The 144,179-nt window shown below is 39.6% G+C and overlaps 5 protein-coding genes across 6 annotated transcripts; all 5 read left to right on the top strand.

Annotated features, from left to right (window-relative positions):
- Nucleotides 1-7,266: 7,266 nt before the first annotated feature.
- Nucleotides 7,267-28,693, top strand: tmc6b (transmembrane channel-like 6b). The gene is made up of 21 exons (XM_080832292.1): nucleotides 7,267-7,390; nucleotides 7,835-7,962; nucleotides 8,742-8,942; nucleotides 11,880-12,044; nucleotides 12,154-12,262; nucleotides 12,749-12,794; nucleotides 13,665-13,742; nucleotides 17,149-17,403; nucleotides 18,321-18,520; nucleotides 20,142-20,286; nucleotides 20,438-20,593; nucleotides 20,776-20,960; nucleotides 21,046-21,136; nucleotides 22,551-22,648; nucleotides 24,093-24,188; nucleotides 25,000-25,075; nucleotides 25,936-26,069; nucleotides 26,365-26,544; nucleotides 27,357-27,435; nucleotides 27,578-27,673; nucleotides 28,441-28,693. Exons 1-21 carry the CDS (start codon nucleotides 7,335-7,337, stop codon nucleotides 28,456-28,458), a joined length of 2,592 nt encoding a protein of 863 aa, XP_080688418.1. The 5' UTR covers nucleotides 7,267-7,334; the 3' UTR covers nucleotides 28,459-28,693.
- Nucleotides 28,694-66,217: 37,524 nt separating this feature from the next.
- afmid (arylformamidase) lies at nucleotides 66,218-74,399 on the top strand. Its single transcript, XM_080833285.1, has 11 exons — nucleotides 66,218-66,344; nucleotides 66,512-66,602; nucleotides 67,369-67,473; nucleotides 68,719-68,767; nucleotides 69,605-69,690; nucleotides 69,777-69,849; nucleotides 71,278-71,375; nucleotides 71,491-71,569; nucleotides 71,771-71,906; nucleotides 73,269-73,373; nucleotides 74,082-74,399. Exons 1-11 carry the CDS (start codon nucleotides 66,315-66,317, stop codon nucleotides 74,109-74,111), a joined length of 882 nt encoding a protein of 293 aa, XP_080689411.1. The 5' UTR covers nucleotides 66,218-66,314; the 3' UTR covers nucleotides 74,112-74,399.
- A 140-nt stretch (nucleotides 74,400-74,539) lies between these two features.
- On the top strand, nucleotides 74,540-94,610 carry ogal (O-GlcNAcase like; the record flags this gene model as incomplete). The annotated part of the gene is made up of 16 exons (XM_080860320.1): nucleotides 74,540-76,766; nucleotides 76,877-76,974; nucleotides 77,750-77,880; nucleotides 79,536-79,707; nucleotides 80,532-80,630; nucleotides 80,722-80,997; nucleotides 81,142-81,231; nucleotides 81,869-82,110; nucleotides 84,091-84,265; nucleotides 85,709-85,791; nucleotides 86,066-86,158; nucleotides 86,866-86,954; nucleotides 88,993-89,113; nucleotides 91,554-91,677; nucleotides 91,829-91,941; nucleotides 94,494-94,610. Exons 1-16 carry the CDS (start codon nucleotides 76,738-76,740, stop codon nucleotides 94,608-94,610), a joined length of 2,052 nt encoding a protein of 683 aa, XP_080716446.1. The 5' UTR covers nucleotides 74,540-76,737.
- armh3 (armadillo like helical domain containing 3) lies at nucleotides 94,580-129,173 on the top strand. 2 transcript variants are annotated; one of them, XM_080833021.1, is made up of 26 exons: nucleotides 94,580-94,718; nucleotides 100,603-100,712; nucleotides 103,061-103,117; nucleotides 104,090-104,236; nucleotides 104,499-104,606; nucleotides 105,171-105,263; nucleotides 107,484-107,558; nucleotides 107,838-107,924; nucleotides 110,395-110,451; nucleotides 110,864-110,907; nucleotides 110,993-111,053; nucleotides 111,151-111,197; nucleotides 113,182-113,257; nucleotides 113,418-113,511; nucleotides 114,183-114,284; nucleotides 114,368-114,426; nucleotides 115,481-115,546; nucleotides 115,616-115,685; nucleotides 118,480-118,540; nucleotides 118,916-119,004; nucleotides 119,398-119,480; nucleotides 120,288-120,414; nucleotides 121,609-121,684; nucleotides 123,511-123,589; nucleotides 127,842-127,958; nucleotides 128,720-129,173. In XM_080833021.1, exons 2-26 carry the CDS (start codon nucleotides 100,611-100,613, stop codon nucleotides 128,810-128,812), a joined length of 2,070 nt encoding a protein of 689 aa, XP_080689147.1. In that variant the 5' UTR covers nucleotides 94,580-94,718; nucleotides 100,603-100,610; the 3' UTR covers nucleotides 128,813-129,173. The 2 variants fall into 2 exon arrangements, with proteins under 2 accessions (XP_080689147.1, XP_080689148.1); XM_080833022.1 differs by lacking the exon at nucleotides 103,061-103,117.
- Nucleotides 129,174-130,229: 1,056 nt separating this feature from the next.
- hoga1 (4-hydroxy-2-oxoglutarate aldolase 1) lies at nucleotides 130,230-142,024 on the top strand. Its single transcript, XM_080860681.1, has 8 exons — nucleotides 130,230-130,314; nucleotides 133,804-134,020; nucleotides 135,990-136,118; nucleotides 136,538-136,665; nucleotides 137,377-137,511; nucleotides 138,642-138,738; nucleotides 139,981-140,114; nucleotides 141,101-142,024. Exons 2-8 carry the CDS (start codon nucleotides 133,831-133,833, stop codon nucleotides 141,248-141,250), a joined length of 963 nt encoding a protein of 320 aa, XP_080716807.1. The 5' UTR covers nucleotides 130,230-130,314; nucleotides 133,804-133,830; the 3' UTR covers nucleotides 141,251-142,024.
- The last annotated feature ends 2,155 nt before the right edge of the window (nucleotides 142,025-144,179 follow it).

The raw sequence follows: 144,179 nt of genomic DNA, 5'->3' as shown, positions 1-144,179 counted from the left end.
ACATTTTGTGGTGATGATTACTAAACAACTGAGAGAAATTTAGCAATTAAAATTTTTCTTCACAATTCACTTAAACCCCACATTTACTAGCAAACAAAATCATGAGAGAAAAGTCCCAGGAAAAGATGATCTATATTCATTTTCGTGTGTTTTAATTCCATGCACTCATAATAGAAGTTTGGCATTTAGATTTAGATATGTGTTAGCTATCTTTCAAGTACTTTCTAAGAACTTTCACAGCCACAATTATATGGTAATTTCATTCAATGTCAATTTCAATACTAGAATGCTATAAGATTCAAATCTAAGTTGATATAAAATGCCAAGCTTTGGTCAGTCACTTGAACTAGCCTGACTTTATTATTCAGAACAGTGATCATAAGTAATCCTAGTCTGGGAAGTCCCGCCCCACTTCTTCCGGCCAAATTGATTTTGCCTCTGCAGTGGGTCTGGTCAACTTCGGATAGCCGTTCATTTCAAGATTTCCAGAATCCTTGGAGCCAATCACAAACTGGCTTTTGGCTACCTGGCGCGCCATTGGCGGATTTAAACTTACCACGGCTACGTTACAAAATCTACTGCACGGAGAGTTTTTAAACATTGGACATAGTGGCCGCCGAAGCACCGCAAAACTTCGATAAGGCAAGTTTTCTTTGAAAACAGAACAGAAACTTGCCCTGGAACAATTCATACAGAAAAAATATGTGTTTGCTTTATTACCGATCGTTGTATCGTTGTATAGTATCGTTGGTCTGATTGGTTAAAGGCGTGTCCAATTACGTGAGTGAAGTGGATCGCTAATGAGTAGTTGGCCAGACCAACTGAACAAATGGAATGCAGTGAAGGGGCAGGGAATTCCCAGACAAAAGTAATCCTGTACTATTAAATAAATAAATAAATACATGTTCATTCAAAATGTGTTAGATATCATGGGCTGGCCTTACTCCAAGCAGGCTTCAATGAGTAGCCCCACCAAGACCATTGACTGTTATTAGCATTTCAAAAGCTAATCCATCAATTAACGACTGTGGTCAGGCGGGTTCCTGAAAACCTCAGTGTATATCCGGATATCTGCAGGTCTGCATACCAAAGTTCTGCGGGCACCAGGATACCTCCACCGAACAGCAGATTTGGTGGGTGTTATTTTGTCCAGATACTCCCAGATGCACCACTTTTAACACGGTGAACACTGATAGTCACTATTGCTGGGGAATTGAACATGATCGTGGGGCTGTTTTGAAAGAAAGAGCATTCCTCACAACTACAGGCAAACCCATACAACACAAGATTTGATTTCCCTTCTATTGGCAGCTCTTCACGTATATGTCTACGGCTCTTCTGCTCCCTGCCTCTGTGGCTGGTGTACAATGTCCAAACACTGAAGGCACGGGTGATGTCAGCCTAGGAAATGAAAGGGCTGACGCAGCTGCGTGTTAGAACAACACATTCCTTTGTGAAACAAGAAATGCCTTTACAAGCGTTGACGGGATAATAGAGAACAGCAAACTGGAAAGAAAATACAAAATTAAGCAACTGCACAGTAGAAAGTAAAGTGAAGTAAAGTAAATGGCCTAAATCATGGCATTGTTAAAGTCACACATGGCCTAAATCATGTCACTGTTAAAACCACACACATGGCCTACATCATGTCATTGTTTAAATCACACACATGGCCTACATCATGCAGGTGGGAAGAGAAAATTTCTTTTGCACACGGTTTCACTACTGTAGGAGCTGCTCATTGTGAATGTGTATTACTGTCCAGGGAGGGCCCAAACCCACTGCCTCAAGGCCTGTTTGTGCATATTAGGATATATTTCATTCAATTGAACAAGAGGTTATGAATATTGCTTGGTTGAAGTCAATATGTTCTCTAAAAAGCCAGAATGTTACCCAGATAAACATGCTAATGCCTTATCACTAGTTAAAGCTCTGATGAGGTGAGATGTGGTGCCGTAATCGTGATGGAGTGTGGCTAGAAACCTCACCTCAGATAATGGACTGTATTTTGTGAAAATATGAATTCTGGCAATGTCAGAGAAATTGACACTGACTTCAGAAATCATTACACTTATCATCCCCAGAATGTGTGGCGTGTGGTAGAAAGAACACATTCAAACAAAAAAATCACAATTCCATCTGGAATGGATTGGATGACAGCACTAGTTGGCTCTCCTCTGCCTCAGAGGTTGTTCATCAAGACCTAGAGGACTCAGAGCCTTTGAGATTTGGACTGGGCATCCCATGCCGGTTCCAGGGTTACCACACCCAGCTACTCTGGAAGATGTAGATGGTACTACGGTAGGTTAGATGTGAGAACTGGTTGCCACTCTGCTTTTGTGTTACCCAACAGGTAATATCGGCTTTCCCACAATGCTTCAAAGAAACGCATCCAGTGGAAACAGGCTCTTAGGTGCTCGTCAAGGACTTGAGGAGAACATTGGAAAGAGGAATGGTGGAGAGGAACATATCAAGTGTTGCTGGCCACACTCATGGCTGTGATGATAGCTGAAAGAGACTCTTCGGTTCAGTGATCTCATTATTGGGTGGTGGAAACATCATCACTTATAAGGGGCCGTTTACATGAAGCCTTGTTTGTCTGCGTCCGAAATGAAACTTATACAGATAGCCCTATCGTAATGACGAACACACTCTATCCGCAGACGGTATCTGCAACGATTCGAATCGGGGGTTGAAAGTGAGTAGATTTGAATCTGTACGGGGGCTGGTGTTCGTGTGCACGGATTCACACAACCCGTTCTAATCTGATGATGTCATTGCCCCACGTGATCACCCAGGTAAGAACTACTACGCAGATTGCAGCGACTCGCTTGGGTGAGTCGCTTCACCTGGTGAATGAGACGCGCATCGAGGCGCATTGCATCACTTAGAGGCAGGGGAGCGAACGGACATAGCCTTCTACTTACGATAGAGCCTAGTCACGATAAACGTTATTGAGACTCTTATTAAAGTTCTTACTCATTCTCGTGGTTGAAAGTCGGGTAACAAAACAGAGACAAAAACACAGATCTTACTCATTCCCGTGGTTGAAAGTCGGTTAAAAGTCATGATAAACGTTGTTGAGACTCTTATAAAAGATCTTACTCATTCTCATGGTTGAGAGTCGATAACAAAACAGAGACAAAAACACAGATCTTACTCATTCTCGAGGTTGAAAGTCGGGTAACAAAACAGAGACAAAAACACAGATATTACTCATTCTCATGGTTGAAAGTCGGTAACAAAACAGATTGTATATATATATATCATAATGCCTCTTACCTCATATTCATTGTATATATATCATTTAATGCCTCTTACCTCATATTCATTGTACTTATATCTTATCATGCCTCTTACCTCATTCATAACTTCTATTGCTATTCAAGTCACTACCTGGCTTTACTACACAGCTTTTGCATTACTTTACTCTTGTATGGTATCTATGCGTTGTTTAGAAAGGGCATCACTCATTCTCTTCTGCGCCTAACTGCCTCCTAGGGCCAGAAGAGACGTTCTCATGTTGTGGGTGGCACATCTCAGAGGCACACAGAACGCTTACTGCTTGTGATCGAACCAATCCAGTCAAATTCAAATTCCATGATCGATTCAGCTGCCACAAACCTCTCTAGCCAGGTGATGGAGGAATCACAGTTCTTCTGTCCCATTCTAAAAGGGCCTCACATTGGGATAGCAGGTCTGACAGGAACCAACTCAGTACTTAAACTACTCGTATCTCTGTTGTGGTTGTGGACCACTGATTAACAAGGCATAGGCCACATGCCATCATGCCAGTGTGCTTGTTTAGCATGCGGCACCATGACCATGTGAATGCATACAAATGTCACAAATGTAATATGTGAAATGTCACTACAAAATGACGGCACAGCTTCTGAGGGGCAAAAGTGCAAAAAATGCTTGCTGTAAAAGATAAGTGTCAGTTGGATATTGTGAATGATGAATGGTAGACAGTAGTTTAATAATGGATGGAAAAATAGGGTGCTAAACTGTCAATTAGTTTGATAAAATACTGTCTACCATTTATCATTCACAATACCCAACTGACACTTATCTTTTACAGCAAGCATTTTTTGTTACTTTTGCCCCAAACAATTGTTACCCCTCTATTTTTCAATTCATGCATTTTTATCACCTCCACTTTTATCATTTAATTTATTAAACTTCCACCCTTGGGCATACTTTCCTTAAATGATAAATGGCCATTTTGGGATATGAATGATGAACAATGAATGGAAATAATGAAACGTAGCTCTGTTTTCATAATATCACGATTGTTTTAAAGAAACTGATCGCTTGATTATTTATCATTTCAGCTCCATTTTTATCTTTTTTCATCAAGAGCATTTTCATCACCTCAGATGTCAGATCTTGAGAGTATGCTGCTGAGACTGAGATGGGGTTTGAACAAAGTAAATTTTCTCCTGATTTGGCTGTCTAAAATGCTTAGTTTCAGAATGTTAAGAAGCTATTTTGCTTGTCAAAAATAGGTCAAATATATACTTCAGTGACTATGGGGCGAAAGAAACGTTAATAATCTGTGCTCACGTCCACTACTCGCATAGGATTGAATAAGTGTCTACCTGACAGAGATACAGGAAATGATTCTCTGATGAAGCGCGTCGGCTCCTGAACCGTTCCTGGCTTGACTCCTGCTTAGCTCCTCCTTCAATGCTTTTTTGCCCCGCAAAGTTCAACCAGGAACTAAGTTAGTGAAACAAATTATTTTCTATGTGAGTATCAATTTACTACATGTATATCAATGTTTGTTGTGATTTATTCAGTGTTTCTGTAGTCTACTATGTCTGTTCACACACTAGCAAACGTGTTGCGGTACCCTGGTAGCCAAGTCTATTTGTTTAGCCTACATTTTCGAATGCAGTAATTTACTCAAAAAATGAACTATATCTGGCCTGTATTAGGCTACTTCCTTAGCAAGCACCTTCAAGTTTAGTCTGGCCGTACGATTCGACAGGTTGACGAAGTCGAAAGTACCCTAAGAGTTTTCACGGCAGTGAAGGCATTTGGGAGAATTCCAAATACATAACCGGAAACATTGAAACGTAAAAAGTTATACAGGGACCAAAAGACGAACAACATGCGTGGCCTATTTAATAGCTATTTAATGCAGAAGTAGCCAATATTAAATTGGTGGCAATATTTCGTCCGTTTATGCATTTAATGTCAACAATGGACCGCCCTACCTTAAAGTCATCTCTAACCAAAATTATTTAAGAACATTTCGACAAATCACTGCATGCGTTATTTGCTTATCTGTCTATATGTTCCTTCCAAAACACATACGACTGGACAAATCAGAATCAGCCTTATCCTTCTGTGACCACCTAAAGTGCTGTAGACTACACATTCTCCTGTAGTAATTCAGTCAAACTACACCCTCCCTTCCCGCCCTTCTTAATTTAGAGTAGGTGGTAAACATCCGAAAAGAAGAGCCATATGGCTTTGTTTTGATGGAGAATAACCTACCCAACTTTGTCACTAACCCATATAATATAGCCGCCTTGGATTGCCCCCTGGACTGTGTACGAGGTGTTTTCCCCCCCCCCCTTTTGAGCACAAACACTGAATGAACAATCAGAGGACTGTGAGGAGCAAATCGCTGAATTTGCCCAAACAATGTATGGGATTAGAATCACAGACTGCACCTTTAGCTGTATGGATATTATAATGACCTGAACAGCTTGGTCCTTTATTCTGTACTCTGCACCTGTTGATCAATCCTGTCATGCCTGGAGTCAACCATCTCCCCTCAATGATCTCAATCTCCTCTGGGAGAGCTTTTAAATGCTGCTCCACAATACACCCTAACTCCTTGTCATCAAACATGTTGACCAAGGTGATCAGACAACTTTACTATTTGTGAAGATAAATCATTGTGTAAACTGCTCATTTACTTGCTGTTGATCCCTTTTACGGCTCTTTACACTTAGAAGACAGTTGAACTAATTTTCTAACCTAGTTTCCACATGCCTCTGTGCATGTGAATGGTGCTGTGTGAAATATCATAACTGATCTCAGAACAACGGAGTCAAGGGAATCCCAAAGATCCCAGGATTACCCACAATGCTGCTCCCCTGTCTGAGTTCAGCTTGAATGCTTGACTTGCTTGTCCTGATGGCACCCCAATGACTTTGGTGCTACTCTTGATGTTCCCTTCAGGAATTGCTCTCGAATACCTCTCAGGTTATTGCCCCCTCCAAATGTGATCTAACATTTCCACCCATGAGTAGCCCCTGCATTCAATTTAATTCATTCATTCATTAAAGCCTATATTTCAGATGACGTTTTGTGTGTGTTCATTTAGTGAAATTAGCCTCAACATGTTAACTCCTTAAAGGTGCATTAAGGATTAATAGCTATTCGCTAAAGGTATGCTAGCAGCTAAAACTAACGAAATCTCTTGAAATGTGCTGACTTTGACATTATGACAAACTAATTACTCAACGACTGTCCTTACTCAGTCAAACATCAATCATGTGCAACACAAGACTAAGCAAGACGGCAAATAAGCTACTTACTAGATCGGCAGAAGGTAATCAAAGTCAGGTCGGCGGGCATCGGCAGGCAAAACTACAGAACGCAGTTATATGCCTATCGACCCTGCTATGCCATTGGCACGGACGCAATTCTCCATATTAAAAGTCATTGTAGCGCCCCAATTTTTTTTAAGCTGTTATTTTAAGGTTAAACTGCTTATATTGTGCCTTTAACCTAGTATTAATTTAGCAGTTTTTAATGCTAACCTCTTGTAAAAAAAAGTCCTCTTGCTGGTTTTAAAAATGCAGTTCTTCCACTCATATCTCATTTAATCCATAAACCATCAACCATCACTGCCATCCCCACCCAGCAGTTTCATGGCTGCACTTGAAAATATTTTACTTGGTTGCAACAGAAAAAGTATAGTGGCCAAGCCAGCACATCAAACAATGTGGAAAAAGAACTGGGGTCGAGCCCGATTTCATTGAGTTGGTAGGGTCACGGCAAACCAACCTAATTTTAAGGATGGCCTAAATGTGGTTACATTGTTTCTAATAGAACACTAGAGTGCTTGAAGTGTAAGAGGTTCCATCTCATCTAGAATAAAGTATAGTTATATTGGTTAGGTGTGTTTATTTTCTCATGTAATATTGTGTTTCTGTATGGTATCATTGTATATCTATATCGCTAGTAAAAAAAATCATTGTTTCTGCTTTTCTTCATTCAGTCAACAAGGTAGAGGATGGCAAGAGAACACGACCCAACACGCTAATATCCCTGAGTAATTGGCAACCCACACTTTTGTACTAGTAGAGAAAATGGCCCGGAGTGTGAATTTTGACCAATTTGCACACAACTTGGAGGAAGACATGGAGTAAGTCCATCTTTATACCCACACCTCTACACAATCTATGACTCAGCTACTTCTCCCTCATTTCCTAGTTTTCAGTGGTTCTATTGCTGAATCTCTAATGACCACACTACTATATGATTATCAGATTATATCACCTTTTCTTTTTAAGAGAATTGTCATCATTTAAGTTTCTCTACCATTGGTAGACAGGGATACCATAGCCGGCATATACTAGAGGAGTAATAAAGGCCACAAATGAAATGGAATTGTGAATCATGAGCACATCATACCGTATTCATAGAATTGATTGGGGAATTATGAACATATCATTCATTATTCATAGAATAGATTTTTCCTTTCCTTTCATCGCCTTCCCCTCAAGCTGAATAGACTTCAAGTTTGTAGTTGTCATTTCTGTAAGTGTATTTCCATTGTTCTGCTCTGTCCCCCCCCCCCCCCCCTCAGGAGCCCTGTTGATGAGGCAGCGGTCCATGACTCCTTCAGTCACTTGATAGAGGAGCAGGCTCTGAGTTTCCCCGGCGACTTCAATGCCCTACAAATGGATGAGTTGGACCTAGATGATGAGGCTAGAGGTACACCATCTACTCTCCAATTATTTTCAGAAAAGCAAATCATTCTTACACCTGATGTCCATTCCTCTTCTGGTAAAACGGTACTGAATGAAGAGCAGTAGCAAACAGCACGACACATGAATGACAATTTAATTTATACAAATTGATAGAGAAACGCTAGCAGAATATTTATTCTGTAAAAACTTTCTAGCACCTCTGAAGATGGCTGGATGGATGGATGCAGGGATGCTTCATGAGGGATCAGGGATGATTGATGAGGGATCAGGGATGATTGATGAGGGATCAGGGATTATTGATGAGGGATCAGGGATTATTGATGAGGGATTATTGATGAGGGATGATTGATGAGGGATCAGGGATGATTGATGAGGGATCAGGAATGATTGATGAGGGATCAGGGATGATTGATGAGGGATCAGGGATTATTGATGAGGGATCAGGGATTATTGATGAGGGATCAGGGATGAGGGATGATTGATTAGGGATGACTGATGGATGTATGTGGGGAGAGAGTGCAGTTGTGAAGCATAGATAGATAAAGAGGACTGTGGATGAAACTGATTTGTGGTTTGACATGAAGTCTTTTGAACGCAGGTTTTGTGTGATTTTATTAGAGTATTTAATGTCCATGTTTTAAATTGCCTAAGCTTTATGTATCAGCTTTGTACAACAACAGTATTGGCCTGTGTTTGACTATGTGTGCGTGTGTGTTTGACGTGTGTTTGTGCTTGTGTGTGTGTGTGTGTGTGTGTGTGTGTGTTTGACTCTGTTATTCTCAGATGATGTGGGGTATTTGGGCTACCCAGGGATGCCACCCGAAGAATGCTACCAACAAGGACATCCACATGTTGACCAATTTGGACATCCACATGTTGACCAGCGAGGACATCCACATGTTGACCAGCGAGGACATCCACATGTTGATCAATGGTCCTCCGCTACCCTAAGAATTCTGTCCTCCATGCCGAGCCGCACCATTGGTCAGTGCCTTTTGTGTCTGTGACACTGTCTATGTGTTGAAGTGTGGCATTTGTGTCCATGTTTTAGTTGGTTTTGCATGTAGGTCTTCAAACTAAATTGTGTCAATAGACATATGGCTGCCAGAGTTGCTTATGGCTGCAAAGCAATTCATCTTTTAAATGAACCATGTTGATATCTTGTCGTCCTTCATATTGTGAAAAAACACTTTGATGGGAATGCATTACGTATTCAAAATCTTATCACAAGCAGGTGATCGATTGTAAACATCGACAAACATTCAGGTTTGCAAGTTCGCTGACAACACATCAGACATAGACTCAATTAGTGATGATGATGACAGGCATCAGGCTGAAATTTTTTCTCAATAGAGCCATGAGAACAACCCCTCTCTCAATATTTAAACTAAATCATAAAGATCTTTGAAATAAATCTAAAAATAGTTTTAAGTGTTATTTACAGAAATTGAAATTTAGATGTCAGGGTGGGGGACAGCTACTTCCCTTAAGCTACTTTACTTAAGTATATATCTTGTGTGTATACAGTGGGGAAAATAAGTATTTGAACCCCTGCCGACTTCACAAGTTTGGCCACTTGCAAAGAAATGTGTGATCTACAATTGTAATGGTAGGTGTATTTTAACAGTGAGAAACAGAATATCAACAAAAAAATCCAGAAAACTGCATTTTATAAGATTTATGACTTTATTTGCATTTGATGCAAAAAATAAGTATTTGAACCCCCAAGCAAACAGCAATAATCCTGGCTCCCAATGGCCAGTTATGTGCCCAAAAAGCACACAGATTAGTCCTCATTAGGTCTAACAAGGTATACATGATCTCAACTGATGACCTGTATAAAAGAAACCTGTCCAAAGAATCATACTTCACACCTTCAACCTCACCACCATGGGCAAGACCAAAGAGCTGTCCAAGGACGTCAGAGATAAGATTGTAGACCTACACAAGGCTGGAATGGGCTAAAAAACCACCGGCAAGCAGCTTGGTGAGAAGCAGATAACTATTGGTGCGATTATTCATAAATGGAAGCAACACCAAACAACTGTCACCCGCTCTAGGTCTGGGGCTCCATGCAAGATATCCCCTCGTGCGGAATCAGTGATCATTCGGAAGGTGCAGAATAACCCCAGAACTACACAGGGGGAGCTTGTGAATGATCTCAAGGCAGCTGGGACCAGAGTCACCAAGAAAACCATTGGCAACACACCACGCCGTCATTTTTTGAAGTACTGCAGCACTCGCAAGGTCCCCCTGCTCAAGGAAGCGCATGTACAGGGCCATCTGAAGTTTACCATTGCACACTTGAATGATTCTAGGGAGGATTGGGAGACAGAATGTGGTCAATTGATACCAAAATCAAGCTTTTTGGCATCAACTCGACTTGCCGTGTTTGACAGGGGTGAATATGACCCCAAGAGTACATCATACCCACCATCAAGCATGGCGGTGGAAACATTATGCTTTGGGGCTGTTTCTCTGCCAAGGGTACAGGACGACTCCGCCGCATCAAGGGGACTATGGATGGGGCCATGTAACGTGGAATATTGGGCTTGAACCTCATTCCCTCATTCCCTCCCATTGAAAACACAACCTTAAAGATTTGGAGAGGATCTGGAAAGAGGAGTGGACCAAAATCCCTCCTGAGATGTTTGTAAACCTGGTGACCAACTACAAGAAACGTCTGACATCTGGGCTTGCCAATAAGGGTTATTCCACCAAGTACTAAGTCATTTTTGTCAGTCAGTTTTGGGGGTTCAAATACTTATTTTTTGCATCAAATGCAAATAAAGTCATAAATGTTATAAAATGCATTTTTCTGGATTTTTTTGTTGATATTCTGTTTCTCACTGTTAATATACACCTACCATTACAATTATAGATCACACATTTCTTTGCAAGTGGCCAAACTTGTGAAATCGCAAGGGGTTCAAATACTTATTTTCCCCACTGTATATGGCAGTCTTGAGTATATATCTTGTGTGTATATATGGCAGTCTTGAGTATAAATCTTGTGTGTATATATGGCAGTCTTGAGTATATATCTTGTGTGTATATATGCCAGTCTTGAGTATATATCTTGTGTGTATATATGGCAGTCTTGAGTATATATCTTGTGTGCTTATATGGCAGTATTGAGTATTTATGGTGTGTGTACAGTGCCACTTGAAAGTATGTGAACCCCTTGAGCACTTAAGAGTTTTCTGTTGTTTTACCATGATTTTTCATTTTTTTCATCACCAATTTTCCATAGATGAAATGACTGGTTTATGTTTATCAATTGCATGTACTTGTTTAGAGGTAATTGTTGCATGCATTGGTAAAGTCAAGCAGGTAACAGATTCGGTGAAACATATTTGGGTGCTTAATAAGTCAATTAAGCAAACCAATCAACTGAGACATCCTTAGGAAAAGGGTAGAGCAACTTAAAATTAAAAGAGAGAGGAAACCAACCAAACTACTGTAGTGCCAAGGTGTACCCACACAGATCAACAATGCCAAGAAGAAAGGAGACATCCGAGGACACCAGGAAGAAGGTACTGACAGCCCATCACTCTTGGGAAAGCTATAAGACCATCCCCAAAAGATTCCAGCTCCATCCATGGTGTAAATGGTGATGAAAAAAATGAAAAATCATGGTAAAACAACAGAAAACTCTTAAGTCCTCAAGGGGTTCACATACTTTCAAGTGGCACTGTACTGTATATATTTCGGGTGTATGCTAGTGTGTTTCTTTTTTGACTGATGTACGTATGAATGTATCCATCATGTCAGCTTCAGGTAGATGGGTCCCCCCTTTTTGAGCTTGGTTCTGCTGAATGTTTCTTTCTATAGTTTTTGCTTTCAGAAAATGCAAATCTTGTTTTCCTTCCTCTCTTATTGTTCGAATACAGTAAATGTGTTGTCTGTCTCTGTCTTCAGGCCGCAGTCGTGGTGCAATCATCTCTCAATACTATAACCGCACTATGCAGTTGCGTCGCCGAAAGCAAAGTCGGCCATCTATACGAGACTTTTCCCGTTCTTCCCGACCCAGTATCCGTGGTTATGGTGGAGTGGACTCAGACCTTGGGGATTTCACAGAGGAGGGTGAGATGAATCCCTCAATGTATCATTGACAAACATGAGAATATCACTTATGAATGCTAAATGTCTGTGAAAATTGCTTTAGAAAACAAGTGTGTCTGTGCTTGTGCAGAAACCAAGAGACAGCGTCTTGTGAATAACCTGCAGAATCTGAGTGCGAGTGATCGTGTGCGAATGATCAGGGCTATGCCCCTAAGTGTTTTGGAGAAGACTGATTTCAGGTAACAGCCTCAGTTCCCTCCTGGTTTGCCACTGTCATCATCTAATATCAATATAATGTCTTATGTTGTCTTAAGACGGCCTAAAATGTATACCGTCTCATTCAGATTAATTCAGATATATCGATACTTCCTATGCCAGATTAATTCAGATGTATCGGTACTTCCTATGCCTTCTCAGAATCCGCCCCTCTGTTGTAGTTCCTAGGTAAAGACGTTGGAACATCTTCAATTGGGGAGGGAGTGGGTCAGTGTCCCGAGGGCTGGGTGGGTCAGTGTCCCGAGGGCTGCTCCATTGCTTGTCAATATTCTGTGTATTGTTGTCAAGGCTATTATTGTCATGGCAATCATCCCATGGTAACCAGTGAACAAGATAACACGTGCCTTTTGTTTTCGGTTGTGCTGCAGGTTATAAGACTGTACATAAGACTGCTTTCGTCTGAAGAACAAGGCTTCAAATAGTTTGTGAAAAGTGCTTTTAATTACCAGATGCTCAAGATTGCTATCGGCAGTGGAAGATGTCATCCACGGGTCAGTGAGTCTACAGTTGATGTCAACTGAACTCAGCCTCAGAATAGCCAACCAATCATTGACGGATCCGTTTTAATTAAGAATCCAATTGGATGCACCGTTGCTGTGCTGTTGCAATGATGAAAGGGGCCTCTTGTAATTGTGCTATGCGATTGAATCCCAGGAGCTCTAGCTTTCACCTTTAATCACGTGAGGACATGATCGTGTCACAAATTTGACATTTTCTATGACGTTCCACCCAGATCTGATAACTGCTGCAGAAATGATACCCACACTAGCACGTCCACCTTGCATGTCTGAGGTTGCGAGTTGGAGTCCGGTGTAGGAAAGTGTTTGTCTACATAACGCTTTGGTGCCATTGGTGCCATGACCTGGATTGGGAGTGGGGTTTAGCAGGGTTGAGTGTAATGGTAGCCAGCAGGTACAGTGCTGGGCAGTAAGTGAACCTCACTCATTAAAATTTGAATTGTTGCCCAGCCCTAGCAGGTATATACACAAAAATGTTAGCACCATTGACTTGGGTGTGTGTAAATATATAGATATATATAACTGTCAAAGTGCAAAGGCCATCTGCATGTGAAAATTGTGTTTGTAACAGTGCCACCATGAAATTTGGCTCACAATCAAATGTGAATACAATGTCTGTCACAATGATGTCACAATCGCAGAACACTGGAGGTTTTGGGGCCTGCCATCGCTGCTTCTCAACTACCCCTAATTTTGAACCGGTCTACCATCTCCTGGATTTTTCTTTCAGATTTTTCTGAAAACATTTTTGAAAATCTGATCATGAGTGGTCACAGGGCCTCTTCTCTTTGGACAGGGTGTGTGTACTGAGGAAATGTGTGCATTTCTCTCCTTTTCTTCCAGACAGGAGACATTTAAGCCAGATCGTTCATACTCCAAGAGCAACATCCCCTGCTGCAGCCGATGTAAAGACTCCCTGATCATTGTAAGTACCTCACCCTCACTCATTTTCTGCCATCTTGTTGAAAAAATAAATGTACCGTAATTTCCCAACTATTGACCATGGCTTATACATTGATTTTGGGAATTGATTAATACTTGGGTATATTCCTATTCCTATACACAGGAATGCGTAATTTTTCTCATTGAGCACCTGGTAGTTAGTTAGCAGAAGGTGGCACCTAAAAGCTGTTAGCCAACAGAAGACGTTGGAATGCTCCCCAGGAAGAATGTGGAGTTTTGAAATTTGATGCTAGTCTACTGTGCATACCGAAGATGTCTGCCTAATACTACGACAGCTGTCAAACAGTTCTGTGTAAAACCCCTTCAAAAAAATAAATGACAATGAGGTGCAGTGCAAATTCAAATGTCCAAATCAGTTGGCCTGGACATCACGCAGACTTTCCCCTGGCAACTGCCTTGTCAAGGTCCTGGTAGTATCTAATTGAACAAGTGTGAATAGCGCATTTTCCACTGCCTTCGCTCACATGTTGCGGAAACTAATGTTCAATATGTGCAGTCACAACTTCTTTCAGCTTGAACTTATAATAAAGCACAGCAACCTAGCTACCCAGCAACGGCTGGCTCCCTAAACTGAACAGCTTCACTTTGAAGCAGATGGGTCTCCCCTTTGAGCTTAGATTCTGCTCAAGAGTTCTTCCAGTTGAAGGGGAGTGCTTGCTTAGGACACATTTTGATTTGGGGGTTCAATCTCTGGGCTATGTAGAGTGCCTAGGGGAAATTTCAGTTGTTATGGTTGAAATTGAATGTAACTCAATGCAATTCAAGAGAAACATAGTGGTTTATGTTCGTTAGGTAGTAAGGTAGCTATTTGATCATAAAATGCTATCAAAAAAAGGTTCAGGTTTACACTGGGCTCTGTAATGTGCCTCGGTTTGGACAATGCACAGAGTGCAAAAAGGTTAGAGGAACACTGGAATCAACGTAGCTTTCAAAATATTGCAATGCCCAGATGAGTGACAATGTCCCTTTTTAATAACAGAATAATTTAACTGAAAAGGGATACATTTCTTTGAGTAAAAAACCCACAGGACGTTCAACACCCTGGGTGTCACTTTGAAATAAAACAGCACCTTTACCCACATCACTTGCATCCGCATGAAGTTGGAAAGGTTGATCCATGCATGGAGCTGCAAGAACAGGGGCTGAGCAGAGAACAGACTTCACATTATCAAATGCTTGCTGACAGGACAATGACCAGATGTATTTCACTTCACCCTTGAGTAGGTCAAAGGAGCGACAACCGTAGAAAAGTTTCTACAAAAACTACGGTAGTAACCCACAAGCCCAATGAACTACTGGAGATCCTTTAAAGTGGTGGGCACTGAGTAGTGCTCAAGTCAATGGCAGTCACTTTAGCCTGAAGGATTGGCTGCGTGTCGCGCACATCAATGTCATGCTCCATTAAGTGTGTTCTAGGTGTATCACCAAATAAAGAAGGATAGCCATTATCAAGAGCAGACAGCTCAGCACGCCTCTCCTCAGACAGGTGACCAAATGTAGACTCCAGATCACGCAGTGTCTCAGAGTTTTTCAACCGACCTTTAAGCAGACTGTCATCAGGTGATATAACCCGTCATCTTCCTGCAGAGAAAAATGTGCACTACCAACTGGGACCACGACTGAAATAGGACTAACAGACCCTTTCAGCTCCCTACTGCTGGATACAGAATCCTGTGACTCACGAGCATAATAGGGTTTGAACAGATTTATATGGCAGAGCTGGGTTGGTTTTCTGCGCAAGGGTGTAGACAATAAATAGTCTTGATTTGAAGTCAGACGCAACACTGTCAACGGCCCAGTGAACTTAGCTTCGAAAAGAGAGCTGCAAACTGGCAACGACGCAAGAACCTCATCACCAGGACTAAACTGGCACTGCACAGCTTTACGGTCGTAAAGCCGCTTCATTCTCACCTGTGAAGAGGCCAACTTTTCCCTAGCCATCTCCCCAGCTGCGTACAACCTGTGGCGGAAACCATTATTAATCATAATTAATCAGGGTCTGAGGCGGTACTGGTTTCTCCACGGCCTCATGCAATAATGCGAGTGGCCAACGCACTGTATGGCCAAAAACCAGTTAATTCGGGCTAAAACCTGTGCTCTCCTGCACAACAACCTCTCTGGCTGATAACAGTAGCCACGGTAGCCCCTCTTCCCAATCTTGGTTCAATTGAACACAATACCCCCGCAACAGAGACTTAAGGGTCTGGTGGAACCTCTCCAAAGCTCCCTGACTCTGAGCATGGTATGCAGAGGCCTGGTTATGTCTAACCCGTAACTGGTTCAGAACTTGGGCAAAAAATGGGATGAAAAATTTGAGCCTTGGTCGCTCTGTATGACTTTTGGAATTCCAAAAATGGAAATGAACCGTGTCAGTGCTTTGACTACACGCAATGGATACACAGCCGGATACCTTGTGCTCTGACAAATTACTGTTAGCAGGTAGCTGCTACCAGACTTGGTACGAAGTAGAGGACCCACACAGTCTATTATCAGGTGCTCGAATGGCTGCCCAACCACCGAAATATAGGATATAAGAAAAGTATATAGGAGCCGGGGAAATACCCTGATTGGGTTTACCTGTCATTTGGTATGGCACCACCTGAAACAAAGGATTATCAGCAAAGCTGTCACCATGTGGAAGCCATTCTCTCACCAGCATCTTGTCCTGAAGTACCCACTAGCAGCACTCCTTCCTTCCTCAGTGGTGAGAACCAAGTCAATCAGTTGGCTCAGCGAGGAATCGGCCCTCTGCAGCGCCACTAGGTCACTGCGAGAAACGGACACAAGAGAGTTAGGAATAGGCACACTCTCTTCTGCCCCAAAAATTCAAAAATTGAATTGAACTGAATTCACAACTGCAAACTTGCTACTGGTAGACCGCTTTGTTTTGTCAGACATTGTAGCTAGCTTACAAACTCTCCTTTGGCTGTGTGACGGGCGCATGGTAAACCAAACAGAGTATCCAGTAGGTGAAAACACAGTTGCCAAACTGTCTTGATGTGTGCTACAGGGATGAAAGGGGTCTTGATTCTTCATATGTGTGCATATGGGAAAACCTGTGCGGGTGTGGGGAGGTAGTGTAGTATTTTTGCTTTGCTTGGTTCTTATGTTTCTGCTTGAAATGCCCATCCAAACTTCATACAATAATTTGAAATGGCTCGTAGCGCTCGCACCACAACCGCGTAACATTTAGTTTATGTGACACAAGGTAACGTTTCATAAACTGCAGGGTGCAAACAATTACATGGAGTTTATATATATAGTGCCGTTAACAGTTGGGAAATTCCGGTATCTCCTCAAACTTGTATCGGCTTCAGAAATACATTTTTAATTTAAAACTTTTAATCATGTGTAATTTGTCTTTCTAGGTTGCAAGACAGACCTGGTACAGCTGCATATCACTCCTTTCATCCCTGCAGCTTTGGCAAACAGCGCTGAAGACAGTGAGCGGACGTTTTGGCACAGGAGTCCTCTCGTATTTTGTTTTCCTCAGAACTCTTCTTTTCTTCAATATCTTCCTCTTCTCAGTGACTGGGCTCTTCTTGGTGCTTCCTCAGGCTGTGTTTAGCTCAGGGCGCAACAGCACCACAAGACTGTCTGGTTTGGAACTGCTCACTGGAGAGGTAAGGGAAGTGTAATCTTCAATTGCAAATGATCTGTAATATACCTGTATACGTTACATTTGGTGTTAATGAATGTAATGTTAATACTTAAATATTACAACAAAGATTTAGCTGTCAGTCAATGAGGCATTTATTTCTCAAGACAAACACAAAGAAGCAGGGGCACAAAACACCTTAAGATAAGATTCTCCTTAAAGTCTGCGTATCTTCAAATATAACACCTTAAAGTGACATTATGTAGGTATTGTACTTCAGGGTTAGGGTTAGGATTAGCAGTTTTACCTTAAAAAAATTGGGGCGCTACAATGACGTTTAATATGGAGACACGCCTCCGTGCCATTGTCATGCGAAAGTGTCTGCTTAATACTTAAACCATTATATGTAAGATGCTCAGACAAGCACTGTTTCAAAACCACCAATTAGACTACCAATTAAAGTATCTCACCCTAAAAAGAGTGTAAATTGGCAGAGTATCTCCTTCCTGTCAGACACAAAGCAGAAGCAAATCCTGATCTAGTACATGCTTCACAACCTGGCAATAGAAATAAGTACATAAAAAGAACACAAAAAAACAACATGTGGTCACTTTCTTTTTCACTGTGAAAAGTATACAGAAATAAGACAACTTTTTAATGCCAATTTCCCAAACTTTGAATGCCTTTATTAAAAGCTAAATATGTAGGGAGGAATACATGCATATTACAAATGTCTTGGCAAATTTCAGAGATCAAACTTTTGGAAGTGTCCTTCACAGTATTTGGAAACTGGGCTGGTTACATCATAGTTCAACATTGATAACTATCCTTAATTTCACAAAGTTACACACTATTTAACTACAATTTCTCTCGCTCTCTCTCTCTCTGTCTCTCTCTGTCTCTCTCTCTCTCTCTCTGTCTCTCTCTCTTCCTCTATCTCAGGGTTGTTTCACAGAGTCAGTAATGTTCTATGGCTACTACACAAACGCCACATTAAAGGAAAACTGCGTCCAGAAGGAGCCCAATTCATCAACAGTATATCAGATGGGATGTCATGGCAGACTTTACTACAACATGCCTCTAGCTTACTTCTTTACCATTGGAGCGGCCTTCTTATTCACCTGCATCATTCTTGTTTACACGTAAGTCTTTTTCCACACTATGAAGTATGTGATTCCACACGCCACACAGGTATAGATGTGCGGTTGAGGGTCTTGACTGAATCTAGAGCAGGATATCGGTTGACATTTAAGATGAGTCTACTTTAGGATAAGTGTAGGAGAAGGAGTCATATGTTTTCACACATTCAAGTTTTATGAGTCCTTGTGTCCCCAAAACCTGAAAATTTAAGGTTACTGTGGAACACAAAAAATAAACCAGTGCATCTGAAAGAAAATGTTGAAAAAGCGAAAAACAGACTAAGCCTTCTTATTCAGTTTCTATGAGGCGGAAACGTCATCAACCAAGTGTCAAACAAAGTTGGAGATTGTTGCTTTTGATACACATGTATCATTTTGGTCCCGCATGTTTTACAGATTGCCATTCGTTTGTTGTTTACAACAGTGTAGTCTGTAAAACATAATGCCATAACCTGAGGTACATTTTCTTCTCTGCGCACCGATGCCTCTCACTGCTGCGTGTAGAACGTCATCAGCGCTAATTGCAGTCTTCGCTGAGGTGTGGGCTAGATTATCAGGAAATAGTTGCACACTTCTTTCATAAGAGATATAATATTTTTACCTATGAAATACGTCAAGTCAAAGAGGAAGTCCCGAGTGAAGTCTTGAGTCATTGGTATCAAAGTCAAATTTGAGTTGCATTTTTTATTTTGTTGAGTCAAAATCGTGGCTCAATTCTGACTCGAGTCCACACCTCTTCTCTTCACATCTTGTAAACAGAAGATCTCCTAACATTAGCGACAAGGCTGTGAAGTCTTATTCTCCACAAGTAATCCCTTCCTCTATTATGCTCATCCCGGAGAGGAAGTACCAACGTGGGTGCTGTTTACAATTTCAATACTAAGAAAACCAAAATGTACACATCCTCGCAATGGAAAATAACTGATGGTGCGAGGGGTCATTTCATATCACTCCACGTATACCATCTACCAAATGCTCCTGTTGCGTATTTAGGGTGTACTACAAGACAACTATGCACCCACATTAGCAACGGAGTAACGTTCGATGTGGAAGTAAACACAGCTCGTTAGCCGTCCATTGCAAGATTGCAGGGCACAATCTGAGCGCTCTGCTGTATTTTGTGGGTATTGAGAAGAGAGGGATACGAAGAAACCTAGCTGGGGCAGAGACAATAAAATACTTTAAGGTTTAAATGAGGATTTTGGTAGAAAGCAATGTTTTCATAAAACTGCTTGTCCACTAAAAGTCCACACATAGCTATTTGAACCTAGATACCTGTACTTTTGTCGAAAACCTTGTGTATTTAACTGTTGTGGAGCATATAACAGAGTGCAGACCCTCTTTTATTAGTGTCAACTCACACGCCGGTGTGCCCTCTCTTAACTGATAGGTGGAGTGAACATGACCCTGACATTGTTAGGCTAGTAGCTCTCCATTTGTGTTGCTTGCATAATAATAATAAAAGGTGAAAACAAAAATGTGATTTCTTATGCAATCACAAATAACGTGACATAATCACACTAAGAATAACAATAATTATAATAAAACTTGGTGGTGTAAAGTACCACTTTTGATGTTAAAGTATTGCATGAATATTTTTTCTTTTATATTTACTCCTTGTCAGCATGAAAAAGTTATTTGGGCAGAGTTTCCGGATTGATAAGTCTCAAAGCATCCTGGCCATGAAAGTTTTCTGCTCCTGGGATTTTAAAGTCATCAAAAAAACGTCTGTCAAACTGCAATCGGAAAACATCTCCACACAGCTTAAAGTAAGCATTATAAGGAGCAGTCATATTTTACACACTTAAAAATAACATCACATCTATATTTGTTACATATACATATTTTACATTTCTTATAGAACCAGTGTTGTCCTTTATGTCCAAGTGAATTTTCCCCTCCTTCCTCGCTTGTGTGCAGGAACTGTTAGGTGAGGTCGGGCGTAAACAGGAGAAAGTACCCATCCCTCAGAAGTTGGCTCGGATCTCAATAAATGTACTAGGCTGGTCCCTGTGTTTGGGAAGCACCTTGGCCTGTGTCATTGCTGTGTACTACTTCTCTGAGTATATGCATAAGGTGAGCTATTCACAAACGACATGACATTGTATTTCAGCATGTGAAAGTATGTTATGTATATATTGTGATGGCCCAGCCGGTGAGCAGTGCCCCACATGGCTGAGTACAGCCAAACTAAGGCAATTACGAGGCATGGAATGATGCACATAAATGACCTATAATGTTTTTATCTGTTCCTGCAGGACCTCCAGCTCCGGGCACGAAACAGTAACCCATCTGAAAGCCCTCTGGTGAAAGAGGCTAGCCTGCTGGCCCTGCCTGTGGTGGTGTCCAGCATTAACCTGCTGTTGCCTGGGTTCTTTAATATAGTGGCTTCAATGGAGAAGTATGACTCGCCCAGTGTGAGCAGCTATGTGGCTATTAGCAGGTAACCTTCCCAGACATCAGAAGCCCCATTTCAAGTCCAGGATGGTCTCTTCCTTATACATGCATTGTCCTGTCTTTTCCAATAGGAACCTGATGCTGAAAGTGAGTGTACTTGGAATTTTGTGCTTCCATTGGCTAGGCCGCATTGCAGCTGATCCCCAGAGCCTTCAACTTAAGGTGAGATCAGCTCTCAAAAAATCAGCTCGTTAGTGCTAGTATATAGTCTGTATTCATGCACTGAATGTGAATACATTTTTCGGCTTAATACTGTCTATAATGCAAATTACTTATTATTAGAAGATAGAAGAGCTGGGCAAGTTAACGCGTTATTATCGTGTTAATTCATCAATTATTTAACGCCGACAATTATTTTATCGCGCGTTAACGCAGGTCTTATTATTTTGCTCAAAGGCTTTTGTTTTGTAAAAGACTGCAGAGAAACCGGAAACGGATAAACCATACATATATGTCTCGTCGCGTTGCCGGCCAACAGAGTCGAACATCCCCACATGGCGGCCATCTTGACACAGTCAGCTCGCTCACCCATAACATTGTGTTGGTGGTGGCACATACACTTTTTAAATAACCATAACTTGCTCAATTTTCAACCGATTTTTAAACGGTTTGGGTTGTTATAAACGTCAGAGATTTAGTTATGACACTGCATACTTATGAATCATTATAATTATAACTATGGGTTTTCATATGAAAATAACATTAAACAGAACAGGTGCAATAAATACACACATGCACAAGGTATTTGTAATTTATGTTAAATCAATAATATATATAATCAATATACTCAGCATACAGAATAACACCATGAGATATATGTATACTTTTATAATAGGAATATAACTAATATAATAAAATAATTTGAATTATTTCATGTTTAGTTCAAACAAGTAATATTTCTGTAGTAACTGCTACTTTATAAAAAATGCACTGAAAGTGTTTTCTGGTTTTTCACTCTAGCAGGGACATTTGATACTGAATATAGACTGGTTATACTGCTCCCTGATGAAAGTAAAATGTTTCTGCTGTTACCTCAATTGCCTGATAACATTAATGTCCTGGCAGTGGCAATGAGCTTTAATTTTGTATTCGCGTTGATAACATTGTTTAAGTTGAGATTTACACTGAATATCTGATGTACCTGCCGATGTTAAAAGTGTTTGCACAACACATGTTATGGCACTTTCGTTCATACGGCAGAACATTTCAAATAAAAGTGCGCTGTACACTACTTTTGAATTCATTATCGGATTTTGCGTATACAAATGCGATTAATCGTGATTAATGAGGGAAATCATGAGATTAATCACGATTACATTTTTTAATTGTTGCCCAGCCCTAATTATTAGTTATTACTTTATTATTAGTTATTACTTTAGTTCAGGTTAACTGTAGTCATAGCAACCTAGCCTACCAATGGTAGTGAAACTATCATAACATCATTATTTTGATACATTTTTTTTACAAACAGGCATTTATATGACTAAATAGGGCATTCCTTATTCCATGGGGCCAAAAAAGTTGAGGTTTTGCAGAAGTTCCCATGTAAGTTAAAAGTGTGACTGTATGTTGACAGTGCTGGGAGACATTTGTGGGCCAGGAGCTGTACAGGTTCCTTGTGATGGACTTCATCTTCACTATACTGGATACATTCTTTGGGGAGTTTCTCTGGAGGTAGGGCCTTCTGCTTACTTGAAATGTTCAAAAGACACATTCTTCTACCAATCATTCTACAACCTTTTCAGTCTGGTTATATAAATGCAATAATTTTGACAAGATTGTATTAGAAAGTATATGAAACTATACTTATCGCATGTTCAAGCCCTTGCCCTGCTGACATCACTAGTGCTCACGCCGCTGGCCCAATAGTCATTAGCTTGTCAAGGCATCTGACAATACTTGCAGAGTACAGTTGCTGGCAAAAGACTCACTGTACTTATGCTTATTAACATGTATGCAAAAATCTAAATGGACAAGGAGGAAGTAGCCTACTTAAGACAATTTGATACAATAGGTAGTTAATATAGTATTGCTAATGAAACATTGTTTGGCTTCTCTCTCTGGATGTATGCCTGTCAAGTTATCAAGGGATTTTTAATTTCTGCCCAAACTTGAAAAAGGCCTTGACCATCAACAGGGTTAGTATGGAATCAACTCGAGACGGTTTCTTCATTCTTCTTTGATTTATTGTAGTCATAAGTTCAAATAAGTCTTTTCAGATATGCGTCTTTTTTTTAGTTCAGGTTGAAAACCTTTCCAAGAAACAAAACTCAAAATACAGGAATCTCATAAAACTGCCTTCCATCAAATATACAAACAAATATCTAACAGATAATCAAAATGAATATCAAACAGATCAACAGATAATCGAAATGAATATCAAACAGATCCTACCAGTAGCATCCCTGGAAATGGCCAGCAAATTCAGTCCCCAATTCACCATACACCAACTTGATAATCTGTCAAAGAGTCTTTGGTCCAAGGTTAGGTTGGCAGATAATCAGGAACTTGGGAAAGTGTCCAACGGAAGACATAATTTGTATGTAGGGCTGGTTGAGGGTTACCCTAAAATGAATTCATGCTGGTGCCCCTGAATCAATATATGTGTGTAATCATTGAGTAAACAATGAGTAGTAGTACGTTGGAAATGCTGGGCAGCAGTATGCAGTGGTCTTTTTCAGGCCTTTAATGAACAGGCTGCTTCAGCACAGGAGAAGGGAAGAAAATGTTATTTTGATATGGTCTTCTCCTTTGATATTCCCCTGTGAAAAGGCTTTGTTTTAGGATGAAGAGACCATTCACCTCAACAAAGATGTTAAGAGCTCTCTTTGCATAACAGCCCCCCACACACTTACACATTGTGACCTGACAACACTACAAAATTACATAAATGCCCTGGTTGATCAATGTCTGCACACATTCTTCAATCTCTAGAAGTAAAGCCATGCACGATCAGTAGTGTAAAAGGGCATCTTGGATTACGATAATTACATAAAACCATATGGCAATAACAGTGCTTGATTTCGTATTAAAGATGTCCTATTGTGAGTTACATTTAAAGTCATCCTTGTTCTGACAATGCTTTAATAAAGGATTAAAACATGTTTGTACTCCATAGGTTGTTTTCTCAGAAACTGCTACGGAGGAAGAGGAAACCTGTGTTCGACATTGCACGGAATGTTCTGGAGCTCATCTATGGCCAGACTCTTGCTTGGTAACCTCTTTCAGAAGACTACTCTAAAATGCGAAGCAAAGCACTGTTCTTCCTAGGCTTTTTATCATAGTGCTCGCAAATTGAAGAGCTCTTTCAATCGCTTGATCTGTTTGTTTGTATGTACTGTACTGTATGTCTATCTGGTGTTTAAAAAAAAAAAAAATCTTCGTATCGCTTTAGTTTCTTTGTCTTTCTATTTCTCTCTTATTAACTCATATCACTCACTCATCTTATCCATTCATCCATCAATCAGTCAATCAAGGTTTTTCTTTATCTTAATATCGAACTTTCCCAGATCTTAATTTCTTGTTTCTCTTCTTCACTTTCTCTCTCCCTTATAATCCATCCATCATTTTATGTCTATCTTTTTCTCTCTTTGTGTCACTCACTCTTTCACTCACGCACTCAATCTTTTGTCTTTCTCTCTCTCATTCACTCTCTCACTCTCTCTCTCTTTCTCTTTTTATCTGCTTTTATTTATCTCTTTTTCTTTCCCAAAGCTTGTCCTCATGACAGACACTCTTTTGTTAAAGACTCAAACTGAACTCTCAACTCTACACTCAATTGGAATGACCACCTCATATTGTGTTTTATTTCTTATGTATTGACCTATCTGCATACCTGTTAAATTTTATTTAGTTGGTTAATACTGCTGAAATGTAATCTCTCAATCAGTAACTCAATGCAATAAATATATAAAAGTAGTCACTTTTCTTTGCAAGCACTTCTGTTTCTAAAGGAAATGCAAATCTATTTGATCTAACTTCAAGTTGTTCTGTGATTTTGTAAAACATTATTATTATTTTTGCAGGATGGGTTTGCTGTTTACTCCATTGTTGCCAGCAGTGCAAATTCTAAAACTCATCTGCCTGTTTTACATGAAGAAGGTATACCCCCGTGTGCCAACGAAAACACAACAATTCATAATTACAGTTAATTGTATACTAATGATAACACAATTATGAATACTATATTCCATTTAAAAACTACACACTGCCTATTTAAGAAACTGCCATATTGGCCAAGTGGGTCGATCATTTTTTTTTCTACCTCACACTCATCTCATTACTTGTGTTCCATACTGCTAATGTTGTTTCAACAACAATAATAATAATAATAATAATCATACACTGGAAGATCCTAGGTAGATTCAAGTTTGCTTGTCAAAATATCTTTTGACGAAGTCGTTTGTGTAAAGCATGGACTGGTATGTGTAAAGGTAGACGGCATTCATATTAAACATGGACTGGTACTGTATATGTAAAGGTAGACGGCATGCATATTAATGTTTCAAAAACTAATGCATTAAGTGGAACAATATTTAGCCTGATGTCATACATACTCATATAACATTTCACATTAAACATTTATAATAATATTAAGAAAGTTTTCTTCTGCTGTTAAAGTAGACAAATATTAGTCTCGAAAACTGTTAGTTTGGGTAATTTAATGATATTAATGTATTCATAGACTTTTTTACAGTCTGTCCACTAACTGGTGCTATCGTGCTAGATGATAAGCAAAGCGTTTGCTGGGATGCTGGATGTAATTTGTCATTTGTCAACGGACACACCAGGATTATGACCAGTTTCCTTGACAGTTATATTTCATGTGCCATGTCACAAAACAAATGTGAATTTGTTAAATGACTTGTTGAACATGCTCTCAGGCTATCTCAGTGTGGGTGTATTGTTGTAATTCTTATTTCACTGTATTTCCACTTATTATGTATTTGCATCCTGTGTAGACCAGTTTGATGATGAACTGCCAGGTTCCAAGGAAGCCATGGCATGCCAGCCACATGACCACCGTCTTCATTACCCTCCTATGTTTCCCCTCCTTTCTGGGCGCAGCTGTGTGTGTCACCCTCACAATGTGGTCGTGAGTGGACTATTACTCTTACTGTACATAGAGATGCCTGTCTCCTGGCCCTACATGTTAGAAGACCACCATACCCAAGTGGGTGGTGGTCATTGTCCAAGATGGTCAGCAGCCTACTTAGGGTCCTTCTCTCCGCCACTGTTGTTAGGCATAGATAAAATAGAATAATAGAACAATAAGGCACTTAGACTTTCTAACTAATTAAGCCTTTTTAACATGATCACTTTTAAATACCAGAGAGAGTCCAAACCCACAGTGCTGTGCCTAAAATGTAATCTTTTCCCCTCCCCTTTAGAATCAAACCATCCCAAAGCTGTGGGCCATTCCGAGGCCTGCAGACCATGATTCAGTCTGGAAAGCACTGGGTTAAACAATTAGAGAGTACCAACTCCAACCTGGCCTGGCTCAGCTGGGTGCATACTTACCTGGTGGAGAACCCGGTCATCTTCATCTTCTTCATGGTCATGATCTTCGTGTGAGTGCTAACAATAATGTTCTCAAAATGATGTTATTCAGCTACAACTAGATTTTAGACTACCAGGATGTTTTTAAAGATGCCACTAAAGAGTCCGTTTCATACCACTACTTTAAAAGTGCTATATCTAATGATTTTAGATTAAAACATGACAAAATAACTTAAAATACCAACAGAATGTTGCAGTTTTGACGTAATGTCAAAAACACATATGCACTTTTTGTTCCGAGATGTCTATGAGAGTCAACATGCAAACCAGTTAGCATCAGTCTAGTCTCTCTCATACCAGCTTTTATAACACCTTCAAACCAGTTAGCATCAGTCAGGTCTCTCTTAACACATTCTATCTCAAGAGGTAATAGTGAGTCACTGGAACGAAGTTTGCAAGCTTGGCTATCCTGTAGTAGGCAGCAAGCCCATCTGTTAACAGTAATGTTAGCCTTTCAGTTAGTTCATTTTGAAGTGGCATTCAGCCACTTTCATGTCTTTACTGTTTACTTTTTGAAGCAATATTATGCAGGAATGTACCACTTTTGAAAACTAGTTTTGGTATCAAAATTAATCTTGATGGTATATGTGAAGGACAGATACATACTGTATACCAGTCATTCCCACTAGCTGCCCAGGCTATGCAACTATATTGTCAAAACACATCCTAAGCATGCTAGCTTTTATCAGTGCCACCTGGTGATTTTGCCTGTTTGTAGGTAGGTAGCTTACTAGTTTTAAACTAACTCTGGTGTTTTATTGGTAAGCTCTTCAAATACATCCCGTCTGTCTTTCTTACCTAAACAGTTTTATCTATTTTCCAGCATTGTCATCTATTTCCACACCCAGGTGGTAGATGGACAGAGGAAGATAATAACTCTTCTACAGGACCAAATTGAAAATGTGAGACCAAAGTCAAATATTTCACATGAAAAATGACGTGTTGCTTTAGTATGTTCACCCTGTCCTCCTTCTGTTCCTTGGCATTCATGTCCTATTCCTCCGTCTGTTCCTTGGCATTCATGTCCTATTCCTCCTTCTGTAGGAAGGGGAAGATAAGAAGTTTCTGATCACCAAACTGCAGGCGATCCACGAACAGAACCGACCTTCGTCTCCCCAACGAATTACGGGAACTAGTGAGGTAAAGGTATTTATTTTCGTATAAATTAGCTGTTAGACATATCCCATTCTAATACATAAATATGGGCAATAGAAGGTAAATAATTGGGATTATCTTTTATCTTATATCTCTCATTTCACCTATCGTTAAGCGCGATACTTACTTACTTGTTGCTAACTCGGCCAAAATGATTGGAGCAGACTAGAGTAACAATGACAGCTGTCAGTGTCCCTAGCTGTATCATAAGAGGCTTCACACAACATTTGGAGACGGGACCTGATAGTCTAGAAGTTCAAATAGCGGATCATAATGCAAGAGGGAGAAGCAGGGCTATCGCAATATCAGATAACAACATTCAAGGCCAGTATGGTCTGTTTATTATAAACCCATTGCCAGTGGCAGCAGTCGTTCATTTTTGCAGCAGTAATTATGAAGAAACATCAGATCTCCGAAAGTTGGGGTAACCCTTTGTGCACCATTCCGAGGAGTTGTATTATAAACCAAACTATTAGATGTTTTTGGAAGTTTTACAGTCCATTCAGCCGATCTGATCATGGTTCAGCACATTCAGCAGTCCTGATCATGCTTTAAGTTTTACAGTACATTCAGCAGTCCTGATCATGGTTCAAGTTTTACAGTACATTCAGCAGTCCTGATCATGGTTCATGTTTTACATTTAGCAGTCCTGATCATGGTTCAGTACATTCAGCAGTCCTGATCATGGTTCGAGTTTTACAGTACATTTAGCAGTCCTGATCATGGTTAAACAAAGTTTTTTTTTTTTTCAGGACTCGAGTGATTATTGATCTTCAATAATACATGCAAGCGACATCTTCCATCCAGACATCCATATGGAAACACAAACATCAAATCAAACAGGATATCTCTGTCAGACAGCCACATGCAGCCAACTCATGCCAATGATGGTAAACGGTATTTCTGCTCTCCACTTGAAGTGTTGCACTCATCTTCATTGGCCCCCCAATGGTGAGAGCTCCAGCTTTACATGAAGAATGAATACTGTAGAATGTCTGCAGTGCCAAACTGTACATAGTTTGAAATGGAGAAACCATAAGAGTTGGCTATGGGAAATTGTCTGTTTATATTGTGTGTTGGGGCCAAATTAATGGAATGTTTCTAACAGCAATCAATCTCAGATAGTCTAAACTCGCAGCGGACACCATGCAGTTAGTATCTGTTTTACACACCTCTGTGTGCCTATATTCTTTGAAATGTACACAGAGATCCTAGTTAAGTCTAGTAAGCTTCAGGACATCGAAAAGGTAAAGAGGCTGACATGAAATTAATACAATATTTGAATATGCTAATGTAATGTCAATTTTCTTCCAAAGAAACTGGATATTTGAAGAGAAGAAATCACTGATTGTTTTTTTTTTTTTTTTTTAAAGATCTCTTGATATTTGAAAAGAAGAAATCACTGATTGTTCATCTATTAGATCTCTTGTAGGAATAATGCAGACAAAATGAACACAAAGTTTATTTACACTTTCTAAAGGAATACATTTTCATTTTCATACATTATAAATGTGGCTCGTGCAAAGTTTATGTTGTGTTTTAGTTTTTTTCCTTTATGAATGATGTCCTCTTGTTGTAATGTGCAAGGAACAATCTCTTTGCGTAAACCTAATTTGATGACTTTCGGTAACTTGATATCATGTGCAAAGCCCTAGGCCCCCCTCACAGTAGGCCGATGCCTGGTTGGGGTGTGTCTGATCAAAAAGGTGGAAGTTTCAATGAAGTTCCTTTGAGCAAGATGCACTGCCATGTGCTAATTTTAAAGCTAACCTACATCTTTAGAACTCTCCATCTAATCTAACCTCTGCCGGGGCCATTTTGACAGATTAACAGTCAAATATTAAATTGACTGATTATTATAACGGAATGTTACCAAATGGCTATAAATGCTATGTACTTAGACAAAACTACACCATGCATACCTTTCCACTGAATTAAATACATTCCCAAATAGCTTGCCTTGTTACGTATGATGCTCAGATTAAATTATGTACTGGCCACTCTGGTGCTTTGAACTGTGCTGGGCTATTGTTAATCTAACACCATACATTTAATTATTTCATCATTACAATTTGACAATTGAAATATTTTCATAAAAGGCAATGTTGTCTGTTAGATTACACTAGAACCAAATAAATGGCCGGTGCACTTGCCATCACAGCACACAGCAGAATTCCTCTTGATATGATTGGTTGAATGACACACCCTCAAGTTATGATGCCGTTTTACGTGTCCCACGAAGGCTTTGAGCTATTCTGGCATCCCATGAGTGCATCAATTCAAATAGCAATTCTGCTCAACACTTCCCTTTGACGTGAGTCAGTACATCTTACGCCGAAAGCAAAGCACCTGTCCCCATCAGGGCGCATTGTGTGTGCTATGTTTGGCTATGTGTGTGTGTGTGTGTGTGTGTGTGTGTGTGTGTGTGTGTGTGTGTGTGTGTGTGTTGTGTATGTCTAAACTGGTCCATGTTTTTCAATGCCAACTTGATCAATGTCTTGGTGTGGCCCTACAAAAAAAACCATATTTATTTTCCAGTGAAAGAGTAATGTGTTATGAATATGATAATTGTGCCACTTTGATAGACCACTTACCTAAATGCCTTTGATCTGTACATACCATGTTATGCTTATTTCCTCTATTGTCCCTTTTTGTTGATGCTGGTGTTTTGTGTGTGAGTGTTTGGGTAGTATAAGCTTTTGTGCCAGTTAGTATTTTGTTGACTGTTGTACAAAATAAAAACACAAAATATGTAAACAGTCTATTTGATTATGATTCAAAGGTTAAAGATTTGATGTACTATGATACATTTTGTTCTGTATTTTTTATGAATACAACCTCCACGGTTTTACCTGTTTTTCAACATCTTTTCAACTTTTTAAACTTTTTTATTGAACATCTGTTTAAAAACAAAATCTGAATTAGTCACATATAAAAAGCTGTCTCCTTACTCAAACCCAGTGGTAGGCTAATGTGTGAGTACAGACAATGTTTTCAGAACATTGTAAATACATAAACTACCAAAATTATATTCTTATATTGTCCAATGAAAATACATTCTGTACCACCTGTATTACAGAATTGGATCATATCACAAGGAAGTATAAGCATAGCTGTTAAATGCATACTTCAAGGCCATATAAGCTGTTTATAGAACGCAGGTGTATAGGTAGTGTCATTATAGTGCTGTCATCTGCAAATTCATTGTTCGTTCACTACTATAACTGCAGGTTGTGGTAAAATTGATTGATTGATTTCATTCCCATCTCAAGTGGGCACAAGTTGATGTTTTCTCAGGGTTTTCTCAAATGTAAATGAATGAGAAGGCAACTTATTTACATGTCTTATGTCATGATGCCTACAACAGCAATTCAGATCACAATTTCTATAGATTTTCTGAAAGATCATGTTTAATTTCAGCCCCATATCAAGGGGTACAAGTTGTCTTTCCTAATCCAGACAAATTGAAGATCATGTTTATGTGATATCTGCAAGCCTACTGTTTATTACACGGTTGGAGCTCAGAGCTTGTCACTCACAGAGGTGATTCAAGAACACTCGTCATTTTATAATGAAGCTCATAACTTTTTTCCCCAGCAGGGGGCGCTATCATCTTGTATGTTAATGATGTTGTGATTGGGGGTCCGTCAAGAGAGGCGTGTTTGACTGATGGTCTCATTACTACAGTTTTCGACAGTGTGAGACTCAAAGTCTAGAGACACAAGATGCAACTCTCTCAGGAAAGAGTGAAGTATCTAGGTCATGCTCAATATTGGCTGTAGGGCACTAAATGTCTCATCTTAAGTGATGTTTGGACAATGATGTTATCTGGGTTACTGGTGGTGCAGCTTAAGGTTATGGCCACCATTTTGTGTAATGCTTCTTCATAGTGTTCTTGTTAATGCCCAAACTTACACAATGGCTGATATGCAATGCATGTAGAAATAACATGAAAAAAGCATTATCAATTCAATTTCAAATGTAATCCTTTTCTTTGGACAGAGGTGTGTTCAGCAGTGGAACACAACAACAATGTTATCTTTCTAGTTTTTCTTTTCCATTCATGGACTACCTGGCATTAGTCTAACCACGGGTAATACCTTTAACATCATTGACAAGAGGAATACACCCTACCTCTTCATTCTCTCATGTTACAGTGGAGGTCAAGACATTTTTCAAATGTTATTGTTGTTTTTGCTCTATAGCTCAATACAAATATTTTCAATAACACAAAATATTGTTCCTTTTATACTATAAATATGTTCTGATTGTATTATTTTATTTATCTGTATTATGTTTGCAAAAGTGTTCTAAATGGAAGTTTAGGAAAAGATTGAGACAAATTGGCCACATAAGTAAGTTGGCTGCAGCTCTTTTTATCTGTGGCCGACACACACGCAGATGCACACTCACTATCTCTATTGGACACACACACTCACACACACACACACACACACACACACACACACACACACACATAGACAGCAGGCACATGTTTGGCTGGCCATCATGACCGTTAGGTTGTGTCGACATGAAGGAGAGAGAAGGACTCTGGTTGATACTTGTCATTTGTGAGTTTTTGCAAAGGTTTACACATACATATTTTTTTGATTAATTTCTTTATATATATATATTAATTTCATCTTTTAATGAAGGTACTCAAAACTGGAATACACTTTTTTTTCAGTGCTTACTGGCCAAATGACTGCTGCTGGTATGTTGATGACGTATGATGTACTTTCTTTATAGTATTTGAGCCACTTTGAACTACTTTGAAACACCAAATTGTCCTCTCTGTGCAGGATGGTCTGGTTCTCCCTTGGCAGTTCTGAAGGGCCCAGAACTAGCATACCTCAACGACAAAATAATTTTTTCCTGTGAGTCCCCGGATTCACCTCCGTCAGCCACCTACCGGTTCATGAAGGTGAAACACCCATCACCAATTGCCACAAAGACACATGTACCTGCAGGGGACCCTCCCACATTCTACTTAAAGGTCAAGAGTTCATCAGCTGGGGGATATTACTGCACAGTGACCGCCATGGAAAATACAAGTATTAGCAACATTCTAAACCTGCAAGTAGGGAGTGAGTATAATTCACACCTTTGCTGTAGCTTACAGTAGATATATGATGTTAGAACGATATGTTTTTAAAATTGCTCACAAAACTATAATTCCCTTCTGCACTCTCAGTTCCCGTGTCAGGTGTCAGCATCCTGTCTATGCCCAGCCCCCCGGTAGTGTCTGAAGGGTCCTCACTGACTCTCTACTGTGAGGTTCAGAAGGGCTCCAACCTCTCCTACACGTGGTACCACAACAGACTGGAAGTGAAGGCGCCCTCAGACATGTATCACCTCGCCGGCAACTCACTCACAGTGGACAAGCTGACGCAGAGGCATGCTGGGAGTTACACCTGCACTGCTTGGAATTACATAGGAGTTAAACCACGCACCTCCAGCAGCAGTGACATGCATGTGACAGTCCAAGGTATAGGATGAGACTCATTGAATGTAGGAGGGCAGGAGTGAAGGGAAGACATTTAGCACATGTTAAAAGGTTCTGATAACTGGATTTGTACTCATTTAGAGAGAAGAGATGAATAGCGTGTGTGAAAACAAGACTGCGGGCATTGTTACTTTGCCACATTGTCATTCAGATTAAAAAATAACTCTAATTTTTTTTCAGTCAACCTTTCTGCACCAAAGCTGTCATTCACACTCTTCAGTGAGAGCTCTAATTACTATGGCAACTTGAGTTGTGAGTCAGCTCAAGGCAGTGTTCCAGTCACGTTCCTGCTGCTCCTTGGGGACCAGGAGGTTGAGCGCCAGCTCACCAACTCCCTGTCTGTCTGGTTCAGTGTGCCAATGACGGTAGGAATGGACATGGTCACAGCACAGTGCATGGCAGAGACAAGTTCCCAACAACTAACCAGCAACATTCTGAATCTAGAAATGGGTGAGATCTAATAAACCCCATTAGTGTTTCTGTGTACGTCATCATGTTTGTGTATAATCTATGATGATCCGCAAGTGATTGTCTTGACTACTCTGATATTTGACATAAATGATGGATAGACGTTTGTATATGTACTTGTAGTGTTGAATGTTAGTGTCTGACTCCATTCTGCCCTTGTGTGTTAGCTCCTGTATGGGGTTCTGTGCAGCTGCACACTGAGTACTTGTACAATACTGACTGGGAGGTGGTGGCAGTGCGACTGCAGTGTGACATCAGTGGAGGCACCTTCCCCACCTTCTCTTGGCTCCATGACGACTCGCTCCTGCTGCAGAGGGACTGCTCTGCGTTCTCTACCAGCCGGTGCCATGTCCTCTTCCTGACCGACGTCACATCAGTGACTTTTGGGTATTACCAGTGTCTTGTGAAGGACAGCTTTGACAACAGTTCCTCTTGGGTGCAGAGTGACAAGGTCCTTGTGGAGCCACTAGGTGAAAAGAAATGACCTGCAAAGTATGACTATATTGATGTGATAAAATAGGATCAAATGTACTAATGACCTTTCCCATAGACTTCCCTACAACTACTATTGAGGTCATAGCTGTTGGCTTCTGTTGCACCTTGCTGGTGATCATGATGGGAAGCCTGGTCTGCATACTCTGGATGTTTAACTGTAAGAATTTCAAGTCATATTTATCAGAAAATACCAATGTATTTCCCTACGCACATCAAGATCACCACACCACAATGATACTTTCTTTTCCCCTTAGGTCAAGTCTTGCGATCGGAAGTTGTGACCATACCTGACCAGCACAGGTGAGACTGTTTTTCTCCTTTCAATAATTGCTGTAATTCCTCAACTGATTGTTGGTTTGTCACCCCTCTGCAGTGAAGCCGTCACCATGCCAGCATTACCACTCAGAACTGACAATATGGTAGAAGCCACGGCCAGGGAAGAAATAGAACTGTCCTTCAAACTCCAGTAGATGCCCTGAACTCTCTGTTGTGAAGGGTGTTCCCCTAGAGCAGTATTCTGTACAGTGATGTTTTTGTACCTGATCAGCAATGACAGTCACTGGGTCCTAGGTCTGCAGAAACAACCTATTTTACTTGTGTTGAACTCCAGTAATAAATGACTAAAAGGCTGCTGAGGAGTGTATTTTGGATTTATGTGTGGTGATAGTCACTGACAGTCTTCACTAACCAATTATGCATGTTCCATTACCACATAATTCTGGTGTATCTATTTGGCAAGTGAACATATGAGCAAGGAAGCAAGCAAACCTGTATTATGGGATAATGCAATTCATCTATGTTGGATATCTTTGAAGTTACCACATATCACACAGGGTTTTAAAAAAACTTGGTTCCACAAATTGTAGTGAGGTCTGAATAGAGCCTTAGAAGGCTCAGCAGAGGCTGCTGAAGATGTTCAACCTGCCAAAAGCCATGATGGTGCTCTTTAACACTATCATCGTTGAGTCCATCTCAACCTGCTCCATCACCACCCATCATCAGTGCATCATATTGGCACAATCGTACACTGTTGCACATTTCCAAGACTTTCTTTTTAGATTGATAAATGTGTGCTTGCCTTGTCCCCATTTTCTATACGTGCCTTGTCCCCATTTTCTATGACTATTTCTGCCACATAACCAAGACAAATTCATTGTATGTGGACACCTTCTTGGCAATAGTCCTGTTTATCTTGGTACAGGGCATGGCAAGCCCCAGCTGATTCCCATACAGGAGGCTTACAGTCTCTGCCTTCAGATCTACAGGGCTCTCCCCTGGGTCTAACAGTCTGTGTCTTACAGTCTCTGCCTTTAGATCTACAGTGCTCTCCCCCTTCTCTTCCTAAATTGTATGGGGTCAAAGGTCACAAAGTCAAAGTGTCATTGTCATGTCTTTGCTTCTTTTAAATACCACATTTTCTTTAATTTGTTCACCAGCTGCCACTGTTGTGAAAGTATGTGTTGGACGCAAGGTTATTATTGTTAACGAAAAAACTAAAACAAGTTGTGTGAATCATTTTTTTCCTTAACTGAAATAAAAATAAAAACAAGACTTTATAAAGAAACAATAACTAACTGAAACTGTCTTGTGTCTATACAAAACGAACTAAAATAAAATAGAATTTTAGAGAAAATGTCTTTAGTTTTTATCTTTGGCAACGTATTTTTCACTGTCTCCTGTCTGTGTGAACAGGACATGTGCAAATTCTGACTGAGGGCTGTTCATCTGTGAATGATGAACACATTTTTTTAAACGGTATGTTTTGTTGAGGTTTCATTACTTATTATTAGGGCTGGGCAACGATTACGATTAATCTCATGATTTCCCTGATTAATCACGAGTAATCGCATCTGTTTACCCAGAACCCGATAATGAATTCAAAAGTAGTGTACTTTTATTTAAAATGTTGTTTTGAGAAATCCACTTTCTGTTTTGAAAAAGTTGAGTGAAACTCTGAAATGAGAGCTCAAATAAGTGTTAATCCACCAACCTGCTCAGAGAGGGACACGAGCCTCATTTAGAGTTATGTTCAGAGAGAGAGAAAAGAGAGAGTAAGAGAGTGAGAGGGTTCAGTGTTAAGATGGGTATATATTATCTAAAATGTGTAAAAGTTGATAATCTATGGAAATGAAAAACCCACTGTTACGTTTCACCCGGTTAGTGACCGAAACTATAGTATTTGGAGGCAGAGAACAACTGTTTTCTACAAAAATAACGCATATTTATTTAGTTCATACAATCCATATCTCAATGGCGACGTGTCTAGGGGTTTGACGTCTGTGACATAGTCAGCTCAAGAGAGCGAGAGACAGGTGTCCAATGGTCCGTTTTATACTACACACCTCCCCAGGTGTGGATAATAAGTCCATCAATGGCACTTGTCATCCCCACGGTTGCCTGCAGGCCACGCATGGCCACTGCAACGTACTGTCGTAACACCCACATTAGCAATATTACAGTTTTTCTCAATTGCTATGGCCCATTCTTGAATTATCCATAACATAACAGTTCTTAAAACAGTGAGTTCAAACAGCACCAAACTATGGATACCTATGGAGACTCAACATTATTATGTCTCAGAAGTAAATAACTTTGTCAGTGAATATGCCAATGCCACCAGAATGCAAAGTCCTTGTGTTTTGTCATTGTTTAGGACCAAGACAGTCAAAATGCTTAGGCATGATGTCAGTATATAATTGTATTCTAGAAGTATTCTAGATTTCCAAATGTATTTTTTACTGTACTATCTCGCTCACACTAATGTTTCACCATACCAGATTATTGTATGCCTCCAACTAACGGCAGATCATTTTGTATCAAGTTCAATGCTATTCATGTGACTAACAACAGTTTCAACACCACGGAGTATCAAGTGACTGCAAAAGAATACGGTAGCAAGATGCAGAAACTCACTTGAGAGACTAAACAGTAGCAAGCAACCAAACCATTCCCTGAGGAGGAAACTTAGGTTATGGTATTTGTCAGTGTAGTCTGGCAGGAGAGAGGCAAGAGGTGTTGAAGAAATGTACATGTGTTTTATCTTGCTCACACACATTGGTGATGGTGAGCGAGAAGACGTTTTAGCGTCCACCAAGATAAAGAAGGAGGGACAGGGGTGTGGGCTTAACTGCCAAAGAGCTGACGACAGAAAATGGATCCCTCTGCCTCTTTCACCTGGTCAAATGGAGAGAGACTGATTTGTTTTGTTTATGTGCAAGACAGCAGGGCGTAGTGCATACACACTCTCGTACTTGAGAGCAGAAGACATCTAAATATAGTTCTAGACTTGAGCCGATGATGGCTTGTCTTCAAGTGGTGACAGTATTTTTGGGTAAGGATAACGCAAATTATCGAATCCTTTCATTGATGCACTACAATAATCTCCTGCTTATTTATCTAATTCCTACCGGTAATCCTATCATTGATTGTATTTGTCCTGTAGCTGTTTCCTGTTGCATACGTCAGGATTCCAGTAAGTTTTCACATATCACATCTGGTTGTCCTGTAACCCACTCAACAATGATTGGGCTCTCCAGTAATGTGCTATAAATAATACCATGAAGAAATGCATGTTATTTCTATACATTTGTAAATTCATTGATATTAATACATACGTGTATATGAGTAAATTCCTTGTGTATTTCTATACATGAGTAAATTCCTTGTGTACTTATATATATATGAGTAAATTCCTTGTGTATTTATATAAATATGAGTAAATTCCTTGTGTATTTATGAGTAAATTCCTTGTGTATTTATATATATATGAGTAAATTCCTTGTGTATTTAAATATATATGAGTAAATTCCTTGTGTATTTCTATACATGAGTAAATTCCTTGTGTATTTAGATGCGTTCAGACTTGGGAACCCTGTAATCCGTGGCCCTGCAACTGCTCTCAGGAAAAGCGTTGTGTATTTCTTCTGTATGGTGGACGGAGACGGAAATAAGGACAGAGACCTTTTCTATGAACTGTACAAAGTCAATGACACTCAGGTAAAAGGCATATTCACTACTCTTGATAGTGATCTAACTGAGGCAGAATTCCCAATCGTGGTCAAACCTACACATGAAGGTTATTTCTACTGTAAGGCCAGCGTGCAGAACCACTCCGAGGTCATGCCTACCTATAGTAGCCACCACTACCTAGCTGTGATAGGTAAGTACAAACATTATGTGTGGTCTGAAATCTTTCACATAGCACAAATATCTGAAAGTCTAATTTGGTTTGACTTCAAATGAAGTGTTAGCCAATATGAATGTTTTACAATCAATCAATCACTGCAACAACCCATCATAACGCATGGATACTTTATTGGAGACTCTTCAGCTCTTATTCATTTATTTAAATATATAGATGTATGGTTTTGTGTTTCAGAGCCGGTGGAGGGGGCTCACATACTCTCTGACCCATCTCCTAATGAGCTTTTTGAGGGGATAACACTGAGACTTTTATGCAACACAACCAAAGGAAGCCATGTTTCATACAAATGGCTTTTCAATGGAAAACCAGACAGAATAGCACAAAACACCATGACCATTCACAATACCACTATCAATGATAGTGGAGACTATGTCTGCTTTGCATCCAATGCCGTGGAAAACAATGCTGTGGAAAACACAACTTTTCCACACCCACTCATAACTTACACATCCAACAGCAGCACACACATCACCATCAAAGGTAATGTGTCATTTGTTGAATGTTTTGAACAAATTGTTTAAATTATATCATATTGCTTGAATTGCTTTCTAATTAGATGAGTCTTGGTGAGTCTTAAATCTGTTTTCCGTTTTTCTGTGATCTATGCTTTCCACAGAGATTCCCAGAGAGGTGAAGGTCTCGTTCACCGTAGTGAAAGAAAGAGGCGGAAACTACTCAGCTCAGGTCGTGTGTAGATCTGTCAGAGGAACACCACCCATAACATTTACACTGCTAAACAATTCCCAGAGAATGGCTGAACAAAAAACTGAGCACCTCAACGCAACATTCACAGTTCCCATAGATTTAGATAAATACATGGGCGAATTGATGTGTCAAGCCTCGAATGGGAAAACACCTCAAAACAGCGATCCCTTGCGTCTAGAAGCAGGTAGGCATTCTTTACACATCATTTAGTGCCGTAACCAGAGGAGGATGCATTAACTGATTATACTGAATAGACCCTTCTGTGCCTGCTGTGCCTTCACTGTTTTACAGTAAGAGTTGGTGGTGCCTTAGTGATGACTTATGAAAACAACATGGATGACAACTTCCAAGTCATTGGGCTGCAGTTATACTGTCAGGTAGAGATGGGCACATTCCCGCTCTATAGATGGTTCCACAACAATGTCCCACTGCCGATGAGGGGACCTTCACATCGGGTCATGTCGCAAGATAACTCATCCCTCTTGGTTGCCCTCCACCCAAGTATGTCTGGAGAAATCCACTGTGAGGCTTTTAACAGCTTTGACAAAACTATCAGCGTATCCAGTCAGAGGAGAGTCATCAGTAAGGAAGGTGAATGGATGTTTCTGTTATATCAAGTGTGGGGGGATGCTTACACTTATTAGTAGCTGACATAATGAGTTTGGTTGAATTTGTCAAATCACCTTATTCACTAAATAGAAACATTTCTTTACTGGTACTGTATCCAGTAATTTTCTTATTATTTGTATTTTATTTTTTAGAATCAAACCGACTACCAGTGATGGTGGTGGCTGTGGTATTTGGATGTTTCTCCTTCTTAGTAACGGTCCTGATGGGTTGTTGTTTTTATGGGATATACAGTGAGTCCACTCCGTTCTTAAAATTAGCCCCTTCAACAAATACTTACTTAACACTATTTATACTATATATTACAGTATACTATTTTCATACAAATTACATAACCATTTTATAAAGCCCAGCAAGTACAAATTACAAAATACTATTCTGTATTTCAAATACATCTTTTACATACTGTCCATCCCTGGTATATTCACCTTTTAGGGTAAGGGATCACCTAAAGTGGTCTATGTAACCAATAAACATATAAATCTATTGGAATTATTTTAAATTAACCCATCTAATTTGTGAGATGTCCACATCAGATGTTATATACTCACCTCTTACAGATCCATACTCATTTGTAAAACAATGACACCTCTTATGAGTTTTTACTGCCTTAATACTGTACTCAATATTGCATATTATTCCATCAATTGTAAAGGTATCTGAACAGGCTAAGATGAACCAAAGGCTGAGATGAACCAATCTGATTTGTGCTTTTGTAGATCAGTTGCTAAATGTATCTGTTTCAGTCCCACAGCTGTGATCTGCTAATACCACTGCCTTGCAAACACAAACAACTAACACCTTTAATGTTTAAAAACTCATGACCTTTGACACACACACATCTAAAGTAACCACAGAAGCAAACCTATCATTTATCACATGCATACAGCATCTAGCCTGCGTTATCTAAGCAGGGTTTAGAGTCTAGTCTTGTTATGATGTAATTTACTGTAATGTAGTTCGCATAACACAACAGAGGTGTGATAGTTATGCATAATGCATCAAACGATTAATTTTAAACTACACAGAATGATGTACACATTGAACATAATGCTGTCTGTACGTCAAGAGTGTGTCTGTCACAGCGCTAATTTCACTGACTTCAATGATCATTAAGCAAGCATCAACCTTTTAAACTTCATCATATTTGTGACATTTATTTTCCTTACAGAGTGGAAGCACAATCCTGACAAGTAAGCCATGTTATTGGTATTAATATTTTTAAATAATTTTCTGTTGAAAACATATAAACAATTGGAACTTGATAGCCAACCATTAAACTGGATCAGTTTCTAAGTGTCTTTGTGAATAATGTGCGTGATTTTGTTTCATTCAAACATACACGGCTTTCAAGACCAAATTGGAGATCAACAGAGATGGATGATAGGAAAGCAACGTACATTTCTGAAGTAAGATATGATTTGGATTGAATCCGAATCCTATAATATCTCAGGTCGTTGGATTGAATCCATATCCTTTAATATCTCAGGTCGTTGGATTGAATCCATATCCTTTAATATCACAGGTCGTTCGATTGAATCCATATCCTTTACTATCACAGGTTGTTGGAATGAATCCATATCCTTTAATATATTAGGTCGTTGGATTGAATCCATATCCTTTAATATCTCAGGTCGTTGGATTGAATCCATATCCTTTAATATCTCAGGTCGTTGGATTGAATCCATATCCTTTAATATCTCAGGTCGTTGGATTGAATCCATATCCTTTAATATCACAGGTCATTGGATTGAATCCATATCCTTTAATATCACAGGTTGTTGGATTGAATCCATATCCTTTAATATATCAGGTCATTGGATTGAATCCATATCCTTTAATATCTCAGGTCGTTGGATTGAATCCATATCCTTTAATATCTCAGGTCGTTGGATTTAATCCATATCCTTTAATACCTCAGGTCCTTGGATTGAATCCATACCCCTTAATATCTCAGGTCCTTGGATTGAATCCATATCCTTTAATACCTCAGGTCGTTGGATTGAATCCATATCCTTTAATATCTCAGGTCGTTGGATTGAATCCATATCCTTTAATATCTCAGGTTGTTGGATTGAATCCATATCCTTTAATATCTCAGGTCGTTGGATTGAATCCATATCCTTTAATATCACAGGTCGTTGGATTGAATCCATATCCTTTAATATCACAGGTCGTTGGATTGAATCCATATCCTTTAATATCTCAGGTCGTTGGATTGAATCCATATCCTTTAATATCTCAGGTCGTTGGATTGAATCCATATCCTTTAATATCTCAGGTCGTTGGATTGAATCCATATCCTTTAATATCTCAGGTCGTTGGATTGAATCCATATCCTTTAATATCTCAGGTCGTTGGATTGAATCCATATCCTTTAATATCTCAGGTCGTTGGATTGAATCCATATCCTTTAATATCACAGGTCGTTGTTATGCTTTAAAGCCTCTAATGTTCCATAGGGCAACAAGGACTACGGGAAAGATACAACTCTGACCAGAGATGTGGGGGATGCTGATCTGGTAAAATGGATCACACTTCACATAAGAAGATTAGCACTTTTGACTGAGATTATGGCACGAAAGATTACTGTACATAACCATAATTTCTTGTCCTATTTTGCAAAAGGAAGGGGAGTATGTGGATGAATGGCCTAAGGAAGAGGAGCCTTGGAACTGACGGGTATAGAAGAGGCGGCAGAGAACTCATTAGTGTGAGTGCCAATCAATGACACAGTGAGTGGGTGGGGGTGGGGATGGGGGTGTCAAAATCATGTTTGGAATGGGTATTGTGTATACTAACTGATATGATGGCTCATATGTAGTTACTATGTGATTATAGATGTGTAAGACCTGGCACAAAGGAAGATCAGACAAACTGCATTTCAAGTAGACTGCGTCACACCCCCGTACCCTTCAACTTACTGCTACCCACCTCTGGACAAATGATACCTCTATTCCTCCAAAGACATATAGCCAACTATGCACTAAGCATATTAATACATGCCAAGCCCACAGAATTATTCTTATAACTCTTACTGACAAGGTATTCTGCCTCCTATAGATTTTCATTTAGCAAACATTTACCCGTTTAGCAGACGCTTTTACCTAAAGAAACTTACAGTTCTGTGCATATGCAACCGGGTAGCTTTAGGACCCAGGATCCTTTATGTAGCCCATGGTGTCCTCCCTGTCTCACATAGATTTGTTGTTTTTCCAGATGCCCCAAATCCTCAAACGCACTCTTGAATCCAAATAAATTAAAAATATGATCAGTCTTCGTCAATCTCATGCCAATAAAACTTTATAACCTTTTGCAATCTTCTTTTTTTGTTAATCTTTGGTTATTTTTTAACTTCTCCAATGTCACAATAATACATTTGTGTAAAATCTTGTGATATTAATCTACCTTGTCGGTCTACATGGTTCTTTGGCTGCCGTTGTCTTTGCCTGTGTCATATCCTTTAGCTTGTCAACAAATGTACACAGGGGGGGGGGTGCATCAAAACCATCTAACAGATGTGTTCACATTTGGAGATGGTGGAATGAAACAGTGACTAACAATCCACAGGACAAGCTTTTGCTCTGCAGGGAAAAACATTTAAATTGAGTGATTTATGAGACGAATGTTGTCAGGAGTCAGGGATTGAACCTGGGCCGCTGAATTGCCAAACCAGTGTTTAACACGCATATAAACATTTCTATGACAATGTTGGACCCCTAAAAATCTGAACAATTGCAGTAGGGATTCTGCAGCTCTGATTCTCGGACCCACAACAATGAAAATAAAAACAATTGGATTCCAGCAGCTTTTCGGCTTGGAGCCCTAAAACATGCCACCAGTAAAAGACCAGTAGTCAATGTATTTGTCTGAGTAGGTTGCCTGAGTAGGTTGCCTCATCTTTGGGAAACTTTTGCTGCCTAGGCAGCTTGTTGGGCATGTTGCTTGAGTTGGGCATCACATTTGGTTAAATATTTTGTTCAAAGGTTTTGGCATGGACTGTGCACTACCCAACAAGTCAGTTAGCTTGGATGGGGAAGTAAAGGCATCGCTGCCACTGCTTACTTCCCTCTTGGTTTAAGTGAATCATGGGGGCTGCTCATACTCAGTAGGGTATCTCTACAACAAACAACAGAAAACAACTTCAAATGGATCCCTATGGGCAAGTTACACTCCCACTGATTTGGATTGTCATGGTCAACATTCTCTTCTTTGATGGTAAGTGAGCAGGTATAGTTGTTGATTTTGGACTGTTTGGTCATCACTTTTATGGTTTGAATTTTCTAAAGCTGTTATGAAGTGAACTGCTTGATTAGGAAGAAAGCATATTTAGTTGACTGCAGACAAATACAGGTGATCTTAGTCCTTAAATCGAATTGAGTAAATCATTAATTTAATCTTGAACTCGATTCTTGACACATCACATATGTGACATGACAAAAATCAGTCCAGTTTGTAAGAAAATGAAAGATGTTTTATTGGATATTCTGTGTGAACAGTTTATTATTTTAAAATAAGGTGTTGAATTTGGTGCAGCCAAATCCTAGAAATAAGAAAAAGATTAAGGTATCATCATCTTGACATAAAATCAAGGTTTGGACAACATCAACCATGAACTATGTAATATGTAAACTGAAATTAAATGCACAGCTACCACTTCTTCCTAACATTCGATCGTTGTGAAACTTTGCCCAGTAATGAATGACAATCACATGAAAATCGTAAAAAATAGTTTACAATCATTAATGTTTGGACAATTTGTTTTAAAGTATAGGAAAAGAAAAACTTTGACTCATTAAATCCGTTCTAGTCCTACGTAACCTATTCAGGGACTGTAATGACATTGAACTTGTACTTCCTATGGATAGTGAATATTACAGGTGTACAAGACATCATTATCTTTATATCTGTTTAACCAACACAATTATTTGTATTTGTATCTGTATTCCTATAGAAAGCCTGATGTTGGCATGGTTTATACCAGAAGACACATTAAATTAGGCCAATGTTTTATTTTCTAATCAAATTGAGTGTGCGAGTGCACTACTCAATAATCAAGCCAGTTTAATCATCTGTTCTTTGTTTTCACTGAAATGGAATTTGTAGTAAAACAAAGGATAGAGCAAAGCCTGCCTGGTCTCTATTCGCACAAGGACACTTTTCCAATCAGAGGTAGAATGTATGGCCTGCTTTCACAACAAACCATCCTGGGAAGAGATTGAATGTTTTATTTCCAGAAATGACTAGCCAACATTTGGTTTGGGACCGACTGCAGATGACAACTCCACATATAGGCTACATAAATTTCAACCAAGTCCATTTTTGTTTCAACCCAGCACTTAAACGCAGGCAATCTTTATAATTAATTTGCACTTCAGCATGTCATATATCATATTGTCATACATTTTCTCATCTGCAGAAACATCTGTAGAGATTTAACAAATCATTGACTTCACTAAACTAAAGCATTCACTGCAGAATCACACACAATGCCAATGTGTGCTCTAGTTATAATTAAAGTGCCCAGGAAGCACACTTATGTCTTCAAGATGTTGAGGAAAGATCTAAACAGCAAACACATCACGTTCAATTTGGAACGTCTTATTTTTATCAAAGGTTTGCATTGAATGGTCCTGGACTGTCCCAAGACTAAATTACAGAAGAATATAACATATTTGCTATTCAAATGAAGTAATAATAATTATCATTATTATTATGAATACGACCTAAGCTTTCTGTGGTGTTGCAGAATGCTTTTGCGGCCTAATGTTCTTAATGCACGTGCCGGGGTATCAGGTAAGGCAATTGCATCACCAAAACAAACGTTGATCTTAAAGTTGTTCGTTCGCTGCCGTGATCCAAGATAGCCCTCATTGAGGCACAGCTTGCAGTGGAGACCTCTTGGCATCAGTAGCCCGACATGAAAGCATGCAGTCGTCTGGATATGAATTACCACTGCTGGTGCTCCTCATCTTCAATTTCTGATTGAAAACGAGGTGAGCAAAAAAATCTTTACATTCAAGATCAATTCATTATTTAAATGAAGCGAATCAGTAATACTAAACATTGCAATTGAAGTCCTGCCTTATAAACAACCAATCACATTGTTGGGAATAGCATAACTGAGTTTCGCCTTGCCTCCTTGTCCCAACCTCAGGCTGTACTGTGGATCTAAATAACTATTAAGTTATTCTCTTCTTCTCCTATTTCTCTCACTCGCAGCTGTACAACCTTTCATCTATCCAGGGACACATTTCAATGAATGAAACATAGGTGGCCTAATGTTTAGGTCAGACTCAGAGTTTAAACACAGGATGAAGTTCAATTAGTTTTATTCCAAAAAATACAAGATACCAAAACTCGGAAGATCCAGGCAAGAATAACACAAAAATCCTAAACAGACCAAAACTGCTGAGGCCAAGTAAAACAATTCCAATCAGTAATCCAGAGCCTGACAGTGTTCACAAACAGAGCCAGAGCCATAAAAACGAATCAGTCCAAAAAAGAGGCTAACAAACCTGTTAGGGGAAACATGTAAAAGATGGAAAACTATTCCCACACAGCACCAAGGTTGAAAGTGCACCAAAAAAGAGGTCACATGATTCGTTATCATTGCAAACGTATTATCGATTAAATTACAACTTTTACCTTGTCTAATTAATCCATTCAATACCGCTGTTTCCCCTCCATGTGTCTCCCTGTAACAGTAACTGTTGAATGTTATGATCTCATGATGACAGTTACTGTTGAATGTTATGATCTGATGAAGACCATAACTGTTTAATGTTAGGATCTGAGGATGAATCATCTTGTTGACCTTAAGCTTCTGCTGCCCTGGTACTGGCATCTGATGTACAATGTTGACTTTTGCTCTGGCATTTGATCTTTGCTCTGGCAATTGATCTTTGCTCTGGCATTTGATCATTGCTCTGGCATTTGATCTTTGCTCTGGCATTTGATCTTTGCTCTGGCATTTGATCTTTGCTCTGGCATTTGATCATTGCTCTGGCATTTGATCATTGCTCTGGCATTTGATCTTTACTCTGGCATTTGATCTTTGCTCTGGCATTTGATCTTTGCTCTGGCATTTGACATACAGAGGTCCTCAAGTGAGAGGAAGCTTTGAGTGTTTGTCTATTTTTTGTATAAATTGATTTTAGGTGGAATAGATCTGATTCGATTTAAAGTCTGCAACTGATAGCCCAACTTGTAAAACCCTTTTGTGTTGGCTATGACTTGACAATCACTGTCTCCCTTCCATTCTCTTTCAGTTCCTGTGGCAGCCCAACCAGCTGGGGGATTTTGATTAATTTATTTTTGTTCTTTTGAAATATGAAATAAAATATGTATTGATAATGGTGTGTTGTTGCCCATGAATGTCCATAGCAGTTAACAGCTATACATGTGGAAACGAGACGAGATAAGATAAGTCTGTGACGTAGATTAAACAGTACACTAAAAGTGTCTGTCAGTAAATATTCTTGGGCAAAGTTATAATAATATCATATTTGCCAAAATGAAAAAAAAATATTGGGCAAAACGAGGTACATCTAGTTAGATAACATATTGTGTGTTTTACTTCTGATCATTTTGTAAATAAATGCTTTTGATTGTATTGTAGTTGAAAGTTTTAAGAGTTCTGAATAGAAGAGGTTGGTAGCATTCAATAATAGATATTTAATGTTGGACAAGAATGAATGCTGCCAACCTCTTCTATTAAGAACTCCAACTTTAATTTTGGTTGTATTTATTCATGTAATTATTAATCATTGCACAAATATTGCTATAAATAAACTATTCCGATCACATTTTGTGGATGGTGACAAGTAGGCCTGTTCAAATATTTGCAATAAATACCAGTACAATCCTTTAAGACCAGTCAGATATCAGACCAGATGTGCAGATTGTAAATACCAGTACAATCCTTTAAGACCAGTCAGATATCAGACAAGATGTGCAGGAACATGGACAGCATCAGTCAATATCTGTTATCACTCTTTTTGTCCGAACCATGGGTGTGGAGTGGAATAGCAGTGGTCTGCTTATTTCTTGCTAAATTCTCAAAACCATAAACTGTACATTTTAAAGGCACCCAGTGGATCTTTATAGGCTTGAGACTCGAAAAATAAACATTCAATTTCTAGTGTTTTTACACGTAGTAAGTTTCAATAACTCCATACCATTACATATTGATATTCAAGGAGCAAAGATGAGACGTCGTTGTGTGGTGAGAACTGATAGAAAATCGTACACAACAACAATCGCCGGTGGGGAGAGGCCATTTTTCTATTGACTGGAATCCTGCTTTATTTATTGGTGGCACCAATAAATAAAGATTTGGGGGAGAAATGGCGACGCTTGTTGTTGTTTACGTTTTTCTATCAGTTCTCACCACACAACGACGTCTCATATTTGCTCCTTGAATGTCGATATGTAATGGTATAGAGTTATTGAAACTTACTACGTGTAAAAAAGACTAGAAATTGAATGTTCATTTTTAAGCCTCGAAAGTTGCACTGGGTGCTTTTAAGGAGTGGCAACATTAAGATTAAGCAATTCAAAGTTGACCAGACTTGTGTCTTATGTACTCTAAGGGCCCTATCTTGCCGATCAGAAACGCAAGTAGGACGGCGCCAAGCGCAAGTAGCTGTGTGGGCGGCTCTATGGCGCAGTTGCTATTTTAACGGCGGAAAAAACACACTTGCGTCCAGCGCAAGTGTCAAAAGGGTTGGTCCAAAGGAGGTTACTCAGCCATAGGTGTGGTTTGGGCGTAATATGCAATAAACCAATCCGAGCGTCATTTCACATTCCCTTTAAGAGCGAGGAGCGCATAGTCCATAGCGGCTTGTTATTTTGATGGCGGAATTACCTGGTGGAAGACCGGAAAAGTTCACAGCCGAGGAGACCGACGTGAGATTTACACCAATATTTTGGCAAGCCATATATAATTACAAGGAAAATAAAGTATTTACCACTTGAGGAAATTATTGTGATATCCATATCCAAGATATTTTAAAAATAGGCATACATCTAGCGTAGCCTACACATTGACCCAAATGATTCAGGTTAATTGAAGCTGCGTGACATTTGATTTATTGTATGGCTTTGTAAAAAGCCGGGAGATAGATATATATGGGGATGCGAGAAACCCTCCAAAAGTAAGCAAAGTCAAGCAAGAATGTCAAGATATTGCCGTGATTGTTTCTGCAACGGGGCACCCGAAAACGTTGCCGAAAACGCTATAATTACGTCCGGAGACGTGGGACATCCAAGCTGGAAGGTAACACACGTTCTCGTGCCTTCACGGGAGGTGGATCTGCCTCGACTCAGGATCTGACGGCAGCAGAGGACATCGCCACGTCTACCCTCACGCCTGAGAGCCTGCAGGGATTTGGGGGCATGGAAATCGGCACCCAAGCCAGTGCACCAGCTGACCAAACCCAAGGTACATAAATAAAGTCCACATACACAAAGATGAGTTTACAAGATTTATAATAATAGTGGCATTAAATAAATGCAACAAAGCCATACAATAAATCAAATGTCACGCAGCTTCAATTAACCTGAATCATTTGGGTCAATTGTGTACGCTAGATGTATGCCTAGTTTTAAAATGTCTTGGATACGGATATCACAATGATTTCCTCATGTGGTAAATATTATTTTCCTTGTAATTATATATGGCTTGCCAAACAATTGGTGTAAATCTCTCGTGAAGACGACAGAAGTAAAGTGTAGCCTATAGGTCCTATACTGTGCGGGCAAGCACATGCGCCCTTAAAATAGCGTTCTGAATACGCGTTACAGACTTTAGACATTGCGCCTCACATTAGACCAGCTTTTTTTTGGTCAATGGCGCACGGCGCACGGCGTTGTTTTGAAACTGCAAAATACCACTTGCGCCAGAGAAACGCCTTCTCTGTTCCGCCCCCGCCCATGTCGACGCAAGTTCATTTCGAAGCGCGCCTCTGGAGGGAAAATCGCGCTGTGCGCCGGGTGCAAGATAGGAATTATACATGCGTCGGTGACAATGTCAATTGCGCTGGGTGCAAGATAGGGCCCTAAGATTCAATGCTGGTGTTTCCAGTAGTTCCATGATGACTTATTGATGTGTTGGTGTGGTCTGTTTGTTTTATGTGTGTGTGAACAGCACAGATTATTTTAAAGCCTTCCAATGTCACTCTCACCTCCTTCAACAACTCAGCTGTACTAACCTGGGCAAGTCCAGCCACCCAGATAGCCAACATCACATATACAGCACAGTACAGGTGAACCAATTTTCCTCTAAATTCAAGTATCTCTTCCTCTTTTTATCCTCAACTTCTCTTCCCTTAAGTCCCTAACCATCTAACGTGGGTGAGCAAGCCTGACCTGCTCTGCAGAAGTTAATTAGTGTGGCTCAAAGAAACAGGAAGTATAGAACAATAGCAACCTTACATTAACAATTATTTAACAGAAGTCTTAAAAACAACATCCATTGAAACACTTAAAACATTTTAACATCCGTGTGTGTGTGTGCGTGTGTGTGTGTGTGTATGTGTGTGTTTGTGTGTGTGTGCGTGCGTGCGTGCGTGCGTGCGTGCGTGCGTGCGTGCGTGCGTGCATGCGTGTTTTTGTGCGTGCGTGCGTGCTTGCGTGAGTGCGTGCGTGTGTGTTTGGGTGTGTGTGTTTCTTGCACACAGCATGGGGAAGAAATCTGAGTTTAAAAGCAAATGTATCGACGTGAAAGGACAGTGCTGTGATTTTGGGAAACTCCCTTCTACTTTTGGGATCTACACTTTCAGAGTGAGGGCTCACTTGGAAGGACACACATCTGCCTGGGTGACGGGCAAAGATTCAAAACGTAAGTACAAGAATTATTCTTTATTATGTATTAATTACTTTTATATTCATTAATATTAATATTCATATCAGCCATATCTGTTTAGAACCACATTGTCAACATGTATCACAGCTATGCCTTTTGTTTTGTTTTTTGTTTTTTAATTTTAATAGTTCAAAAGTACAAAAGAGACACATTGTACAACAGCGGCCTCACGGTGTAAATGCAGTAGTTCACATGGTTTAAGCCAAGAGATAATCCACATGAAATGCAGTAGTTCACATGGTTTAATCCAAGAGATAATCAATATGAAATGCAGTAGTTCACATGGTTTAATCCAAGAGATAATCCACATGAAATAAAGTAGTTCACGTGAAGATCATGACTGAGCACAGAGACTTAATAATAAGTCATTAGTGAAATGAAAATGAGCTAGACACAGGTGAGAGTTCAAAACCAAGTAAGCATCATCCAGGGACACCATGAGGCATGGGGAGAGGCCTGGCAGCTCCCTCCTTTGGGGGGTGGGAGGGGGACAGAACAGGGAAGATATAAATGATCCTCACATATTCAAAGGAACGATCGATCCCCCTGTCACAGTCACAATATGTTATAAGTTGTAGCCGGTGCAAAACCACAACGTGGTCGAGGGGGGGGGGGGGGGGACCTGACATAAGTGGTTTTGGGGCAAAGTTTAGTGGGGCAAGAGGGACACCAGGTTATGAAGAAACAGACTCTGGTGTTAGAAGTCTCACTTGATGTGAATGAACACAAAACTCATGTCCTGTGAATATCTGTCCTATGAACATGCACTTCAATTTAGAGGTTGAATGGATAGACTGCTGAGTTAGGCTAACCTGCTTTTAATGATTTACATTTTCATGTTTGTGGGTGTATATTACCTTTATTATACCTAGATAGATTTGTGATGTATTGATGGTCAAATCTGCAATGCACTGACAGACCCGTCCTGATAATGCCCCCAAGAAGTGTGTGTTTCATTTGACGACATGAATCACCTCATGTTGTCTACATGGAAGAATGAAATCCCATGACTAGTGTACAACTAACGGTGGATTATCTCATAAGTAATGTGTTAATATACTAGTAAAGCTAGGGAAATTCATCATTTTGGAAGGGAGGACTGAATTATAAAGCAGTATTGTTGCCATAGCAGAGCTTGCCAGTAACTTAATCCAATCTGATACATGGTGACAAACATATTGTCCCTACACACGTACATACACATGACTTTCTTCTGGCATAGATAACTCTCTTTGACACACACACACATACACACGTTCACACAAAAGCTCCTCTAGCCAATGTCACTGATTTAAGACTTATTAATCAAATGTCACTGATTTAAGACTAATTAATCAAATGTCCCTGATTTAATAAAAGTAATACATAACTGTTAATAATAAGAAATGTTCATTTCCAAGTTTTGTTTCTCAAGTCAATTTTGAGCCATGGTGGTCAGTGTCTGATTTTTGACTTTGGTTCCCCAGCTGTCATAGGTCCTCCAGCTGTGTCCATGGTTTTGAGAGATGGAGTTATGGAACTGAACATCACAGACCCTGAGTATAAGATCTGTAATCTCAGCCACTTCTGGTTAAATGATGTGGCCTACAACATCACCTACTGGAGACAGCACCAAGAGAATGAGGTGAAGCTCTGGGTTTCTCACCATTTCAAAAGCTCACACTTTGTCTCAAAACAAAGGTAGGGATTCATGTGGCAAGAGTCAAGTACAGGACAGCCAGTCAGCTTTCTTTTTTCCCCCTTGAGAAAGGGATTTTTAACCTTAAAACAACATCTTGAAATTGATTTTGATCAATAAAATAGCAATTAGTATTTTACACAGTCATGTAATATGGAGATTGACATGTCTGTAGTTCAGGCTGGGAGTCCAATTTGTCAGTACTGTCAGTGTAGATTGGATGGGTTTGGGAAGAAAAATGCTATGACAACTTACAGAAATATGTCATACATCACCATATGTAGACTTCAGCTAGCTATCTGAGTAACATCAGCAAACTTGCTAGATATTCCTCTCGGACATTAGTAGCTACTAGTAATAAGTCCTCTTAGGTTCGGTTGCTGTTTATCTATGCTGATTGGCTAGTCACCACTTTGTACTTTTGTAAGATGGACCAACAGGTTTGTACATAAGCAATTCCAATGTCTGACGCATTTTGTGGTCCCTATAATTTCATTTATGACTTCTAATAAAAAAAGAAATGCCCACTGACCGGCCCATAAAGCAAGGGCAGTGGCTCATTGGTTCATTTTTTATACTGACACTGGGTTGACCCAATCATATATCTTCCTCTGACCACTCTGTTTTTGGTATTGGATGCCGTAACTCAGAGGGGGGAGGGAGAATTGGCAGACCTAAATACATTTCTTTAATTTAGAGGCAAATACTGCCTAATATTACACACATGTTTGCTGAAGGGGCATGAGGAGAGAGTGGGCAGGAGGAGAGAGTGGGCAGGAGGAGAGAGAGAGCATGAGGAGAGAGTGGGCAGGAGGAGAGAGTAGGGAAGGACAGAGTAAACCTAACAGGGACAGGAGAGAGTGAGCATGAGGAGAGAGTGGGCAGGAGGAGAGAGTGGGGAAGGACACAGTAAACCTAACAGGGACAGGAGAGAGTGAGCATGAGGAGAGTAGTTAAAGCATAGAGTAGCTTCATGATTGACAGGGACTCAAATGGGCGTAGTGTGTGTGCCATATACCATGATGACAGCTGATGATAATAAGATGACATAATCGTAACTCCATCATAAAGTGAGTCACCTTCTTCTGGTGGTCATTCATCAGTCAATGTCAAATAGCACAACATAAGCTATTTGACATGTTTTTGTAGCTAGCATAGTTATCTAATGTAGTCACACCTTGGCTGACTATGGTAACGTTTACTACCTTACATTATTTTGTCAGTGTCACCAAGAGCAGATGAGCACACTGGTCAGTCAAGAGGCCATTCAAGAGCAGATGAGCACACTTGTCAGTCAAGAGCAGATTAGCACACTGGTCAGTCAAGAGCAGATGAGCACACTTGTCAGTCAAGAGCAGATGAGCACACTGGTCAGTCAAGAGCAGATGAGCACACTGGTCAGTCAAGAGCAGATGAGCACACTGGTCAGTCAAGAGGTCAATCAAGAGCAGATGAGCACACTGGTCAATCAAGAGGTCAATCAAGGGCAGATGAGCACACTGGTCAGTCAAGGGCAGATGAGCACACTGGTCAGTCAAGAGCAGTTGAGCACACTGGTCCACTTGTACTGGTACACTTGGTGCACTCAATACTCTGCTTTGTCAGACCTTCATTGCTAAGACATAACGCATAATGGCCCAAATGCCCCTGTCTGCCCCTCTTGGTAGTTGATAAGGTACATGTGGCAGAGAGGGTACATGTGGCACAGAGGGTACATGTGGCAGAGAGGGTACATGTGGCAGACGGATACATGTAGCAGAGAGGGTACATGTAGCAGAGAGGCTACATGTGGCACAGAGGGTACATGTGGCAGAGGGATACATGTAGCAGAGAGGGTACATGTGGCAGAGGGATACATGTGGCAGAGAGGGTACATGTGGCACAGAGGGTACATGTGGCAGAGAGGGTACATGTAGCAGAGAGGGTACATGTGGCAGAGGGTCGATGCAGCACAGAGGGTACATGTGGCAGAGAGGGTACATGTGGCACAGAGGGTACATGTGGCAGAGAGGGTACATGTGGCACAGAGGGTACATGTGGCCGAGAGGGTACATGTGGCACAGAGGGTACATGTAGCAGAGAGGGTACATGTGGCAGAGGGTACATGCAGCACAGGGGGTACATGTGGCAGAGAGGGTACATGTGACACAGAGGGTACATGTAGCAGAGAGGGTACATGTGGCACAGAGGGTACATGTGGCACAGAGGGTACATGTGGCACAGAGGGTACATGTAGCAGAGAGGGTACATGTGGCAGAGAGGGTACATGTGGCAGAGAGGGTACATGTGGCACAGAGGGTATACGTTTCTCAGCTGTAGAAAGGGACTGGTAGTGTGTCGAAAATCTTTGGATGTTTGGATCTTGGGCAAGCCTATTATTTGACTTTGACAAGCTTTCCTGTCACCAGAGTCACAGTAAAAATATAATGTGCCCAAGCAAAATAGATATATAATGATGTAAATGTTTCATTAAGTATATTTCATATGTGTATTGTGAGACATGAGATTTTCACTCACTCATTTGTCTCAAATCATTACATTCTGTTGAAGCCCGACTTCCACTAGGTGGCGCCAATGGTCTGATGTCCAGAAACATATGGGTTGCAATTTCAAGCTTTGTTACCTCGCTCCAGTCAATAACTTGTTTAGACAAGCTTTGTAACCTCGCTCTCATCAATAACTTGTTTAGACAAGCTTTGTAACCTCGCTCCAGTCAATAACTTGTTTAGACAAGCTTTGTAACCTCTCTTCAGTCAATTACTTGTTTAGACAAGCTTGGTGTCTAACTTTTCTCAAAATGCACTATAAACTGACACTATGAAACTGACACTATGAAAGGTCTTTGCATCTTTAGCTAACCTGACATTTAAAGTCAGTTGACTGGTTTTTGTAACTGACTCTGACTTTTACCAGTAGCACACAAACAGCAATTAGCACAAGTACAGTATAACTATATCTATTGGCAGCAAGCTGCTGGATTCATATGTTCAGGTCCTGAGACCATGGTGGAAGACTATATTATTTGTTTATAATATGTCACTCTTGGGGGTATTGTTAACACTCCCTGAATGTAGTATTAACATCCCAGATTGAACAGGGCTACTGAAGACCTGGTTAAACAGCAAATCAGTTCAACAACCAAATTTTGAATCCAATAGCGCAGGGTTTTCAGAGTGGAAATGAATACAGGTCGAAAGGTCACATATCTGTCCGCTATCTTCTCTAGACATGGCAGAGAACAGTTCAGCAGAGGAGCATCAGATTGCCTGTATCTGTGCTGCCATCAGAGACACTGTGTGTGCAGGTGTGCTTGCAGTTCAAAAAAACATTCCCAGTTCAGAAGTGTCTTCCCAGTACACCAGTGTGTGCTCTAAACCCCCCGCATGGTGAAGCTCAGCAGTATGGTAAGACCTCCTTTATTTCATTGATTTTTCTCTCTCTCTCTTATTCTTTGTCATATTCATTGTCTCTCTTACTACTTTGCTTTTGCAATGATTTGTATTTGCGTGTATTCGTGTAGTTCATTCATCCACAGCCCTGGTAGGATGCTTAGCGTCTCTGGCTCTACTGTCTGTGCTGATGCTGAGCTGGTGTGTCTACAAAGGCAGAAACTTCCTTCACCCCAACGCAACACTACCACAACCACTCATACAGGTAGTCCCATTCTCCATGGATGTGTTAAGCTACACTTAACGCAACACTACCACAACCACTCATACAGGTAGTCTCATTCTCCATGGATGTGTTAAAGGCACCCAGTGCAACTTTACAGGCTTGAGACTTGGAAAAATAAACATCCAATTTCTATAGTCTTTTTTACATGTAGTAGGTTTCAATAACTCCATACCATTACATGACATTCAAGGAGCAAAGATGAGACGTCGTTGTGTGGTGAGAACGGATAGAAAATCAACAACAACAATCGCCGGTGGGGAGAGGCCATATTTCCATTGACTGGAATCCTGCTTTATTTATTGGGGCACCAATAAATAAAGGGCTATGCTCTTGAAGCTATTTTAAGCGCTCTTTTTAACGCCCAAAGTATCAAATAATGATGCAAATGTGCTAATATGGTGAGGCAAATGTCAATATCATAAAGATTGTCTTATCCAGAATATTTCCATTTTGATGCCCTAATGTTGCACTGGGTGCCTTTAAGCTACACTTAACGTAACACTACCACAACCACTCATACAGGTAGTCTCATTCTCCATGGATGTGTTTAGCTACACTTAACTCTACATCTGACACACAGCACCTCACAGCTGGTTTGATTCATTCTGCATAATCTGGTGTGATGTTTGTGAGTTAGAAAGTGTCTTCAACAATAGAGCCAGCAAACAATATTTAAAAAAAATACATATGAATAGCCTTTCTTATTGGAAACCCTTTTAGACTGTTCACAACTTATGGGACAGGCAGTGGAGGGTCCAATGTGAGTGTACATTTTCAGTGTTATGTATTTTTGCGTTGCAGTGTGACCTGGAGATGGCAGTTGGTTTGGCCCAAGTGTTCCACACAGAGGAGCAGTATGAGCACATCAGTTGTGTATGGGAGCCGCCGTGTGAGAGTGTGTGCATGAGTGAGGATAGGGCTGCTGTGGGGGGCTCTGATGGAGTCAGTAGTGTCCTTGTGTATGAATCTCTGAGCATTGTTTGTGTTGGTAGCGAAACAGTGTTTGACAGGATGGCAGAACCTACACAGATCAGTAGTATGCTTGAGCCGACCTATTACAATATGCTCCCCTGAAACAAAGCACAAGATCAATTAAAAAGGCTCTTTGTCTATGAATTTGTCTATAAATGGAGGCATGCCTGATATATATTTGAAAAATTACATTCATTAGCCTTGCTAGTTTATTTTCTGTAATTTTGCAAGAGTTAATTAAATTCAAATGAAATAAATGAAATGTTCCATATCATCACTTTTAATTTCAAGAAACAACTGTATCAGTGGTTTAAGATGACCTATGAAAAAAAATAAAACACTGTCTCTTGGAGGTCCTTAACTGTGCCCCATCCATATACTTTTACACTAATATAGTTTATAATATACTAATACAGTTTTAAAAGAACACACATTGACATATTGTGTGTAGACCTATCTATGCATTGTTATCATTTGGTAGTGTAGCAGTGTGTTATGTTCAACAGTGCCATCATGATGCCGGCTAGTTAGTTTCACTTGAGTGAATTAGCTAGCATCCATTTCATCAGTCCAATGGCAGACTGATTAACTTTCAACAAAAGCTGAAATTATTTTCTTTCTGCATGTTAAAATGAGATACACCTATATATTTTTATTTTCATTACAAGATTATCCTAGCGGAAGTCGGTAACATTTTACCTTAATTTCCCTTGGGATCAATAAAGTATCCATCTATCTATCTATCTATCTAACATTTGCACATATACAGCCGCGGAAAAAATTAAGAGACCACTTCAAAATTATCAGTTTCTCTGGTTTTACTATTTATTGGTATGTGTTAAAGTAAAATGTACATTTTAGTTTTATTCTATAACCTACTGGCAACATTCCTACCAAATTTCAAATAAAAATATTGTCATTTAGATCATTTATTTGCAGAAAAATGACAATTGGTCAAAATAGCAAAAAAGATGCAGTGTCTTCAGATCTCTAATAATGCAAAGAAAACAAGCTCATATTCATTTTTAAACTACACAATACTAATGCTTTAACTTAGGAAGAGTTCAGAAATCAATATTTGGTGGAATAACCTTGATTTAAAATCACAACTTTAATGTGTCTTGGCATGCTCTCCACCAGTCTTTCACATTGCCGTTGGGTGACTTTATGCTACTCCTGGCGCAAGAATTCAAGCAGCTCGGCTTCTTTTCATGGCTTGTGACCATCCATCTTCCTCTTGATCACACTTCAGAGTTTTTTTTATGGGATTCAGGTCTCGAAACTGGGCTGGCCATGACAGGGTCCTGATCTGGTGATACTCCATCCACACCTTTACTGGCCTGGCTGTGTGGCATGGAGCAATCTTTAAGGTTGCGTTTTCAATGGGAGGGAATGAGGGAATGAGGTTCAAGCCCAATATTCTACGTTACATGGCCCCATCCATAGTCCCCTTGATGCGGTGGAGTCGTCCTGTACCCTTGGCAGAGAAACAGCCCCAAAGCATAATGTTTCCACCTCCATGCTTGGGTATGATGTACTCTTGGGGTCATATTCAGCATTCTCCCCCCTGTCAAACACGGCAAGTCGAGTTGATGCCGAAGAGCTTGATTTTGGTGTCATCTGACCACATTCTTTCTCCCAATCCTCCTTAGAATCATTCAAGTGTGCAATGGCAAACTTCAGGTGGCCCTGTACATGCGAGGGAACAATACACTCGACCACATGTACTCCAAAGTAAAGCATGCTTACAGAGCCACACCCCTCCCCCACTTAGGTCAGTCAGATGACTGTTTACTGCTCCTCATCCCGGCATACACAACGCTCAGGAGGAAGACAAAACCTTACATAAAGACCATAAAAATGTGGCCCAATGGAGCTCTCTCTCAACTGCAGGACTGCTTTGAACAAACAGTGTTGGACATATTCGAACAACAGGACCTGGAGGAATATACAGAACAGCAACACCAGCACTGTCAACGCTGATGCCTCACTGGCAAGGGAACTTAATCATTACTTTGCCCATTTCGAGGTCAACAGGCCCATCACAATTGCACTGATGTCAGTGAGTACAAGTAAAGCTGCTGGCCCTGAGGGAGTATCTGGAAAGGTACTCAATTCCTGTGCCAACCAACTCGCTGGAGTCTTCACTAAGATCTTTAACCTTTCTCTTACTCTAGCCACCATCCCACCCTGCCTAAAATCAGCTACCATCAGCCCCGTCCAGAAGAAACCACCCATCAACAGCTTGAATGACTATAGACCGATTGCACTTACACCTGTAATCATGAAGTGCTTTAAGAAACTGGTTTCACAGCACATCAAATCAAACCTTCCCCCCCATTTGACCCACATCAGTTTGCTTACAGAGCAAACAGGTCCACGGAAGATGCCATCGTTGTAGCCCTCCACATCGCACTGAGCCACCTGGAACTCTGTGGAACCTACAGTGGTGGCCAAAATTATTAGAACACCTGACAGATCTGAGAATAATTGCCATTTTTTTGCCTCCAAAACATGATTTAAATTCATAATGTTCATGAAACATGCAGATGGATGTTCTGAGCACAACAAATATCTGATGAAGTGAGTCCTACTGTTTTTATCCACTTTTAACTTGAATATGTGGTACGTCCACCTTTTGCATCAATTACAGCAGCACATCTCTCTGGCATAGAGTCAATATATTTCTTGAGAACTTCAACAATAATGTTATCCCATGCCTTCTGCAACTCAAGCCAAAGGTTTTCCTTGGAATTTACAATAGATCTGTCGAGTTTATTTTCCAACTTGCCCCGAATTTGCTTGATTGGTTTGAAGTCCGGACTTTGAATGGGCCGGTCCATAATTTTCAATGTTCCAGCAGATTCCTTGTCGCCGGTAGATCCGGCAAAAGTTAAAATAATGTTTAGGGTCATTGTCCTCTTGGAAAATAAATCCAGGCCCAATTCGACGTCTCCAAGAAGGAACTCCGTGCCTCACCAGAATGTTGTGGTATGCTTTTGTATCCATGATGCCATTAATTTAGCCAAAGTCACCTGTTCCTGAGGCTTAAATTACACCCTACACTATGATACTACCCCCTCCTTGTTTAACTGTTGGCAAGAGACACTAATCTCTCCCCCTCACTTCGTGGAACATACACGCTTTGCTTCTTGCCAAACTATTCAAACCTGGACTCATCAGTACACAACACTTAAACCAATCTTTCTTTGTCCGTTTCTTGTATTCTTTTACAAATTTCAGGCATTACACTCAATTGTTCTCTTTCAGTAATGTTTCTTTGCTGTTATTCTGCCAAAAAGTCCTTCTTCTCCCAGTTTCTGGCGGACAGTTCTTGATGACACTGTTGCAACATTAGTCATTGTGATGTTTATCTCGTCACACAGTTCTTGTAAAGTCTTTCTTCAGTCCTGAAGAATTTTGAGATGCTTCACTTGTGTGTCTGAGTTCCTTTTTGAAACCTCTCCCCTTTCGGTTCTGGTGCCATGGTGGTCTAAAGTGTACTTTACAGTGCTTGGACTGCATCTCAAGTCCTTGGCTATGGGGCAGTAACTCCAGCCAGCATCAAAAAAAGCCTTTATTCGAACCCGTTGCTCACTCGTTAGCTCCTTCTTCACCTTAGCCATGTTCAAAGAGCAACATGTGCTTCAAGACTGCTTCTAGAGGCTTTGGATCTATACCATTTGGTGGTGTGGCCTCAGTGACAGAACCCTGATGTTACCAATCACTTAATGAGCAGGATAGGCCTTGTACATTCAAAAGAATCGCCAAGCTGTGTCCTAAGACTCTTGCATCACCATCAATTTAACCACAATAACACCTGACAATGATTACAAAAGTAATTGGGCTTCTTCTGTGCAGGAACATGATTGTGTGACATTGACAGTGAAATAGGCCTAGCTTGTTTTTGTACGGAAAATGACCTAAATCTCATTATGATGGCTCTATTCTATGGTTTTTAGAGCATAATGATGACTTTGTAGATATTGAATTAGTTTTTAGGGTATTTTAATGGCAAATTCTACAAAAAACAACTGAAAACTCTTAAAAATGTCTAGTGTTCTAATAATTTTGGCCACCACTGTATATAAGAGTGCTCTTCATTGACTACAGCTCAGCTTTTAATACTATCATCCCTGACATACTAGTCAGCAAATTAACTGCACTAGGCCTCTCCCCTCCATCTGCACCTGGATAAAGGACTTTCTCACAAACCGCCCACGAACTGTAAAACTAGGCCCCCATCTCTCCTCCACCATCACACTCAGCACTGGCTCTCCACAAGGCTGTGTGCTGAGCCCACTACTGTACTCCTTGTACATGACTGTACTCCAACCTATCCCACCAATACCATCATTAAATTAGAGATGAGGTACTGAAACTGACAGTGTGGTGCTCAGACAACAATCTGTCACTGATACCACAAAAACGAAATAATTCATTTTGGACTACTGAAGGCAAAGTGAAGATCCGGCTAGGGCTGGGCGATTTTTCGATTTCGATTTTAATCGCGATGTAATTTTTTTCTACGGTTTTAAATGAGACGTTCGATTAGACTGCGCCTTCAAAAAAAAAAAAAAAAAAATCAATGTTTTCACAGACCCGCGAATACAGCGCCGCACGTAGCCCATGGGCGTCACGACAATGTAATTGGGGGGGTACAAGACCCCCTCACTTTTCAAAACAAGTCGTTTCGACCCCCCCCCCCACTTTTGCAGTCAAAATAGTGCGTGCGTGACTGCTGGTCTACTAGTCCATTATTCTTTCCATTGCTTCACAATTAAATCCGTTCAACTTTATCAGTGGGGAATACCCACAGCAATATAAATCCACTCCGCGTTTTCCTGGTGTACTACGCAGCCTCATCACGCACGCAGATTCAACTGTCATTAATGTTCATTCATTCTCTGATTTGATCGGAGCGTCGCGCTAGAAGCAGACCACAGAAATGGACATACGGATTTTTTTTTCGAAGAAGAGGAAAGTAAGTCAGAGTTGCCCAAGTTTTACCTGTAGTGGACAATTAAGGACCACCCAATGGACATTATCTGGCTATAATCGTATTGTTATTGCCATAACAACCGTGAGCTAATCTGGCGTTAACGTTAGCTAGCTAATGGCAGTTTTTCTAACGACAGCAGCGACTAAACACACACTCACCAAAGAAGATTTTTTTTTTTTTTTTTAATGTGTCACTCACTTGTATACCTCTCTTTGACTCACACACGAAAGATGATGTCAATGCCACAAATAAAATGAACATTGGTGTGCTGGGCATGCTGTCAAGCTTTGCCATGTATGAAAACTATTTCCCCTACGTGAACCGTTTACTTCTGGCAGCTTCCATCCTTAAAGGCACCCAGTGCAACTTTATGTAAACATTCAATGAAAAATAAACATTCAATTTCTAGTCTTTTTTACACGTAGTAAGTTTCAATAACTCCATACCATTACATATCGACATTCAAGGAGCAAAGATGAGACGTCGTTGTGTGGTGAGAACTGAACGAAAATCGTAAACAACAACAATCGCCGGCGGGGAGAAGTCATTTTTCCATTAACTGGAAGCCTGCTTTATTTATTGTAGGTTACAAAAAATAAAGAAAATGGCTGCGATTGTTGTTGTTTTCGATTTTCTATCAGTTCTCACCACACAACGACGTATCATCTTTGCTGCTTGAATGTCGGTATGTAATGGTATGGAGTTATTGAAACTTACTACGTGTAAAAAAGACTAGAAATTGAATGTTTTTTGTTAAGCCTCGAAAGTTGCCCTGGGTGCCTTTAAAGACTTTGGGTTTCAATACACATTTGGCCATTTCTGACCTGAACAGTCATACTTTAATGAGGTGGTCAGTTTGAATGTAGCCAACATAATTATCAGGCCACCAAACCTATATCAATTGTGAATTTGATATGCTGATAACATGATTTACATCTCAGAGAAAAACATGGTAAAATGCACCAGAATGCGGGTATTTGCATGTACGTTTTTCAAAAAAATTTGGGGTGATTTTGTTCATATCGTGATATAAAATCGAAATCGAAAATTTTTGGGGGAAAAAATCGAAATATAACTTTTTCCCATATCGCCCAGCCCTAGATCCGGCCCCACTCTTCATCAACGGGGACTGTGTGGAGAAGGTCCACACCTTCAAGTTCCTAGGAGCCCACTTAACAGATGACCTCATGGTCTGCCAACACCTATGAGACAGTCAAAAAGGCAAAGCAGCGACTACACTTCCTGAGATGCTCAGGAAAAACAACCTGGAGTGTAATCTGATGGTGGCCTTCGACCGCACCACTATCGAAAGTGTACTGACCAACTGCATCTCGGCATGGTTCTGCGGTTGCACTGCAGCAGACAAGAGAGCCCTCCAAAGGGTCATCAACACAGCCCAGAAGATGCCCTCCTTGAAATCCATTGCCCGCTCCCGCTATCTTAGCAGGGCCAATAACATCTTCAAAGACTCCTCTCGCGCAGGCCACCACCTGTTTACTCTCCTACCCTCAGGCAGACGGTACAGATCCTTATGGCAAGGATCAAGCGTCTTAAGAACAGTTTTTTCCCGACGGCCATCAGAACACTTAATACAGACATGCACTTAACACTAATCACTTTATTGACTTCAAGTCACACATACCATCTCAGTCACCTTACACCTGTGTAAAAACAAAACTGCTCTGTATTTATTGTATAGCACCTCATTGATGTATTTATTGTTCCTCAGGGAAGTACTTTAATCTATACCACCGCACTATCACACTCTTAATATCAACAAAGCACAAAAAGTAGGGAAATTCGTGTTTGGTAGATTATTTCTTTATTGTAACAATGCTTCTTGGTGAATAAATCTTATACGGTTGGAAAGCCTGTCTATTTCCCTTTTAAATGGTGCCACATTTGTAAGGAACATGCATTTGTGGGATGAGCAGCACAGCTGTTTATGTGGGTAGCGCCCAACTAAAATTTGCCAAAATTCTCTGCCACTACTAAACAGTGTGTTCTCATGTTGGTACTGTTTTGAGTTGTTTGTGGATTGGATGATTGAACACTCGATCATAACAAGGAACAAACAAAACCTATTGTTATTATACTCACTAGTGGGTGGAAGATTCATACGCAGCCACAACAGCATGGAACCTCCTTCTCATGCTGGTCACCAACCTGGTAACATGTTGCTGTGGGATGGTATTCCATTCCTCAACCAGGAGTCATTGCAGGTCAGCCATCATGGTTGTGTTGGTCACTAACACGTACTGTATGCCCAAACTGATCACACAAGTGTTAAATAGGCTTGAGGTCTGGACTCATGGCAGGCCATTCCATTCTCTCTCTAAGGTGTACTCAATGAATAAAGTGTAAAATTGCCAATATATCTACCAAACAAAAGTGAATACCAACAGGAGAATAGGAGAAGTTTGGCACATTTTGCTTGGGCGCTACGCACATAAATAATCTAAAGAAATAATCTACCAAACACAAATGTCCTTACTTTTTGTGCTATGTTTATATATATTCTTAAGCTATTCCTACTGTTTTTAGATAGTTTTAATATTGTTGTGTGCCTGTGTTATATGTTATATGTTATATATAAGTTCTTGTTGTGTTATGTGTTGTCCCTCGTCGCACCAACAGGAGAAGCACTCCAAATTCCGTTGTATGCAAATACAATGACAACAAAGGCGTTTCTATTCTATATCACATATTATAAAACAATTGGGTTCTAGCGCGTAATTTAGCTGTTTCTGATAGGACGACAGACGTTCCATGCTATAGGTTATTCTTCAACATACCTACAGTTACGGGACTTTTCACAGCTAAAAATAAATCACTCCGCGATAAAACATTCGCATTGATGATAACCGTTAATTCAAAGTTTTTAAAATTCCAAACCAAGACGTTGACAATGGAACTATTTTTTGTTGCGGAGAAACAATGGCGAAATAAACCATTTTTAATCAATAACTTCGTGTTGAAATGTTAATTTGTTGACTGTAGAATTGTTTTATAAAAGCAATATAGCACTCGTGGGAGTGGGGTAGGTAAGGGATAATCCCACGGGTGTTGTTGCCTATGCCACTCGGCCTGGCGGCCTCGGTGGCTACGGCCGAACACCACCCGTGGGATTATCCCTTACCTACCCCACTCCCACTCGTGCTATATTGCTTAACTGTATATCACCAACATCAGCGGACAAGGGCAGGATCTTTGGCATAACAGAAGCACACACATAAAATCCAGAAAAAAACACTGAAGCATATTGAAACCAATGGACTTCGAGCTTCTCAAGATTTTATTTTTGAATTAGCAATCTTTCATTTTGTGCAAAAAGACCGGTTTAATTTGATCAAGAACAACCAAATGTGTCATCCAGATTAGGGGCTACACAGTCAGTCTAGTAGAGTGAAGGTCTGCTTATCTTATGGTGTTGAAATGTGGACAACATTCTTTTTGTGCTTTTTCACACCAATGTGACATCTGTAAGGGGACAATAATTAGAAGAATGTACAGTACACTTGTGTTAGCATCATGAGTTATCTTCAAGCATGCACCGGGTACTTCAAAAATCCAGCAACCATTTGTTTTACCTTCCTCTCCACCTGACGTCCCTGCATCCTGTAAAATCAGTCCTTTCTTTGGCCAGTTGTCCAAGGGTGAAGATTTGGCATGATGGAGGATTAGTATGAAGACATAACATATGCATGAGGAAATGAGAATAAACTGTTCATTATATCGTAGAAGAACAAGTATGTTTTATAGCATGAATAGAAATGGTTCCAGATGTATTGTTGAGAACAGAACACAACAAGCCTAAGTACTTGCAGTCTTCACCTAAATACATTTACAATATAGCCAACTTTGTGATCAGATCATTAAATGTGTAGCTAAACCATCTCAGCAACTTTAAGTCAACATTTACTACTTCTACTTCTAAATGTGTGACTTAATCAAGAGTGTATTCAGGCGCTAGGACAATACCATGACTTACGAAATGTTCGCACACTTTCCTAAATACTTCAAAGGGATATGTTATTTTAAGAATTAAAAAAAGGTTCAAGGATCATAGGCAATCAAATGTCTGAAGTTAGCAAACATCAGGTTAAAGTGGTCCTAATAAAAAGATTGTCATGCTTTCTTCTAGCCAGCATAAGACGATATATTGGTAAATGTCAAGAAAGTAATTTGTTACCTACCGCTGATGGATCTAAAAGACAGGAAGAGGTGGACCACATCGTGTCGCCATCCAACCAATCAGAATGCAATTACGTGTTTCAACCAATCAGGGTTCTTTGCGGTGCTTTGCCCAGAAATCAGTATGTTTACCTTTCTAGAATTTGTTCTAAGTTTGCCCGTCCCGATTTTCCTAAAAGTGCCAAAGTTTCCTCAACAGTAGAGTAGAGCATAGGTCTAGCCAGCAAGTCACCATGTCTCAATGGGAGCTTATGAATAAATCTGTAAGTGCAAAATCTACCGTTCGACCTACGTACATCAGCAAACACAACCGATAAGATGGCTTAATGACGTTCCGAAATTGTAATAGAAGAGTCCAACATGTTCCAGAAACGACTACCTTCCCTCCGTTAGCGTAACGCTTGTCGGTAATGTTCTCTTTGCCTGACAGGAGCTGGACAAGCAATATTCACCAAGCCAGTGGTCTCACAGAATGTCCGGAGATGAAGTTGTCAATTCACATGTGACTTCGGTGAAAGCAGGTGAGTAGATTATTATCGGTGGACCTCTTTATTTGCGAAATTTAAAAAATAAAATAAAGCCAAGTTCAGAATTATGTATGTTTGGTCTTGAGATCAGAAACCTAGTATAGGCCTAGCCTTAATTTGACTTTCAGGAAGAGGTTTTCCAGTTGTTTACACTTTCGCTGGTTATACAATTCTGTTACTGATGTGCACTGCCGCAGATTCGCAAATCTTAGAAATGTAGTGCAAAAAAACGTACGCTTCACAGGCAAACATTTGGTGTGTCAGTGTTTGATCGGTCAGATTGTCTGCACACAATGTGTGACGGGTTACTGCTGCCTACTACTTAACTTTTGACAGCAACGCACTGACCAGTTTCTGAAGAAAGCGCTTTCTTTCCGGCCATCTTTAGATCATAATCGAAACCAGAAGTACTGATGCTCCAGATCCGTTACAATGTAATCATTTAAGATTAGCTAACATAATGTGACACTGAAACACAGGAGTGATCGTTGCAGAATATGGGCCTTTGCATGCCTATATAGATATTCCATTCATATCATGTCATTTATAACATTGATAATGTCAGTCAATCATGTTATGATATTTCAATTTTTAAATGACACACAAAAAAAGGGTTCTGTCATTCCAAACTTTTGAACAGTAGTGTAGATATGGAAGGTATTGTTATAAGTTCACACAAAGATTTTATATTGTCACGATACCTTTTGGCATAATGGCCAAGTATGATGTTTTTCATCTGTTATGATATGCATATGTTCAGGCACAGAGACAGCCTGCAAAATTGCTCAGATGCTGCAAGATGTTCCATATGGACAGGGAGAAGATGAAACATTGGACGTGTACATGCCACAACTAACCTCTGCTGGTGGGTTTCACCTGTGGCTCTGCTTCTGGTGCTGTTGCCAATCCCTTTTTTGTGTTTCGCTCATGTGCTAATTAATTGACCTACAGGAGTTTTCATGTGTCCTTTCTTTATTTTATGATTTATTATTTATGTATTTCCCCCCCTTAAAATCTACTTTATTTTCTTGTTTAGATTCAGTTTTTTAGAGGTTTTATCACGCGATATGTTCTAATTTTGTCTGATCAAATACATTCTTAGAAATAACATTTTATAAGGAGATTGGCTGATTCTCTGTAATCACCCCTTGGACAAATTGTCATCTAAATTGTGCAATTGAACTAGCTTGCTGACATTGCAGTAAAACTTTATGAGAGCTACAGCGTGAGTGAGCGAAACCACAATAAAAAGAGCTTAAGAAGCTCTCACATGAATAGACTGGAACATATGACAAAACTTGGCATTCAATAGTATACCGGTACATTACAAAACAACATTTGACTATGGAACAGTCGGAATTAAATATTTCGATTTAGCACCTGCTAGCATCATTCGAGGGTCATCCTATGGCAGACTTAAGCAAGAATAAGTAGCACATTTGTAGGTTCAGCACATTGCAGGAGATACAACTTGTGTTTGATTAAACTTGGTAGGCCCATTCATTTCTTTCATCAGGAGCCACTAATGGAAGGAACCAATTGGGGCCATTTGGGATGGAACAGTAGGGTTACTACCTCCACTGTTTACTATAGGTTTAACTATTCTATAGTAATGATCACAGTAGGGTTACTACCTCCACTGTTTACTATAGGTTTAACTATTCTCTAGTAACGATCACAGTAGGGTTACTACCTTCACTGTTTACTATAGGTTTAGCTATTCTATAGTAACGATCACAGTAGGGTTACTACCTCCACTGTTAACTATGGGTTTAACTATTCTTTATTAATGATCACAGTAGGGTTACTACCTCCACTGTTAACTATAGGTTAAACTATTCTCTAGTAATGATCACAGTAGGGTTCTAGGTATCCACTAAAACTTTCCACCACTAGTTTGTCATAGTTACCTAATGGGAGTTATCCCTGTGTTGTTGTTCTTAATGAAATGTGATTGTTCACATATATGGATAGAGTGCAGTAGTGTTATACAGTCGATCTGTTCTGCTTTATATGGTATGTTCAATTTCCTGTCACATATTAATTGCTGTTTTAGCCTTTTAAAGGTCTCTCTTGAATAAATTAGTGATGTTTTATTGTTCTTGTTTAGAATGTCCCCTGCTTATTTATATCCACGGGGGTTACTGGCAGTTCTTAAGGTAAGTGTTGAATCAACAAATTGGAATTGTATTTGTAGAGCAGCAAAGATGCCAGAACACCATTTCGGTTTTTTAAAAGATTACAATATTTATTATTTTGACTGACAGAAGAGTAAGATGATTGGGCATCAAACTTGAATTATAGGTTCCTGGTATGGACCCAATCTCAGGCCAGTGTTATTACTTTGGGGTGACAATGGGAGGCACTATTTAGCAATATTAGGTTTTTGCTTAAATCTTGGGCACCGTCTGGGCTGGAACTAGGGCTAGCAGTTGAATAACAGCATTTAATCATGATTAATCAATGTCCTTTTTTTCTACATTCACTTTGCATCCACTTGTCTTCCAAATGCACCGATCTGTCTTTAGCCTCCCATGGTGCATTTACACCGCGACTGATAGTGTGTCATATATCATATGTGACCCACTATGACACATTTACACTGCGACTGATCGATTGTCATATATCATATGTCACCCACTATGACACATTTACACTGCGACTGATCCATTGTCATATATCATATGTGACCCACTATGACACATTTACACTGCGACTGATCGATTGTCATATATCATATGTGACCCACTATGACACATTTGCACTGCGACTGATCCATTGTCATATATCATATGTGACCCACTATGACACATTTACACTGTGACTGATCGATTGTCATATACCACTAGGACACAATCTGGCATAATGCCCCCAAAACAAAAATGGATAAATTAAAAAAGGTAGATATTTCAAGCTACAAAATGGTTGACCTATCAGCACAAACTGACCTTTTGTTAGACGCTTTATAGCTTTGTATATATACTTTGACTTAACAGCAAGGAGGAGTCTGGTTTCATGGCTGTCCCTTTGGTCCCAAAAGGAGTAGCAGTGGTGGCTGTGGATTATAGCATTGCCCCCAAAGGTACTTTGGTTTCATGTTTAAAAGTTGGCTGTCCCTTTGTCTTGTTTCATTTTTACACTCGCCGCTTCTCTCCTGTGAAATGCCAGGGAACATGGATTTAATGGTGTCTCAGGTCCGGAGAAGTGTGGTATCGATCATCCAGCAGTACTCACACATAAGGTTTGATCTTCTCTTCTTCTTACAGATGCACGGTTACCGAATCTAAAGCAAGTACTATCTATTATTTATTAATGTTAAGAAATTACCTATAAATTTGAGGAAATGCCAAAAAATTATTCTGTCGTGTGCCTATGGACTCTCTACAGTCCAATGCTAGTTTTTTTTCTACATTCCTTTACTCTCATGTTATTATTGCTGAGGTCTTCTGGAATATAACCATACATGCCCCTTTTGCCTCAATGTTTTTAGTTAGGGGAAATACACCAAAACATCAAGGCATGTCACACTACCTAAAAGAGGCTCAAAGATGTTTACTGATGTAAACCATTAAGGATGTGACAGCTTGCTATCTAACGGCGAACTATGCCATTGTTGTTAGCTGGCTTATAGTAGAGCCACATTTCTAGGCTATCTGTGGTGGATTGCTAAATTAACTTTCTTTTCCAGTACATGAGTTTTAAGAAACAGAGGAGTCTAATGTCTGTTAACTTTAATTAATGTTAAGCTTTATTTAAATGTTTCTGTGTATCTAACCATTAGTCAGCACTGAGACAAGTTACAATTTGAGCAGTTTTTAACTTCTTTGACAAATAGCCTACTTCAAATTAAACATTCTTGTTAGAAACAGCATCATTTGTGTCGGGTTTTAGGGGAGTACTGCAGAGCCTTCAGTCAGATGGAAACGCAAAGGGTTTTGATCTCATGGCTTGAGGCCCCGGGCTATGAGTCCTAGTTGGCATAATGATAACCTTGCCTTGCACTGGTCTGATGGTGGAAATGCAGCACATGTTTCCCTTGAATGCTTGGTTTTGGGACAGCCTTTACTACACAGCTTCTGGTGTGTAGTAAGTGTTTCAATTGGTGTATGGACTCAATAGTGCTCAATAGGACACTTGGATATTTTCTTGGAGTCTTTTCCTTTTCACTTGAATGGCCTTGTCTCTTTAGTCTTCATTTATTTCACAAGCTGGCATTTCATGACCCTCATACAGAGTGTTTTTTATATCCTGATCTTCTTCTTGAATCTCTCATAGTACTCGTCAGTTATGGTCAATTAAGTGGCACCTCTCTATCATTCCTGATTTTTGCGCATCTGTCTAGATTCTATAGAACCCAAAAGCTCAGGAGTTTTAATACTTTAGCAAGAAGTATATTTCATTTGGATTGATTTTGTTTTTTAATATTCACTGACAAAACCTTACATTGTCTTTAAAAATGTGCTAGAAGTATGTGTGTTTTGCAATAAAAATACTGATTAAAATTAGTGTCTTTGCATAATGTTTGTATATTGTAAAATGGCGATGCCTTTGATGGGGGTTGAATACCTTTGCAAGGCACTGTCAAATAAACATCTACACTACATGTCCTTTTTTATGTTGTTCCATTCTATTTACAAAATGACATTTTCTTTATTCTCTTTCGCTCAAGTGGACTGTACCTTTGTGGACATTCTGCAGGTGCCCATCTTGTGGCCATGATCCTCTCGACAGACTGGTCTCAGTACAGTGTCGCACCTAAGATCGACGGTATCAGTGCCCACACTCTCATGTTTCAAGTTAATTTATTGTATGACTTAGCATTTAGCCACTGTGCATTTCTTTACATTTCTGTACATTTTTTTCTGTACATGCTTATATTCAGGTGCATTTCTTGTGAGTGGGATTTATGATATTGTACCAATCATCTCCACGTCTGTGAATGAGCCACTAAAGATGACCAAGTAAGAATCACTCCACTTTGGTACCATAGTTTCACTGACCATTGTCATTGTGCCATTAAGTCACCCACATTTGCTTCATCTTTTTTCACAGTGCCTTATTATATGTCTGACATAGTTTTGTTGAATATTTAGATATGTTTGTGTACTTTTGAGATGCTTTGTTTGACAGCGATAAACCCTCTTCTCATTTGTTCTGCATAGGGAGGTAGCGCTGCGAAACTCCCCCACACAGCTTCTTCAGCAGCTCAAAGTCTCCTCCACTGCTTCTGAAATTGTGGTTGCTGTTGCACAGTTCGATTCCCCAGAGTTCCGGAGACAGTCAAAAGACTACTTCAATGTAAGGAGAAAAGAAGTTTGAAAGAGCATAACAAAAAAAAACGTGCTAGCTAGATAATAAAATCCCACAGAGGTTACATCAGCTTGGCTTGGCCGTATGGATCCTAACCCCATCCCACCAGGTTGGCTTGGACGTGTGGATCCTGAAAACTTTTTCAAAATTGCTGAAGTGTAGAACCAGTGGCTGCAATTGAATGTTTATTTTTAAGTAAATGAGAGCAAAAGTTCATATATTATATTTAAATAAGTGCTGTCAAACGATTTAAATATTTAATCGCGATTAATCGCAAATTCAAGACAAAGACAAATTAAACACACCCTATGGCGTCAATTTCCGGTTCTATAGATTCTCCACTATTTCCGGTTTTATCCTCTAGGGCAAGGAAGACGCGTCTAAAGGACGCTTTCAGAACATTAAACTCAGTCAGTGTGCAATATTAACACTTCAGTCACTTTATTCTACTGCAAGTCACTTACGCCATCCCAGTCACCTTATTCATGTGTATCTATTTATGTGAAATGTACCTCAGGGGGAGCACTTGTACTCCATACCACTGCACTTGTTCTTATCTTTTTTACTTTATTGCATTTTTGTGTTGTGGTAAGTTGTCCCTCGTGGCACCAACAGGAGCAGCGCTCCAGTTATCATTGTATGCAAATACAGTGACAATAAATGCTTTCAATTCAATTTCAATTCGATTTATATAACTCTAGTAACAATAGAAATGCATGCACGCATGTGTGCGCGCACGTGTGTGTGTGTGTGTGCGTGTGTGTGTGTGTGATCAGAGTATGATAATGGAGCCAGGTCAGTAGAGATTGTTAGATTGCATGAAAGAGGCCGTGTGAGGTGTAACTCATATCAATGTGTGTATGGTGTGGCAACCGCAATGGAGCATAGCTTGGAGGGGTAGACTGTAATCAACTCATTAACCAGTGCTGCTTTTGGCGTTAAAGACCAAATGTTTATAAACAAGGCATCAGTCCGCTGCACTTAAGATTTATAATTTTGCAATGAAAAAAAGTGTTTTTCCAGGAGGGCTTTGCATGTTAATACAATAAGGGCCCACAGTCTGCAGGTACTAACCAGTTAGTGTTGTTAAGGCCACACAGTCTGCTGGTACTAACCAGTTAGTGTGTTAATGAGCTAAGAATAACAAGTTCAACCAGTGGAAAAATCCATTCCACTTTGAAACATGTAGTACAGCAGATGACCTCAGTATGCGTGGGATCCCCATTTCATGAGTAACAGCCTAAATAGATACAGTAACAGATAGACAGTTATTGTTGTAGCACTAGGCAAGGAGAGAAAGTAATTTTAAACAGTTCTACAGCTCATTGTATTCTTCCCTAAATTCTACAGGCTTTGGAGTCCTTGGGGATGAAGGTCACATTTGAAGACGTCGCAAACACGGATCACTTCGACATCATAGAAAAATTTGTTGATTCAGACTACCACCTTACACAGGTGAGCCACCGTTGAATGTTTTCTTATACTGCAATAGTTTATTAAACCATATAGCCATATTTCACTTAAATAGTTTGTTTGTATTATTTAGGGTAAATATTGAATTACTTTATGGTCATATGGTTCAATAAACTATAAACTCCAATAACTGTCCTTACAGTGTATCCTGTGTGAGAATCATGATCAAGCAGCCGCTGTGACCAACACAAGTTGGCCAGCATAACATCCAAAATGGTACTCATATGTTGGTAACAAAGGATGGCTCCCCACATTGGTATTGCTCAGACACCAGGCGTCAGGTGTGAGTGACTGCAACTTATCATAGTGTGGGAATGGGGGTGGGCCATGGAGAACCATCTCAGGCAGTGGGTCAAAGAAACCTGTTTATCATACAGAACAACCAAAGGTTGCCAGACCTGTTTGCATTAGAAGCCCATCTCATTTAGATTAAAATCCAACAATGTATTTTCAACAGTACATATGGCTAGAGTTGGAGATGCTTGTGGTTCTGATCAGCACAGCTGAATCTGTATGTCCACGAGCTTCATTCTAGTGTTTTCCATAGTTTAAAAAGGTTAATTCAGGCAACAATGGATGGTTTGGGAACAGTATTATGTGGTTTTGTACCTCAAAAACCTGCATACTTCCGCAGATATACTATACTTTTACCCAAAAAAAGCCTGTTTAACTGTTTGTGCTCTCTTTCAGCTTCTTCTGAAAATGATGGGGAAAGACTGAAGTGACTCGGTTGACAGCCCAATCCACTTTCTCAGCCCTTTAATTATAACAGGATAGTAGTATAATGCCTTCAAGTATGAATTAAACAGCATATAAACAAAGCATATAATCTGATACATATTCATGAAGGGATGGAACTATGGGGTGACACCCCTTGTTCTATGAAAAGTATAAAAACTGTAATGTTACAATGGCTGACAGAGGATTCTTAGATGAAGCTGTTCAGTGAAACCTCTGTCTTGCTCCCTTGATGTGTATCACTGTACAAGATTAAATCTGTTTCCTTGACTGGTCATATCTCAGAGTCTCCAATAAATATATGGTATGAAAATTACAATCATTTCAGACTTTATGAATGTTATGTTTCACAGTGTCAATTGATGCTGCTGCATCATTGAACTAAGTCATTTTTTATAATATACAAAACATAAATAATTAAACACCTCAGACAAAGAACCATACAACTCTAGGTTTTCAAATACACAATCCTTTGAACTTTATTATCCAAAGATGTCCTTAGACACAGAGTTAAAGATGGTCAGCAAGTGCAAAAGAGCTCATACTGTTACAGCATGGTGGAAGAGGGTCAATAAACAAGACATTTGGTGTTTCCTGAGTATTACTGGTCCAAAAATGTGTTATCTTATCTCTGAAGCATGCTGCAAATTCCTCACATTTGGAGGTGGAAAACAGACCATCATCTACTTTGGGAGTGGGATTTATAAGGACCATTGAAAAAAAGCCATTTATTATTGCTTTATTAAAGACTGAAAGATGTTCCTTAAAAATATCATGATGGACCCGTAGCTTGGTCTTTCTCCATGTACGCTCAGACCTTCTGCAAGATCTCTCTGGGGTTGTTGAACTCTTTACGATCATTATCATTTTGAAATTCTCAGCTGCTGTAGAGTTAAGATAATATTGCTTAAGAAAACAGTACTATTTTTAACTTTAGGTACCAATGCTGTAAAGAAAATACAAAAGTGGTCAGAAAAGGCAAGATCACAGATAGACGATATGACAGTTGTAGAGACCCTTAGTAATCACTAAACTAGATCAAGGGTGTGGCCAAGGTTGTAAGTGGGTTCAGTACTGTGTTGATTAAAGTCCATGGAATTCAACAGGTTTATAAAATCCCTGGCCTTTGAGCTGTCCTCATTATCCACATGCAGGTTAAAATCACCAGTGATAATAATCTCATCATAATTTGAATGGAATATGGACAGGAGTTCTGAAAAACATGTTAAGAAATTAGGACATTGCTTGGGTGGCCTACACACAGTTACTGTCAGAACAGGAGGCTGGCACTTTAGAACTATGGCATGATATTAAAAAAAGGGAAAATCATCAAAGGAGATGCTCCTGCAGCACAGGCCATCTATGGTTATGGTGGCTGTCCCGCCCCCTTTTTTGCCACTTCTAAAAGTGAAAAGTTGGGAGGGGACGCTTCAATAAGAGCTGCAAACCCATTTGTGTTCAACCAGGTTTCAGTTCAAACATACAGTCTAATTTACATTAGTTCACATACTATAAGATTGTTAATGAGAAACATTTTGACTGATAGGGACCTGATATTCAGAGTATCCCAATATTGAAACAGAACTCAGTTTTCTGTTTTTCTAAATGTGTTTGTGATTAGAAAATGAAACTGAAACACTCTGGCCCATGAAGCGCGTACACTGCCTCATATAGGATGCTTATGTTAAAACTAAGGCTAAAGCTTTTGATTTCATAAGTGCATGTTGAATGTAGCAAACCATGGTTTTGGCACAGACCTTGCAAGAGAAGGCAGCCAAAAGGGGAAGAAAAGGGACCAATTGAGTGGACAGAACTCGGTTGGCATATTTAATATTGTCTTAACTATAGGTTGAACTTTTTTAAACTTGAAAAAATAAAAAATAAACATCAAAAATGGCATGTGACATAAAAACGCGTGTTGTATTTTAGTTTTAGTTCTTTGTTATTTTGTTTTAAATTGAAATGAACAAATGATACACGTATAAATAACCACAGCCAAGCAGCTATGAGGGGCTTTTGCTTTTGTTTTGTCAACTTAGCAGACATGGCTCTCATTTCATTCCCTGTGTGACTCTGTCTTGGCTTTCAGGTGCAATGAGGAACTAGGGTGCTGCAAATAAAAGACCTTTGGTCTTTACATAAAGGGTGGACACTGAACTTTGACCTTGTCTTCTCCCACAGATAAGATCATTATCATACTGTCAGCCCTTGATATGAAAGTCTGTTGTGCCTATAGTGGTCACAACTAGCTATCAAAAACATTTGCCACATACAAGCAACTGATTCAATCATTGGCCTATGGCTAACCTGAACATGAAGCTTTTGGGCGGTGTGGTGGAGGGTGAGTAAATTGGACAAAAACTTTATATATTTGAATAAGGTCTCATGGTAAGACATTTTCAAGACTTATGGTAAGTAGGTTACTCAAAGATAACAACCTGCGATTGCAGCACCTGTTTTTTTCTAAGCTACTAGCTTACCAAATGTTATTAGCTTAAAATGTCAAGCATACCACCTATACCACTTTTTTTTTAATCATTTACAGGACTCCCTGATCATACTTTTTTCTTTGTCTCATTATCCAGGTTTTTATGGTAAACCATGGACTATGGAACAGAGGAAAGAACTGTTCAGAAGGTATGGTAATAAAAACAATTCAAGATATTAAGTATGGATTCCAATGCAGATATGCCATTCCTCAAATATGTTTATGTGTGTGTTTGTTTCTTTGTTTATATGGATAACAGGGAGCAGAAATGGGGGTTGAACGCATACCTGTATGCTCCCAAAGATGACTACAAACATAGAATGTATTGGAGAGACCTCTACACTCCCCAGGAGGCTGGTGAGGACTCACTGACCATCTCATGTCTAGCATTGTGCAATTCTCTTAGCATACATTCATACCTTCTGTAATTATTCCAGAGGTAGCCTTCTGCATTAAGACCTGTGGGTTTTGCTGTTCGGGATGTGGAGAGTTAGCTTCAGCCAGTTAGCCTCACTTACCCCATTAACGGTTTGAACCACTGGAGGTGTGGCCAATATAACAACCAAAATAATCTAATTAAATGGTGTAATGTTTTGTAATACATAGGTAGGTGACATGATTATGACTGTGAATTAAGAAATCAATACCAGCAGATCATACCACATGATCATATATTTATATTGATGTTGCATCCTGTACAGAGTTTGGATTTTAAGTGACTGCCTGTGCACATTGCAGGCTATAAATAGCAGGACTTCTGTCAAGAAGTGATAAGAACAAACACTCACACAAAAAGTATATATTCATATAGTTAATCTGACTGATACCTGTGATTTTTATCTTTCATTCATTCACTTGTTTGCTAGTATATGTAGAGTTTAAGGCTACAGCCTGTGTTTGTAGTCTAATAAACCGTTTGTCAAAGCCAGCTTATTTCCCCTCAAGGTCCCTCAGGCCTGTGTTCTGTTCTGTGTTTGTGGGAAACAAAGTGGCTCACACCGAGTCATACACTAGTCCAGCCAGTCAACATGTTGAATCAGGAGCATGGAAGGGAGTCATTTGATTGGCTGTTGGCTCAAATATCAACAACCTATTCTAATTCTTGTTCAAATGATTCATTTGTCTCAAACAGAGGAACTCCAAAATCTCATTGCATCTGCAAAAGAGCATTATGTGGAGTTTATCTATGCCATCTCTCCTGGGCTAGACGTCACTTTCTCTAATCCCAAAGAAGTGGCCACTCTCAAAAGAAAACTAGACCAGGTACAACCATACACCACGTCTCATCCAGAGGAGAAGAGGCTTGTATATTTAAACTATACACCAGGGGCCTGATTTACTAACAGGATTGCGCCCATTTTCTGGCGTAAAATAGCGGTCGTAACGGAAAACGGTATTTACTAAGCTGGCGCAGCGCATATTAAGGCTTTGAGGGTGTGTACCTGCAAACAGGTGGGATGGTTCGGAAACGTGGGTGGTAACGTAGGCGTGTAGCGCTATTTAATGGGAGGAGTGCGCCTAATGATGTACTGCGTGGTATTTACTAAACTGCCCGGCGAGCGCACATCTCTGATTTGCAGGCTAATTCTCCGCCTCATAAAAGCACGTCTTAACCAAGCGCATTCCACTGAGTCTGAAAACGTTGATATGGCAGCAGCAAGGCAAAGACATAGACAGAGACAGCGAACAGAAATATTTGTTTCAACTCGTATAATTCATATATTCATATATATGAAATTAAACTTTCCGAACGTAATTGGAGAAATTGATCGCACCCACATGCAAACAGTCCCACCTTAAATCCGCGAACACGTTTACCGAAACATAAAGCACACATATTCAATGAATGTCCAGGTCATATGTGATGCCAACATGACCATTACTTAGGTGGAAGTGGTCTGTCCATGACAGTTTTATCTTTCGGAATAGTGCCATTTATCCATGATTGAGCAACGATGATTTTGGAGAGGCCTGTCTACTTGGTAAATGTATTTGTTTCAGTGGGGATATATTGTAGTGAACCCATGTCCCTTGTAGAACGTATTAATCTCGCCATGTACACATATATATTGTTATAATAGACAGTTTATGCATTAATGCCACCAATAGCATATTATTTATAATCGTGTTCTTTTAAACATCTCGCTGTAGATGATGGCGGGCAAAACAACAATATAACCCATTGAATCAGGTTCAGTGATTGAGCGAACGTGAACCAATATATCTATCTCGCTATCTATTCGCTATCTATTCGCTGAACCTTAGTTTTTTCTTCCTCGAATCTCCATGGTGGCAGTAACTTGCTGGCAAGTTCTCCAGTCTTTTAACGGTTCGCTAAATAATGATTGCCCAGCGCGTATCTGGCTTGATAAATATCACGGAAAATGCGGGGAATCACCGTGCGTTAATGTGCGCCTGGCAAAGATGCGTTCGCAAATCAATCTTAGTAAATCAGGCTCTTTATAGGGCGGAGTAAGCACAGTTTGCCCAGCGCAGATCTGGCTTGATAAATACCAAGTAAAATGCGCAAAAACACCGTGCGTTAATTTGCGAACGCAGATTAAGAAGCGCTCGCATATTAGTAAATCAGGCCCCAGGTCTCATCAAGAGGAGAAGATATCATAATTATTGTTAGCCTATCTTATATTTGAAAAATGAATAGTATGGTTACGGTTGTAGATAGGGGTATTTCATGAGCACAGTAAATCTATATAATATGCAATGTTATAGCTTGCACCAAAGAGACTATTATGAAGGTATACTGTTGCAATGTAAATGTTTTCAAAGAAGTTGTAAGAAATTGTACATCATTCCTAGTCTACAGTGTGATTTTAATGAATTCATGCATGTTACAATCAGCACTATAGTGAAATCTAAAATGAAACATTTGTTTGCCCTGTCCCTGTCATGTAAACCAGGTGTGGGGATTTGGATGTAGGTCATTTGCTATTCTGTTTGATGACATTGAGGCAGAGATGTGCCCAGCTGATAAAGATACATTCAGCTCACTGGCCAGTGCACAAGTGCACATGACCAATGAAGTGTATCAGCATATAGGAAAACCTGAGACATTCCTGTTCTGCCCAACAGGTGAGCCAGAACAGCAGTCCTTATAATTATAGTTTCAAACCAATGCTCAATATTAGTGCCAATTATGGCATATCACACCAATGCATTGACCACAGAACCTCTAGGGCCCTACGGCTCTTACTTCTGTTCAACATCCAAAACAGTTGAATCCATCGGTAGCCTTTGTCAGCATGGAAACACACAGTAAGGGGGGAGAGAACGGATTTTGTACAAAAACCAAGTAAACACAATTATTAGCAAATGATTTGATAGCCGCAATCTGTTGCATAGAATAAATTAGATGTTTTAGGCACATGCGTTGTAACGTTAAGTTTCATAAGAAACAGCAGGGTGACAGTTAAGAGTTTTCTGTAGTCATAGATACCACTCTGTAGTCCCAAGTGCTGCTAGAGTCAGGCAACACGATGCAGTCCATCGCTTTTCTTCTCAAGCAGAGACACCGTTACAAAAGGCCGACTAATAACTACATTTTAGGTCTTCCAATGGTTGACACATCTATGAGGAATTAGTAATCTGTCGGAAACATCATCGACTAAGGCCTTCTCAGCTCGTTCTGCAGGCCTATGTATGTCATCTCACTCAGGTCTGTTTATGTGATGGTAATGCTATGCTAGCAGCCTGATAGAACAGGCTAAGTAGTTCTGCTCGCCCATAACACATTTGGCTGCTGTTAACGAATAGACTATTTAAAAGATAGGGCTGATAAGCCAGACCCATGCAAGCTGTGTTTTAGAGATCTAAATGATACCTCTCAAGTTATTTCTGCCACTTGAACAATGAACAGAGAAGTGCTCCAGAATAACTTCTCCCATGTTTGTCTTCAGACTACTGTGCAGCCTTCTGCACTCCCAGTGTAGCCCAGTCCCCCTACTTACACACAGTCGGGGAGAAACTACACCCTGCCATTGATGTGCTGTGGACAGGTAAGGTTGCTACTTGGAATGCAATGAGATTGTGTCCTTGCTTTGACAGGATGGAATTAAAATGACACACTCTCCTTCTCTGGGATGACAGGTCCAAAGGTTGTATCGAAAGAGATTTCGGTGGAGTCTATTGATGAAGTTACAGGTGTGCTAAAGAGAGCACCAGTTATCTGGGACAACATCCATGCCAATGACTATGACCCACAGAGGATGATGTTGGGACCCTTCAAGGACCGTCCTGTTGAACTCATCCCCAAGATCAGAGGCATACTCACTAATCCCAACTGTGAATTTGAGCTCAACTTTGTAGCCATTCACACCTTAGCAACCTGGTGCAAATCCTATTGCTATGGCGATACTGTCAAAGGTGAGAGCTTCTGTAGAGAAGCTAGAAAATACAACGGGAGAAACTAAAAATGAAGGAAAGTACACAAAGAAAGAAAGTAAAACCTAAGGTTTGTCTTCCTATATTGAAAAATGAATAATCACAAATATCATTGCTTCCCTGTAGGTGACAAGAAAGATTACATCCCACAAGAGGCATTGGTGCTGGCACTCTCTGAATGGCTGGTTGAGTTCAGTGTTTCAGATCCACCAGGTGGTAAGACGAGCATACATTCTGCCAATTTTCATTTCTCTATCAGGGTGCCATATCATATAAAACACATATACATATGTACAAATTGTGGGAGCCTGGCCTTGCAAGGGAAAACAGTGGGTACACAAACTGCCAGGAGAAGGGATATGTCGGTGAGCCTGCCATTCATCAATCAGCAACATTGACATTTGGCAACAGCCAGCTACAAATGAATGCTGAGCAAAACACAAATAACCTCAGAAAGTGCCCAAGTTATATTTTTCAGTTTAGTTTTTGTTTTTGAATTTGTTTAGTTTTTCTAAATCTTAAAGCCCCTGTTACATTTCTAAGTAAAATTTTATACACATTTGTTTGTGAAATCCTTTTTAAATCCCTCAATTTCCTTGCCAATTTAAAACTGCCAAATGTACCTGTTTTGGTATACTGATTTAGAATTCTTTGAGAGAATCACTGAAATCAAAACTCCATTGTTGGAACTCTGAGTAAGTTCATATGGAATGACCATCTGTAGGTGTCAGTATTGTCAGTCATTGATTTTGCAGCCTTTACAGTGACAGGTATCAGATTTATCAGAATCTTACAGGTGTATATTATCAGCATGTTAGCTTGTTGACTGTTGAATTGTTTTCCTAATTGGTAGGAGGAGGAGGATTGTCTAAGAAGAACTATTCTGAGGAGGTTCCAATGCAAACAGATGGAGGTTATGTCCCTGGTCCAAGAGAGAAGCCTCTCTTCACAGCTGAGCCCTTGATCCTGAATGACCTCATGCTGCTGTCGGACCTCTTCTACTTACCATATGAGCATGGCCCAACATCCCTTACAATGCTTCAGGAGCTGCACTGGCTCAAAAGCAACAGCAATCCAGTGGGGACCATGGGAAAGGTATGCACATTTCACCTGCAAAACTGGCTTTATATGTACATAAACCAAAGGTAGTGTGGTATGTGGTCCTCATCCAGGTATAATTGACTTTTGAGTGCATGACAGGTTGTTGCAAAACCATTTATAGAATGCAGTTAATTTAACCCTTTTGAGTTATGGGCTTTGCCTGTGACACTGAGAAAAATGGGATCAGTTTTGTCTTGAATCTTAAAAGCTTCACTTGGCTTAATGCGTAAATAGCAATGCATCATCTAACATGTTAACAACAATAGAGATATACTGTAGATACCTAGACAATAAATTGTCCACATGAATGGAACCTGAAACATTTTGTGCTTGTTGCATTCCTTAGTCCGTAGAGAAACATATCAAGTGGCCAAAACCAGGGGCGTTTTTAGCAAATTGGAGGCCCTGGGTAAAGAACAATTTTGAGCTCCCCCCCGAAAAAAAGAAATCCACCAAAGCACCAACTCCACATCCTCCCAGACACTTAATGTTATGTGAAACTGACATTTATTGTGAGTATATGACTGTAACAATTAAACAGCTGTAAATTATTTGAATTATGAGGTTTTGAGTGCAGTGTAATAGTAGTTATATTCAATTAAATTGTATTTATATAGCGCCGTAACAATAGAATTGCCATTAGGCGCTTTACACAGCCCAGAGCCTGAACCCCCTTACTTACCCCTAACTTTTTGATTACTCTATCAAAACAATGTTACTTGCTAGTCTTTATACTTCTGTTTCTGAAAATTTTCAACTAAAAGTTCCACATTGGTACAGGTCCTGTTTTAACTATTTCAATTATCTCTCTATCTGTTAATTTGACACGCCATTATACTGGGTCTTCAATGGTTACTGTATCATCACCATTGGTGTTACTCACATTGTTGACATCACTGCTCTCGTTATCATCCAGCTGTGCTTGAGCAGTGATGATGACCACGACAGCATCATGCCATCGTCAGTGCAGGTGTCAGTGTCCCGGATATGGGCAGCTGTGGTACATGATGGCTCACGGTTTGTAGAAGCAAAGCAGGCTGTTTGTCTGCTGCTACTAGCATTCGCTAAACTTGGCTCAGAAGCACTCAAAACATTATCAGATGAACTTGAAACATTATCAGAAATGTCTCCCACTTCCACGGAAGTATTCCTTGATTGGAAAGTTTGTGTTACCTTTTTGTCATTTCTCCCTGAAGTTCTCATCCTCCCTTGTACTCTTATTTCTCACTGCCACTTTCACATCGTTTCATGTTTAACTTTGCAACCACACACGTCACCACACAAAAAATGGTCTGTGACAGAATAGTCACGTGACGTGGAATAATTTGTTCCATGATGGATTTAAGATACATTTTAGGTTGATACTTAAAATAAAATAATCGTGTTTTAATGCTTACTAGAATTGTCATTTGTTTGTAATGACAAGTGATTTATTTTAATCATTACAAAATCTAAATAAATAAAATCATCGTAAATACGACAAGGCCCCCTGGTGGCCAAGGCCCTGGGCATCTGCCCGACTTGCCCAATGGGAAGCACAGCCCCTGGCCATAACAGTTCATCAGGTTCAATGCATATGATAAAGCTTAAGTCAAACTCCAAAACTACAATAAAATAGAACTGAACTACAATGAGCATGAAAAACGTACCTGGACCGCCTGAATCTGCCTTTCAGACTCCAGAGGGACATGATGTATAGCTTGGGTCTATAGCGTGCTACTTTGGCTATTTTTTGTTTTGTTTTGTGATATTTGATGAAATACACTGACAGTTTACCATAATTTCCAGACTTATTGACTGGTTTGTACGTTGATTTTGTATGAGGTTTCGATGATTGCAAGATATTTTGTTTTGAAATTGTAATTTAAGACAGTAGATTTTGCTTTGAAATATTATTTGTTTAAAGTTTGACAACATTAACAAATGTTGAGATTCTGATTAGTTTACTGAATTTGGTTTTCTCTGTTTCTAAAGGACACTGAATGGGGGGCCAGAGCGGAGCAGTTTGATAAGATGTGCGAGTCGGTGGTCCAGATGTTTAACCGACTTTCAAATGTCTCCAACCGGCGAATTTTGTATGACCTTTACAACTATATCTGTGATATCAAGAGTGGTGTGTCTATGGCCAGGGACTTTGTCAAAACTATGGGTTAGTTCTGTTTTTAATATCTCTTGATCATCTTGTGTGACATAAATGGCTGAAATGATTCCAGTGGTTTGCCAAGAGGCCCTCTACACTAATAATAATACACTAATAGATGTGTCATCCTTCTCTCTTTCCAACCATTCATTGGAATACATTGGAACACAATATTTCTCTGGTGACCTACCTATTACGCTTGTAACCAGCTGGTAACCAATTCATCACCATGTTCAAAAGTCACTGTGCAAAAATAAAAAAGCTCATGTGGGCTAAGCCTGCTAGTTTAGTTCAAATAATGTATCTATAGATCGGACTGTCAGTAGTGGTGCATGACTCTTGAAACTGAGGAATCCTCAACATGAATTTGGACATGGGGGTGTGTAATACAGAGGATGGACTCATTTGGACATGGGGGTGGGGGAAGGCGGTGGGTGTATGATACAGAGGATGGACTCATTTGCAGTGGTGCTGCCATGATTGAATTAATCTAGTCAATTTCATGTTACAAGAACGTATATCACAGATACCTCTGTGAAACTCCCAATAAAAGAAACCATTTAAAATACTATTGCAGGTTTCTTTCTAAGGTAGTTGTGTTGCACATCACCAATAGTTTTCGGAAAACGTCAAGTTAGAAGAGCTACAAAATCAGTTTAGTTGTGGCCTAGCCTTAATGATCATTTGCAACTAAGCATCACAATTAAAAGACAGATCGATTAAATTATCAACAAATGGACTTTGTTTTCTGGTGTTTGTTAATTGACCTGGAGAGATAATGCTTATTCATTTGCATGTGAAGTCCTCGTGTCGTCTTCTTCAACCAAGTTATCTTGAGTAGCGTCTTGAGCTGCAGCCTAGGTAACCATGGTAACCTTATCTCCGTTTGTCTTGTCCGTTTTCCTCCCATTAATTTGTTCCAATTATTCATAAGGAATTGTGAGGTGCAACAAGAAATGTATCAACATATTGATATTTTTTTATTGACAATGGCAGTTCACTGAACAAACTGTGATGTGATTGGTGAGAAAGTGATACCAGGTTTGATTCCCTTGCCTGGCCACTTGCAATTTGCTGTTTCAATTTGTTTTCATGGGAGCCAAACATTCCTGGGCATCCTCTACCCACCTACAGAGCATTCTGGCACTCTGTCACTCACTTATTTAATGGCTCCTTTGTTGATGTTGGGAAGGAGAGGGAACCTCCCCTGTTCCGAGTGGTTCACCAATTTGAACGATGCTTGTATACCCAAGATGTCAGAATTATAGATAAAGTAATTATGTTGGCCCTTTCTCTGTAATCATGACAACACAATAATTCCTAAAAGAGCGTTGTACCATTACTGTAGTATATCAATTTATATTTGGATATAAAAGCTTCTGCTTAAAACATAACTTTAAACCTAGAGTCCAGGTTGTGTACTTTATAATAGGAAGATCTTTACTCTAACAGGTGGACAGACAACACTCTCAGCTCAGCAAGTGAATGACCCTGAGCCCTGGGGTTTCAGAGGGGCACAATCAGGAGAGTTTCAGGTATACACTCATATGCTACTAGTCACCCAATCAGGAGAGTTTCAGGTATACACTCATATGCTACTAGTCACCCAATCAGGAGAGTTTCAGGTATACACTCATATGCTACTAGTCACCCAATCAGGAGAGTTTCAGGTATACACTCATATGCTACTAGTCACCTAATCAGGAGAGTTTCAGGAATACACTCATATACTACTAGTCACCCAAATCCATGAGAAATGGGTAAGGGGAGGAAAACAAAAGACATGACCAATGTTTTATACGTCTACAGAGAATGCTGCCTAATCACGGGTACAAGGATGTATTTTACCAGTCCCCCCGGCCCACAGCTTATGTCATTCGGCCTTACACGCCAAGTGATCAGGTTTGTGAAATCTACTTGGATTGACTACGTTTGTAAACTGCTCATTACCAGAGGACCAGGACAGGATTAGGACAATGACCAGAGGATGTTCTATGATACGTATTATAATGTTACAAATGTTGAGTAGGTTTCACTCCCACTTGTGTCTTACGGTGTTAAAACCTCTGAAGGGGAACAGATCTGGAGCTTGCTGCCAAATTAACTCAAAACCAAGTGGAATATTTAATAACATTTAGTGTTACCTTTTTCACCAGGCATCAGTGAAGAAACTGCTACTTAAGCTGATGAATGGCAGAATGAATTGCAGCCCTAACTGATTATTTGTTAGTAGAGTTAAGGCTAGTGAGCTAAATGATTTCTCCACAGTGTAAACTATTGTTTATTGGCATGTAGCATGAAACATTTATATGATTGAAAGACAATGAAGTGACTATTAGCGTGGAGACAGAAAGTTAAAGGAGAAAACAGATTGTATCCAAAAACAATGAAGATACCTAGTTCCATGCACATTTGTCCTGTTCACACTGTCAGGTCACATTCAGTCCTCTTTTCAATGTTTAAAAGAAGATTTGTGAGAAAAACACAATCAATCAGTACAGAATGAGTTGTACTTTTCAGTGCTGTGTCCCAGTGAATTCTCACAAAGTTGGCCTCATTTGAATGTGTTTATATCACTGTGCCATGCTATTGTGAACATCCATGTACAGTCCGCCGTGCAGAAGATCTTTAAAGAAGTGATGTGTGAGGCAACTCATGGATCTTCAGCCACCAAGGGCCCCATGTTACTGGGCCACAGGTGAGAGTATCTATTCACCATAGGTAACATTCTTTTACTCGCACCCGAAAACGCATTTATGGGCCATTCTACCGAATTGGTGCAAAGTCAGGTCGGAAATATTTGGATTTTTTTTATGTTTTATTCCCAAAACTTTGTCCGTATGTATATTGTACCATATCTTAAGTACACTTATCTAGTAAAAGAACAGTACATTTTTATATTGTATTTTCAGAATGTGTTGGAATGTTTTTCCTCTTCCAAAAATTGTCACTACCGAAACATCACATTTACTATAGTAAAAAAGTATTATTATTGACCTGTTCAGATTGTGTTTCCTTCCCTTCTCTGAAGAGTATTTTTACAAATATTTCTTGAAGGTTTTCACAATGAAATCCATAAAAATGAATTTTTTACCAAATTTTCAAGTTCAATTTATACAATTCATCAAAATCTAAGTGCAATATTTCTTTGTAAAATGCTAAATACTGATCATATTGATTCCAGAGTTGTTCATTGATGAAATTGAACATACATTAATCCAATCAGTATCATAACATTTTAGTTGATTACTCAATATACTTAATTTTTTACAAAACATCCTGTGTTTCGGTAGTGCTGCACTGTTTCGGTAGTGACATCCAGTGTTTCGGTAGTGACTGCACTGTTGGATGGATGTTCATTTCTCTCCCAAAATCTTCCAAAAGGTGCTCTGGGCCGCCCTTTAGTCCACACAACACAAAAATTATGGGATTGAACTACTTACCAATTCATTTTGTCACTACTGAAATCATCAGGTCACTACCATATGTTTCGGTAGTGACTGTTTCGGTAGTGACAATTCTAGCTAACTTTAAGCATAAATAAAGAATTCTAACAAGCACACGGCATGCAAACACATCTTTGAAGAGGTGAACACACATACAAACATAAGATTTTCCATGAAACCCCAAAAGGTTTACTTAATTGAAGAAAACATGCGTTTCGGTAGTGACAATTCTTAAGGTTACACGTCGATTTTCAGACTTTGGAACACATTTATATAAAAACTATGGGATTTAGCTACTTACCATTCAACCATGAGGGTCAGAGATGCAGTGTCACTGCATGGTCAAAAATGCAGAGTCGTGGCTAAAACACAGGCTCAGCCAATGGACTAAAACTCTTGTGTTTCGGTAGTGACATGAAAACTAGGGACATGATTTTTTGAGTATAGAAAATTGATTTAAAAATTAAACCCACAATAATTCTAAATATTCCAAGTTCTGTTTCAACCCAATCATAAAGATCTTTGAAATTTAATCATTGAAAAAAATCAAAAAAAATTGAAAAGTGTTATTTAAAGGCATTGAAATTTAGATGTCAGGGTTGGGGACAGCTACTTCCCAATAGAAAGTACCCTATAAATGATGATTTTGTATATATTTAGCTTATCACTATCTCATGTAATGCATTGGGTTTATATAGACCATAACATTTTCTAATTAAATATCTATGCCTAAATACCTAATTGTTTTGTAAATAGTTTTTATTGTTGAGGGACTGCATATTACACGAATTCGGTAGAATGGCCCTTATATTTATTTTTTTGGAGTAGAGCGCGCCTATCCCTACTAATACTATCTATTCACCACTCATACTGTATCAGTGATGGTGGACTGTGCTGTAGTTGGTATTTACAAAGTCATTTGGCTTTTAGCTAGTTAGCTCACCAAAAAGAGTAATCCCCAGGTCCCTATCAGTATAAAAATAGGCTTGATAGGAGTTTGATATACTCAACAAGGTTGTTCATACCCACTTTGAGACTTGAAATTAAAGTGCAGATGTTGTTTCTAGAACTGACTGTCAATAAATCCTTTGTCCAAAAAGAATGGGTCAACCAGGTAACATTAATAGAACTTTCTAGACCTGTTTTGAAATGTAAACCCTCACAAACTCTCTTTTATTATGTGTAACTCATAATCTGATGCAAATAATTCAAGACCAGTAAGTATCATGCCGTGTTTTGCTTTCTTTTGAATGTTCCTACTGAATGTCTTGAATGTGCTGTTCTGTGTAGACTTGCATGTGGACAGCTCGGCCCCTCACCCAACTGTGCCTTCTTGATGGAGGATGAGGGTGGAGTTTGTGGATATGCCCTGGGACTCACTGATGCCAAATCCGCTGCTTCTAAGGACCAGGTGGGACAAACATCCCAATGAGCTAGATGTTTTGTTAGCTATTAATATGAAGACTTTATCCTGCTTATTCCATGGTTACCACACTTGCATTATGTTTATTTATAGTTATGATATCCCCGTTCAATTTCCAATTGATCCCTAAAATGGACTGCTTATTTACCCCACACTTAGAGTCAATGTGTAAATGGCAGGCCAAACTGCTGTAACTAGCTCTAAAGACTAAGGCCAAAGCACTGTTTTTTCGATACCTCTCCTTGCCAAGTTAGCATATCCCAGCCTTCCTCTGAGCCTTAGCCTGGTGGTGTAATGTTATTAAAAGCTATTTTAGTGTAAGATGTTGTAACTCTCTGTACTCCCATCAGTAAGTCTGTCACAAATGTATGGTTCATTTTAACTTTAGGATTGAAAGCTTACTAAATTGTCTGAAAGTTATGCATCTCTTGAGTATATTCCTGCATGATAGCAACTTGGATCTGGTAGCTTTGAAAAAGAAAACAAATCCTGAAAAGTGAGTTTTTTGGAGCAGCATCCGTATATTTCCAGATGACAAAGAAAAGTTGATAGTGCTTCCTGATGGCATGAGCATCTTTGATCGGACTAAAATGTATCAAGCCGCAGAAAAGGGGCGGACACATCAGTAATAATAGGGGCATGTCACGTCAAACAATTATTTATTTATTTATTTATTTATTTATTACAAGGATAGCCCCTTGAGATGCGCCATCTCGTTTTCGAGGGGGTCCTAATGCAGTATAGTACAGTAACAGAAAATAAAAACAGAAATTGAGTACAAACCGTAGACACACACACATACACACTCACTCACTCACTCGCCGACATTGCTCTCCAAACTACCCCACCACCCACCACCCAGCATTTACAACAAGACAACAAAAAACCCAAAAGAAAAGAAAGAAAAAACAGACCAAGTCTTGAAAACCTGGAAACAACAAAAACAAACAAACAAAAACAAAACCCAACAACTAAGGCCGTTCAGAAGCAAGAGCAGGATGTTTGAAAGTAATTGATTAATGATGATCTAAAAATATGAAGGGAGGTGATGGACCTAAGTGATGAGGGAAGACTGTTCCAGACTGATGGTGCTTTAAATTTAAATGCACGGCGACCAATTTCTTTGCAAATTCTGGGTGTAACTAAAAACAAATAATCAATGTTCCGTAAGCTGTAGTGTGAGCTTAAAGGGGTTAATATCTCGTTCAGGTAAGGAGGGGACTGAAAATGAATACATTTAAAAATAAGAATTGACCAGTGGAACTGTCTTCTGGTCTTGGGTGCCGACCAGTTCAAAGTTTCATACATTGCACAGTGATGTGTCCTATAAGGACACCTAAGTACAAATCTACAGAGACTGTTGTATAGTACATTGAGAGAACGAAGATGTGTTTCAGGAATGTTGCCATAGACAACATCTGCATAGTCAAATATTGGAAGAATTAACTGCGTTACAATTCTTTTGCGGACTTCCTGTGAAAAGCAATCCACTGAACGATAAAGAGATTTTAGACAACCAGTTATTTTCTTGGACATTGCATTAATATGAGGCTTAAACGAGAGCTGAGAGTCCAGCCAGACACCATAATGATACGTTACCAGAGAATATTTAGCCATATATCTTTACTAGTTTAGCCTTTGACAATATTGACCGATTAGAGGAGACCCAGGCAGGTGGAGGAACTCCTTGGTGAGTGAATAGGATATCGGTGCAGCTAAAGGTTCCAATTCTCCCATGTCTATCTTCATATGCATCTAATGCTTGTACCATGTTATCTGGTAGACCCACTCATTCTTCCATTACTGTAGTTTTCCACTGAATTGAATGGTGGAGCTCTGTTTTGGTTACATAACACCAGATCAACATCATTCCAACAAATATTACAGTCATCTGGACTGCCATAGTAATACACTAGAAACAACATCTAGTACAGTCATCTGGACAGCTATAGTAATACACTAGAAACTACATCTAGTACAGTCATCTGGACAGCTATAGTAATAGACTAGAAACTACATCTAGTACAGTCACCTGGACTGCCACATTAGTATCATAATACACTAGAAACCACATCTAGGACAGACACCTCGACTGTCATAGTAATACACTAGAAACTACATCTAGTGTCCTTGGAATCACTTAGTAACCACGATCAATACTCTCTTTCAAAGTGACTTATAACATGCATAATAACATGCCACAAATAAAGCAGTATGCCTAATACAACAAAATGTGTATAATAAACTATATTTATTCTACTACTACTAATGCTAATAATAATAATCATTATACTAATATGCATGACATATTGTTTTAAAAGATGTACAAGTCTTTAAAGAGGTTAGAGTCATGTGATACCTTTAGTGATACCTTTAGTTTAGTAATCTGTGTGTACTCGTGTTCCTCTGTTCTCCTGTACATGTGCAGTATCCTGAGTCTCTTCTGGGGGATAATCCTTCTGTGATTACAATGCAAATACTCCCCAAGGTTTCTGACCCAAGCATTGTAAAGCGCTTGGTAGACTGTCTGATTTCAGCATTAAAAACAACAGGTGAGCAGCATTAAGTCACACTAGTAATGTGATTCATCACTTTGTCACCAAGATACCAAGTATTGCCAAGTTAATGAAATATTGGTCCTGTAAATGTTGACCAATTTACCCTTTTTCATTCTGCCTCCACCCATGTCACCAAATTGTGTAGGCTGTAAAGCTTTTTTCTGCGAACTGGGACAAAGAGAGAGGAGAATGCTGGACATCCTTAAAAGAATGGACTCCTTCAGCGTGGTGACAATGGAAGGTCGTCCAAATGACCCAGTAATCATGAGAACAACAGCATGATCAGCAGATGTGCTAGGGGTGGGGATTCAGATTACCGAAGCTCATCGCTGTTAAAAACATGATAATATGACTGGTATTTTGAATAATGATTCATAATACAAATCTCTGGTACTAAAAATCACTTACACTACATGTACCAGTCATTACTTCAAATACAAAGCAAAGTATATTATATATGAAGCTGTGCCACTGGGAAAGGGTGTTCCAGGGATGGTGGACTGAAACATTAAACCATTGCAATATTTCCCTGTGAGTACCTCAATTATGTAATCTTTCACATCTGTCTGTAAATTAAAGATAGGGGGTTGGATAAAGAAACTTGAAAAGGGAATAATACATTATATGAAACAGTCATGATTGAAACTTTGTTCCATGAAAATCATTCTTATACATTTTCAAATAAAATTTCTAGAAGAAAAAAACGATTGCTTTACTGTCTTGTTGGGCAAGTCTATTTTCACACTAGAGCGTTTGATCCGCGCCCGAGTCCAATAGATTAATTAGTTTGGTTCATTTTGCTGGTGTGAAAGCCGTTTTCCAGAGACATGTCTGAGCCTGTGTTGTGAGAACACTTGTAATCTCTGATTGATAAAACTAACTATGGTTATCTTCATTTAAGATGATCTTAATTTAAAACTACCTATGGTCATCTTAATTACGCTTAAATTTGCATAAACTAAGTGACTTGCCTTTTTTGTTGATAAATACAGTATATTTGATTTAATGTCTATAAAGAGACAACATACACGTCGATTGTTTTGAACAGCATTGATTGCGGGGTCTCGCTTTTTTAACTACTATGGGTGTTATTTTGCCGATTTTCTAAAGCCCCATTCATTCTCTCATAGGGATTATTTTCTTTTCAAAATTGGAGCTTGCAAAAATGCTAATCTCCCGCATACAAAATGATGATGGTCACTCCAACACTCTGTAGGGAGGGAAAGTGAAAAAATAGGCCCCTAGGGGTTTCGTTCCAGGGTGATTCTATAATTTAGGGTACATTTCATGGTGACAAAAAAGTGTATGGACCTTATTCTTCCTCAAATAAACAAACAAAGCCCTGAGCTAGTTAAACCTGTCAGTGACATATCTGTTGGCTGCAAAGCTTAAACATGAACTGTTTTTTATATATTTTAACTTAAATTATGCTTTTACCTTAAAGACTGTCAACTAAGTTACACCAGTTTCACCAGTACAAATGTTTAAAAAAAAAATGAAAGAATACTTAAATATCTGTTCAGTGAGAAGGTTAAACCAGGTTAATAGTGTGTGTTGAAAGATATGTAGACTGTTCATGACAAATATTAGGTGATTATGTCTGTTGACATTCAGAAATATGAATATTGTCAACTAAGTGACCCGTCAACTAAGTTACTTAGTACTTAGGTGTAACATAGTTGACGGGTCACTTAATTGATAATTTCCATATTTCATCCAGTAACTAAAATTGTGGACACAGACTACAAGACCACATGTCATTTTCTGATCAAAAACTCAGCCACAGCAGTGTACCGAACATAGTTGATGCTTAATTAATATACTCATCGGTAACATGCTGTCTTACATCAAATATAAAACAAAATCACCATGGTGTGTTTAAAATTGCTGCCACAGAGGAAAATTACATCACATGATGCAGGTAAAATGGTTTTAGGACAAACCATTATTGAGTTACAGCGGGGAAATATACTTAGTAACTTAGTTGACAGGTTTTTTGTGGACATTCTAAAATTACTTATTTAAAGTATTTAAATAATAAAGTCAGTTTTTTAAAATAATAATTTCCTTTTTTATTTTTTTTATTTGAATGGTTTTTACTCAATATTTCGACACATCAACTTGCCTAACTGGAAATCGGACATGGCAGAATTTGTGAATTTAAGCAAAAACAATGCATAATATGCAAAACAAATTGCATGATGTGTAAGGAGTAAGTGGAGTAAGTTAATGTATAAAATGTTTTGGGTTTGAAGATATTTTATAGAAAAATCATCATGAACATTAGTGGACATGGAATGTACCCTGAATTATAGAATCACCCTCCAACGGACAGCAGATCATTTGTAAAATCGCATACACCTAAATTTGCCAAAATATACTACTTAGCAACATCAGCGAATTTATCAACAATATATATTTGTCAGTACTTGTACAGTAGCCTAATAGCCTTTTAATTGTGAACGTGTCAAGCAATATTTTGCCTTTTTTCAAAAAATTGAAATTGCACCTTTTGATTCATAAACGGACTACAACTCAAGTCACGTGCCCTACCTTGTCTTTATGTTAGCCCCCCTGACACCACCAGTTGTCATCTCTTGCTGTAAGTAGTGGCACAGCTACACATGCACTGACCTATAGTGGTTATCACCACGCGATATGCATTTGCTTTGCGAAAGGGACTGGGGCCGGGGACTGGGGTTGTACATCAGGCCAGGGTGCAATAGTTTAAGTATTTGTGTAATTATTTGTTATAGCCAAGCTTTTGTTATGAATAATAATATAATTTAAATGTTTTATATTTTTCATAGATAGATCCTACAAAATACACAGTAGGTGGCAGTAATGCTCAGATAGATTTGGATACCAAGAAGAACGAGAACAACAACAAGAAGAAGAAGACGAAGAAGAAGAAGAAGAAGCGCTAGTCTGGCGAGTAAGTGAAGACGACAACAGTGTAGTTATAATTTAGACACCGATGAACCTTATACCCATCGTCATAGTGAAGAGCTTGTTGGACTGTCATATACTGTAGGGTAAGTTGCTTTTATGAGCATCGTGCTTTCTCTCCATATAACGTAGGACACTGGTTGGACCAGCAACGTTAACGGTGGAAAGTCAACTAACATTAACTGTTTCAAATAATTGACTTGCGAGATTGAAGTATTTGTCCAGAGACAAAAATGTCGACCCTTAAGGTATGCGGGAGTTTGAAATGAATGCCATAGTTACAAATGTAATTTGTATCCCTATTTCGTCCTACGACAGCTGATCAGAAATGGCAGCTAACTTTAAGTAAAATGGCTAGCTAGCTAAATTGTTGTGTGCTAGCAAAGTTAGACGCTTCAAGACAGAAAGCGAGAAATCAGAAAACTGGTTGTGAAAACCAATGCGCTTTATGTTAGTGACTGTTGGTAAGTATGTCAGCTCACTAGCTAGCACCTAACGACTGGAAGCTTTATAAGTTATAACAGCTGTCAACGTAAAGTTGAAAGGATATCTGGTACCATGTTGTAGCGCTATTGAACGTTACTTAAAGACCGCTAACGCTGCTGTGCTAGCTAGCATTAAGATGAAGATAATAATGTATGGCCAATGTTACATGGCACCGGTGAAGTCTAGCGTAATAACTTTTTTTTGTAAAGCTAGCGCTATGTCGTATTCCTTGGATCTTGTGAAATTTGTAGCAGTACTTGTTGGAGGTAGGTGTGTCAGAACTGGTGATGCTTACTTTTTAGCTGGTTGCAGATGTGCACAGCTGCAGATTCGTCACTCCTAGAAATCTACTACAAAATAAAATCTGACTCTTCTTTTTGTACTGTAAACGCAGATGTTTTGTGTCAGTGTTAGGGTCAGACAGTCTGTAGCCAATGCCTGTGAACTGCAGTATTAATGATGGCTGCTAAAACATATTAATAAAATTGACTGGAAATAGTTACTGCGGTGTTCGAAACCAGTCATTCTTTGAAAAGGTGTGGACTGGGAGAACGACGTCTACCAGAGCCACCGTGCAGCTGTGTAGAAATTCAAATTGATTATTTCTTTCTATTGTGTTTCGAAGAAACTGCTACACCCATGTTTACTTGTGTAGCCTAACAGGTTAACACTATCAAGTGACAGTAGGCTGCCTGTGTCCATAAATGCCAAGCTGGTGTAAAGCCAAGTGTGGTTTTGTCCTAATTTTAATATAATTTTTTTTTGTCAGCTTTTTTTGTGTGTATTCCATGCCTTTGTGGTCTGTTTCAATAGCAGCCAACCTGAAGGACAACAATAGCTTAAACCTACTAAAACTTCAACCAACTTGAATCATTTATAAGCATCATATTGTACCTCTGACTGCACAACATGTAGGCTATCATGTATTATGGACTTCATACTACCTAATACACTGCTTAAACATAAATGACATAGGCTAGATTTTTTTTCTAAAGAACCCAAATGTTTTGTGTGTGTGTGTGTGTGTGTGTGTGTGTGTGTGTGTGTGTGTGTGTGTGTGTGTGTGTGTGTGTGTGTGTGTGTGTGTGTGTGTTGGGGTAGGGTGAGGGGGGGGGGGTATTGAATCATGCATATTTGACAGGTCTGGATCAGGCTACTAAACAGACTAAAAATGCATGGAAAAAAACCCCAGGACGGATAGGAAAGTGAAAAATGAAACTACACGACCAACTTGACCGTTCGTGTACAGCTTTGTTCTCATTGTGGGGATGAAGCCTATAGTAGCCTTAGTAGTCAGAAGATAAGTCAGCTGGATGTTGGCAGGCCATAGCTATTACTTTACACAGGGTTGGCTGCTGCAATAGCCTACTAGTCAAACAGACCACAAAGGTGCATAGAATTGCAAATATCATAACTTATACAATTACGAGAGGCACTTTGAAAGAAAGGTTTGACTGTCCTACCACTTGTTGGCTGAGCAATACATATAATCTAACAAGTTGCATGGCTGTGATTCTCTAACACCAATCACCTACACACTCTGCTGGGGGGAATTATGTGACCCACTCGTTTTTAATGAGAGAGGGTACATACAACAATAATACTAATATAATGGAAGGGGAAACACTGGGCTAGTATTTTGCTATTATTGTGGGCAAATGTGCTTGGGCCACTGGCAAGACAGACAACAGCTTTACTTGATTGCTATTTTGAGTTCCTTTTAAAACTTTCTCTTTACTTTTAAAACTTTATTTGCACTTTCTCTTTACTTTTATAAGCATATTTGCACTCTTAATTTGTATTACTATTTAATGTATTTATTATGATGATTACATTTGTATTAACTTGTTACTCAAATACATTTGAAATTCAAATTCCAACATTTTGAATCATTTTTTAAATGTATGGAAATAATCGTTAGATTAGTCGATTAATCGAAAAAAAAGTCGATAGATTAATCGATTACCAAAATAATCGTTAGTTGCAGCCCTACACCAAAGCATTTGAATTGGAGGCTATCAAGGACCACAAGGCCTTTTGTTTTTGAATTATGCGAAAAGATGAGTTATTTTGAGATTAGTGCTTCCTCTACTGTCACTTAGATGCCAGTGCCAGCACTTCTGCTTCTCTGGAGTTAGCGAGGTCCGATAGTAACCTTAAAGTAAAGCTTTCCCTGTTACTTCAGTATCAGAACAATTCTTCTGGTCTCTCGCTGAAGGCTCTTTCATAAGACATAGAGTGATTGCCTGTTTACAATTTTTTTTACAATGTTACGTTCAAGTCACACTAGGACAAAGATTACACATCACAAACATGCATAATTGATGGATTTTTTCCTATGTTGACAAACATAGCCTAGGCCTACTGTCTACGTTGCCTGCTGTAAAACTGTGAACTGTACTTCTGTTGTCTTGGTGCACTCCCGTGGGAAGACTTTTGTTTTGCATGTTGTCCTGATGTGTTGTTCTCCCTGTCATTTGACAGATAAAAAAAAACAAAAAACAGCACTGTTATACTATAAAAGATGGAATGCCGGTCCGATGGGTAGGGTGGTGGTTTATTCAATGCACCAGATCTGAATGCACACAACACTCTACGACACGCTACAAAGGCGGCGATATTTCCTAAATCTCCCAGTATCAGTCCTTGCTCCGTTCTCTTACCACCACACGTAGTGGTCGGTGTGTCCACACAGCAGTTCCACAGCAAAATCATACAACTTCTGCACATCATAGCATACAAGTCACATTCAGTTATAGGAAGGTAGAATACACAACTTAACATAATGGATGTGACTGGGAGTTTGATTCAAGGTGAAAGGTGGTGCATTCTGGGGAACATAATGGGGTCTTCCTAAGGCCAAGGCCAGACTAACCCGAGATACACACTAACCGTGACGGAACCATGACAAACTGGCCTCCCGGCCATTTGGAGTATCTCTTACCGTCACGGTTAGAATCCGCCCTCCAGAGTGGGTAGGTTGCAACCTACCCTGCTATCAGAGCCTGTCTGACCGCAAATCGGGTTTGAATTTGCATATCTGATGACGTAATTATCCCACGTGAACGCTCGAAGCTGTCAAGTAGCCTAGTCACGTTCATTTGCTCATCTTCCCAATCGCAATAAAAACTAAAAATGTTAAGTCTTCTGTTGTGTTGATGGCTGGCAAACAACAATCTAAGAAGGGCGTATTATTCACTGAGTTACCAAAGCAGTCTTCTTTATGGGGACTCATTAGCACTGCACTGAACTACATTAACAGGAGTTATTGCTACACAATAACAATTACACAACTAATATTACTAGATACATATTATAGTGGACATTACACTAGGCAACATCTCATCTCATTCATATCTCATCCAGTCGAAATCTTAACAGGATTTAACCCATCTTTATTACAGCGTATCAACATAAGAACAGAACATAGCTAAATCTCTTTATTACAGCGTATCAACATAAGAACAGAACATAGCTAAATCTCCGCTTAGGATGCTAATCACTACTAATAGCAGGTAGCCCAAAATGTGGTATTTAATACACGATCTATCACAGTAGCAACTTCATGAAAACCCTTACTTTCATTAGGTATGCACATAATGCATCACATACAGGTCGAACAATGATGATTTAAGCATTGGAAATGTATAAGGCACAGTATGGTCAACTACTTGGCGACAAACTGAACTCGTCACTAACTTAACTACTCGTTGACAGTCTTCTTCTTGTTGTTATCTTCGTTGTTGTTGTCGTAGTCTTCTTCTCCGAGTCTTCTTCTCCGTTTCCGGTAGCACCCTTCACAGCGCCACCAACAGGCCTTGCATATGTACTACAGCAGATTTACCAGTTTCAATGGGTGTGTGTGGCCGCAGCACAGCTTTGTCTGGCCGCGATTGACTAACCCCAAATCCGTCACGGTTAGTGTGTATCTCGGGTTAGTCTGGCAGGGGCCTAAGTTTGAAAGGTCTGAAGGTCTGCAGACAGGAAAGGTCTGGCCTTTTATTAACTTAATGTAAATACGATACATTTGAGTGTGGGAAGGATGCACATAAGTTGAAAGTATATGAAAAACTAACTAACGTAACTGAAAGATGATGCTTGAACGTTATAAATTCCATACAACAAACAATTGTGGATTTATTGATGTGTTCGCTCACAAGAAATTGTGCCAATTTCATCATCTTGATTAAGATCTCAAGTGTAAGGGGTTTGCACTCTGAAAATGAACGAATATACAGAATGGGCACCCATAATTCCAAAGTCTAACCAGAAGGCCAAATGGTGACTTAGCAGTGGACTGCTCTCTGATCTCACAACAGAGGACTCACTGTTTCCAATCACAGCAACCTCAGAGAGGGCTTCACACATCCGGGTACATAGGCAACCACCTACTGTGAGCTGAGGGAGTCAACTTACTAGTGGCTTCTGCATTGGAATATATCCATGTTGAGTCTGGAGTCAATCCTTTAATTAAGGATAGTGTTGAGATGATCACTTTTATAAAAAGCACTATGAGAAGTGATTTCTGGGAAACGTTGTATGTTGATGTTGGACATTTCCTTTGGACGAATGTTGGATGTTGGACATTCCCACTGGTGATAGTTGCATTGCTATATTCTCTGGTTTGATTTCTGTGAATCTTTTAATAATTCATGATAATAAATGTGTTGTGTCAAATAATAATAAACACATTTTTGTATAGGGTTTTAGATATTGTTTTTAACACAGTGTGGTAATATTGCAAATGTTAACACATCTTTATGTTAACCCTTTAAGCATTAACACAATGAATGTGCACAAGCATTGTCCTTGATCTCACCCATCGATGTGTAAGAATGTTTGAACACATTCTTTAAGGGTCTATGGTTGTAGAAGTACAGTAACACTCAAGATGCACCACCCAATGGGCACACTCATATTTTTTTTCTCATGTTTGTTAGCCCCCCCCCCTCCCCCCCCCCAAAACACACACTCACCACACTTTAATGAGAATGATGTGTTTGAGAGGATGCACATAGCTCTGCAATGTCTGGATGAATTAGAGAAAGTCTTAAATCGTTTCAACACAGTCTGTGCCTGTATTTAGTTTTCATGCACGTCAAAGCTGAGAACCCAATCTCACATGAACGCTGTGGCAAAGGGAATGTTGGTGCGTTGTTATGTCGCGTTTGATGTCTGTCACTCCAAGTTCATTTGCCCTCAAAAAACCTAGTAGCTTTGCTAGCAACAACGGTACTGCTGCTAACATCCTGTTACGAAGTAGACTTGGAATAGCAACCTGGGTTGCTGTCGCCAGCAGGTGCATCCTTATAACGCTTTGAATATTATGAGTAGACCTTTATTTATAACAGCGACAGGTTAATCGCCCTCTGCCCCAGTCTGCGTAGGGCTCTAAAAGAAAAAGGCCTCGACATTCTTGGAGTATTGTTTTACTGTCTGACCGTTTACTTCTTTACTGAAACTTCCATTGTGTGTTTTCTTCAGAAACCACCATGGCTCAGGTGGAGAAGAAAGTGGGTCTCTTGAGGCGGACGTCTTCTTCCAAGAGGCCGTTGAAGGAGAAGGTGGTTCTGATGTATGATGATATCTTTGCGGTAAGAAAAAAACTGAAGGAGAAAGGGGTTCTAATGTGGAATGATATCTTTGCGGTGAGAACAGCAGTTCTAATATACGATGACATTTTTTCGGTAAGAACAAAGCTGAAGGAGAAAGTGGTTCTAATGTACGATGATATCTTTGTCTCAGAGTGTGGTATCAGTTCCTAATGCACATGAGGCCTATTCATATGATCAGGGAATGGCAAATAGGTGATCGCTGTTGGGTTGTGACGTGGCAAGAACACCTGTGGGGGACAGAGAGCCACAATGACGATCCAGGGCCATTACCTTTTATACAGATGAGCCATAAGGTCACAGGTGCCGTTACACTTATCTCATCAATGTTCATTGTGTAGGGACACTGGCTTTGGAGAGGAAAAGGTTATTATCCACACACACTTTCTGAATGCTAAAATCACCTACATGTGTAGCATATAACACAGATCTGGAAAAAAATTGAGACCACTTCGAAATTATCAGTTTCTCTGGTTTTACTATTTATTGGTATGTGTTTGAGTAAGAAGACATTTTTGGTTTTATTTTATAAACTACAGACAACATTTTCCCCAAATATTGGATACAAATATTGTTATTTAGAGCATTTATTTGCCGAAAATGACAACTGGTCAAAATAACAAAAACAATGCAGTGTTTTCTGATGTTGAACAATGCAAAGAAAACAAGTTCATATTTATTTTGACACAATGCTAATATTTTAACTAGGGAAGAGTTCAGAAATCAATATTTAGTGGAATAACCCTGATTTACAATCACGGCTTTCATGTTTCTTGGCATGCTCTCCACCAGTCTTTCAATTTGCTGTTGGCTGAGAGTCCTGGTGCAAAAATTCAAGCAGCTTGGCTTTGTTTGATAGCTTGTGACTGTCCATCTTCCTCACATTCCAGAGGTTTTCAATGGGATTCAGGAGATTCGGCTGGCCATGACAGGGTCCTGATCTGGTGGTCCTTCATCCACACCTTCACTGACCTGGCTGAGTGGCATGGAGCATTGTCCTGCTGGAAAAAACACTCCTCAGAGTTGGGGAACATTGTCAGAGGGAAACTTTGTACTTGGCTTGATTCATGCGTCCTTCACAAAGACAAATCTGCCAGCCTTGCTTATATGCACTCCCAGATCATCACCGATCCTCAACCAAATTTCACAGTAGGTGCAAGACACTGTGGCTTGTAGGCCTCTCCAGGTCTCTGTGTTAGATGACCAGGTGTTGGGTAAAGCTGAAAATTGGACTCATCAGAGAAGATAACCCTACTCCAATCCTCTATGGTCCAATCCTTATGGTCTTTTGGAAACCTCAGCCTGGCTCTTCTTTGCTTCTCGTTGATGAAGGGCTTTTTCTAGCGACTTCAGCCCTGCCTCTAGGAGCCTGTTTCTAACTGTCCTTGCCGTGCACTAGCTCTAGCTGCCGTTTGCCATTCTGTTTGGAGGTCACTTGATGTCATCCTACGGTTGTTGAGTGACATTCAAATGAGTTTGGGCAGGTATCCCTGTGAGTGGAGGGATGGTTTTCGTCCTCTGCCGGTCTGTAGCTTTGTTGTGCCTAATCTCTGCTGCTCGACCTTGTTTCTTATGAACCGCCGAAATTTTAAGGATGGAAGCAACCTGACGTTCACTGTATCCCTCTTCCGGTACATTTGAATTGAAGTTGAACCCTTCTTTTCATCACTCAAAACCTTTCTTTTTAACTCTTTTGGCATGAGACACTTGTTTTATTCCAATTACCTTTGAGGTACTAATAGCACTGCCATCCAGCTGGTCCTATTTCAAGATGATAATGATGCCCACAGCACTGGTTTTTATACTTTTCTTCATCAACTAAGATTTGGTTCAGGTGATCACCTAATCAGTACCTCATTAAGTAACATTAGATGTGCCTGTATTTGAATTCAACAGACAATGGAATGGAATGGCTGCCATACACGTACAGATGCTGATTTAAGAAAACATTTGAGTGTTTTTTTCCAAAGCTGTATGTTTACAAGGTTTAGAGTTAAAAAGTCTTGGCCTGAAATCTTTACAATGTATTTTTAAACAAAGTTTGAGAACCTCAGAAAGTAGGTTTTTGTAAGGGTATGTTTACATTTGATTTAAATAAAAACGATTTTACTTTATTCCTTTTACTCAATTTTTTATTGCTGAATTCTTCTAGAATGTAATCATATATGGCACTTTTGCGTCAATGTTTTTAGTTAACATTTAAACAAAAATTTCAAGGCATGTCAGACTACCTAAAAGAGTCTAACAGACCTTGGACTCCCAAGGGTTTAGAACACATTGTTTGTGTTGCACACAAGTGAAAATCCTTCTGATCCCTTTCCTACCTTTAGAGGGATGATCCTGCTGTCACCAATCCTCGCTTCTGGGATGAACTCTTCCTGATGAAGGTATGGATGTTTTAAGAGTGTTTCACTGTATGGCTAGGTTTCAATGCAATTCTTTTTGCTTTTCATTATAAATTATAAAATCTCAAGAACTTAGAAACTTTGTTCAAAATTCAATCACTTCATTAACACTGCATAGGTCTAGTATGTAAAACATATTTAATGTGTGTACGCTGTATAGTTTTTAAGATATTTAAGAAAACTGTAGAATTTCCCTCATAGACTTACTTTAAACCATTGTGACAAAATCAGGTAATGAACTGGCTTTCACCTGTGTTTCATGGTCACATGTGCCAATTGGAACATCCTGAATAATAAAAGTCGATTGCGTCTGTTAAAATGTGGAAGGTTGAGTGTTTTTGCTCAAATTCATGCTCTATATAAACAAACAAAATACAATACAATCTTATTCAAGCATTTTTTTATGCTGAATACCGATACACATTATGTATAATATAATATATATTTTCACAGCCGGCGATAGAATCTAATGAGCACGCCAAATTTGAACAAAAAAAATCGGAAGATGCAGTCAGGAGTGTATTTCAGCTTGGAGACGGGCCTACCTGTGTTTACTGTGAAAATGCTGTGTTATTCTAACCCAGTGTGATAATAATCTGCCATCCAACACGTATACCAGTTCACCTAACCACAGACAGACAGTATTAGTAGAAAATAAAGCACCAGATTGCTTAAATGCAATTTCACAATCATAAAGATATCTTTGCGGTCATTGTCTTCTGCCTTTTTGAGAAATACGTTTATTTACAAAGGTCTGGAGAGGTGACACGTAAAATTGCGAACATTCATACAATTTTGTACATAAAATATATATTTAGTGTCTACACATTTTAATGACGGGTCAGAAGTATGTCAATACGTTAAAAATTCATTACATTTATGAAAATGTTCCAGCTGTTGCTGGCCACTCTGAACTAGGCTATACTGAGCACCCTTCTTTCCCTGTGTGTTCAGGTTAACCTGGAGTACTTGGAGGCAAAACTAGAATCGCTCGATGGTGACGAAGTGTTGAAGATTAAAGAAAACATCAACAGCCTGTTTCACCACTGTATCCAGGCCCTGGGGGAGGAGCATCAGATCAAAGTGGTTAATGCATTGCAGGTGAGTCGAGTGACTGTTGGCATCAGAATTGAACTTTCTCAGCGAAGTCAAAGCCAAATGTATTTATAAAGAACATTTAAAAAACAACTCACTTTGACCAAAGTGCTGTGTTAATTGTCAATAATGCTTCTGGTGCAGTCAGTGTCCTTTTAGCACTTGATCATGTATATGCAAGTCAACACACTGCACTTTCAAAGCGCCTCTCCTATATTCCTCCACCATTTGTGAGTGTTTGTCCTCTGTCTTCTGTGTTCTTCTGTAGACTCTCTGTGCTCTGTTCAGAGGGGTGCACCAGAAGAATAAGTCAGCTACTGGCTTTGATATCATCAACATGCTGATGGGGTTTGACAAGGCTGAGCTGCGTATGAAGGTATGAACACGTTTCAGTATAATGGGATTCAAAAACATGCCTGTTCAGATTGAACATTGAAATAATATATTGAATTATATTTGCTATTTTGATTATACTCTGTTATGTATTCACAAATTACATGATCTACCATGATCTTACAACTGCCAAGACCGCTGCAGGTACACACTCCAAGCGTAGTAGTCATGACGACATCAGTGTTAAGTGAGCCAAAACAGCCTCAGGTACACACTCCAAGGGTAGTAGTCATGAGGACATCAGTGTTCAGTGAGCCAAAATAGTCTTAGGTACACACTCCAAGCGTAGTAGTCATGACAATATAAGTGAGCCAAGACAGCCTCAGCCTCACAATTTACTGATGTTCTATTCAATTGTCAGCTTTGATGGCTAGAAATGAGTTTTCATGGAAAATGTGACCATATTCCTAGTCAATCCAAACTTTTGAATGGTAGTGTATGTCGTTTGGTCATTCCTTATGCTAGAAAGTTACACAAACGTGTTGTTCATTTAATTCCCAAAGAGCTTGCACTGTCTCACGGCTCTGAACCCTGGTGTTGTTTGCAGGACCTGATGGAGAGTCTAGACAGTCTGCTTTGTGGAGACAGCTCTGAGAGCTTGAAGAGCTTGTGCCTGAAGCTGCTTTTGTGTCTGGTGACGGTAAGTACAATTTTGGCCCAGCAGTTGCTTTAACTGCCCTGTGGTGGTGATAGGATACTAAATACATATGTAGTATCCTATCTTCAGGCTGTGAGGTGATCTGGATATAGTTGCAGTATCTTTTTGAACACTAGCATACCATCTCGCTCACCTCTTTCGTTTACGTAAGTACTGGAAATTGATAGGTAGTGGAGCGGTGTTGAATGGATGAGTAGAGCGTGAGTAATGGATGACTAAGGCTATGTTTACACTGCTTGCTTTAATGCACTATTGTAATTTCACCTGTATCCGATTTCCAATTTGTATCCACGACACACCCCAACAACTGTGGGCAAGACCCTTTAGCTAGTTATAAGAGGGGTGTGTCCCCAGTGCAAGACCAAACTTTACTGATATTGCGGAGGAATAAAACAGCCATGCTCTGACTCAGTTGGAGATTGGTATCATGGCTGGATGTACCATGTCACCGTTTTTGGCTTTTGGCCATGGAGGTAATTATAAGGACATCTAAATGGGTTAAAGGCTGCAGGACGGCACCCGGTTACCTCCCATCCAAGCTTAATGTCGGCTGTTAGCCAACATGAATGACAGGGGCAAGGATGCAAATCAAACCTGGAAGAGAAGTTTTATGCTGATGGTAAGGTGATTCTTCTATTGTAGATAAACCTGTGAAGAGTTTAGGCGGGTGGAACAATTCCACATTGAGTGACCGAGGACAGGTTTCAGAGCTTAGAACATGCATTGTTAAGGCGACCACTACTATAAGACCTTCCTGCCTGGTAAACTGAAATTTTGGTGCTTGCAATTTGGGCTTTTCCAACACGTAAGTTGGCATTCAACTGTGTATGAAGTTGCAATTTCAGAGGTGGAGAAATTTGAGAAAGTGATGACTAAAGCAGTTAGGAAAATGGCTTGGAATGCCATGTCGCTTTGTATAGAAAAATTATATTGGATTTACAAATGACCAGCCTGGTGGAGATCAAATATGCCAGGATCCAGTAGTCAAGAAAACCGCTCCTACGGTAAAAACGGAGGAAGTGGAATCCACGTTTCAGCAAGCTACAGAGTAGAAGAGTAGGGTCATTAATCTGCCATCAGCTTCCTTGTGTTAATTGGCTAATTACTCTGCCATCAACTTCCTTGTGTTCATTTGCTAATTACTCTGTCATCAGCTTCCTTGTGTTGATTGGCTAATTAATCTGCCATCAGCTTCCTTGTGTTTATTGTCAGAATCCATTATGTATTTACTTTTGCTCTTCTTTTGTCATTTGTTTTGTACTCTTAGCATAAAAACATTTTGTCATGTATGTATTTGTGTTTTTTTATGTCTGCATGACAAGAACATTTCTTAGAAATGTTTGGAAGTGTTCAGCTGTGTTCAGAGAGTTAAATTTGGTTCACACCCTCTGATTTATTCAAATTAGTTTAATGCTGATACTTTTATCAACTCCCCCTTTACACATCAGATGATTTGTATTTACTATCATTACTACTACTACTATACACATCAGATGATTTTATTACTATCATTATTACGACCAACTCCCCCTTTACACATCAGATGATTTGTAGTACTATCATTACTACTACTACTATACACATCAGATGATTTTATTACTATCATTACTACTACTACTATACACATCAGATGATTTTATTACTATCATTACTACTACCAACTCCCCCTATACACATCAGATGATTTTATTACTACTACTACTATACACATCAGATGATTTTATTGCTATCATAACTACTACCAACTCCCCCTATACACATCAGATGATTTTATTACTACTACTACTATACACATCAGATGGTTTTATTACTATCTTTATTACTACCAACTCCCCCTTTACACATCAGATGATTTGTATTACTATCATTACTACTACTACTATACACATCAGATGATTTTATTACTATCATTACTACTACTACTATACACATCAGATGATTTTATTACTATCATTACTACTACCAACTCCCCCTATACACATCAGATGATTTTATTACTACTACTACTATACACATCAGATGATTTTATTGCTATCATAACTACTACCAACTCCCCCTATACACATCAGATGATTTTTATATTGACCCAGAAAATACACAAACATTTCACTCTTTTCAATCTATTTGGTCATTGGCCAGTATTGGTATGTAAAGCTGATCTGAGTAACTGTATTTTGATCACATTGGTTTTGTTTTCTCCAGGTGACCGATAACATCAGTCAGAACACGATACTTGAATATGTGATGATCAACAGCATCTTTGAAGCAATCCTCCAGGTATGACTCAATGCCATTAGTTGGCTTATGGGACTTTTCTTGTCATTGAAGTTAATATACAGGTTGGCTCAAATTTGAATTGTTTCGATTTGGTTTTGTTCTGTTAAAGGTCTGTAGAGGAACTGTTGTCCAAATGCCTGTTAAGCTATAGCCTGAATCTGAATACATGTCCTCTGAAGCACATTATGGTACTTCCCTTCTAGTGTTATCTGGAGTGATCTGCCAAAGCCACACCCCTCCTGCTCACTCACTCATCACATTCTCCTTCTTCCTCACCAGATTCTCTCTGAAGTGTCAAGCAGATCGCAGCATGGCTATGATGCTGTTGTCTTGTTGGCACTGCTGGTCAACTATAGAAAGTATGAGGTGAGGGAAAAGTACACGCCACCAGGACATCAATATTAAATAACCTTTTGTATACATGCCGCACTATGTAATGTGGCCTACATCACAAGTAGTGGTCCTCTGAGGGAAAATTGTTGATATATGCCAAATAGAATATCTAATGTGCACACCAAGATTAGAGTACCCTTGTGCTGGATAAGGGTGAGAGTGTTGGACAAGTTAGGTTTTTATCTGCCCTCAGTGACCTCATATGAACAGAATGAGTGCACAGGAGATCTGCAACAGTCTTGCTATAAGAGAGACTAAATGTGCTTAGTAAACATCAATTTGATAAACAGATGAAGAGATACATTTAGGTAAACAATTAACAGTCGGTAATATGGCCACTTTATTACCATGACTACACCTAGGTACAGTTGTGATCATAAACCCCGATGAATCAATAAAGAGGTGACCATAACTCAGCGATCTGGCCATTCAGCCTCTTTATTGTTCAGCATGTTCAGATGACGGACATATTCACAGGGGATGTTTTGCACTGCCACATTGTGCTGCTGGCACCATCTACCACGTGCATCGCAGTGTGAGGCCCCACGCTCTGTGTTTTTAGCGCATTTACTTAATATGCATGATTTGTGATGCTTGAAAATTGAAGAAATTTGGCACTCACATCAGACTAGTGTAAGTTCTAGAGTAATCTAGTGTTTGGGCCTGGCAGTGGTCAAGGACCTCCCATAGTGCCCCTAAACAAGGCAATGGTCAGACTGAAGATGCTTGGATATGCACAATATTTGGTATTGTCATTGCTCTCATCATTACAAATTGTTGCAATTTTACATATTTTTTATCAACTCTTTCGAATTCCATCAGACTTAATTGGATTCCCTTGAAATCTGATTGTATAAACTAGGGTTGATGCATTGCAAAGGGAGAGGGCATACCTCAGACAAGGATGTAATGGCAGGCAATTTATTTGTATGCACCACTAAACCAGAAGCAAGGGTCTTCACGGTCAGGACGCAGTTAGGCTGAGACACACCACTAAATCAGAAGCCAGGGTCTTCATGGTCGGGACACAGTTAGGCATGAGACACACCACTAAACCAGAAGCAAGGGTCTTCAGGGTCAGGACACAGTTAGGCATGAGACACACCACTAAATCAGAAGCCAGGGTCTTCATGGTCGGGACACAGTTAGGCATGAGACACACCACTAAATCAGAAGCCAGGGACTTCATGGTCGGGACACAGTTAGGCATGAGACACACCACTAAATCAGAAGCCAGGGTCTTCATGGTCGGGACACAGTTAGGCATGAGACACACCACTAAATCAGAAGCCAGGGACTTCATGGTCGGGACACAGTTAGGCATGAGACACACCACTAAACCAGAAGCTAGGGTCTTCATGGTCGGGACACAGTTAGGCATGAGACACACCACTAAACCAGAAGCTAGGGTCTTCATGGTCAGGACACAGTTAGGCATGAGACACACCACTAAACCAGAAGCTAGGGTCTTCATGGTCAGGACACAGTTAGGCATGAGACACACCACTAAACCAGAAGCAAGGGTCTTCAGGGTCAGGACACAGTTAGGCATGAGACACACCACTAAATCAGAAGCCAGGGACTTCATGGTCGGGACACAGTTAGGCATGAGACACACCACTAAACCAGAAGCTAGGGTCTTCATGGTCGGGACACAGTTAGGCATGAGACACACCACTAAACCAGAAGCTAGGGTCTTCATGGTCAGGACACAGTTAGGCATGAGACACACCACTAAACCAGAAGCAAGGGTCTTCAGGGTCAGGACACAGTTAGGCATGAGACACACCACTAAACCAGAAACTAGGGTCTTCATGGTCAGGACACAGTTGTTTGGCATGAGCATGATGATCATGGGTTTGGGTAACTCTGCCCAACAATTTGTCATGAACTCTTTCAAACTCATCAGAGTTAAGAGTTCATCGGATTTCCTTGAAATGTGGTTTGTCTAAACAGATATGATGATGACATGCAAAGGAATAGTGGATACCTTAAATGAGGATGTAATGGTGGGATGTTGAATTTAATGTACAGTGTACTGTAAAGTAGGAGGGATAGTTTGCCTGTGGTCATTATACACGTGTTGGTAGGTGATGATTTCAGGACATATTGACATGGTCAACATTAGATATAAAAGTTCTTAGAAAGCTGAATTCAATCTAAATAAAGTAATCCAAGTTCTTATAAAGCTGAATTAAATTTAAATACAGTAATCCAAGTTCTTAGAACGCAAGCATGAGTTGAAAGCATGCTCAGTATTTTTAGTTATCCTACAGTTTGCAATAAATCACGAAAAAACAATAATTATACAGTTTATTATTATTATTTGTATTAAGTGTTTCATTTTGTTAAAATTATTTGGCATACAATAAGCACTCTAACTTTTTTTATTTTATACATTTGACATTTAAATATTAATGTATGTTTCTTTTTGTATTTACAGTCTGTGAATCCTTACATCGTGAAGTTATCTATTGTGGATGATGAGCCTACGTTAGAAGTAAGACTTTTTTCTTCTTTCCATTTGAAATGAGCAGAAGACCAGAAGGATCTATTTAGTATGATTTTGTCTCCTTCTAATATCAGGTTTATCTTTTAATTATATGATGTTACCTTATGCTTGGGACATCAAAGTAAGGTGTTAAGTCCTCAGGATGCTGGTTTGCCCAGCATTGTAAAGTGATCAACACCAAGGTTGCCACTTTCCAAGGTAGTTTGCCCTCTCCCCCCTTTAATTCAATCCAGATTCAGTCTAGACTCAACTAGAATCTTGGTGTCCTTGGTCTGTATAAAGCTGTGTGTGCGGTGTCGGATGTTGGATGATGTTGGATTTGTGTGCTGCCCCTCAGTCAACTGGAACCACAGCATCAAGTGTCTCACCTGCTCATCATATGTGTCTTGTGTTTTGACAGGGAATGGGCATGGTTGTCCATCAGGCATTGACGGAATACAATAGGTAAATAAAATTGAATCTAGGAAACTTATTTTTATCTTTTGCTCTTTAAGGATGTTAAGGAATTATTGTGTATATTCTTTTATAGGCAGTACAAAGACAAAGAGGAGGAACATCAAGGAGGTTTCCTCTCTGCACTCTCTAGTATGGTATGAACCTTTGTTCAAATGCATTTTTTTTATCAATCTTAATGACTTGAAAACATTGAAACATATGAGAGTTTAATGTACATTCTCTCTATCACAGGTCGGCAGCATGTTTGTAGCAGACGCAGATGAGAAGCTATCAGTCCAGTAAGCTCACATATATTAGGCACTACTTCATCTTAACATCTTCCATCTTATCTTCCATAGGCTTATCAGGCCACTGAGACTAATTATTACTTTAAAATGGTAATAGTTTCAATAATATTCCAGGTGTTATTAGACCAAACAATTATATATGAACATATTAAGCATATAAGGTTCTTGGCATCTTAAGTTGCAGTGAAGGTAAACACAGTTTTTCAGGTGTATTCAGTCAAAATACACATGACCAAAGCAACAAAGAAATGAGCACTCAGAGCAATACACCACAAGTTTTATAGGTAAAACATCTTCTTAACCATCTACTGAATCATCATAACCATCTACTGAAACTAAAAGATGCTTTATTAGCAAAATAGGTGCTGAAATTAATTTGATGTACTGTATATTAGCCAGAGTAAGGAAACATAATGATGCTAAAGACTTAGAAAATTATAAAAATGCATCATCATTTAAAGCACACATCGATATGAATGGATGACATCACTAACAAGTGGTGGAAAAGTAATATGAAAATATTTGTTCTTTTTAATTTGCGTGTTCTGTCCAAAACAGTCGCATTCAACGTTTTTCTAATGTCAACACATTGGTATAGGCTACCACATAACTATCATCTGAAATATCACGGTATATCGCAACAAACCTTTGATCTAAACCAGACCTGGGCAAAGTGCGGCCCCAGGGCCATTTGCGGCCCCTTGGCTGTCCCGGACCGGCCCTCGGAGGTCAATGGTAAATTAGGAATCAAACGTTAAACGATACAAAATTGATATAACTATTAATTTGTATACTTAAACTTTTGCATTGCAAGTTTGCTCTCGTGTGTGTGTGTGTGTGTGTGTGTGTGTGTGTGTGTGCCATGTGTATTGGTCGTCTGGGCACACCTTTAATACTGCAAAAACATGCACATTTTTCATGCTGAATTGAGTTGAGCCTATTGGACCTGCCCTCCACAACAGTCCCACTATCTCATGTGGCCCCTTGGGGAAATTAATTGCCCTCCCCTGATCTAAACAGAATATTCAGTATGGAATGGGAATAGATCAGAGCAGTATCTTTTATCACGTTTGACATGGAATAGTATTCTCTCCATGAATTTGCGGCCATCTGAATGTCCTTATACGTGTTTGAGGAGGGGTTGTAAAGGTGCTCATATCTATTCGGGCCTCTTGTGTTATGTTTGTTCATAATCAACAAGAATAAGCTTGTGAGAGAGTCTGCAGGATATTCATAAAAAACGTGCCATTAGTATGAACAGTTGAGACCATAGAGTAGACATATACATGTCTCTGGTTGAGACAAAACTTTTCTGTTAGCCATTTCTGATATGCAGTTGCTATTTAGATACTAAAGTTAGCTTTGTTTATTGTTTCCATGGTAATAGGAGCCGTCAGAACAATTCGCTTTTCTGTTGGCCATTTCTGATATGCAGCACATGAGGGCAAAGCAAATGGTGCATGGTATTGATCATTTAGATTTCTTTTTTAGTATTTTTTAAGTGAATGAGATGTGGGAGCACAAGAACAGTGAGTGTCTAGCAGCGATTATCATAGACATATTTGATGCATGTATATATGTCTATGGACGGGATCTCAAGCATGCTCACCAATCATCTCACCAGTCATCTCCAATTGTTCTCTGATTTAAAAAGTTACATGCGCGCGTTCTCTGATAAACAACCATGTCCGATGGAGTTATCTCTGGGAGTAAATCGGACTTCAGTCGGAAACAAATCTAGATTTCTGGAGTTACATGAAATGGATCTTCGATTTAAATCTGATAAAGCCTGAAATCCGGACACATGTAACTGCAGTGACTGGCAGTTCCTAGGCTATAGCGTCTAATCACAATAAGTTAAATAAAAACCTTTCATTGTGCTTGTACCTGAGATTAAATGTTTAATTATTTAATTATCTCCTTCTCATTTAATTTGCTGATTTGTTGATTAAATGAAGTTTTATCTGATTTTTAGAACTAACGAAGCCATACTCTTGGCCCTGTATGAGGCAGTACATCTGAACAGGAACTTCATCACAGTTCTGGCTCAAGTAAGTTCAACAATGTTAACTTAACACATGGTCTTGACCATTTGAATCTAACACATGCTCATGACCATTTGTTAGCCATTCTTGTTCAGACTGCCTTAAGTGAGATCCCTATACAGTATGTGACACTAGATGATGTATGTTCCTGTTGTGTGTAACACAGAGTCACCCAGAGATGGACATGGCTGCCACATCGATAGACCCTGTTCCAACTACTCCCACAACTCCACTGGGTACAACACCACCTATGCTAGACTGTGAGTTTCTACCCTCATATTTCATTTTAATTCATTATAATCATCGTTTAAATTGTTCAAGTCACCTGCACCTTTGCTTCACTGCCCTTCTGCTCTAAAAATGTCAAATTTCAAGTGCGAATCCCGGCAGGCAAGGCCTTCTGAACAACTGTTTCCAGGTCACCCACACTGCTGCGTCAGTGAGATTTGTTACTTTGGGAACCATTCGTTTTTCCTCAAGTATCAGCAATTGCCCAAGTTGCTCCTTATCCCACTGTGGCTTACAGTCAAACATACCTGTACTCTTGCTATTAATTAAGCGTTGAGGGTCCTCGAGGTCTGTGCTTGCTTGGACCCCGTTTGTTGCCGCTTATGGCTATATATAGATTTGAAGGGCGGAGCTCAGACAGAAGTTTCTCAGAAAATGGAAGATGATTGGATAAAGTCTGTTTTCTTTCTTCACTGTCAATTCCCACTTTGTTTAATGAGCGTATGTTTTGGTTGAAACACAAATGTCCTACAGTATTACCGGACATGACCAGCAAGCTTTTTTATCTATCTGCTTTTTCTAAATTTTACTTGGCATAAAACGGTAATTACTGGCCCTGGTGCATGGTGTTAATAATTTTGCCTGGATAGATGATTACATTTTGTTGAAGTTTGACCTAAAGTTTCCCTCTTTATCTTCAAAGTGATGAACTCATCGGAGCTTCCCCTTGACCCTAACCTGCAGACCAGTAACCTTCTCATTACCTTCCTCAAGTACTCATCAATTGTCATGCAGGACACCAAAGGTGACTTTAATCATCTACATATGCTCTTAACAATTTCTCTTCTGCTGTATTGTCTGTGTAAACTATCTACCTGTATTTCACAGATGAACACAGACTTAATAGTGCTCGGCTGTGTCTCATTATCCTGACTTGTATTGCTGAGGTAAGTCTCACACCCATATTTCATGTTGCATTGGTAAAGCTGTTTGCAAAGGAGGCTAGCACACTAGCAATCTTTTATCATTGCCACATGTGCTGCTGTTGGTGCTTCAAATGCTTTTTATCTAGTTATCTTGCTAGTTACAGGCCATAATTCCTTACTTCCACTTTAACGTGCTTTATGTATGAATACAAATAGAATGTAAAGAACAGAATGTGAAGTAATAGTAGTAGTAGTTATAGTAGATGTAATGTCCACAACACCACTGTACTATGTTGCTGCGAGATCTACTGAAGTTACCATTCTAACCACCTTGGGTCGGCATGGCCTCTCTTGTAATAATGCTTTGTACCGCAACATGCCACTAAGTCACTGTACTTAAAAGCTGGGCTATCCTGTAGTTAGTAGCTGGCCCATTAGTTAACATTAATAGTTAATCTGCTAGCTCAAAAGCTTTAGTGCTTCACCTACTGAAGTCAACTGCAGTGTCAGCGATACAGAGAATAAAATCAGTCTTCAGTCAGAATCTTCAGTCCAGTCTTCGCATCACATTATCGTACAAGAACAACAACTTGATGAACTTCTACTCTGACTGGCATTGCGTGAAAAGAGATGTATCTGGTACTCTTTTATACAGTTGTTAAATGCTTTCCCTTGTTTAGGGTGCACCCTAGTATTAACCGCAGGGCAGCAAAACATTTGCTAAATCAATGTATAAACCACGGTTAATAGTCGGGAAATTATGGCAAGTACATATACGCATATTAGGCAACCGAGCTCTGCTCGTTTACAATGTCTCCAGGTGTGTATGCCAGTTGGGGCAGGTTGGCACAAGCGCACACTTGGAAGTTAATGGCTAATCATTTTGTACTGAAATATTACATGTCAATCTCATGCAAATGAAGTACCTGCCCAAGATTAAGGGCTTTCATTTGCTTTAACATGTTCACCATTATGATGTGTCGTTTGATGTCATTATAAGAAAAGTGTGCCAACATGCCCTACCTGAACCAACTCAGCATGGTCATTAATAGTGTTTTGTCCCGTTTTCTCACAGGATCAGTATGCTGATGCGTTTCTCCATGATGACAATATGAATTTCAGAGTGAATCTCCATCGAATGGTAAGGGAATTGTCTATTTCTGTATTGATTGTTTTCTTATTTTGAATATTGACTGGGTTTTCTTCTCAGCCCATGAGACACAGAAAGAAGAATGCAGTAGGGACCAGCCCATCAAGACCACTTGTGTGTGCAGTCCTTGGTAAGTAGTCAAATACAATTGGTTGCTTATTTCCCTTCAGAGTTTCACATATTCATTTATGTGGTCAAAAATATGTCAGAAATTCAACCTTGCCATCGCCTGATGCAATTCATGTATGAACGAATGCCATTTGTTTTATCAGAGACTGCATTTTTATAATAGTTTAAAATGACGTGAAGTTGATGTTAAATTTGCCATATTTAAGAGTAAATACAAAAATGTCTGAAAGTTTGCATTTGGACAAAGTATGACAAATATAGAATTGCCCACATGTATAGCATGCTTTCCTCTTTAGAAATAAAGCTGACATGTTGTAGTTTGGTTACTAAACTTCTAAAAGCTTGGATTGACACTTTCTTTCGAAAGTCAGTGACCAATGTCATGCATATGGATGGGTTAGGTGTAAGTCACAGTTGACCTTGTGGGAAGTAGTATGCCAACATTAGAGAGCTGGCTCAGAAACCTCGCAAATCCCCTCAGCCGTTTTTTTCAGTTACAATAACAGGGTTTTTACATTGCAGTCTATGTCTCGAAAACTTTTACAAAATCTAAGCAAAAAAAAAAAAGTGAAAAAAAAAAAGCTTTGCCACACTCAAAACCATCGGAGAACCATAAAAGTCCGTTGAGGAAACTGCTTGACCACGTAGTAACGGAGTCGTAGAAGTATATTCCGGCCTTTAGTCCCTACTCCCTACTGTCAAAGGTCATGACTCATCAGTCTGGAAAGTCATTCTGGCCCCCTCTGCTCTCTACACAACCATTTTACAAAGTTGTTGTGAAATGTAGTGAAACAAGAGGGATGGAGTAGAGATTGACATTGAAAGATCCATCGACATAAAACTTCACAATGCGATTGCCCCAATTGTTAGGACTCACTGTGATAGGACTTATGACATGGTACCACGTATACCACTGTTCTTTTTGCCATTGTAAGTCATACAGCCGCGGAAAAAATTAAGAGACCACTTCAAAATTATCAGTTTCTCTGGTTTTACTATTTATTGGTATGTGTTAAAGTAAAATGTACATTTTAGTTTTATTCTTTAACCTACTGGCAACATTCCTACCAAATTTCAAATAAAAATATTGTCATTTAGATCATTTATTTGCAGAAAATTGACAATTGGTCAAAATAGCAAAAAAGAGGCAGTGTCTTCAGATCTCGAATAATGCAAAGAAAACAAGCTCATATTCATTTTTAAACTACACAATACTAATGCTTTAACTAAGGAAGAGTTCAGAAATCAATATTTGGTGGAATAACCTTGATTTAAAATCACAACTTTCATGTGTCTTGGCATGCTCTCCACCAGTCTTTCACATTGCCGTTGGGTGACTTTATGCTACTCCTGGCGCAAGAATTCAAGCAGCTCGGCTTCTTTTCATGGCTAGTGGCCATCCATCTTCCACTTGATCACATTTCAGAGTTTTTTTTATGGGATTCAGGTCTCGAAATTGGGCTGGCCATGACAGGGTCCTGATCTGGTGATACTCCATCCACACCTTTACTGGCCTGGCTGTGTGGCATGGAGCATTGCCCTGCTGGAAAAAACACTTCTCAGAGTTGGGGAACATTGTCAGAGCAAAAGGAAGCAAGTTTTTCTTCCGGGACAACGTTGTACTTTGCCTGGCTGAGGTTTGTAAAAGACCATAAGGATTGAACCAAAGCGGACTGGAGGGTCTCCTAGTTCGTCTTCTCTGATGAGTCCAATTTTCAGCTTTGCCCAACACATGGTCGTTTGATGGTTAGACGGAGACCTGGAGAGGCCTACAAGCCACAGAGTCTTGCACCTACTGTGAAATTGGACTCATCAGAGAAGACGAACTAGGAGACCCTCCAGTCGGCTTTGGTTCAATTCTTATGGTCTTTTACAAACCTCAGCCAGGCAAAGTACAACGTTGTCCCGGAAGAAAAACTTGCTTCCTTTTGCTCTGACAATGTTCCCCAACTCTGAGAAGTGTTTTTTCCAGCAGGGCAATGCTCCATGCCACACAGCCAGGCCAGTAAAGGTGTGGATGGAGTATCACCAGATCAGGACCCTGTCATGGCCAGCCCAATTTCGAGACCTGAATCCCATAAAAAAAACTCTGAAATGTGATCAAGTGGAAGATGGATGGTCACTAGCCATGAAAAGAAGCCGAGCTGCTTGAATTCTTGCGCCAGGAGTAGCATAAAGTCACCCAACGGCAATGTGAAAGACTGGTGGAGAGCATGCCAAGACACATGAAAGTTGTGATTTTAAATCAAGGTTATTCCACCAAATATTGATTTCTGAACTCTTCCTTAGTTAAAGCATTAGTATTGTGTAGTTTAAAAATGAATATGAGCTTGTTTTCTTTGCATTATTCGAGATCTGAAGACACTGCATCTTTTTTGCTATTTTGACCAATTGTCATTTTTCTGCAAATAAATGATCTAAATGACAATATTTTTATTTGAAATTTGGTAGGAATGTTGCCAGTAGGTTATAGAATAAAACTAAAATGTACATTTTACTTTAACACATACCAAGAAATAGTAAAACCAGAGAAACTGATAATTTTGAAGTGGTCTCTTAATTTTTTCCGCGGCTGTATGTTGATGGGTAACGCTATATCAACCATATCTCATCTGTTTTAATGCCCATCAACACTTTTCTTTGCTATGCTACGTATATTTATCTGATGTCTAATATGCTTTTATTGATTTTTTTAAATTAATATTGATCACTACTTGTTGTTGCCAATTCACACATTATTGAAAAGCATCCCATGAGGTTATCCAACTGTCAGCCTCTGCCCCTCTTCTTTTCAGATCTCATGGTTGAATTCATTGTGACTCATATGATGAAGGATTTCCCCATGGATCTGTACATGTAAGACTTCTGCCATCCCCATTCATCAGTGGTCATCTGCCTGTTTTATGTTGAAGTAACTGGATCTTTTACCTAGAATCTAGCAAAAAGTTAATATGCATTAAGAGTAACTAGCCCATGTAAAGTGAAACCTACACAAAACACCTTTTTCAGGTCAGTAGAAAGTTAATCATATTCTAAAATGTATTTTTTAAGTAAATGTTTTGTGAGCTTGTGGTGCGAGCTCTTAATATGTGTTCAAGAATGTAATTCATTTAGCTGCAAATTATTTAGAAAAGAAAAATAGTTGTGTCTTCCACAATTGTTATGTTTTAGACATGTTCTTAAGGTATGACTGAATAAAACATGAATAGCTGTGTCTCCATCTGCATTCAGGCATTGTGTACAGATCATACACAAACTTATTTGCTACCAGAAGAAGTGTCGGATCAGACTACACTACACCTGGAGAGAGCTGTGGTCAGGTATGGGAATTTCACCATGACAGTTGAAGATATGGGAATAGGCATTTCACCATGACAGTTGAAGGTATGGGAATAGGCATTTCACCATGTCAGTTGAAGGTATGGGAATAGGCATTTCACCATGACAGTTGAAGGTATGGGAATAGGCATTTCACCATGACAGTTGAAGGTATGGGAATAGGCATTTCACCATGTCAGTTGAAGGTATGGGAATAGGCATTTCACCATGTCAGTTGAAGGTATGGGAATAGGCATTTCACCATGTCAGTTGAAGGTATGGCCTTAATCATTCTTTGGTAGACCAACTTATGTTATTTAAAGTTGTTGTATTTCTGACAGACCCACACTCTAATGACATTCTAATGCTTTATTCGTTATTCATGGTGTCTTTAGCTCTCATCAACCTGCTGAAGTTCTTCCTGTCTAACGAGACAACCCTGTTGACTAAGCATAACATCTTCCACATGGCTCTACAGGTAGGAGACAAGTCACTGCAGTGTTTGTGTGAGTTTAACTGTCCTTTATGTGTTGCACCATGGACCTGCTTTTCAGAATGGTATTATGCTCCATGAAGTACTAGTGGTAATTGTACATCGATTTATACTCAATGTTATGTTATGTACACCACAATTGCGTATACCAATGCTTCATGTTTCATTGTTATTTTCCAGTTTTGCCATTGTTTTGTTGTTTCGCTTTATTCTGTAGGTGCCCATTCTTATTTGAACTGAGGTCATTTACAATTGCCAGTCTGCTAAGATCTACCAGGCCAAATAGACAACCTAAGGTTTTAATATGCGCATAGCACTCAGAAACTAATAAAGCTATGATGCAGTATTGTTCTCTGGGTTGGAAATAAATATAATTCTCTATCATATAGCCCTTTTTCACTAATGCCAACAAAGTGCTATTTCTTGGCTGGTGCTATTGCCGTTTCGGAGTTGTTTTAGCCTGGCAAACGTCTAAGAACCGGTTTGCTTTTCCGATGTGGAACCAGAGCATTCAAACTTAGTCAATGTAGTGGCCTGAGAATCACCAGCAATATACATCTAAAAGTATTAAAAGCATCTAACTTGTGACCAAACCAAGGATGTTGGTAAGTAAGTCTCAGCACACTCTGTAAGGGCTCTTTTCCTGCCAGAACATCTAGTGCCCAGAGAGTAACTGCTGTTTGTTCCAGAGTACAATGTCAAAATGTCTTTGAATCTGAGTCGAAGTTCGCATAGGTGAACTTGCATCTCTATTTTAATCCTAATTATTTTCTACCATCCTTCCTCCTCTAGGTCGTGAACCTGTTTAACATGTTCATCACATACGGGGACACTTTCCTGCCAACCCCCAGCAGCTATGATGAACTCTACTATGAAATAGTGAGAATGCACCAGGTGTTTGACAACCTTTACTGCATGGGTGAGTGACTTGTATTGAGCTCTTGGTTGCTATTGTAATCTATGTTCAGGTTGGTATTAATTATTCTGGTATTAATTACTTTTCAGACAATTTACCTTTTCTGTAATATGAAAATATTTAGCTCCAATGAGTCTTGAATCTTGTATGCTTCACCATTCAATATGTTTTATCAAATGAAGGGGTTTACGGTCCCCTCTAAATGCTCAGTTGACATGACCTCTCACTGTTAACACTGAAAACATCAAGTCCAGACTTGCCAGGGGTCCACTTTTCAGTGTTGTTTTGTTTTTCTGAAGGTTTTATTTGGTTTTCTGAACCTCATGTCTGCAGTATGGTTTCTTCAGAGTACTCTGACGACATTGGAAATACCAACAGTAACAGCATTAAGGAAAAGGAACATAATACATTACTGTGGAAGACATCACATGACGCACACAAATGATAGACTTCACTATTATGTCTGAATCTCTGCCTCCAGTCTTTCAATGTTTAAAGAATGTGAAGTGCGTACGCTATGAGAATGTTTTAAATAGATATCATCTTTTCATTTAAAAGATGCTTATTTTTAACCTTCTGAATGGTGTAGGACAGGGGTCTTTAACCTTTTTCAGCCTAAGGACCCCTTGGCTGAGAGAGACTGAAATGAATATGCTGCTCTGGCTCTACAATTTGGAAATGGGAAAAGTTTTATATCATATTTCAAGTCATATCAAAGTTTTCAGACTCAATCAAAATGCGCTTCCTTGTTATGACGTGCTTTTATGAGGCGCATAATTATCCTGCAAATTTGAGACGCACTCTCGCCAGGCAGTTTTAGTAAATACCACGGAATATATAATTAGGCGCACTTAACGCCTCTCCTCCCATCTTTTTGCGGCACACACCCACTTTTCCTTATACCCTCCCAGCAGCGGTAATCTGCGCTTCTACTCAAATGCGCCTCCTTTGTAAATACGGTTTTAATTTATTACACCCGCTATTTAACACCTGGTATGGGCGCAATCCTCTTAGTAAATCAGGCCCTGTGAATCATCAGAGTTCAACATCTTTCATTCTTTTTTCTTATGGTTTTGTAAGTTGCTTTGGATAAAAGTGTCTGCTAAATACATATACATAGATATGTAAATACACACATATGTATAAACATATAGTCAAAGACACTATTTTAAAATGAATTCTTAAAATGTGTTCCAGTGCTCAGAGTCTCCACCAATGCTGGACAGTGGAAGGAGCCTGCCAGCAAAGTCACTCATGCGCTCATCAACATACGGTCAGTGTTTCACTCATAATTTCCTGCCTAATCTTTTCTGCAACACTATGCAATAATTTGAGGTATGATTTTATAGGCAACTAGTTTTGGTACCATCCTCAAAGTCATGTTGATAGCATATGGTCATGTAAAGGACAGATAAACACCCAGGATATGCCCTATGTAGTTCTGTGTTTCCTGGCTGGAACACCTTGCAAAAATGGAAGAAAAGCTTTCACAGCATGACAGTGCCAGCTATACTAGCAAAATACACCAGTTAGTGTTGGCAATTTTCTATCAGTGTCAACTGGGCTCTTGGTGGTGTTTGCAAGGTTGTTGCATGCCTTTAAGGTAGCTAGCTTGCTACTTTTGGAGCAGAATTCCTCATTGCTGCTTTAAGGGCTTTTCTGAATGTGTCTTAACAAAGCAAGCACCCACATCAAGACTTAAATATGGTTATTAACTATTAGAGATAGATGTCCAGAAAATGCTATTACAATATAATAGTTTTATTATAGTTGATGACTATGTACAGCACAATCATTTTTGGATCTGCCGATTTCAATGCTACTGTTTGTTCTTTCGTTTAATAATAAAAGTATGCAGAACTGGTTGCAGTAATGACTGAACACGGGTGACACGCACACGCAAGAACAGTGGAGACAGGTGTTAGAGGCTTTGTAGCTAAATGAACCTCAACACTTCTGTTGGACTTTGGTTTTTAAGGACAGTAACTCCTTTTCCTCTAAAGTGACCTGTCTAGAGTAACTCTTGACTGCAGTGAATAGGGCAGCTGACAACCAGGAAAACATGTGACTGCTGGGAAAGACAGCTGGCAGGAGGAAGCCCACTGGGACTGCTTTAGGCTGGCAGGAAGGAATAGACCCCACTGGGGCTGCTTTGGGCTGGGAGGAGGGAATAGACCCCACTGGGGCTGCTTTGGGCTGGGAGGAGGGAATAGACCCCACTTGGGCTGCTTTGGGCTGGGAGAAGGGAATAGACCTTACTGGGGCTGCTTTGGGGGGCAACCTGTAGCAGCAGTATCTGTGGCAAATACATCCAAGTAAATTCACCCAACAAACCAAAAGCGTCAGCAAGAGTAGAAGTCTTGGATGATTCCCAGGCAGACCACATGACTTTGGACTTTGGCATGGCTTTCTCTACGAGAATGGAATGTTTGTGGAATAAGGGGCAAGCAGCAGGTTTTTATATGTGGATGGATGAAGGAGACTTCACTGAAGGGCTTGAGGATCCACCAGGGAAGGAAGAGATCCCTAGATGAAGGAGTAAAGGGCCCCACATTGAGCACAAGTAGCAAGTAGCTCAAGTCAGTTGGTTGAAAGGAAGAGGTTGTGCATTGTGCAAGGACCACATCATCATAATTGGCCGTTGTGGGAAGTCCCCAACCAATAGCACAAGGCATTTAAGATCTTTTCCTGTAAAAAAACTAAAAAAAAGGAAGGAAATGGTCAACCGTCTTTAAATATTGTCTGGATCGTGCTGATTAAACACATACGTAAAACTCACATCTGTAAGATTCTCATTAAAAAGTCCTGAACTTCAAGGAAAAGATATGTTGTCCATCACCTTAAAACATTTTGTTATAAAAGTTTATTTTGACAGTTCAGTTATCACAACGCAGGTTACATTACTGTGTTTCAATTGCATGTCATTCAGCCATGGAAACACAGTAACCTTCTGTGTCAGTGTGACGGTGATGCTATTTGCTTTTATGTGTTTTATCATTGTACATCATAGCACCCTCCAACTCACCCTGAGTAGCTGGCAATTACACATGTTGTATATTTTCACATACAGTACTAATGATAACGAATGCTTTGTTTCAGGGCCATTATAAACCATTTTAGTCCGAAGATTGAGTCATATGCTGCAGTGAACCACATCTCACAGCTTTCTGAGGACCAGGTAAGCATGCTTGTTGATGTTGAAGGCTTTATTGCAAAAACAAATATCTAACCTGGATCACTGACAGACTGGACAGAGTATAAACATTTTGTATGCCTTAAAAGTCTGGGACGGCATTCAAACTTATTAGCTATCTTTTTTAGTTCACTATGTTTAGCATGAAGGTATCTAATATTCTTTGTGAGAAGGCAGCAAGTAATCATAGAACCAAAAGAACATGTGAGAGAGAACCCAACTGAGGTGAAGAGAGGTATCAGCTTTTTGCTCATCAGTACAGAACCTCTTTGGCTGAGATTACATCTTCTATATCACCAGCAGTCCTTTGACTTTTGAAATGGTATTACATAACAGGCTTATTTGTTCTGCATGCTGTCCTGATTCTTCTAATGAGAGACACAGTTATGAGCATGCATTATCAGTCAAAGATTTCAGCCAGTGAAGGTTAATGAACGCTATAATGATGTACCCTTTTTTGGTTGATTGGAAACCAGCTGTGCCGCTGCCTTCTAGACCACCTGTAGGGGTCTCACTGAGCATGTTGGTAGGGCAGAGCATTCCAGGAGTAGAGGCCAGCCGTATGTTCAGATGAGAGAGTGATGACATCAGATGAAGTGTGAGGACAGCAAGGAAGAACGTTGCCATTTTGAACTTTGATTAGATCCAATTGAGGATACTGTTTAAGACTAGTAAGTGTGATTTCTTTCTTATAAATGGTTAAAGACCAGCTTTGATAGTGGCCAGTGCTATGCTGTTGATTATCCCATAGAAAGGCTAGGCTCATGTGACCGGTAAACCACTCCTTGAGGTAATTTGGAGCTTTGAATGTGAGGAGCACTTTGAAATCAGTTCTACTTTTGATAGGGGGCCAAAGAGGTGAGATGTTCATATTTTTTAGTTCTAGTAAGTGTGCGCGCAGCAGGGATTTGTATCAGAAGATCTTTAATGAGTTGTTGCTACATCTGGACAGGAGAGCATTACAGTAGTCTAGTCGTGATGTAATAAAAGTGTGGATTAGTTTTTCTGCATCTTGGAGGGATAGGACTTGATTCTTCAATATTGAATAGATGAAAAAAAATTATATCTTTGAGATCCTTTTTATGTGTGTGTAAAGTAGGAGGTCTTGGTGGATATTTACACCAAGAGTTTTGATACTAATGCTAGATGTTAATGAGATGCCATTAAGTGTGGGTAGATGGCTAGATGCTGTAGAAGTCCTTGACACTTTCTGTCAAGCACAGTAGAGGAAATGTAATGATCTAAGAGTGCTTTGATGTAGTTGAAATATGACATTTGTCAAAGGAATTTTAATAAAGCAAATGTGGAAACTCCATATTACACTATATATTACAATAACTCGCAGCAGTGTTTCAAATTATGATTTGGTGATTGTTTTAGCCTTTGAGATGATTGTTTTAGCCTCATAATAGCCTATGAACAGCGTAAGGTAGGCCCTGGTCCCACCACTAGATGTCGCTGTGCACGACATGTTCAATAATTCAATTCTAAGTTGTTGTTTTTTTCTTCGTAACTAACATTTTAAGGCTGCATTAAAAAGAATTCTGAAGAAAAAAAAAACATTATCCAATAGAAAGCAGTTGTTGGTGTTGACAGGACCGAATCTCTTACCTTGACTGTCCTCCAGGGGTAGATATTCAGATATTCAGTATGCAGATGATGCATTTATTTTTTTAAACACGCAAGAAATATCAACTGGCTTACTAATACCAAATACCAAAAGACCAGTGTGTATGATCAACCAGTAAAGATGACACATTCTAATGTGTTCCTTAGAGGGTAGGAGCCCTGCATTGTGAATGAGTTCAAGTATCCTGAGGTCACATTGGACTCCACATTAACCTTTAAAAGTTATATGAAAAAGGTGACAAATACAGCATCATTTTATAACCTTTAAAAGTCATATGAAAAAGGTGTCAAATACATTTTATAACCTTTAAAAGTCATATGAAAAAGGTGTTAAATACAGCATTCTTTTATTTACAGATATTTTGGCACATCAGGCCGTTTCTAACAGCGAATGCTGCAACAATCTTTTCGAGAAAGCCATTCAAGTTTTTAATGAAAAATCACTGTCATTCCATCGCTGTAACATCCTAAAAAACATAAAAGTTTGAGTTTTGAGAACTTTTATGTTTGCTTGTCTAATGTATAGCGCTCTGCATGGACTTGCCCCACCTTCCTTAAAAGAGCTAGCCGTGGCAATTATGTGTTCATTTTTTATTTTATTGATGATGCGTTCGTGTTTGGATTAATTGATGAAGTAGGTTTGTGTGTGGTTTCACTATCGATTCCCCTCAGAGGCCACTGCCTATGATCAACAGGACAGAAACAATTACGATTAACACTCTGGAGTCAGAACAATACACATGGTGCACATAGTCTTTCGGTTTAATTCAGGAAAGTATACTCTAGAACCTAAATTGGTTCAATGGTGAGTCTTGTGATGGGTTATTTCTTCAAATTGGTTTCAATTTGTTTTCTTGTCGTGACATTCACATACGTACAGGTGCATCTCATTAAATTAGAATATTATCAAAAAGTTGATTTATTTCAGTAATTCGATTTAAAAAGTGAAACTCATGTATTATATAGACTCATTACAAACAGACTGATATGTTTCAAGTGTTTATTTCTTTTAATTTTTGATGATTATAACAGCCAGCTAATGAAAACCCCAAATTCAGTATCTCAGAAAATGATTGTGAAAAAGTTCAATATTGAAGACTCATGGTGTCACACTCTTATCAGCTAATTAACTTAAAACACCTGCAAAGGCTACCTGAGCCTTAAAATGGTCTCTCAGTTTAGATCACAATCATGGGGAAGACTGCTGACTTGACAGTTGTCCAGAAGACGATCATTGACACCCTGCACAAGGAGGGTTAGACACAAAATGTTATTGCTAAAGAAGCTGGCTGTTCAGAGAGTGCTGTATCCAAGCACATTAATGGGAAGTTGAATGGAAGGGAAACATTTGGTAGAAAAAGGTGCACAAGCAAAAGGGATAATCAAAGCCTTGAGAGGATTGTGAAACGAAGCCCATTCAAGAATTCGGGGGAGAGTAACAAGAAGTGGACTGCAGCTGGAGTCAGTGCTTCAAGAGCCACCACGCACAGATGCATCCAGGACATGGGCGTCAACTGTCGCATTCCTTGTGTCAAGCCACTCTTGAACCAGAGACAATGTCAGAGGCATCTTACCTGGGCTAAGGACAAAAAGGACTGGACTGTTGCTCAGTGGTCCAAAGTTCTCTTCTCAGATAAAAGAACATTTTGCATTTCATTTGGAAATCCCAGAGTCTTGAGGAAGAGAGGAGAGGCACAGAATCCAAGTTGCTTGCGGTCGAGTGTAACGTTTCCACAGTCAGTGACGGTTTGGGGTGCCATGTCATCTGCAGGTGTTGGTCCACTGTGTTTTCTCAGGTCCAAGGTCGGCACAGCCGTCTACCAGGACGTTTTAGAGCACTTCATGCTTCCCTCTGCTGACCAGCTTTATGGAGATGCGGATTTCATTTTCCAGCAGGTCTTGGCACCTGTACACACTGCCAAAGGTACCAGCACCTGGTTTAGGGGCAATGGTATCCCTGTGCTTGATTGTCCAGCAAGCTCGCCTGACCTAAACTTGTATTGTGAAGAGGAAGATGCGAGACACCAGAACCAACAACGCAGAAGAGCTGAAGGCCGCTATCAGAGCAACCTGGGCTTCCATAACATCTCAGCAGTGCCACAGACTGACCGCCTCCATGCCACACCACATTGCTGCAGTAATTCATGCTAAAGGAGCCCTGACCAAGTATTGAGTGTTGTACATGTTCATACTTTTCAGTAGTCCAACATTTCTGTGTTAAAAATCCTAAGTAATATTCAAATTTTCTGAGATACTAAATTTGGGGTTTTCATTAGCTGTCAGTTATAATCATCAAAATTAAAAGAAATAAACACTTGAAATACATCAATCTGTGTGTAATGAATCTATAATATATGAGATTCACTTTTTAAACCGAATTAGTGAAATAAATCAACTTTTTGATGATATTCTAATTTATTGAGATGCACCTGTATGTAGCTGCAGCCCTGGGGGTGTGAGGAAGGTGATGTAGAGCGAACTCTCCTTAAATCAGTGTCAAGTACACATTCAGGAAATTGATTTAGCTTTGGTGAGACTCTTGGTGAGATTTTTAGATTACCATTTATATTTACACATATCTTCATGTTTACATGTTTTCTCCCCACAGGTCCTGGAGGTAGTTCGGTCCAATTATGACACGCTCACCCTTAAACTACAAGATGGACTCGACCAGTTTGAGCGCTATTCAGAGCAGCCTAAGGAGGCGGCCTTCTTCAAAGAGCTGGTGAGTCTTCTGTGCTCTTATTTTCGTGCTGAAATTCCAAGACTATAAAGTAAAGGAAGTGTTCTATTGACATGTACATCTTTTTTACCAATAAGGGCTGTGAAATAAACTTAAATGAAACACTTTCACATAATTTGCTTCCAATCATGTGATCATGTACATGCAGATTTGATGTTGTTGTAAAACTCATCTGTGAAATTGACTTGAGTAATGACAGCAGATGGAAGATGAAGGTAGGGGAAGTACCCAGTCAGTATCAAAGACAGCATTTGCTCTTAAAAATGAGTGCCAAAAATGTTTTTGGGGGTTTTTAGTTTAAAAAAAAAAAACACACATTTAGCGGAGACAAATAATGAAAAAGAGGAACGAGAACTAAAGCAAAAGGGTTCAAGCAGCTTTGACAGAAATGGATTATCTGTGAGTGGACTGCCCAGAGAGATCAGGACATCTTTGACAGAAATAGCTTATCTGCGAGTGGACTGCCCAGAGGGATCAGGATATTTTTTTTTACCAATACGAGGTTGCGCCACCTGACTTTTTTTTTGCTACAGAAACTGTTGAAAATTAATCTTAGCCCTTTAAAAATGATTTGACACATAACACTGAAACAAGGTATTGTAAGTGTTACGTGTTGTGTCCATTAAGAATGTTGTTCGAATGACTTTTCTTAAAATTATCTTATAAGAAGCTTCATTTGTGATCTTAAACTGTTGAATTTGCCTTTCTTTTGACTCCTTTTCTCCTCTTCCTCTTCTGGGCAGGTGCGGTCCATCAGCCTGAATGTGAGGAAGAATGTCTCTCTCAACACTCTTAGCCAGGATCTTCTGCTCAAGGAGTTCTCCTCTATATCCTGAGACCCATGAAGCAAAGAGACAATGAATCAAATTGAAAGTGAAGAACAGTGACCAAAAGTACAATGTATTTTACAGCACAAACATCTCCCCCTTACCACTGCACATCTGGTAGTAGAGAAATAAAACATCTTCATCCTCACTCTTGCCTTCTTGCTAAAACCCTTTGGTGAAGTACACACAAAGTCTTTGATGCTCTTCACTATTTCGGGATGGGAGTTTTGGTTGCCAGGTACCAGAGGAGTGGGCATATGCTTTCAACGGGCATATGCTTTAATTATGCTATTATGATTATGGATTTGGCAGAAGCTTTGAAGGAACCAGCATTTAAGATTTTAGAGTTAATAATGATATGCCAGTCCATTATTCAATGTATCTTATATTTAATTGTAATTGTTACTTTTATTTGGAAAAAATTGGGCTCCAGTAGAAGAGGCACTTTTCCACTTGGGGTCTATCTGTGCACGTGCCTGTCCCTTACTTATATTGGCATTGCATTACAATGAAAAGACTTATACCCAGATCAAACGTGAACAGTTTCAATTTCTTTAAATACTGACTCAATTCTTTTTTGATTTGACGTGACCTACATGTTTATGCATGTGAATGCATCAGGTCTTTGCTAACCAACTGGATACCGTGCATCTCAACAAGAATTTTTCTCACATTATATTGCCATTGACCAGCAGGTATCCCTAAAGTGCATTTAAATCCTTGAGAAATGAACACATTTGAGTGGAAAGCTTTAATGAAGTCATGACTTCATGAAGTTTAATCTCACCATCACTAAGTGCTGTTAAGGTAACTCCCTGTTATGAAATGTGTGGTCAACATTGGATGCGGTTGACATCCAACTCGAATCGTTGATTTTCAAAGGTTTTAATAAACTTGAACAACTAAATAAACTTTGGCCTTAATCATTACTCGAGCCCAATAAATGCAAACAATCTGGGAGTCACCTTGGCTAGTTGGAGTCTTGGAAAACCCAACTTTAGTAAGATCTTTAAGATAAAATAATGTCCTACTCTGCAAAATTTGAAAAGTACACAAAAGACAGGACTAGGGTGACGCTGGGCTGATTAAATGGAAAAGCAGGGAGTCTAGGTGTAACGACACCACCACACAAGGCTGCATCGGACCCTGCAGTGTGCTTTTTTTTCAATAACATAGTTCAAACTTTAAGACAACACATAGCCTATGTTTGCTTTTATTGTAGGATATGATCAAATGGAACATTGGATAATTTCCCTTAAAACTAGATTACGGTAGGTCTCTATCGGCCCAGCTGCTTGTTGCACAGAGACAAACAAGCGAAAATGTAAACAAATGCCACCAGATAACATGAATAGCAAACTGCAACATCGATACAGGTCTTCATGTCTATGGTCATGACGCCGAACTGAATAACCTCACTTATTGAGTTGCCACAGAGTGTAGACTGACGTTATTTGCTGCCACTACCGCGTCGCTTGATTTTCCTGAAGCGGACTTTACAGCGGATCTTGGTAGGATATATTTTTTTCTAACAGGTAACTTAGCAGCAATAATGATAAGATAAGTTGGTTTAAGCACGTGCTAACTTTTTAAAGACACATCGGGCACTGTACTCGACTGCTCGCTGCAGTCCCTTTTGCAAAAACACCGCTTTACCAGCTTATACTTGCTAGTTTGACCATCTTAAGTTGTTTTCGCATGCTTTTCGATGGTTTAGCTGATAATGTAAGCTAATAGCTGGTCATACCAGCAAAGACCAACTAAAACCAACTACCAGCCTAATTTGGTTTTCAGCTGTTCTTCAAATTCAGTATCATATCTACAGGTGGAATCAAAGTCTTGGATTTACTCAATATATTAGCCAAATTCGTCCGACAATCGATAATGGCCAACGTCTCTATAATAGAGACGTTATTGTAATTTTTGTACAGCTTTTTGTAACATAACCTACAGCATACGTTTTTGTGTAGATGTGTGCAGCCCAGTGATCAAAGTTCGCAGTCTTCTACTGCCCTTAGTATTCAAACATTTACCAGGTGACGCCGTAGACTTATAGACATGTATCATCCGCCACTGCATGTATGTCTATGCGTAGACCGGCCTCAAGTTTTTGAACAGCTATTCTAAGGTTTACGGTATTCATGGAGTCGACTGCTTGCTTGCTTGCTTGGAAGAGCAGCGTGAACATGGCCCAAATACCGAAGTGAAACAGGAACTAGCGCTTTTGACTAACAGTTAAAAAAAAAATCAGAATAAAGGTTTTCGGTTTTCAAGAAAGTATTATTAATAATAAAATAATCTGTCAGCTAAATTGTTGAACAATGAACACATATCACGTCTAAAGCACATATAACAATGGATATCACAAAATCTAACAGAAAAAGTGTTGTATCATTAAAACCATTAAAGATTAAGTAACCTATGAGCCCAACTGAACACACCTGCTGCCTTGAAGTTGTTGGGCTGAGAAAACTACAAATTGTCTCCCCTAATATGGGGCATAGATCTCTTCAGCAGACCCTCTACTAACAAATTCTTAAATAAAAAGTGGGGAATTGTCGTCTTTTCGCCATCCAGAACCAATAAACCGAAAGGCCTATTGACCTCCATAGGCCCAACTATAATACAGCTGCTGGATTAAAATTGTTGGGCTGAGAAAACTACATATTGTCTCCCCTAATATGGGGCAAAGATCTCTTCAGCAGAACCTCTACTTACATATTCTAAAATAAAAAGTGTGGAATTGTCTTCTTTGCGCCGTCTAGAACCAATATTTGTATTTTTCAGCATAAGCATTTAACACTTCCGGTTCAAAAGAAAGAAATCCCTATGGAAAAATGTATGGGTTTTCGCTAAATACGGTGTAAGTGACCAGTAATTAAGTGCAATAAACAGCAATGTAAGATTTGTGTTGGCCATACAGTTTTTTCAACCGAGCCGACCCCTTTCTCCCTCTTCAACTTGAGGTTTTCCTGCCCATCACAGACGACAGTTAGTCCTTACGGAGATCATAGAGTGCCGATTTATTCTATTGTTGCATATTTGTCACACGTTAAGTTTCAGATCATCAAATTAGTTTTAGTATTAAACTAAAACCTGAGTGAACACAAAATACAGTTTTTAAATGATGATTTCATTTATTAAAGGAAAAAAGCTATCCCAACCCACCTATGTGAAAAATCAATGCCCCCTTAGTTACTAAATCCCCTAATTAACCAAATGTAATTCATAATTTGGTTCAATTTCACTAGACACATCCAGGCATGTTGAATCATAACATCCCTTAAATATAACCTAACCTATAATCTGGAAATGTGAAGTAGGCTAAAATGTCTAAAAAAATCTTTGCAATCTTCTCCCTCTACCTCTCTCAATATATCATATTGTACTAGGTCTTTAATACTGATGTGGCCATTGGAAGTGCAACAGAGATAAAAGGCCAGTGTCATACATTCAGGAACCATTAACTTTGGCATTCAATATTTTATAATGAAACTACTAAAATGTATGGAAAAATCTAGTGCTACATTCTTGGCACTACCAAAGTCTATGACACCAGGTTGATTGAGGCAGTAGGAGTACTTTGTTTGGCTGAGGATGGCTTCAGTGAATATTGCAATAAAGCTAGACAGTTTATTCCAAAGTAACAGAGCCTTATGTTCTGTTGACTCCTGAGCCCTCTTAAGAGTCTTAAGAGTCTGTACATGGTATCGTGTAGCCGATATGTTGTTATTGTTAATTTAAATAACTTGTGTAACTAGGGTATTTTAATTTCTACATCAGGGGTCTTCAACGTTTTTCAGGCCAGGGACCCCCAAACTGATGGCGAGATGAGCAGGGACCCCCTACTATATAAATTGCCTAAAATTTTGTTTATAATATTCTGGGCCTAGTGCCAAATAAACATAGCTACCCTGTTATTGTGTATTCAATACTAAGCTATTCAAATAATACAAAGGTTAATATATTCATTAACATTTTTATTTTTTAACATTGAATTTAACCTAGTATTTTTGAACAACGAATTTAACTTAACATTTTTTTAACATTGAATTTAATTTAACAACATGAAAGGTACAGGGTGGCCGTGCCACTGCCATTTATAAACATACATCTTGCAAACAACTCTGAGCTAACAACTTATTAAAATAATTCACAGATATATGTTTTTATTTCATCATACATAAAAAAGGGACAGTGAATCCTCAAGCATCTGTCGATGGCACACATCCTCCCACATTAGTGAGATGTATCTTCTTTTCAATAACTCCTGACTGACACGATCCAACGGATGACAGAGGAGGAGTCTGGCGCATGGAGTTGTGTTGACAACATAGATGTTATAGTGAGATTGACTGGTCAACAAACCAATCACACCGCTAGCAAGTTGTTAAGATTGTAGGTAGTAGCATGCTCACATTAGCTAGGGGGCTCATACACCTCGTAAATCCTCTCAGACTTATTTTTCAGTTACAATTAACGTTTTTTGACCTTGTACAGTGTCTATTTCTCTTTAAAAATGTCAAACTAACAATGTATAGGTACAAACAAGACCAGCTATGTAGTTTGGTCCGCCATCTTTTATTTTTTGCTACAATATGTTTTATGATTGATGATTTATGTTAATGTAAATTTAAAGGGAATACATACAATTCTGATTCGGAAGACATTTAAATTTGTGGGGGAAAAAATTGGTTGGATTTTTTTTTTTTTTTTTTTTAGAAATATAAAAAAAAATTGTCTTATCAACCAAAGATTTCGCGACCCCCCTGCAGTACCCCCCTGTTGAAGACCCCTGTTCTACATTGTATAGATTGTATTCTTGCATTATATAGGATTATAGTATAATGCGTTTTGTTGGTTGTCTTTTAGTTAAGGGGTTTAATGTTTTTTTCAGAGATTAATGTGAAGAGGTGGTAGGAGTGATACATTATAGTATTGGTCGTATGGCTATCATCTTCCTCATCTGAACAAAATAATTTATCATTGTCCATTTGCAGTTTGCAGGTTTGAACGCTTGAACTACAATGTTCTCATTCAGAGCTTTGAAGAAATACAGAAGAGGTGCCGCTACCCTCTGGAAGCGAACAATGACCCGGAAACTTGATATAGGAGGCATCTATCCACCAATCGCTACCCCATTTACAGAGAAGGAAGAGGTGGACTATCAGAAGCTGGATGAAAACCTTCAGAAGTATTCCAAAATTCCATTTAAAGGTGACGTACATCAAAAATTACTTTTCAACATTAAGATACAGTGTGAAATGTGTTCAAGAGCTATGGGTCTTTGGGTTATGCTCATGGTATTTGGCAGATGCTTTTGTCCAAAGTCTCTTGCAAAACACAAACACACAAATATATAAATACATCTCTTACTGTGATAGATAGAAATCTTTACACTCACTCAGCCAGTTAATCTTTATTTAGCCAGTAGTAGTTAATTAGGTCCATATAACATTCCCTCTCTGTCATTGGATTTTGAAAGTTTGGTAGAAAATACTCCCAGCTCTTTTGAGAAGTCCCATGCATCATACAACTCCCTCAAAGTGAAAGAATTATGCTTGGACCTCTCAAACATGCTTTTCAGAGCCTGATTTTAGAACCTGGTTATATCATCTTGTGTAAACTAGATATACAGCCTAAATGTACAGACAAAATATGCTTTAATTTACATACATACATACACACACACACACAAACATACAATTTACAACTCACCAACCGGTAGGAAGTGTTGGAAAAATAACAGTAAATTGTAGCATGCATAACTCCTACATGTCTCTACCCAGCACATACATCTCTCTACCCAGCAGCACACATCTCTCTACCCAGCAGCACATACATCTCTCTACCCAGCAGCACATCTCTCTGCCCAGCAGCACATCTCTCTACCCAGCAGCACACACATCTCTCTACCCAGCAGCACATCTCTCTACCCAGCAGCACACACATATCTCTACCCAGCAGCACATCTCTCTACCCAGCAGCACACACATATCTCTACCCAGCAGCACATCTCTCTACCCAGCAGCACACACATATCTCTCCCCAGCAGCACACAAATCTCTCTACCCAGCAGCACATACATCTCTCTACCCAGCAGCACACACATCTCTCTACACAGCAGCACACACATCTCTCTACCCAGCAGCACATACATCTCTCTACACAGCAGCACACACATCTCTCTACCCAGCAGCACATACATCTCTCTACCCAGCAGCACACACATCTCTCTACACAGCAGCACACACATCTCTCTACCCAGCAGCACATACATCTCTCTACCCAGCAGCACATACATCTCTCTACCCAGCAGCACACACATCTCTCTACCCAGCAGCACACATCTCTCTACCCAGCAGCACATACATCTCTCTACCCAGCAGCTCACATCTCTCTCTACCCAGCAGCACACATCTCTCTACCCAGCAGCACACATCTCTCTACCCAGCAGCACATCTCTCTACCCAGCAAATACATCTCTCCACCCAGCAGCACACACATCTCTCCACCCAGCAGCACACACATCTCTCTACCAAGCAGCACATACATCTCTCTACCCAGCAGCACATCTCTCTACCCAGCAGCACACACATCTCTCTACCCAGCACATACATCTCTCTACCCAGCAGCACATCTCTCCACCCAGCAGCACACACATCTCTCTACCAAGCAGCACATACATCTCTCTACCCAGCAGCACATCTCTCCACCCAGCAGCACACACATCTCTCCACCCAGCAGCACACACATCTCTCTACCAAGCAGCACATACATCTCTCTACCCAGCAGCACATCTCTCTACCCAGCAGCACACACATCTCTCTACCCAGCAAATACATCTCTCCACCCAGCAGCACACACATCTCTCCACCCAGCAGCACACACATCTCTCTACCAAGCAGCACATACATCTCTCTACCCAGCAGCACATCTCTCTACCCAGCAGCACACACATCTCTCTACCCAGCACATACATCTCTCTAGCCTACGGCTAGGTCATGGCACATCATAAGGGAGCACATAAACTGCGATGTATACATTTCTGAGCTAATTTGTCACTAGGACCTGAAAATATGTTTTGTATATTTTTTGTAAGGTTGTTTTCATGTGTGTCTTAGTCAATGTAGGCTGTACTGATGAGCATATAAAATTGACAGGATCATCTCCTGTTTCTCTTTAGGCCTGGTGGTACAGGGTTCTAATGGGGAATACCCCTATCTGACCGTAGACGAGCGCCTGGAGGTGGTCAGGAGGGTCAGATGCATTCTTCCCAGTAGCATGCTGCTAATGGCAGGATCTGGCTGCGAGTGTGAGACAGCTTTTGGTCATTCTTGCGCTCGGTTCTTACTGCCAAACTAGAATTTCTAGTCGAATTGTCTTTCTGCTCATTCCTTTGTATTGATATTCATAACTTGTACTCATAGGAATTGTAATGGCCTGCGCACATGGCTTTGTTAAAGGACCATTTCAGTGATTTTCAACACCTACATTTCTAAAATGATCTGACTCATGAATAGTTCAACTTGCTGTCATACAAAGCAATTATACACAGTGGTAACTTAACGGTGTAGTTGTACAAGCCTAGTAAGGGTGTCAGGATACAATAGCAGTGCACAATTGGCTGGCGACAGCCACAACATGCGCAGTGTGCTGTACACATACTTTGTTTGTTTGTCCCTACAAACTCTTTCTTCTCTGTCAACCCGTCCACCTCCACACCTCTCTCAGCCACCAGAGCCACAGTGCACATGACAGAAGTGATGGCCCAGGCTGGAGCTGATGCCGTGCTAGTTGTGACACCCTGTTTCTATCGTGGCAGGATGAACAGCCAAGCACTTATTCAACATTACACTAAGGTCAGATTACACTAAGGTCAGATAACTTAAATGAGATGTTGTTGTGACACCCTGTTTCTATGGTGGCAGGATGAACAACCAAGCACTTATTCAACATTGCACTAAATGAGTGCAAGTTCACATCACCTAAATGAGATTACCTGACTAATTGAAACGCTTCCTGAGATGCATCAAAGGAAAACATTATTTTAGACTTAATTTCATAATGAATGACTCGTAATAAACAACAGTTTTTTCCCCAATATACCTTCCAATATGCTTTCTGTTGTGGCAAAGTGCAATAGAATATTTACAGCTATTCTACACAACGTTATTTTGTTGTCTTCATGTTTATAAAATAATTCTGAAACTTGAGGAATTGTGTCATAACCCCACCTCTTGGTGTGTGTATGCTACTGTTTGGAGATGTTTGGCCCATGTGTCATGCTAACTTGCTCATTGTATCTAGACCATTTTAATACATTAGCATTGCTTTTGTGTCTGAGAGTAAAATAAACATACTGGAATTGACAATGAAATTAACCAATCAACATCCTGAAGGAACACAGGCCTTGAGAGTCAATGGAAAAAATTTGCAAATTCTAGAATTGCATACTTTTCTTAGCTCATATCAGTACTTTTTTTTAGTAAAGTAGGGTTTTAGTAATTAAAAATTTAATCATGACTGATAACATAAAACATGTAAATATGAGGGCATGTTGTCTCGAGCAGGTGGCGGATGCGAGTCCAGTTCCTGTGGTTCTGTACAGTGTTCCAGGCAATACAGGCTTAGAGCTGCCAGTGGACGCCGTCATCTCCCTGTCTCAGCATCCAAACATTGTGGGACTTAAAGACAGTGGTGGAGATGTAAGTCAACTGTATTTGTATGTTCTTTTCCCACTCTTTGACTTATTTATGGATTTACTTGGCATTCATCAAAATATTTATTGATTAATGGTTAGAATAAATTCCACAATGTCACTTGTGGGTTATATATGTGTACATGCAAACTGGAAGTAGCAATTACTGGGAACAAAAATTGCTACAGCTTTGAAATATTACATTTTCTGAAATAGGGGGAAGCTGCAATGCAAAATTCTTATAGAAATACTTGAACTTTGGAGACCTTCCTTTCAGATGTTTGATCACATAATATCAGCAAATGAGGACAATCTGAAAGAGTCAAGTGGGAGGCACTGGTTAGGGTTAGGTGCACTGTTTGATTTCGCATGGAATGACCCTTCTGTGACATTCAGCCGTGGCCCACTGGTTAGGGTTTCAGGCCAGAAACCGTAGGGTGGCCGGTTCGCCGGGCGCCGCCAATGGCAGCTCACTGCTCCGGGTTAGTGTGTAACCTCACTTCACTGTGTGTGTGTGTCACTTCCCTGGATGGGTTAAATGCAGAGGTGAATTTCAGAGTGTGTGTGCCTCCCATCTTTTTGCGGCACACACCCATTTTTACTTATACCCTCCCAGCAGCGGTAATCTGCGCTTCTACTCAAATGTGCCTCCTTTGTAAATACCGTTTTATGTTTACACCCGCTATTTTACGCCTGAAATGGGCGCAATCCTGTTAGTAATTCAGGCCCTAAGTATCCAAAACAGGAAAAGGGCTGTCACTCAATAGCCCCGCCCCCGCATGAATATGTAGGAGGTGACTACTCTGATACACAGAGACTTCACAATGTGATGCTAATCAATGCTGTTTATGATTCTTTGGAACATATGTCTTCTGATGCAGAGAATTCTGACTGTGCAGAGTATCTGGAACTAGGAACACAACTAACCCTATGAGCTCAATATGGAGGACACAGAAACATTCCTATGTGAATCAATTTAGGATACACAAGATGAAAAAACAAATAGTAAAGAATGATGATAGAAAATAGAGAAACACATGAAAATCTAGTAAGTAATGCTCATAAAAATAATGATTCTGATTTACCACTCTTTCAAATGGGCATAACTTCTTCTGTTTTCACTGCATTTTGTCATAGATAACAAGAATTGGTCTCATCATTCACAAAACAAGATTGGAAGACTTCCAGGTCCTGGCAGGTTCTGCAGGATTCCTCATGGCCGCATACTCTGTTGGTAGGTTGGTTGTTCTTGTTTTGAGACCAGATTTTGTCAAATGATTCTTCCATTATGATTTTGACTACTGTGTCTTGCACTGTAAATGTAGAAACAACACCCTGACCTCTTTATGTTAGTAAATATGGGACACTATCTGTTGATGGCCTATTGTAGTTAATGACGACCCGTCAGTTGATTGACAGCCTTGTTTGGTGATGTGTTGTCAGGATGTGAGATGGACTAGCGTAGCTCTGGTGTGCGTTCATGTGCATGTGTGATCAGTGTGTACAGTAGTGTCCCTGCTCACTTGTGTGAGTCAAAGGTGTGACACTTCGGCTCTCCGCTAATGACTTTCACGGCTGTGGTGATGAGCCGGCTACAGAGATGTATCAATTTTGATGGAGGTGTTAGGACAACTATCTGTCATTTAGAGTGGCACGTGTCTTATCTGTGGTTGCAAGACTCATGTCGTGGAACAGATGAAAGACTGTGAACCATTGGTGTGTGTGTGTGTGTGTGTGTGTGTGTGTGTGTGTGTGTGTGTGTGTGTGTGTGAATGTATGGAACAGAAGAATGCATTAGAGAGGTAAAGATTGCGGAAAATGTATATGCTTGCTTTCTAAATTGTCCACACTGTTAAGTGCTTTGAGTATGTGTCTACCCACTTAGCTGTTCTACAACCAATATTTTGAATGCTGGCTCTGTCCATTTTTCTCCACTATTAAATATAATATTTAATGTGTATACCTTCTTATGCTGCATGAGTGCTTATATGTTTGACCCTCTGATATCACCCTTGTATCTCTATCTCTCCACCCGGCCGGCCCCAAGCAGATGGGTCCCCCCTTTGAGCTTAGCCTCTGCTCAAGGTTTCTTCTTTCCCTGGCCCCAGGCCTAAGTGCTTGCTCTTTGGGGTTCAGGCTCTGGGTTCTGTAAAGCATCTAGAAACTATTTAAATTGTTATTGGCACTTAATATAAATAGAATTGTGAATTGAGAATTGTGACAAACATTTCTCAATTTACATACTTTACAATTTATTTCACTTATATTTAATTTTGTGTATTTCATTTCATGTTTCATCTTGCCTTTTGTACCTAATTACTGCATTACTATGTAGAGTGGTCACATTTATTTAGTAAATTTACAAGTTAACAATCCATGCACATCCCTATGTTCCTCACAAGATTTCAAAATGATGAGAAACTTTCTCCAATCCAGTAATCGGTGTATTGATCAGACCTTGTGATATGTGTTGCAGGTGCAGTTGGGGGTGTGTGTGCTCTAGCCAATGTGTTGGGAAAGGAGGTTTGTGACCTGGAGAGACTCTGCCTGACGGGCCAATGGGACAAGGCCAGGGAGCTGCAGCACCGCCTCATCGAGCCCAACACAGCAGTGAGCATACAACACACACTTGACAATTCTCTTTGTAGTGCTGAGGAGAGTTCCAGAAAAAAACTGAACTTCCCACGTTTCCCCTTCCAAAGTTAAACTATCGCATACCACATTTCATTTGATAAATAGTCTTTGAGGGGTAAATCAATGTTTTACTCTGCTATGTTTAGAGGTCTACATTGGGGAAAAGTATTTTATGTTAGGAGTTGGGAGGATTGTGTTGATGTTAGTGAGATGCCATCAAGTGTGAATAGATGGGAGGATAGTGAGATGCCATGGAGTAGGATTAGACGGGAGGATAGTGTTGATGTTAGTGAGATGCCATCGAATGTGATTAGATGGGAGGATAGTGTTGATGTTGGTGAGATGCCATGGAGTAGGATTAGATGGGAGGATAGTGTTGATGTTAGTGAGATGCCATGGAGTAGGATTAGATGGGAGGATAGTGTTGATGTTAGTGAGATGCCATGGAGTAGGATTAGATGGGAGGATAGTGTTGATGTTAGTGAGATGCCATCGAATGTGAGTAGATGGGAGGATAGTGTTGATGTTAGTGAGATGCCATCGAATGTGAGTAGATGGAAGGACCGTATTTATGTTAGTGACATGCCATCTAGTGTGTGTAGATGGGATCTTTGACACTTGTGTTGGATGTTAGTGAGATGCCATCAAGTGTGAGTAGATGGGAGGATAGTGTCATTCTCAAATGTTCGGGGCCTACAATCATAACCTCAGTTATCTGTGATAAGGAGCAGGAAATTGTTCGTTATCCATGCTTTGACATCTTAAGGCAAGTTTCTATCTTAGGTAGTTGTATATCTGAGTTGTATTAGGTTTCATGAAATAGGTATAGTTGGGTGTCATTAGCCTAGCAGGTAAAGTAAGTACCATGCACCAATAAGGCTAGGGTTATTGAATGAAAAATATGGCATATAATGTATTCGATCTTCTAAAGAATGATGCTATCTCTTTCTCTCTCTGTTAAGGTGACCAGAAAGTATGGAGTGGCAGCCCTTAAGCAAGCGATGGAATGGTTTGGTTTCCATGGCGGTGCCACCCGCTCACCTTTGCAACCACTCTTGCAGACAGAATTGAAACAACTCCGTATTGATTTCTCCTCCAATGGTTGGCTGTGACTAGACAGGAATCGGTGAATATCTGCACTGACAGCTATTTGAGTTGGGTAGAAAAGAAAAGTTGTTCCCAACAGAACAGAACCCTTTAAGCATACAGTTAATATTACTGAATTGAGGAATATTATAAGGTGAAAGTGATTCATCTGGCTATTTTGATATACATATATATCCAAATCTAAACTCATTAAATTACATTTCATGATGAAAGGTAAATAACCAGACAGAAAATAATGAGTGATTGAAAGATTGTGAGGCGCCCTTTTGATATCAGAAACATCTGTTTTGAAGTTAAGTGTTTAGTAAAAATGACTCATGTCAATAAGGCAATATGTTTTATATATATATATATATATATATACCGTAAATCCTCGGATAAAGGCCGGGATTCAATTAGAAGCCGGGCTTCAGATAGTAGCCGGGGTCGTGGTCCATACGGACAAATAAAGGCCGGGCCCCGAATACAAGCCGGGGGTAAATAGGCCTCCTGTAGCCTACCAGCATCAGTACGTCGGCTCAAAGTAGACATCACAATTGAATTGAATGGATTTCACAAATACATGTTCTCATGTTTAATATTATATTATATAATATTGTTGGCTAATTTTATGGGCTGTTTGCAAAAAAAAATAGAAATTTCCCCACGTAGGACTAGGCTACTAGGCAAATTCGTTATTGTTTAGCCTAAATGCACGTATCGTACAGCCTGTTGTTTATCTGTAACGTTTTAGTTTGCTAGATTACTTCTTCCAGAAGGGATCATAAAGCAGTAGCTAGTAGACTTACGTATCTTTGATATTAAATTCAAAGAGACGGTGTATGCTGATTGCTGAAGAACATTCGGGAGAAAAAGCAGCAAAGAAGTTTGACATTGACCCGAGACGAATGCGACTAGCAGGTGGAGGTAGAAAGAAAGTTAGGCTGGATATCAAACCAGCTCGTTGAATACACGTTTTCAGTCCGTGATAAGCATAATAGAGTGACTAGAAAAATGATTAAAATCCAGGCTTTGGAAATCTTTTCCTCCTTGACTGACAGTGGAGACCATAACTCCGATGTTTATTTTTTACGTTGACACCGCACCTAAAGCGCTACGCGATGTGCAGGAAGTGTTGAACGCATGCAATGAATCATATTAGCCTACTGCAATTAAACCCATTATTTAAATAATAAAATTCTATAACAGAAGATAAGTAAGAAATAAAGGCCTGCCCCTAATACAAGCCTGCCCCAAATAAAGGCCGGTGCGCTGTGCAGCCTAAGTAAATACAAGCCCCGGCCACAATTGGAGGATTTACGGTATATATATATATATATATATATATGTTAATTTATAAAACAATTGGGTTCTATCGCGTTATTTAGCTGTTTCTGATTGGACGAGAGACTTTCCATGAGTTGGATTATCCGTCAACATACCAACAGTTTGGGACTTTTCACAGCTAATAATAAATCACTCCGCGATGAAATATTCGCGTTGATGATCACCGTTAATTCAAAATTCTTAAAATTCCAAACCAAGACGTTGACAATGGAACTATTTCCCACTTGCGGCCTCGGTGACTTCGGCCGAACACCACCCTTGGGATTATCCCTTACCTACCCCACTCCCACACCTGATACGTATATAGTTTAAATATCCTGCCGGAGAACATGAGACACGATACAAACATGTGCTGTGACGCATGGCCACTTCATCTCTCAAATGGTATTTTTAGGTTCACACCTTTTGTTGCCCTAAGTTGTAGGTCGCATATAAAGCTCATTTTACCTCAGTATAAAGACCTGCCAGTATTAAAAATCAGATGAATTATTGTGCACATCTCCAGTTAAAACTGGCTTTGATTTTCGTATTTGATGATCGTTATCTCTGTTCCTTTCCGAATGTTTTAGGCTAGTCCTCTGCTCAAGTAGTAGACTGCTAGGTTAGCTTGCTGGATGGACCAGTTAGTGAGCTAGTTTATTTACAGGTGCTTAAATTCCGTTGCTGGTAATAATATAGCTGTGATTTGGCCTATCTCTTTAATTGCTGGGTCTACAATAAAAGCTGGCGAGGTTAAGGAAATCCCTGGGTGTTTATGGGAAGAACAAAACAACGAAAGGTTGACAGAGCTTTATTATAAAGATGTTAATCAGATTCACTGATAATTAACATTAGAAACATTTTTACCAGATGTTGGTAACAACCCAGGTAATCAATTCACACAAAGAAACCAAACCAAATAAGTTTAGAAATTAAGTTACGTGTAATAATCTTAAATGACACAGAGAAAAAGTATTGAACACGCTTACTGACAGCTTCAAGACGCCTCCTGTATGGAGAAACAAGTAGCATGCATTGCTCAGGTGTGATTTTGGCCCCTTCCGCAAAAACAGTCTTCAAATCTTCTATGAATCTTGATCTTCAGTTCTTTCCAGAGATTTTCAATTGGATTCAAGTCAGGAGCTGGCTGAGCCATTCTAGCAGCTTTAATTTCTTACTCTGAAACCAATTGAGAGTGTCCTTGGCTGTGTGTTTGGGATCATTGTCTTGCTGAAATGTCCACCCTCATTTCATCTTCATCATCCTGGTAGATGGCAGCAGATTTGTATCAAGAATGTCTCTGTACATTTTTCCATTCATCCTCCCATCAATTGTGTGGAGTTTGCCAGTACCGTATGCTGAAAAGCAGCCCCACACCATGATGTTCCCCCCTCCAAACTTCACTGTTGGTATGGTGTTTTTAGGGTGATGTGCAGTGCCATTTTTCCTTCAAATGGTGTGTATTATGTTCATTTTTACTCTCATCTGACCAGACTATATTCTCTCAGTGTTTCACTCGCTTTTCCAAATGTTGTGCTGCAAACTTTAGACGAGCTTCAACATGTCTTTTTTCAGCAATGGAGTCTTGCGTGGTTAGCGTGCATACAGGCCATGGTGGTTTAGTGCATT

The sequence above is a fragment of the Sprattus sprattus genome (genome assembly GCF_963457725.1).
Source record: "Sprattus sprattus genome assembly, chromosome: 2".
Classification (NCBI taxonomy): Eukaryota; Metazoa; Chordata; class Actinopteri; order Clupeiformes; family Clupeidae; genus Sprattus; species Sprattus sprattus.
Note: the sequence above shows the minus strand (reverse complement) of the source record. Positions and strands in the feature narration are given on the sequence as shown.

Coding starts and splice junctions, on each gene's coding strand:
- afmid (XM_080833285.1), top strand. CDS start 66,315: ATGTCTCAATGGGAGCTTATGAATAAATCT. Junction 67,474..68,718: donor GCCACAACTAACCTCTGCTG/GTGGGTTTCACC, acceptor GTTCTTGTTTAG/AATGTCCCCTGCTTATTTAT. Junction 73,374..74,081: donor CAGACTACCACCTTACACAG/GTGAGCCACCGT, acceptor GCTCTCTTTCAG/CTTCTTCTGAAAATGATGGG.
- tmc6b (XM_080832292.1), top strand. CDS start 7,335: ATGGCCCGGAGTGTGAATTTTGACCAATTTGCACACAACTTGGAGGAA. Junction 20,961..21,045: donor AGCTATGTGGCTATTAGCAG/GTAACCTTCCCA, acceptor CTTTTCCAATAG/GAACCTGATGCTGAAAGTGA. Junction 22,649..24,092: donor TTTGGGGAGTTTCTCTGGAG/GTAGGGCCTTCT, acceptor TGTACTCCATAG/GTTGTTTTCTCAGAAACTGC.
- armh3 (XM_080833021.1), top strand. CDS start 100,611: ATGGCTCAGGTGGAGAAGAAAGTGGGTCTCTTGAGGCGGACGTCTTCT. Junction 115,547..115,615: donor GAGTGAATCTCCATCGAATG/GTAAGGGAATTG, acceptor TTTTCTTCTCAG/CCCATGAGACACAGAAAGAA. Junction 119,481..120,287: donor TCTTCCACATGGCTCTACAG/GTAGGAGACAAG, acceptor TTCCTCCTCTAG/GTCGTGAACCTGTTTAACAT.
- hoga1 (XM_080860681.1), top strand. CDS start 133,831: ATGTTCTCATTCAGAGCTTTGAAGAAATACAGAAGAGGTGCCGCTACC. Junction 134,021..135,989: donor TTCCAAAATTCCATTTAAAG/GTGACGTACATC, acceptor GTTTCTCTTTAG/GCCTGGTGGTACAGGGTTCT. Junction 140,115..141,100: donor TCATCGAGCCCAACACAGCA/GTGAGCATACAA, acceptor CTCTCTGTTAAG/GTGACCAGAAAGTATGGAGT.